A 144179-nucleotide genomic window follows, 5' to 3' on the forward strand; every position below is an offset into this window, starting at 1 on the left:
GAACACAGAGGGTCACCCCTATCACAGATGAATTTAGGATGAACCATGTGTAGTAACGGTGCTGTCAGGTCCTCTGACTCGAGGACTCGCGACGGTTCACCGTGAGACATGCAGGTCTGCTCGGCTGTGAGAAGGGGGGCGCGATTTCTCTCTGTCTTTGCAATCTCTTAGAGGGCTGCCCATGCCGCTCATCACATCCTGCTTTAATTCTTATTCACAAATAACACTGTTTTCTTTCCTTTCTACCTTTGTGGAGAAGGTTTTCTGAGCTGGGAGAAGTGGGGTTTTTTTAATCCTATTTCCCCAACAGTAGCCAATGTCCAGGTGGCCGCGAGGGGTCGCGGCAGACATGGAGTGGTCAGAAGCAGCAGCTGGGGCACTGGCCTAGAGGGGGTGGCATGGAGCAACCAAGATCCCAGGCACAGGGGCCAGACTGCCTGGATTCGAATTGTGTCTCCATTGCTTCTCAGGTGTGATCCTGGACAAGTGACAATTTCTCTTAAAAAGGGGGTAACAGTAGTATCTAAGCCAAGAGCTTTTGGAGAATAAATGAGCTGATCCACACAAAGCACTCAGCAGAGTGCCAGGCACACACTAAATGCCGTGTGCTGACTATCTGGTGCAAGTAGAGGCAATGTGATGCGGTTCCCGTCAGCTGCCCGGGCCCTGTCCAGCTTTGCTGCTTACCTGCCACGTGATCCTAGGCCAGTAACTCAGCCCCTTGCAAAATAAGCCTAACAGTAGCTCCCCTCCCAGGCTGTGTGGTCCTGTGCCTGGCACTGTGAGACCCCCAGAGCCTCGGCCACGTGGTGCCATCGTGGAGCAGGAGGATTGATGGACGGCTGAATGCAGCAGTGACCCACTGGCAAGTGGCCTCGAGAGCTGCTGAGGAGGAGCAGCCCTGAGGGAGGTGCGTCCTTCCCTCCCCCAAGGACAGGAAACCAGGCAGTAGAGCCTCATGGCCTCAGCCTGGGGAAGTGTCTTCAGGCTCTTTTTTCTTGGATAAGTAACCAAGACCGTTGGCCGGGGGGTGGGAAAGGTGGGGTGGGGGAGGTGGGAAAGGAACGTGGCTTGCCCATGGCTTATCAACCTCTGCGGGCTGCTCGGGGTGGAGACCTGAGCCCTCAAGCCCCCAGTCACCTCTGAGGAGGCAGGATGTGCCCCCGAGAGGGGAGCAGATGGACGTGGAGCGGACTTGAGGATGGGACCCCGCACCCTGGGGAGCCTTGGTGAGGTTCCCCAAGGCTGAGGGCAATCACAGGAAGGACACAGGCCATGGCCAAGAACAGGGCACTGGAGCCCCATTTCAGATGGAACAGCAGCCCTGAGAGATGGGGGCGGGAGGGAGCCAGCAGCGAGACCCAGCCATCGGAAGACCCATGCTCCACCTGCTTCAGAGCTGTTGCCTGGGGCACAGTTTGGTGTCGGCAAAAGCCCCCAAAAGCTTTTAATTTAAGAAGGAGGGAGAGGGCTCCAACTTGGCCGCTCTGGGATTTCCCGTCCAACTCGGCAGGCCCCTAGCCGGTTCTGGTTCAATGTGAACCATCGTACTGGGAGTGTCAGGCAGGATTCCTACAGCGCACGAACTGGTTATGGGAAGTGCGTGAGAAGCAGGAGCCACAGACCCTGGATACCACGGGAGGATGGAAAGGAGGGAGGCAGGGCTGGCAGATGGAGGGAAGGACGATGAACTTGCTTAGAGGACACCGAAGCCGGAGCTGAAGCAGGTGCGCAGCTCGCCAGGGGAAGCCACCGTCCCTGGGAAGGGGCGGGGACCTGCTCGCCCACGCGCCTGTGCTCCAGCCCCAGCGCCCAGCACCCAGCAGGTCTGGGTGCAGACTCTCAGCCCTTTAGGGTGGGCTAACTCTAAACACATCAGCTCAGAGCGCATGCCTGCCTTTTGCATTTCACCCAAGTTCAGCTCGGCGTGTGCACCAGAGCAAAAGCAGATCCATGACCAACGGAGCCCCAGCGTGAAGGGGGCCCCAGCGAGAAAGGCTGTGCAGCTGTACCTAGCGGTGCAGGAGCAACTCCTCCCCACTTTACAGCTGCAAGTCCCACGTCCCAGAAACCCCCCAGCCCTGGGCAAACAGGCCTGGCTTGTCACCCTGCACCGCTGGACCTCTGGCCCCAGCCTTTAGCCTCGCCTCCTGAGCTATCAGAATGGCGATGGCAGAACACAGTTCTGAGCCCTCGACTTCTCTGTCCCAGCCCCTCCCTGGTTGCCACTGGTGTGCAGAGGGTTGAGGTGCAAGGGCGAGGAGTGGACACCCACGTTTGCAGGCTACACCCAGCCGTCGTGGTGCCAGCAACATCCCCCCGCCTCACCACGTCATCCTCCCAGTAGATCGGCGGGGAAGGTGTGGTGGAGGATTGGCCCACCCCTCCTTTCTGCTTGAGACAGTCACCTTGGGTCCTGATGACTTTATAGCTCTGTTCCCTGGAAACCACATCTAGGTGGGGTGTTGGCTGTGTTGCTAGGCAACACCAGCAGCCCCAGCCCTGAGGGATGCACCTCACCTGGACACAGAGGGCTGTGGACAAGTCCGGGTATGCACCTGCTGGGCCGCCACAGCTCGGAGGCTCCTGAGTACACAGCTCTTGTAACCACGCCTGTCCCGAGCAGGGACCTTTGAGGACGACTTCCACTGAGAAAGCTGAAGCAGCTGTGTCTCGTGGCAGCAGCCTCCCGCGCTCCAAGGGTGGCCTGCAGGAGCTGCAGGGACCACACTGTCTGCTCTGCCCATAGACGCCCTCTCATGAGGCCCTGCATGGGAACTGTCACCCCGTCCCTCCGAGCAGCAAGCACATGGCCAGTGTCTGCAGCACAGAAATGGCTGGATGGACATTCTGCCGTGGGAACAGGGACTTCTGCAGACAGTGCCAGCACAGCTGTGCTTCCAGGGCTGCCTTGGCCTATGGAGAGCAGGTGGGCTTCGTCTCCACTCACTGCCTGGTCCCACGCTCCGTCGCTGCCTTAGCTGCTCAGACGCCCGTTTTCTCAAGCAGAGACATCAGTTTGTTCGTATTTGGTCACCTAGTGTTGGTAAGTCACAGGGGCTGGGGGAGCGGGTGCTTTGGGGTTTGGATTTTGAAAGAAAAAGAGTGCTTCTGCGCTGTCCTGGCACGAGCTGGCTCAGAGCCCCTGAATCCTTTGGTTTGGTGTGAACGGCCCTCCCTTCTGGCAGGGCCCCCTTTTGTGCAGCGCACCACGTCCTGAGACCTGGCCTTCTGGTCTCCTCCCCCACAGGTCCCTTCAGTGGCCTGAGTTTCAGTCATTGCAGTTTTCTCCAAAGGTTCTTCTCACTGGAAATCTCAGGGTTGCTCCTGCAGCTCAGTACACACAGCAGCGAGCCTGTCCCCCTTGCCAGCAAGCGTCCGGATGTCCCACCTTGCCTGCAGCTGGCTTTTCAAACAGAGACATGGCTTCCCTCTTCTTCACATCTGAGATTTTCTATTTCACGCCATCTATTCTGATTCTGATTTTGGATTCTGCTTCTCCTACAAAGGTCTGGGAGAGGACAGTCCTGTGGGCAGGTGTCTTTTTTGGAGATGTCCCACCCCACCCACCCAAAATAACGAAAGGAATATTAGCTGAAAGTATCTTCTCTTCTCCGGGAATCTCCTCCCAGGCTAACTTTCACCAGCTGGTGTCCGGCTCTCCGTGGCTGCCCCGCGCTGTCCATCGTCACCCCGCCAGCTCCCTGGGCTCCACTCAGGGCAGGAAGGGCTCACACCTTCTCTGTGGCTGTGAGAGAGCGGGCCTGGCCTCAGGCCCCTATGGAAGGAGCCTCATCCCACAAGTGCTCGGGCATTACTCTACCTGCCAGCATTTCTTCCTTGGCAGCCCCTTGAAAATTCCAACCAACATGAAGGACAGGCCCAAGTGGGGCCTAGTTGGTGGCCATGTCTGCATTCTCAGTCCTCGTTCCACCTGGCCCTGGGGATAGTCACACTCTGGGACTTTTACTCTGTCCCACCCACAAGAGTGATGGAGCCCTTGGCTTCCCCTTGGAACTCTGAGGTCCCTGGGGTCCGCCACTCCATGGTGGGCAAGGCTTCAGCCCCTCATCAGAATCCTGCTCTCCCTGGCCACCGGCTGCTGAGGCCAACTGCACATGGATTAGGAGATTTTGCTGACCAGGAATTGAGATGAGGTTCAGGTCACAGGGGCATTTGCAAGTCGCTCCGGCAAACACACTTCAGAATGAACACAGCACGGTTCGTGGAGATATATGTACACAGGGCAGAGACGGTGTCTGTGTCCAGTGGGGCATGCGCACCATGGCCAGGGAGGCATGCAGCGTGGGGACAGGGCTCAGGCCTGTCCCCAGACAGTGCCGTGGCTCTCCAATGCCTTGGTTCCTGGTAATTGCACTTAGTTTCCTGGCATTCAGGTCTCTGCCCCTAGGGCTCTTGAAGGCGCTACAGTTGGGACACGGATGTGGCCCCAAGGTTGACAAAATCCCCATCGTCCTGCAGAGTTCTTACAGTTGGGGCTAGCCGGGACACAGCCACATGTCCATCCAAAAGGCTTCCCCTTAAAGCTTTTGTCAAATGTATGTAAATTCTGCTTTCAGTCTCTGAACTTAAAATAGCTTGCTTTGCTGTTGAATTTTGGTTTGAGTGGGGTTGGGGTTGCCATAGGGACTCAGTTTATTCCATAAACTCTTTTTCTATCCTGTAAGATTAAAAAATAATTTCAAAAGAACCAAGGGTTAGAATGGAGCCCCTAGCTTACCTGCCTCCACCTCCCCCCACTGCTGTCCTGAATTCTCCAGCTGAGCCCCTGAGGGATCTTCCCCAGCAATCCAGCAGCAGAGGAAGCAGGGTTCAGAGGAAACAGGATTCAGATCCCCTCCAATACCCACCCAGCCCCCTGGGGCCACCCCCATCCTGATGGGATGGAACTTAGTGTAAGTTGTCCTTTAAGACCTGAGTTCATTCCACAAACACTGAATGAACATATACCATATGCCCAGCACTGTCCCAGGCACTGGGGTACAGAAGGTACCAGACCAAAGCCTGTGTGGGCAGGGGCCAGCCTCATGAGGACATGGGGCAGGAGCCCAGCTCAGCCCAGGGTGTCCAGGCAGCTAGCAGGCACTGGGGAAAGCCCTAGAGCTTAGGGACCTCATCCTAGGCTGGATTCAAGGCAGAACTCTAGAGCCTAGGGGTCCTGGCAGACCCCAGCCCTGAGATGGTTGCTCAGAACAGGGAGGATGTGGAAGGGTCTAGGTGCCAAAGCAGGAGCTCAAGGTCCTGGGGACACATGGGTCTAGTGGTCAGGGCAGGACCAGCTGCCAGGATGGCTTCATTCTGGAGGTCCCTGAGCATGGCACCGGCATCAAAACCAGGTGTGAGGGCCAAGGACAGAGGGACAGGTGGGGGTAGGGAGCTGCATGCTTTTTACACTGGCTCCCTAGGCATTGTGCACGCTGGTTATGCTCTGGCCTCAGGAACCACTTGCCCGTCAACCTCCTGCCCCTGCAGACCCCTGACCCTGGAAGCCCCCTCGCTCTGGACCCTACAGAGGATTTACCGATCCACAAGGCAGTAGAGAGCACCAGGAACTGAAGCCAAACTGGAAAGAAACTTTGGAATTAAACAGAAATCCCCTTTATGGTTAGAAACCGCACAGGGGAGTTTCTTATTCACAACGAGCTTTCCTGATCTTCCTCTTGGGGTGGAACTTGCCAGTAGCCCTAGAATGACCTGGACCCAATGAGACAGAACGCTGAGGAGCCCACCCCAAGACCACCTTCCACGGTGCTTCATCTCTCAAGGAATGTCAGAGAGGGGGAGGAATCCTCCGTTTTGTAAGAAAATCATTTTTATCAGTGAAAAGGAAAGGATACCAACCCGAGTTCTTGGCTCACGGAAGTCATCAAGGCCACAGAATGAATGCTAGTGAGAAAAACAAAAAAAGGAACAAAAACTATAAAATAAGACCAAAAGAAAATGAGGAAAAGAAAAGAAAAGAAAAGGAGAAAGATGTAAGATATGTAGTATGGAATTCAATGACAGCATTTTACAAGACCTATGTCACTGGGGTTGGGTCCGGAAAGAGACACGGGAAGTGAACAGGCTTCAGGAACGGGTTCCACCCGGGAAGCCCACCCTATGGTGATTCATGCCTGGGGAGGGTCATCCCTACGCGCTCCCCAAAAGTCCGGCCAGCTCGGGCAGGGGAGATCGACACCAGGGTCCAGGACTTTTTGGTATGGAGATGTGGTTTTGTTGGAGAACTCGAGCGGGACAGAATCAACAAGGAAAGGCCCCTCCAATGGTCATGGTTGGTGGCTCCCACCAAGGCACCAGGGCATGACTTGCACACCAAGGTCAGCACAGAGTCCTCTCAAGGTCACCCAGTCCACCTTGCAGACAAACAGAACCCCTCCCTCCATCCCTGCCTGGGTTCTTGCTTCCAAGAGATCAACTTATTTAAAAGCTTTTGTGCCATTTGATTAGTCTACTTTAAAAAGAAAAAACAGCAGGAAAAAAATGGCCTTAAAGGAAGGAAAAATTATACAGGTCTGTTTGAAAGTAGAATTTTTCTTAACCTATTCGTGACTTGCTTTTTTCCCATAGATTGGCTAGTCAGTAGGTGAAACGTATCTGAACATCCCCCCGGGGCTTTTGAAATAATTCTTGTTTTGCTTTTTTTTCCCCCCCTAAAACAAGGTAATATTTCCCTTATATTGTTTATTGAAAAAGTAAAGCCCAAACACAAAGCCACCAACCTCTAAACAAGTTTTAGAGTCATCGGAAGGTAGAGCTAGAAGGGACCTTCAAATCACCCAGCCCTTCATTTTCTACATGGGGAAACTGAGGCCCAGGGAGGGGAAAGGGTTTGCAAGGCCACCCAGGGGGGCAATGGCAGGAAAGATTTTCTGGCCACTGATATTGGTTGCTGGCATCGCTTTCCACCACCACGGGCCAGTGCCCATGAGGAAATGAAGGAGACATGCAGGCGTCCTGGGGTGTCCCTGGTGCTACAGGCATGACCAGGCGCCCATCCTGGCCAGGCTCTCCCACTCCACGCACTAGCCTTTGTAACGCGCTTCTGTGACAAAAGCAGACAGACCTGTCCACCAACATTTGCTTTGAGAAAAAGAGTTTAAATAAAAAGAACCAGAAAGACGATTCAAACATTTCCCTGGTATCCTTCCTACTGAGGATGCAGCCAGTGCCATTTTACATGTGCCTATCCCACCTGATTTTTGAAATTTTAATCAGCAAGAACAATTGTGGCCCTGTCTCAAGGCTTTCTTCTGTCATATCTGGCTCTGTGACCCATTTTGCCAACAAAAGTCATGAAGCTACCTGGCAGATGGAAAGACAGCGCGGGTGGCCCACCTACCTTGTATGGGCCTTGGGTTAAGAACTTTCGCATCCTCGATCTAATTTAACCCTTACAACCTCCCTGGGGAACAGAGTGTCATTCCAGCAGCAGATGGGAACACAGAGGCCTAGAGCAGAGGCATAAATCCCCTGGGATCTCAGGGCCTACCCTGGGCAAAGCCAGAGTGGAGCCCAGACACATGTGTCTGCAAAGCCAGTTTATCCCCCAAGAAATTCTTAAATTGAATACTTGAGGTCCCCTTGGGTTCTCAAAATAGCCCTGGGAGGTTGGGAGGGAGCAGGCATCTGGCAGATGGGAAATCTAAGAATCAGCTTAAACTGCGATTCTAAAGAGGACACCCAGGGAACTGGGAGGAGAGCCCAGCCCTGGTCCACGCGCACCTCCAGCTGGACTCCTGCTGCCCTGAGGACACTGCCGGTTATGCAGCCCGGCGGGGCCCCGAGGCTCAGGCAGAGACAGCGGATGGAAGGTGATTTAACCAGCATTGGCATGTCGTGGAGAAGCTCACAGATGAGGACCTGAGGCCTCCTGCCCATTGCCTTGTGAGGGAGGCGCCTTGGCGTGGATTGTCCAGCCCAGTCAAGGCTTCAGATGACTGCAGCCCTGGCTGACAGTTTGACTACAACAGCATGAAAGACCTGAGCCAGAGCCACCCAGCTCAGCTACTCCAAAGTATCTGAGGCACAGAAAATGTACAAGATAAAAAATGTTAATTATTTTGAGCTGCTAAATTTGGGGATAATTTGTTACACACAGCAATAGATAGCTGTTCCAGAAGACATACACTTCTGTACCCATGGAAGGCTAAACAATGGCCCCCAAAGATATCCAGCTCCTAATCCCTGGAACCTGTGAACATAGCCTTATGTGGCAAAAGGGACTTGGCAGATGTGATTAAGTTAAGCACCTCGAGATGGGGAAATTATCCTGGCTTTCCTCAGTAGGCCCTAAATGTAATCACGAGTGTCTCTAGAAGAGGAAAGCCGAGGGAGATGTAACTGAAGGCAAGTGAGAAGGTGATGTGAGGACCTGCTGTGGTTTGACTGTGTCCCCCAAAGTTCATGTGTTGGAAATTTAATCCCCAACGCAACAGTGTTGAGAGGTGGGACCTTTACGAGGCGATTAGAATGAATTAATGGTGTTATCACAGGAGTGGGTTCCTGACAAAGGGATGCATTCAGCCCCTTCCTCTCATGCTCTCACACGTGCGGTCTTGCCCTTCTGCCTTCTGCCACCAGATGACGCAGCAAGAAGGTCCTCGCCGAATGCAGCCCCTCAACCTAGGACTTCCGAGCCTCTAGAACCATGAGCCAAACACATTTCTGTTCTTCATAAATTACCCAGTCTCAGGTATTCTGAAAACAGACTGACAGGACCTCAGCAGAGAGACTTGAAGGTGCCACACTGCTGGCTTTGAAGATGGAGAAAGGGGACCCCAAGCCAAGGACTGCAGGAATGTAGTGGCTCTAGAAGCCAGAAAAGGCAAGGGGATAGATTCTCCCCCAGACCCCTGGAGGGAGTGCGACCCACACCCTGATTCTAGACCAGTGAAACTGATTTTGGATTTCTGACCTCCAGAACTGCAGCAGAATAAATGTGTTGCTTTAAGCCACCAAAAATTAAAATAAAATAAAATAACCCACATGAAAGACCACTCTTGGGAGAGAAAGGAGAGGAAGCATCTAATGCCAGTGTGAGGGGCTGTCCTGTCTCTCACAGCACAATGTGTCTGATTCTCTAAGGACAAGCAGGGTCATCCCAGTTTTGGACAGCCCTGAAATCTGCCTTCCAGAGACTTGTGGTGACTTCCAGTGACTTCAGCCCTGGTTTGTCCCTGGAATGAGCCAGATTTCTCTCTCACAAGATGGACCTCATTGGTTAAAGCTCAGTGTTATAACACCATGGTCAAGGGTTCAGATCCCCATACTGGCCAGCCACCAAAAAAAAAAAAAAAAGACTGGCCTCAAACACTTGAAGCCCAGAAACATCTTTTCTTCCTCTTCTTCCCCAGCTGACTCCACATCTCCCTTTGAAGATTCAGACTGGGATCATCTCCTTGAGTACAGAGGCCTGACTGAGCCCCCCAGACAGGCTCAGAAGCCCTGCACCTTGTCCCCACACTTGGGCCCTGTCCTCAGGGAATTCACGGCCACCAGTCAGATGTATAGGAAGGGGCAAAGGCCACAATAAAGCTGCTGTGCACATACGGTCCCAAACAAGGCTCATCTGTCTGCCCAGAGCAGCAGCTGGTGGGGGAGGGGGCACAGTGGGACAGCTGACAGCTATGGAGACCCAGCTGTCCTTCCTCACTGTGGAACCAGGACCCATCCTGATCTAGCTCAGCCCCAGTGTCCTTACCCACACAGTGGTCGCCACTGGACAGAGATAAACAGGGCAAGGTGAAAACACCCAGCAGGCCAGTGAGAGGCCAGTCTCCCTTCCTTCTGGGAGGGGACAGACAGTGTCTTCCAGGAACACACAACTGACTTTTGGCATGCCCAAGTCATTTAAAATGAATGAGTCCATAGGAGATAACCCATGCCCATGGCCGGGGAGATATCACTAGCCCAGTCCCAGTCTAACCTGGCTTATCTCTTGAAAAAGAGGGTCACCTCATCCTTCCTCATGAGGTGGCATCGGAGGGATGGGGGGGGCTTTTATGAAAAAAAAGACACACACACACAGAGCTGGCCCAGGACTGCAGGATTCTTGACAGCCATCGAGAAGGGAGTGCCTTTACTAGAACGGTATTTGAAGGAGGTGCTGATTTTTTGGAGGTGCTGATTTTGGGGAAGGGGGACAGAGAAGGGAGCCCTGGGGACAGAGCCTTCTTTGGACATTATGGAACTGGCAGGAAAATAAAAGATGCCATGCTACTGTCTCACAGAAAGAAGCCCAGCAGACGGCCCGAGCTCCCTGGCCTACCTTCTCCTCCAGTTCCTTCAGGAGCCGCTTCTGAAGCTCAAGTTTATCCTCCAGTTCTCGGATTCGCTGAAACACATCAGGTTATGTATCAGGACAAGTAACATGGAATCAACCTTGGTGTGCATCGACAGACGAACGGATAAAGGAAACGTGGTATACGTGCACAACAGAATACTACTCAGCCATAAAAAAACATGAAATCCTGTCATTTGTGACAACAGGGAGGAGCCCGGAAGACACTACGTTAAGTGAAACTGGAGGCATGTGAAGACGGATGCCGCACGCTCTCACTCATGTGCGGGAGCTAAGACCGCTGAGCTTACAGAGGTAGGCAGCAGAATCGTGGTTACTAGGGACTGGGCAGCGGAGGGGGCATAGGAGAGGTTGGTTCACAGATACAAATTCACAGCTGGATAGGACGAAAAGTTCTAGTGGTCTATAGTCCCAGGCATCTGTCGTTAACGGTAGTTTATCGTATGTTCTCAAATGGCTAGAAGAGAGGAGCTCAAATACTCTCATCAAAAGAAATGACAAAGAATGATAAAAAAGCTAATCACACATTGTATACATGTATTGAAATATAATGCTGTATCCCATAAACATGTGCAATCAATATGTGCCAATTAAAAATAAATTTTTTAAAAAAGGAAAAGCAGATTTTCCAGGTCTAAAGCCCTACTCTTCGTACTTTCTTGTGGTCCAGCATGGCAGCGTGAAGGACACAGATGCTAAGGGGCAGCTTGATGAACTGTTGTGTGTTCACACACCTGCACTGCCACCACCCAAATCAGGACAGAGGACATCTCCAGCACCACAGGAGGCCCTGTTTCCCCTCTAGTCAACGCCCCCCCAAAAGAACTCTGTTCTGACTACTGTCACTAAAGATGCATTTTGCTTGTTCTTGAAGTTTGTGGAAATAGAATTATTAACACAATGTGCATTCTTAAGACAGGATCTTTTAAAAATATAAACATCAAGACTGAACCAAAACATGTAGATGCCTTAGGCAGGCTAGTAAAGATTGTGCATGTGATGTGACACCAAATCACGTATTCATCCAAGATTCATTTAGCTGGAGGCTGGGAGCTGGGGCGCAGGGGAGAAGGCCAGAGGAGGTGGGTGCTGGTGACAGCCACCACTGCAGCATCCGCCCACACTCAGTACTAGGTACTAGGATAACCAACCTTCCCAGTGTGCCTGGGACATTCCTGAATTTAATACTGAAAGTCCCGAGTCTCAGTAAACCCCTCAGTCCCAGGCATGCCAGGAGAGTTGGGCACCCCACTTGGAAATGCACCTGCCAAATTCCCCTTGGGACGCCCTCCTCCCCTCTCAGGGTGGTTTATCAATACATTCCTTCCAATCCCACACAGCATCCCAGCCAGGGGGAGTCTGGCGAATACAGCGTTCTACAGTTTGTCACATGCCCAATAGGGCTCCTCACTCATAAGTGCTGGTACCCCAGGCAACTGCCAGCTGCCTGAAGCCCCTTGTCAGCCTGGAACATGGATGGAGACTTCATGCACTGAGAGAGGTGGAAGGCTGCAGTTGGGCAATTCAGGCCCAGGGAAGCCTTCTACATGCTCCGTGGAGCAATGATTCTCAAACTATGTCAGCACACCCTGGAAGGCTTGCTTAGCGCAGACTGCCAGGCCCCAGCCCGGAGTTTCTGACTCAGCAGGTCTGGGAGGGGCCTGTGAAGGTGCCTTTGCAGCAGGTGGCCGGGTGATGCAGGTGCTGCTGGTCCAGGCCACACTGTGAGAACCACCGCTGTAGGCACGTTCATTCTCCCAGCGACTACGGCTTGGTGTGCCAGGGCCTGTTTCAGTCCCGGGAGAAAGACAAAGTCCCTGCCCTTGAGAAGCTTATTGTCCAATCCTGGTTCGGACAACAACAGTACCCAAATAAATAGACAGCACATCAGACGAATAAAAACGTCATGGAGAAAATCAAGGGGTGGGGTGGGGAGGATGGGGACGGGGGTGCTATTTTACAGGGGAGCTCAGGGGAGTAAGGTTGCACTTGAGAGATGTGCATGGGTGAGGGGCTGAGCTGCGGCTGGAGGGGCCCGGAGGAGGCTTTGGACCCAGCTGGGGACCTGCAATCCTTTGCCAGACGCCCAGAGAAGGGAATTCCAGACACAGGGCCCAGCGTGTGCAGAGAGCCAAGGCACCTGCAGGAGGAGGGTGGGGGGCAGAGATCCGAGGGTCTGAAATGTCCCGACGAGGAGACGGCGGATTTGGGGCTGTCGTGGGGAGCCAGCGAAGGGTTTTAAGCAGGGAAATGAGGAATTTTCGATTTAGAAAGATCATATGGCAGCAAAACAGAACGAATTGGCATGAAGAAGAGAGAAAAGGTACTAATCTCTGGGATATGTGACCCTGGGTGAGTTACTCAACCTCACTGAGCCCTGGTGTTCTTACGTGTGAACCGGGGACAATGGTGTTGCCCACGTCCAAGGATTTAAGGGGTGAATCTGTGCCAAGTGTTGAGAGCAGAGCTTGGCACACAGTAAATACTCCATAAATTATTAGGAAAGAGGCACTTTCCTAATCCTCCTCCACCCGAGGGAAACTGTGGCCTCAGTCTGACAAGAACAACAGTGTCCCAACAACCCCCTGGCACAGCAGGGAGGCAGAGGAGCATCTGAGAACGGGCAGAGAACTCAGCTAGACCCTGGCTGAGATCCTGGGCCCCAAATGTACCAGCTGTTGGACTTTGGTGGTGTTACATAATATCTCTATGCCTGAACCCCAATACTGTAATATCTGAATGTGACCCCGTGACTCTGAGGGTGAAAGGAAGATCCGTGGGAAAATGTGTTGTAATCTACAGTGCCAGGCTTTGCAGTTTTCAAAGGACTTGCAAAGATCCCCCAGGAACAACTTCTGTGCTTTAAAAGTCAGCTGAGAAGCTGGCTCTTATTCTAGTCTTCCCTGACACTTCACACTTGGGTAATAATCAGGGTCAGTCTCTCATCAGGGGTGTGGGGGGCCTGAGAGGGCAGTGGTTAAGAGTTTTTCAATCTGATGACCTGAAGTCACATCCCAGCTCTGCCGCTTCCTGGCTGTGTGACCTTGGATGAGTCACCTACCCTCCCTGAGCCTCACTCTCCTCACCTGTGAAATCACATCAATGATCTGTCCTCATAGGACTGGTGTGAGTTTCATTCAACCAACATTTATTGAGTGTCTACTGTATGCCAGCACTGGTTTGTCTCCCTGCAGTGGGTATAAGTTTTTTGAGGGCAAAGACTCTGCTTTGGTCACTGCTGTGCCCCAGCACCTGGAAACAGTGCTTAGTAAATAGACATTAGAAAAATGAAAAACAAAACAAAATGAAATGGCACAAGGTTCAGCAGGAAATCTCATCAGAGAGGCGGACAGGTCAGCAGGGGTTGGGGAGGGGACTTTATCCTCTGGGCACTGGGGAGCCAGTGACGGTCTTTGGGGAGGGGTGGTGATGGGGAAGTGTGTGTGTTAGGAAGATTTCTGCAGGGAGAAAGATACTGGGGAGCATACTGCAATTGTGCATTGTCCCAGCAGATGTCACTGCAGACTAGTTGGTGCTAGGAAATAAACGTCACTGAAAACCTCAGAGAGGGATAGATGTAGGCGAATTTACGCCAATGGCTCCACTCCAACCTGCACTCAGGCAGAACATTTTGCAAAAGTGCAGAATCATTCTGTTGGGAAAGGTGCCATCAGCTAATGGATTCTTTGCATTCTCTTTCCCCCTTCATTAACAGGGCTTGGAAGCTCAATGCCAGCGGGGGCCTGGCAGGTGACATCGCTGCATTCTGTGGGCCAGAGTGAGGCACATGGAACAGTGAGGTCCATGGCAAACTGCAGAGTGTCTGTCCGTCCAGTCCAGAGCAGGCAGCAGTGCTCGGGTCCAGATCAGATGGCATGAGTGTTGCCAGAGCTCCTGGTTGTGTTGTATTGTGCTGTGTTGTGTCATGTTGTGCTGTGTCATGTTGTGTCTTGTCATGTCATGTTATGTCATCTGCTGTGTCATGTTGTGTTGTACAGTGTTATGTTGTGTTGTGTCATGTCATGTACAGTGTTATGTTGTGTCACGTTGTTTTGTGTCATATTGTGTTGTGCTGTCTTGTGCTATGTCAAGTTGTATCATGTTATGTTGTGTTGTACAGTGTTGTCTTGTGCTGTCATGTTGTGTCTTGTCATGTCATCTCATGTTGTGCTGTTATGTTGTGTCATGTGTCATATGGTGTCATGTGCTGTGTTGTCATGTTGTGTCATGTTATGTCATGTTATACAGTGTGACATTGTGTCATGTTGTGCTGTGTTGTGTCATGTCTTATGTTGTGTTACGTCATGTTGTGCAGTGCTATGTTGTGCAGTGTTGTGTTGTGTCATGTCATGTCATGCTGTGTTGTCATATTGTTATGTTGTGTTGTGTTGTGTCATGTTGTGTCTTGTCATGTTGTGTTATGTCGTGTTATGCAGTGTTGTCATGTGGTGTTGTGCTATGTCATGTCATGCTGCATCTTATGTTGTGTTATGTCACGTTGTGCAGTGTTATGTTGTGTCGTATTGTGCTGTGTCATGTCATGCTGTGTCTTGTTATGTGTTACGTCATGTGTTGTGTCATGCTGTGTCTTGTCACGCCATGTTATGTCATGTTGTGCAGTGTTATGTTATATTGTGCTGTGCTGTGTCGTGTCGTGTCGTGTTGTGCTGTTTGTACCAAGCCCTGCTCTAGGGACACAGCAGGGAACAAGGTACCTGCCCTCGTAGAACTTACATTCTAGCTGGAGGAGACAGTCAACAAATATCAGGTCTGAAAAGAGCTAGGAATAAAAATAACCAGGGGAGCAGCTGGTTAAACTGGGCTGTGGGGAAGGACTGAACCCTGAGGGCAGCGGAGCCAGCCCTGAGCAGATGGAGGGAAGCTGTGTGGGCAGCTCAGGCACCAGCTCTTGGGTCAGACAGGTCTGGGTTCAAATCCTGCCCCCACTTGCAGGGTAACCTGAGGCAAGTGACTTCACCTCTGTGAGCCTCAGTTTCCTCATCTGTAGAATGGGACAGTCAGAGTATACATCTCAGAGTGCTGGGGTCAGTGGAGAATTTATCCAAAGTGCTCAGAAGAGTATCTGTCACAAAGTAAGCACTCAATAAACATCAGCTAGTGTTTGCTGCACCTGGCCTTTCAGACCCAGCACAGCCTCTGCTCTATACTCCATCGCCTTTGTATTGATGACGGTCCCTAACGTTTATTCATTCAACACGTGCTCGGGAGGTGCCAAGGCTGGGCCAAGGGAAGCCGGGGTGCACAGGCGAGACCACAGACCAGATGAGAAGGGCCCGGCTCCTCCCCGCAATTCAGGGGTCAGTGTTAACATCCCCTTTGCAGAAGAGCCCTCCCCAGCTCCCTCACCAAAACATCCCCAGCCGGGCCATTTGCCATCTTGACATGTGGATGTGATTTTGCTTCCTTGTTTGTAGTCACCAGGACATGAGCTCTCAAGGGCAGGCACGCTGTCCCCTTTGGCACGTGCTTGAACACTTGCATAGAGCGATTGCCCAGTAAGGTGATGCCTCAAGCAGGGGTAGGATCTGAACCCAAATTTGTCTGATCCAAGAGCCAGTGCTCCTAACACTGCATCATAGCTTTCCACATACAACTGTAAAACAGTATTTTTTTATGTTCCTGGAGGGAAAAAAAAAATCACTGTAATGTACGTTTTTAAATTCTCGGGCCCCTAATCCCTTTCGGGAAAAAAGGTGTGGGTTTTTGCAACACTCTTGTGAAAATCCCAGATTTATGAAGACTCTGTCAAATTATAGCAGTCGAACAATTGCAGACAATGAACAGCAAGCCCTCAGGAGCACTGTGCAGTGTAGACACCAGGGCACAGGATGTGCACTCGAGCTGGCCTGTGTGGAAGGACCACTGCTTCCTGGCCGGTTGACTTCATCAAGCTCTTCTGGCCTTTGGGGTCATTTCTCCGTCTGTTAAACCATGTTGAAGACTTAATTAGGGAGTCAAGGGCTTTAAAAAGTATGGCTCCCTCTACAAACTGGTGTTTAATGATGCTCATTACAATTATCAGTTCAGGTTGAAGGTTTATCTGAAAACTCCCGTATACCTGGTGGTACTACTTTCGAAAGTTATAGGTGTTAAAAAACATATGGCATTTCCTCAAGTGCAGTTCACCTGCTCCCCACTCAGGGCCGGGGTACTTGCTGTCTCTCTGTCACATGCACAGATGAACGGCTCACCTGCCCGCACCCTTGCAGCCTTTACCCCCTTCTGACATCCTTGACCTTTATTTGTGGATGGCTTGTCTTCCCCTCACTAGAACGTACGAACACACTCTCCAGGAAAGTGGAGACTTTGCTCACTTCTCCATTCCCAACGGCCAGAAGATGCCTGGCACGTGGTCTGTGCTCAAAGCATAGTTGTTGAATGAAAGCAGGAAGCAGCACAATCTACTTTTCACCAGCATCATCTCATCCCCGGCTTGCTGTAAGGAAGATCCCCCCTCTGCCCAGGAATCATACCTGGATGACCTAATTCCAGGAAATCCTATTAAAGGAACATCCATTAGGGCTGGCCCGGTGGCTCACTCGGTAGAGTGCAGCGCTTGGGAGCGCAGCGGCGCTCCCGCCGAGGGTTCGGATTCCATATAGAGACCGGTCCGCTCACTGGTTGAGCGTGGTGCGGGCGCGACACCGAGGGTTGCGATCCCGTTGCCGGTCATGAAAATAGACAAAAAGGAAAAAAAAAAAAAAAAGGAACATCCAGTAAAACAGATGCACTAAGTCTGTGCATCTTGTACAAAGGCACTGAGATGCTGGCTGGGGGCTCCTGCCTCCCATGCCTATTACACACATGACATGTGGCAAGGAGAAGGGAGCAAGGGCTGGCATTGTGGCATTAGTGCCACATTGGGAGAACCTGGCCAAGTTTTTCACCTGCAGGATGACATAAGACCCTCGGGCAGTGCCTGGAGGTGGAGCTGCTCAAAACTCCCCACAGTACAGATGAAGCAGCGGAGGCAGGAAAAGTCAAGGGTTGCACAGAATTTTTCCGTGTCCGGCAACGGATCGCAACCCTCAGTGTCGCCCCCGTACCGGACCGGGACCGGCAACGGGATTGCAACCCTCGATGTTGCCCCCGCGCCTCGCTCAGCCAGTGAGCGGGAACCGGTCTGTATGTGGGATCCGAACCCTCGGTGGGAGCGCCGCCGCGCTTCCCAAGCGGCGCACTAGCGCAGTGCGCCACCGGGCCGGCCCTTAAATGTGGAATCTGATTCAGTAGGTCTGGGGCAGGGCCTGAGATGCTGTATTTCTTTCTTTTTATTATTATTATTTTATTTATTTATTTATTTTTACAATTCTAAGATGTTGCAGAGCAGTGGGAGGGGAACGAAGGTGGGGCTGGCCCACTGCAGGCTCCTTCGCTCATCTGGTTCTGGATGTCAGGGGTCGTGGCTGAAGCCCTTGCCCCCATCCCCATGCCAGCTCGGGAGTCCAGGGACTTCCATCAAGATGCTGCATTTCTAATAGGTCCCGCCATCCTGCCAAGGCTGCTGGACCACGGACTGCACTTTGAGCAGTGGGGGTGGACAGAACACTACCTCAGTGTTGACATCCACGTGTTATTACATAAAGAGAGTCTTCCTTTTATGGAACACCTACCATGCCTCAGGCTAATTGACTTGCATATCTTATCTCATTAAAGCCTAAGAGCAATGGACTGTTGAATGAATCCACTAACATTGGCTTATATATGCATATCAGTGTATCTTAATAAAAGTGAAGTCAGGGCAGTTTTAATACTCAGTGGGAGGAAGGGATGTCTACTAATTACCTTCAGAAGAATTCACAACTAATTTGAAAATGATCCAAAGATAAATGAAAAGCAAATCCCAACCCTGGTTAATCTACCAGTCCACCTTCTCCAAGCAATTTACTACATAGACTGGCAAAGGGAAATGTAAAAGGAAGTGACTTGCCCCGTGTGATTTTGCATAAACACTCTACAACACTTGTATTTTAAATGACTTTTTATTTTTCTTTAAGGGATCCTAGTCCTTAAACTGCCCAGCAAGCTGAGAAGCACCATGGCTTGCTTTTTGCCTTTTCAATTTTTAATCACCCATGTCCTGGTTTGTTTCTCAATATGGTCAACCAGGGGCTTTGCCAGGAGTCACAGATGAACATGGCATTACCCTGTGCCTTCAGGGTGTGCTCACTGGCCCATCATAGATTTCAGACCCAGGCCACCCTAAGCAGCACATGCCATACTGGAATCCTCAGGTGGGGTGTTAAATCTTTTGGTTCAAATGGACAAACGTTGTTCTGCTTTGAGCTGGATTTCCTGAACACAAAATCAACCCCCTCATTCCCCGTGCTCGCAGTGGCAAGTCGTGCGAATGAGGCACAGTGCAGGGCACTGGATACAAGCCAGCACCAGCTCCTAACTCCCCGTCTGGCCCCACTCTTCTGCATATACTCACAGTCTACACTCAGCAAGAGTAACAGCAGCCTACACTTATTGAGAGCATTTTACATGTAATGATTACCTAAGCCTTACAGCATCCCGATGAGGTAGGCCTTATCATCCTCATGTGGAATCTGAGGCCCAGAGAGGTTAAGCAATTTGTCCAAGGCCACGCAGCTAATAAATGAAAGAACCAATGTTCAAAGCCAGGCGGTTAATCCCAGCATCTGTATTTTCAACCTCTTTGCTTCTGTAAGCTGTTCTGCTGCCTGGAATGTTCTTTCCCTTTGGCGGTGGTGATGGTTAATTTTATGTGTCAACTTGGCTAGGTCACAGTACCCTGATATTTGGTCAAACATTATTCTAGGTGTTTCTGTAAAGGCATTTGTTAAATGAGAATAAACCTCAAAATCAGTAGACTTTGAGTAAAGCAGAAGACCCTCCATAATGTGGGTGGGCCTCATGTAGTTAAAGTCATGTGTCACCTAATGACAGGAACGTGTTCTGAGAAATGTGTTGTTAGGGGACTTTGTCATTATGGGAACATCACAGAGTGCACTTACGCAAACCTAGATGGCACAGCCTACTGCACACCTAGCCTGAATGGTGTAGCCCATTGCTCCTACGAGAGTAGTGTGTTGCATTATGATGTCACAACAGCTATGACGTCATTGGGTGATGGGAATTTTTCAGCTCCATTATACTCTTATGAGACCATCATTGTATATGTGGTCTGTCATTGACTGAAATGTCATTATGTGGCACGTGACTGTAGTTGAAGGTCTTAAGAGAAAACTGATCTCCCCAGGGACAGAGGGAATTTTGCCAGCAGGCGGCTGCCAGACGCACTGCAACTCTCTCCAGCCCGCCGCTCTGCCCTGCAGATTGTGGACTTGTCAAGCCTCCACGATTACGCAGCCAATTCCTTAAAATCAATCTGTCTCTCTCTCTCCGCTCTCTCCCTCTCCCCCCACCCCTTTTTTGTTTTCTTTGTGTGACATCCCTCCCCACTGGTAATCTAGATCCTGCCCCACTGGTAGGATTCCTCACTAGCTGTGTGACCTTCAGGCACAAGAGTTAACTTCCCCGAGCCTCAGTTTTCTCATCTGGAAAGTGGACATCACAATGCCCCCTATACACACAGGGGCACTATGAGATGAGGACCGCAGTGCAGGGAGCCACTTCCCACCAGGCGTTGGGCGCCCAGCAAGTGCCACCCTGCTGCTGCTGCACTGCTTTGCCTTTGTCACCATTCGGGAGTCTCAGAACCCAGTTCCCCCTGTGCTCAGCAGCCACGAAACTCACACAGGACACCAAACCTTGGGACACATGGAGGTTTTCTGAGTTACTACCAACATGGCTTCTGGGTCCAATGCTCAAAGTAGCCGTCATCACAAAATACAACAAAAGAGCAAACTGTTGGGTCCATGCCTCCTGGTTACAAGCATGTGACTTGAAACAGAACTCAGGTGCTGGACGAGGGGCTGCGGGGGGTGCTGCTGTGGCTGGTGTTGTGTGTCAGCCCGTGATGAGAACAGAAGGGTATGCACAGGATGCCCGAGCACCCGTGTCTGCCCACCTCTGGGGAGGGAAGACTGCCGGTCACGATGGGCGTCTGGGAGAAAAGACATTTCACTTCCCAGAACCTGCTTCACTGCCAGCTCTCCTCGGAGCGTGCCCGGGACACCCAGGGGCCCCTCAGAGGTGCAGCACACCCACCGGGGATGCAGGGAGGAGCGGCACAGTGGCCGGCCGCCCGCCTACCTGCTGGGCCTGCTGCAGCAGCTCCATGCGCTCCCGCAGGACCTGGCTGTCCAGTTCGCGGCTCTGCCTCAGGATCTGCCTGCGCACCTTCTCCACGGCCACCTGCAGGTCCTCCCGCTGGCCCTCGCTCAGCGCCGTGCCAGCCCTGTGCCCCGGCTCCTGCTGCAGCGCGGTGTACAGCGTGGCCTCCAGCTCCTGGATTTTCTGAGCGGCCCGAAGCACACAGACAGTGGACAGTCGGTCACAGAGGGGCGGGCAGTGGCTGCCAGGAGGCTGCTGCTGAGGGAGGCGGAGCTCAGGGGTCTCCGGCGGGGAGGGGAGGCGTGCAAGGGCTGAGCTGCTCAGCAAGCAGGGACGGGGCAGGCAGGGAGGGAGCCACCTGCCCTCCAGCCCCGTGCACACATTACTGAGAACGTGTTTTACTCCATTGAACCAAGGCGCCCCTCCTCTGTACAAGCGGGGACAAGGGCAAGAAGAAGAAATAATCGTGACCTCCCCTCATAATGTGTGATTCAAAGAGAGGTTTCATTTAATGGGTTTTTACTTTATCTTTGGCTTCCAATTCACTCTCTTCACCTTGGGAACAAGTTTCCCTTTTTTTCTTGGGTGCCAATGGGAAATACATCTCAGTAGGCACACACTGGTTTTTAGCTGCTAACAGTTCCATCTTTAACCCAAAACAAATAGTGACAATGTTGTAACTGCCCCTTTCTCCCACCCCCCCCAAAAAAGCAAGACCCCCTTTCTTAGCAAAGCTGAGACGTTAGTGGCCAACTGGAGGATCCTTGTGAAAGCTCAGAGTTTTAATCATTAGAGGATGTCCCTTTTCAACGTCACAGCAAGACACTTAGATATAGTTACCTCACGGGGATATCTAGGAACAAAAGAGAGCATTATCTCCTTTTCTGCCTCCCTAAATCCCTACCACATCCCTCACTAAAGAGCTAATACTTCTCTCCAAGGAAACCACAGACGGTAGAGAAGAATCATCATTTGCACTGGGAACTGCCATTGAGGCAGAGTGAACTGGACAGCCCTCTGTGACCGTGACCATCTGGCTGCCTGCTTTCCAGGCCTCCTCTGGATTCAGCTTTGGTTGTTCTATCTCCCTGGGGGGATCCCAGGCCCACCAGGCCTGGGCTGACTTTAACCCACAGCCATTATCTCCTCTGCTTCCTCCCCGTCCCCAGTGGATGCCCCTGTGAAATAAGGTCTGAGTCTGTCCACTGGCAGAGTTCAGGGGTCGCCATGTGGGCTCCACGTGCAGTGGGAGCTTTCCTGTGCCTGCTCGGTACCCTCTTTCCGCTCAGCAGCCAAGCTGCTAGGAGACTCCACGTTGCCAGCTTCCAGACAGAAGCCACCACCCAGTTCTGAAAACCCCAACTTAGACCTCTCTCGGCTCCTCAGCAAACACAGGCCTGCGCCCGGCACTGGCTGCCCTCGCTGCAGCCCGGACACATGCCCTGCCACCCGCTTGGTGGGTTTTGCTTCCCCAACTGCTCATGCTCATCTGGTGCTGCCTCAGAACGCCAGTGTAGTCATGAGACCGAAACCCCTTTGGGTGTATGCTGCCCACTTCAGACTCTGGAATATTCTTTGGGTGTGAATGTAGCTTCTACCTGGTGGCAGGATCGGCATGTGGAGGGGGGCCTCCCCTGCAGAACCAGCTCTCTGAGGGTCCTCCAGGCCTTCCTAAAGGTGGCACTTAGACAAAGGAAGGTTTTCCAAAGTGTGTTTCGGGAAATGCCAGTTCTGCAAGATGTCCCTTGAAAAAAGGGTCTCATGATCCAATAATCTCGGCAAACTGCTTGCTTACACTGCTCTTGGGGTCTTGGCCTGTCCTTTGTCATATTAAGGACCCAGGAAGCCCCTCAGAGTTTTCCAGACCTATTCTATTACATCTCCCCTTTTGGGGGTAATAAATTCCTATACTGTCTCCTGAAACAGCATTCCTCGGAGTTTATGGGAAATGCCAGGGAGGGCAGTGCTACACGACAGAGACGGCACGTCCTTCAGGGTATTTGCAAAAGAAACATGACTGGATGAAATCAAGGAAAACCCAAAAAGATTAGAGAGGGCAGGAGATGGACCAGAGGGCAGAAGACAGTGTTTTCATTTGTCATTGCCCTCAACACCGTTGTGACACCATGTGCCCAGAAATAAGAACTAAGAGGAAAATGCCACGTCTTTATGGCTCCTGCCCTGGGTCCCACAGGATTCAAGCCCCAGAGCCTTGATAGGAAAGGCCGAGGGTCACAGCGAGGCAGACCAGCCTTCGCATCCAGAATCTCCCATCCATCCGTGCCACGTGCAGGCTACCTGCTCTCCATCTTCCTGGAGCCTCTCATGGCAACTAGGTCTAAAAGTTGTTTTTCTCTTATTGATTCTGCATTTCTTAGGGGCAAACCCATTCTGTAAAATGATTTTTTTTTTTTTTGTCTTTTTCCGTTTCCGGCAACGGATCGCAACCCTCAGTGTTGCCCCCGTACCGGACCGGGACCGACAACGGGATCACAACCCTCGGCGTTGCCCCTGCACCTCGCTCAGCCAGTGAGCGGGAACCGGTCTGTATGTGGGAACCGAACCCTCGGCGGGAGCGCCTCCGCGCTTCCCAAGCGGCGCACTAGCGCGGTGCGCCACCGGGCCGGCCCCTCTGTAAAATGATTTTAACTACAAATGATCTGGGCAAAGATTTGCTCCAGACTTTTTTTTTTTTTTTTTTTTTGGCAGCAGGCCAGTATGGGGATCTGAAACCATGACCTTGACATTATAAGGCTGCTAACCTGTCAGCCTCCAGACTTTGTATACTACAGTAGCTTCTTCCCACAGCGGGTGGCATTGAACTCCAAATTCTCTCTACTGTGGGGACATCCTGAAATGTCCATTATCTCACTCAACATGCCCAGCCCATGGGAGAATTCCCCTCAGTGCCAGGAGCACTCGGCTTTGAGTGTAAGGACATGTGCACCTGGACACCACCTTATCTTACTCTAAGCGCCAGGAAGCCAGAAGCAGTTCTGTGGACCGAACACAATGCCGCATAGGACTTTACAACTATCACTCACTCTGATAATCATCTGGCCCCAACTCACTTTTTCTATTATGGGAAAACTTGCTTTGGGATTTTATATAATAATATTTAAGTACAAGCAAACATAAGAAAGTTTCTTGTCGTTTATCTCAAATGATTTCTGAATTTAATAAGTTTGTCTAAAGAAACCATCGAGCTGACTTGGAGTCGTTTTGAAAGTCATGATTGGTTTGGGAACAGTGACAATCTGCACGGCTCTCCAAGTCTCAACGTGGAGATGGCATTTGTATTGCTCCCACGTGGCACTGGCGAGCGCCCTAAACGCAGTTTCAGGCCCGAAGGAAAAAGCAGCCTCTAATGTTGAGTCTAAAAAGCCAAAGTGTCAAACCCACTTCTGGTCCTACCAGGTAAGCCTGGTCAAGGGCTTGCTTCCTGTAGTCCAGCTCCTCCTCCAGGTAGCCCTTCTGCCTGCTGAACAGGTCCTGAAAGAGAGGGAGGTGCCCTTCAGAGACAGGGGCAGAGCAAGAGTTGGTACCGGTGTGGCTCTTCAGAGCCAACCTGTCCACCTTTTGCTAGAGAAGGACGTCTCCCCAGATTGAGGACACTTGGGTGAGAAGGGACTCGGTGGTCTTCCCTGCATGCCCCCTGCAGAAACCCCCAGCAGGAGCCTCGCTGACCCACAGCTTCCTTAACAGCCACGCCCAGCTGCCCAAGGGGACCTTGGTCAAGACTTCCTCCAGTTTCCCTTCCTCTTGGGTGCCTGGCTTCGATGAAGGGATGCCACCTAGCACCTGGTTCCCAAGCCCAAATCACAGGAGTCCTTCTAGGTTTCTCTTGCCACATGCCTGCTGGTGGCCCCTGAAGATGGTCTCAGGAGTTCTCAGATGTGCTCTTCTTCCTGCCTGGACTGCGTCACCCACCTCCTGATTAGTCTCACTGCCACACACCTCTCCTCCACTTCCAGGGTCACTCCCCAAGTCCCCACAAGAGTGATCTCTCCAGAACACAAATCCCTTTCCATTACTGATTTGAGGGTCTCAGGGTTAGAGGTCATCTATTGCAGCCGCTTCACTCTATAGATGAGGAAATAGAGGGCCGGAGAGGACCAGCGCCTTGTCCTAGGTGCCACAGTTCAACAGTGGCAGAGCTGGGCAGAAACCAAGGCCTTCTGTGCCAGCCCAGGGCTCTTCCCAGATGACACGTGCCTCCAGGCCGTATGTGACCCCTGCTACCTTCCTCCTTCTCATCCCACCTCTACTGGGAAAACCTGAATTGGTCTTTGAGGAGTCAAACACTAGGCCTTCTGGGAAGCCTTCTCTGACCTCCCCAGGCTGGAAAAAAATCACCCCTGAACCCCCATATGCCAACAGCCCCCTGGCATATGTCACCACCACCACCATCAGGTATGTAGGGTGCCACACACTGCACAAAACTGATTATGCATCCAACATCTCTCCTCCCCACAACCACAACCCCACGAGGTGCAGATTGGAATCCCCAGTTTATTGAGAAAACTAAGGTCCAGTTTCCCAAGCTGTCATGGTCAGCAAAGACTCAAGCCCCATCTGTGTGTCTTTAGAGCCACTGGGCCATGCACCTCTGTGTCACAGCTGTGTCTCTCCTAATGTCCTCATGAGCATATGACCCTGCGGGCCTGTGAGCCCAGGATACCGCAGAGGCTCTGAAAACATTTAAGTGAACTAATGACTGAATGAAAGAGTAAGAGAATGGATGATAATTATTCAGAAGAGCCACAAGTACAAAAAAATTTAGAGATGCATGCAAATAAATACATTTGAATATACATGCAAAGCCTTCCTGAAAAGCCAATTACCTGAACTCTTTCAAACTCACCCTCCCCAGGTAGTCGAGTCTTTTACCTTTTCCTTCTCCAGGTCCAGCATCTTCTGGGTCAGGGCCGCCTCGGTTCCCTCTATTTGCTTCAGCCACTAGAAAACAGCAGGACAGGAGGGCGGCAATGTGAGACCCAGTGCCCAGGGATTTGGAATGTCCTCATCTGTGCACATGTTGTGGCTTCATCAGCAACAGACGTTTGCTCGGGGATCGATGGGTGCATGGCTATCACACACGCCTGTGCATGTGGATGAATGTGGCTGCACGTGCCTGTCCCAGCAGTATGCACAGGGGCGGATGGTGTGAGTGGTACAGACATGGCATGGGAGCGTAGGGCTAGTGATGTGTGGGCTGCTGGCGTGTGTGTGGGAGCTTTGCAGCTGAGTATATGAGTATGTGTCACTCTGTACTGAATGGGTCACGCACGTGCCCTTATCTGGCCCCCTCATGACCACCCCATGGGGTAAGCAGAATTTCCTCCATTTTGCAGGTAACTACAGGAACGCTGAGTTAGGTAACTTGCCCAAGGTCACACGGGTGAGGAATGGGATTTCGAACTCAGCCTGCAGGACTCCAAAGCCACTGCCTTCATCGCTCCAGCATGGTGAGTTTGAGCAGCCAGGCGCCCCATGGTAAGCAGACTGACAAGAGGACTCCCGTGCACGCGGGAGCAGGTGAGCGCCAGGGTGTGGGGTGCAGGCACTGAGAGCACAGGGGACCTCACACAAGCCATGAACTTGTGGGCATGCACCTGAAGGGCAAGGAAGGGTTGAGAGGTCTGGCTGGGGGGTGAGCCCTGAGGCAGGTGTATGCGTGCAGTGCGTCCACCTCAAGAGAGGGCAGGAAGTCCTCATCACAGGCTGTCACAGGCACTGAGGGACATCTGGGTTTGACAACTCACAGGAGTGAGTGCCTTCAGCCTCCTCATTGCTAATGCGGACAGGGCATCACCCTGCTGTCTGCCCTCCTGTGGTCCTGCCTGCTGACCCTCCCCCTTCCTGACTCCCTAGTCACCATACCCTGCTGCAACCGATGATCTTGGCGCCCTCAGGCCTTGCCCTTGGCCTACCCCCAGGGTTCTACCCTCCCTTACACTCTCCTCTCTCCTCTCTGTTCACTCGGAAATGTCTCCTCCAACTAGGTTGACGCCACCACCCTGCACCTGCTCCTCCTCCCCTGCCTCGAGGCACCCCAGCCACGCCCCAGCCTCCCAGGGCCCTCTGGTGGGAAATCCTCCCTGGCTCCCTCCTGCCTCCACTTCTGACATATTGGCTCCACCCCCTCCTGTTTCTCAACCCACCCCCACCCTACCCCACTCCCTCCCCAGCTCAGGCCCCCTCTCAGCTCCCAGGCTCACATGTGACCCTCCACACACACCCCACATCCCTTCCTACCCACCCGCCCCCAGCATATTCTCTCACAGACACGCATCTCCCTCGCAGAACTTCCCTGCTCTGCTCAGAGCCCTCCAAGGACCCCTTGCTCCTGACAAGGCCCTGGCCAGGTGCAGGGGGGCCCCCGCTTGACAATCACAGCTCCATCACTCAGCACTGTCCCCTACCTGCTCACAACCTGGGCCCTAGTCATCCAGAACTGCCTTTAGCTCCTCAACCAAGTCAAGCCCGCCTTCACCACAGGGCCTTTGCACGTGCTGCTCACTCTACCTGGAGCATCCCTACCTCCCCTAACCCCAGCCTCAGCTCCTCCAGGAGCCCATCCTGCTTCCTGAGACCATGAGGTCAGCTGTCCACGGATGACTGTCACAGTCGTATAACTTCGTATAATGTATGCTATACGAAGTTATTACGCCTCCTGTTTCTCAACCCCCGCCCACCCTACCCCACTCCCTCCCCAGCTCAGGCCCCCTCTCAGCTCCCAGGCTCACATGTGACCCTCCACACACACCCCACATCCCTTCCTACCCACCCGCCCCCAGCATATTCTCTCACAGACACGCATCTCCCTCGCAGAACTTCCCTGCTCTGCTCAGAGCCCTCCAAGGACCCCTTGCTCCTGACAAGGCCCTGGCCAGGTGCAGGGGGGCCCCCGCTTGACAATCACAGCTCCATCACTCAGCACTGTCCCCTACCTGCTCACAACCTGGGCCCTAGTCATCCAGAACTGCCTTTAGCTCCTCAACCAAGTCAAGCCCGCCTTCACCACAGGGCCTTTGCACGTGCTGCTCACTCTACCTGGAGCATCCCTACCTCCCCTAACCCCAGCCTCAGCTCCTCCAGGAGCCCATCCTGCTTCCTGAGACCATGAGGTCAGCTGTCCACGGATGACTGTCACAGTGCTCACCTGACAGATGCTGTTGTCTGTTCCCTCCCCCACTAGCCCCAAAAGGTGAAGGTGGGGACCACATCTGACTCTGCTGGATTTCCTTGCCAAGCACGAGGGCTGGCACACAGCAGGTGCCTAATAAACTCCTGAATGAAGAAGGATGTGTGGGTGGGGAGGCCTGGCGTGGGTGTGTGCTAGCTCCACGGAGGCTCCCCACTAATGTCACAGGTAGCCTGGCTCCAAGCGTGGGCTCCAGAGCTAGCAGCAGCCAGCACCCAGCAGAGCACTTCCTTACACACTGCTAAGAGAGGATTGCAGTTTCACAGACATAGGTAAGCATATTTTCGATGAGGAATTAAAAATGTTTCATTTTTCATATCCTATTGCAAGCAGTCATAAAATGAATAAAACCAAAACAGGAAAAAAATTCCAGTTTTGAATCATTACAACAAGCTGCTCAGAATAGTTTCTGTAGGACAATGTCAGGCTTTTTGTTATTGTGGTTAAATATATATTATATATACACACATGAGGGTACTTCACAAAGTTCATGGAACAATAGAATTAAAAAGCATGAATCCATGAACTTTGTGAAGCACCCTCGTATATATACTTGTATACACAGATATATACACACATGCATATGTGCACACAGTGCATTTATAGAGAAAATTTGACAAGTCCTTTCTAGCAACTGGGAGCAGAGCACAAGGACAGAGAAAGCTGGCCAAGAGGATCCTGACCCAGGTGAGGTGACGAATTTATTATCAAAGGGTCTGGCCAGATATTTACTGAGCCTCACTCACTCCTGGGAGAAACTCCGCATCCGTGCTCTTCTCCAGCCCCAGGAGGGAGGGGTCTCAGGGCAGGGAAGTGAGTCCGCCCAGCAAGGAGATGCTGCGGAGCAACTGGGCATCCTCCTTGGGGTGGCCCACTGCAGGGCAGGGGCCCACCTGGGGTTGTCCCTCAGGTGCAAGGCCCGGGTCCCCCAAAGGCTGGCAGGCCAGTCTCCCTCCTCTCCCTTCGGGGAGGGCCCCAAGGCTTTGACGTGGGGCCAACAATTAGAAGTTTCTACTGGGGTTGCAGGTCTAGGCCTCATTCTCCAATGCATTGTTACCAGCAAGAATGTGGATTTTTAAATATTTCCATCTTTCTGAGTCCTGTGTCTACTTCTTGATCAGCTTTGAACTTGAGGGAGAAGAGGTGTGGCTGCTGATGACCCACACACCCTCACACGTCTTACATTTAAGCATCTCTGGAGGGCACGTGCCACGTGCCGAGGTCAGCAAGACGTGGCCCCTGCTCTTGTCCATGGGGACGGCTTGTCTGCCTGTGCCCTACAGACCGAGCAGGGCTTCCCCGGTGTGAGGGGAGGAAGGCGCACAGCGCGGTAAGTGCCACTTGCAGCGAGATCATGTGACATTCCTTACGGTTTGGGTCGCACTACACTCTCACGCTAAGAAATCAGCTTTGTGCCTTCCAAAGAAGACTGAAGTTGACTTCAACTTGTTCAAATACCAGTATTGAATGACAATTTTATTGAATGAATGACCCTTTTTTTAAACTAATGGTATTTGGTAGAGAAAGGACCAAGGCCTATCGCCAAGCCCATCTGGCAAGTGACAGTGCAGGGCCCCGATCCCCTCTGCGAGCCTTTCTGCAGTACCTCTCAGCTCCAGGGTGAACAGCTTGTCCCTGTTTGCCCACAACTGTCCCTCGTTTAGCACTGAAATTCCCACATCCCAGGACACCCCTCAGCCCTGGGCAAAGTAGACTGAGAGTCACCCTAGGGCTCCTGCCAGCGTTCTCAGGGGTCCCACTCAGCTGACCAGTTCCCACCCTGCCCAATGGCCCACTTTCCATCTTGAGGAGCGTTCTCCACACCAGCCTTCTCTCCAGGCAGGGAGAGAAATACAGCAACTCCTAACGTACGTGATCTTCATTCACAGACAAATGGCAGAACCTGATCTGAGAAAACACAGGACCGGCTTAAGTCCAGTTCCCAAGGACTGTCCCAGCTGGGGAGCTGGGCACTTCTGTACCAGGCTCAGAGTCCGGGGCCCATGTTCAGCCCCAGGCCTGGCCCCTGCTCCCACCCATTCTTGCCGGATTTGGGAGCAGCTGGCCAGCTAGGGCGGCCAGCACAGCTCACTGGCATTTAGTGCGCAAAGCACTGCACCAGCCTGGCCAGTTTGGCGAGGTTCCGGTGGTCAGCAGCAGACAGACAGCAGCTGGCCCGGGGCTGGTGAACGTGAGCAGGGGATGGCAAGGGGCAAAGCAGATAGGCCCTGTGTCCTCAGCTTTAAGGGAGATGCTGACCTCGCACAGATGCTGAGAGGGTGTGCGGGGCCTGGCACACCTGTTCTTTGTCAGGTGTGGGGAGGAGATAGCAGAAACGGCTCAGGTGGGAGAACTTAGCACCTTGCAGAGAGCTGCTCTCAGCAAGGCCGTGAACCTCCTGCAATCTGTTTCCCTGACCCTCAAGGAAGCTCTGGGGATTAGAGAGGCAGCAACCCACCAACGCCCACTGCCCAGTCCCACCACAAGCCAGCCACCGAATCATTAGCAGTTTCCTGCTCCCCGTTCAACTCAGCCACAGCATCGATCAAGCACCCCAGGAACCAAGTATGGCACCTAGTGCTTAATTTAACCAGGTAGCAATGCTTGGCCCTGCTTAAATATGTGGCGTCGTGAGCCCTGACACTAACCCTGCAAGGCGCCAGGACTCTTGGTTTCATGGCTCAGAGAAATTTAGTGACTAAGCTGCTGAAACCCCTGCGTTGGCAAGTGGTGGGCCAAGACCCCAGCCAGGGGATGCCTCTCTGATGCTGAGGCGGGGACTGGAGGATGCAGTGTGTCCACATCCTCTGGGGCTGTGCTCAGCACTTGGCACCTACAGGCTCTTCCTCAGTAAATGTTGGAATGAATGTTGCATAAACTGTCACAAGCCTTTAATCAGCACTTTACACGACATTATATGGAGCACCGTTGCAGGAGGCTAGACACCATGCTGTGTTCTGCTGATGGAGGGGATGCTTACTCAGTGCGTACCGTGTGCCCAACACTGGTGTCACTACCTGCATCTGCTCAGCCCACAGCAGCTTGGTGTGAATCATCATCATCCCACTGCTCACCTGAGGAAGCAAACTCAGCCAGGTGACGTGATGGGAACAGGAGAAAGCTGTTCCGATCCTGCGTCACCACTTCCTAGCCGTGTGACCTTGGGCAAGGCTTTTTCATAAGTCTGTCACCAACATTTAGTGCCCTTGATTGGGAGAACGGGGGAATGAACAGATGCCCAGGGGGAAAAAAACTATATTTTTTAAATACCCTTTTAAAGATTCTGCAAGGAATCCCAATTAAGATCATTAAGACCTCATCATCACAAAAATAGCATTTTAATGTTTTGCTCATGTGCTTTGAAAGGAAAAGATCTATGAACTACATAAAAAGGATATATCTAAAACTTAACCCACGTAAAATGCAAACAAATCAAGAATGTATTTTTTAAAAATAGGCCAAAATGTTGTTATCTTTAATATGTGAATAGAGAGGTCAATAAGAAGAACAATAACAGCAGATACGTACTTGCTGAATGAATAAATGAATGAGTGAATGAATGAATGAACAAACAAACCCAATGGAAAATCCTCCAAAGAAATGCAATTATAATGCATAAGGAAGGAGAAGAAAATACATAATACATGTCAAAAACTCATTATCACTAGCACCCAAATAAATGAAAATTAAAAATAGGTCATCGTATAGTTTTCCACCTATCACATTGGCTGAGTTCTCGGTGGCAACATGCCAGGTTGGGCATGAAGTCAACAACATGGCATCACTGTTGGTAGAAGGGCGGTTGCTGCCAATTTCCTGGAAACCGTTTTGACAACACCAAAGCCTCTACAAACATTCTCACCATTTGGCCCAATGATTCCACTTCTAGAATCTATCCTACGGGTGCATTTTTAAAAATGTAGATAAAATGTATGTGTAAAGATGTTTATTACCGCATGATGGTAAAGAGAACAAAGTGGGAACGCCAGATATCTAGCAGCTGAGGGATGATTAAGTAGCTCATGGTATAGCCATAGGATGGAATGACGCAGAGCCATTAAAACAGATGTCTTTGAACCACTTTAAAAGGCATGAGGGAAGCCAATAAAGCAGGATAAAAAACTTGATATCAAGTATGATTTCAATTAAGTTTTAAAAAATAGGGGACTGGATGGTTAGCTCAGTTGGTTAGACCATGGTGTTGATAACACCAAGGTCCAGGGTTTGATCCCTGGACCAGGCAGCTGCCAAAAAAAAAGGGGGGTGGGGGCATGTGGAAAAATCTGGAAGGAAATATGGCAATGACACAGATGTTTCCTCAGTGCGGTTTTTCCTTCCTTCTGCTGTCTCTGAGTTTTCTACAATGGTCACGTGACTTCCCTGGGCACACGAGAAGGCATGCATGTGTACATGCAGACACCCACCACCCGATGCATGCTCCCCAACCAAGCCACACACAATGTACAGTGTCTTGTATGGTGCTGAGAGGTGGGACAAGGCGTGAGCACAGAAATGCCGCCGGGTCTACCTTTTCACACAGGGCAAGCACAGTTCCAGCCTGGATTATTGCAACCTGTTCTTCATTTCTCAAATTCTAAAACACAAAAATGGGCAAAGGCATTTTACACTGGATCCCAGGTCCACGTGCAGAGCGTCAGCACCAGCAACTTGAATGGCTCCTCTCTGAGCTGCCCCCCAGGATCAGCCCCCGCTCCCTACCGGGGGCCAGCAAGTCAAGGCAGACGTCACATAGCGGAGCTCCTGTACCTCTGCTTGGGGACATCTCACGTAGTGGCACTTAGCCTCTGAGAATCAGGGCCTTGTTCAAGCCAATCTTTTGGGAAGGCAAAAACATCACTTTCCGATTTCAGCCCTCACGAGTGATCCCCCTTCTTTCTGGGTAATGAGATCTTATGCTTTTTAGTCCCCTCGTCACTCTCAGGCTGTAAGGACGGCCCACTTCTGACAAATGCAGACCCCGCCACCCACACAGGAACACGGCCATACAAAAGCCTTACATTGTCTTATTAGATCTCTCACGCCAGAGAGAAATTAAAAACAAAACAAAACGAAAGTCACACAGAATACACCCAGATCAAAACAAGAACACGAAACCAGAAACCGATCGCTCATAGTTACCCCGTTATCGCCAAGGATATCTAATTTCTTCATAAGTTCAGAAATATTCACATCCTGGAAAAGATTTCCAACGTTCACTTTTATGTGAGCTGTAAAGACCATCCACACAATTTCTAGCACCACGACCTTCACTCTGACAAGACACCACACTCTGTTCTTTCAGTGCCTAGAGCAGGGCCGAGTTTTCCTGTCCATGGTTCCTCGGGGAAGTGAGGGAGAGAAGGCGGGACTGCAGCTTACCTGCTGAGCTGTGCACCAGCACAAACGCTGCTTTCTAGAAAGGCCCATGGAACCGTGTGGGTCGGAAGGACGCTGCCCACAGGGCCTAGCTGGGCTCCAGGCTCATGGCAAACACTGGGCCATTCTAACAACCACAGCCACCATTTGCAAAGCACTATCTGCATGCCAGGCACTGTGCCAAGCACTTTATGTGCGTTCATTATCTAGTGTCACTGTCACCCTGGCTTCATGGTGTAGCTACTGCCATCTGGATTTCATAGCGCAGAGACTGAGGCTCAGAAAAGTTATGGGCTGGAGCTAGGCAGGGATCAAGCTGGGGCTTGCACTCAAGGCTACATCCCAAGTCTCTGCTATTTCAATGTGCATTAAAATAGAGTAACATTTGGTGATGCTTTAAAACATGGACTATCACTTTCAGCACAGGGTGGAGGGAGGGACAAGGGGTATCTCCTTAAAGTCAATTCTATCCCTGGCACAAGGACACAACCCCCTTTACAACTGAGCCTGGCATTCAAGCGAGCCCTTGGCCATCGGTTTAGAGGCGGCACCCCCCAAGCACGCTACCTTAACTCCTTCCTGGTGACAGAACAGCTGGAGAGCGCTGCTGTTGTTCTCAGGGAAGGTGGTGATTTGGAGGTTAAATGCTGGCGACCTCCGCTCTCTCTCCTGGGGAAAAGATTCGGTTTAAAAACAGAACTTGGTTGGGTTATTTACCACTTGCCATTTTCCCATGTTACTCAGCAAAAACCAATGAATTCCAGCCGTCAAAGGTGTTACTAAAAAGCACACAATATCCTTGTTCGTGAAACACGATGTGTTCACGCCTTTCCACAGCAGCAGATCTCTTTTGGAAACGTGTTTACTTCTTGCCCATTCAGCTAGGAGGAAATGGTTAACAGGGTATCACAAGTGTTATCTGTTCCAAGATCAAAACCCATGGAGTCACAGAATTACAAAATTTGATAAAATCAGCTGCACTAAGTTTCAATAGATAACAAAAGCCACCAACTGTGGTGTATTGTTCTGTGCACATCATTACCCCATTTAATCCTTGCACAACTCCACGAGGCAGGCATCACTGCATTCATTTTGCAGACAGAGAGACAGAGGCTCAGAGGCGCTGGGTCCGAGGTCCTGCTCTCATGAGCAGCAGGGCCAGGACCCTACCCCAGCTCCACACTCTTTTCAGTATAATCTGCCAATTCTGTTCACAATTTTTTTTTTTGAGATGCACTAACAACCAATGATCACTCTAACTCTGCCTTAGATGTATAGCCAAATCTCAATTACTAAGAGAGGAAAAGCAAGCATTTTCCCAGAAGAGGTGCTTATTAATCATACATAAAGCAACAAGCTTTAAAGAAAGGACAGGAGAAGCCTGCTTAATTACTTACAGGGATAAAGCGCAGTGGCAGAACAGTACTCTGGTCTCAAATGTGTTTAAACCTTTAGTAACAGACAGATTAGTCATGATGGGTCGGCAGAGAAGACCTTTTGACATTACACCTCTAAATCAAACTCCTTTAACTTGACCAAAGTTACAGTAAGAAAAAAATAGCATGCTTTGGACTACTCTAGCAGAATCTAGCTATAGAATCAACAGGCTTCTTTAAGAATTCAACTAAGAAATATAACCAACATGAGCAGGAATTTAGATGGCAGGTCTTAAGAAGAGGCTCTTGGGTAGGGTTGAGAGAGAGAGGAAGGGCAGGGCCATTAATTCAATTCATTTACACGAAGCCCTGACCTGGCTAATCTAAGTTTGCAACAGTCTAGACAGAAAACCTTATTCCTTTATTAGCCAAGAAGAACAAAATTTGTAATGGTTCATTTTTACAGATGCTTTTCTACTAACAATACTTATTTAAATGAGGTCTCTATAGAAAGGATGACCCAAAAAGCTCATCTTTTACATGAACAGAAGTCAGAAAACTGGTTTCTAATGGCTCTGAAGCATGTTGGAGACACTTAAAATTCTAGTAAACTGAGCAGTGCTTTATATGAATTCTCATGAGAAAGACTCATAACAAAGACTTGTAAGAGGTTTTCTAACAGCACAGAAATATTGACAACAACCTTACATAACTCCCAATTTCTGTCACATGAAGAAAAAACACTCAGGTCATGCTCAAGCAAGAGCTGAGTAACACAGTGACACTTGGTGCTGAGAAACCCTCAGGCCACGGTCCCTGCCGACACCACAAGGTATGGATGGAAAGTTTTGATGCAGACAGTTTTAACTCAAGCCAGGAAGAGAAAATGAAATTAGAGAAGCCACAAACACTGGGCAGGTGCTCAAGTTGAGAGTGTCACACATGCAAAGGTCTCAGCTGAGAGAGCAGAGCTGCATCACTACAGGTGCTTCTAGAAACTCATCACAAAAGGGATGTTGAAAATGTCAATGATTTTTAAACGGAAACAAAAAAAAAGGATTATGAAGTCCCATGAGAGCAAGGCAACACAGTAACACACCCGAGGCCAGCTTTCGGTTGGAAACCTGTCAATATTATCCACTGAAGCCAACGCCGTACACTGGGCAAGTTCCTGAAGGAACATGACTTCTGCACATGAACAGCATTCAATCTCCCTCCAGAAGTTTTGAGTTGCAGTTTGCATTACAAATAGCAATTTCTTTAGTCCAATATTGCTGCAATGCCTGGGTCTGTATTTACTGGACAAAAGAGTTTGAGCTATGTAACTAGCTTTCTTAAACACCTATGCAAATGCATCATTCTAACCTGTCTTTACTTACCTTGTGTTTACCTTGGCAAACAGTAAATGGGCTCAAACTGGCATTAAACACATTATAGACTCAAGTGCTGGCCAGGTCAGACTCTGCTATTTCATAAGGTGAGACTCGCGGCATGCAAGATCACTTAAAAAGGTGTGTTATTAATTGCAACAGTGCTTCTGTCCGGGTTTGCAGAATGCGTGCCTGGTGACTATGCATGCAGGAAAGAAGTAGTTATGGAAATGAAACACAAATAAAAAAGGCAAAATATTGCAAAAACAAATTATTTTATTAAGTGCAAAACAAGCTGTAGGCAATAAATATATTAGCTCTGGTACATGTCCATAGACTTCCGTGAGCATTCTCTCCAGAACATATTAAGGCAGTGAAATCATTCTGAACATACAGATTTAAAAAAGAAAGAAAGAAAGAAAGAAAAACTATAACATGTCCCCTTTACACATGCTTGAAAACATCTGCGAGCTTTACATGAATTTCAGTTTGGGTTCAAAGAGAATGTCTGCTCCGTTTGAGAGTTTACAACAGATAGAGTCTCTTACTTCGAGTTCTAGCACTCTGAATTCTAACAGCTCGTTCTGATCCTTGGCATCTTGCATTTCGTTCTTCAGCTGGTTCTCTTCCATTTCTAGTCTGTAAATCTAGAGCAAAGACAGCTTAAGTTAACGCGCACGAGGGAGAGCCACTGTCTCTCACTGGTGGGGAGCCGGGTCCTACCTCAGCGGTGGCCTGTGGGAATCAGTCCTAACAGTCACCAGAGGAAGGGGCAGGAGAGGGCAGGGTGGGCAGCAAGGGTGGGAGGCAGGTGCTGCAGGCCTCCTGCTGATGAGGCTGGGAATGAAGACAGAGCCTGGCCCAGGGGAACAGGGGCTTCTTATATATTTGTTGAATAAATGAATGATGGGGAAACAGAGGCACAGAGCTACTAAGTCCCTCCCATGATGTCACGCGTGGGGGAAGCAAGAATACAACACTGGTGCTTCCACTCCCAAAGCCTGTCCAGGGTCTTTCCGACCTGACTCCCCAGAATCAGCCCACGCAGACAGTCCCAGCAAACTGCAGCAGGAGGCATGGTCACCCTTACTTTCCCACAAAGCTTTCATGGGAAGCCTTGATGGCAGCAGTTACCCTGAGAGCACAGATCAGTCTGGGAATGAGACTGCCTGGATCCCAGACCCGGCTGGGAGACACTGGACAAGTTACTTAACTGCTCTGTGCCTCAGTCTCTGCCCAAGGAGGGTTGCAGCAGCGCGCCTCTCCTGGCGACAGCGAGGGGCACCAAGATGACATGTGTGGGTGAGGGCTTTTGGAGCTCTCCTGATCACCACGTCCTCACTCCTCCCCCATCAAAAGAAGGATCAAAGAGGGCTCTCTGCGGGGGTGGGGTGAGAGTCCACCCCCACGGGACATTTGGAAATGGTGAAAGGGTAGAAGTTTCTGGGGCCCCCAGGATTTAGTGAGCAAGACCAGGGATGCTAACACTCTGTTAACGCACAGGGCCAGCTGCACAACAGCGGGGTCCTGTCTCAAATGTCACAAATGGTCACGAGAAATGCAGAGCAGTGAATCGGCCACACGGCTGGTCAGCAGTAGAGCGGGAACTGGGCCAAAGTCACCTTCCAAGGGGGCAAGGCCAGGCTCGTCCAGTTCTGGCATCTAAGGATGCTTAAAAGCTAAGGCCTAACCCAGGGTCTGAGTCCACTCACACGGAATGTCCAGAAAAGGCGAATCTATAGAGACACAAAGTAGACTGGTGGTTGCCAAGGGCTGGAGGGGTGGGGGATGGGGAGTGACTGCAAATAGTCAGGAGGGGAGAAATGTTCTTAAACTGCATATGGTGATGGTTGCGTAACTCAGATAATTTACTTTTAATAGAACTGAATTGCATGTAAGGAAAAAAAACAAAAGCTATGGTCTTATTCCTAAAGCATTAGATCCACTTCCTAAGCAAACTCCCTGAGAGAGCTCTGAAAAGTTCCATGACCAGAGAGGGAAGGACAGAGGCTCAGCTCCCAGTCTGGATCGGCTAACCTGGGCTAAGATGGCCTGGGTGCCTGCACATCGATCAGTGCCTTAGGTGCCAAAAGGCTCTGGAACCCCAGTGCAATGGCAGAGGTGGCCTGGGTGCCCAGTGTCGGCAGCACGGGCCAGCCCTCACCATTTGTGCAGGGAGCCTGGGAGGAACCAGCTCTGCGGGCACTGCCCCAGTGGATGGGCCAGGACTCAGGCTCTGGCTCAAAGTGAGGAGGACGTTTCTCCTCGTGAGAGCCACCCCAGCCCTGAGGCCCCTCACTGCTAGAGGGCGCAGATGGCGCTGGGTGAGATGCATGGGTCTGAGCAGGCCTCTGCGGTGCTGGTTGATCCTGGACTCTGTGATTCTCCGAAGGGGGCAGATCACGTACCTTTTCCAGCAAGTCTTGATTTGTTCTGATGAGCAGCTGCTTCTCCTCAACCCACTTGGAATCCTAAGGAAAAGTACTAAATATGTTCACACTCATTGAAGCAAATAGGAAGCTGAGTAACAAACTTCTGGTGAGAAAAGTCACTTTCTATGACATTTTCATAGAAATTATCATAGAAAAGGACAGCAGCTATATGACCTCATAACCTTTAAACCCCCAAAGAGAAATGGCAGGTTTGTAGAACATCCTTCTATCTGTCCATATTCCCCAAAAGCACAACAGATTCATTCTGTAGGTACCATCTACAGAGACATAGCTCAATGGGGACTGAGTCCACGCTGGCAGACCCTCTACGCACCCTGAAGGCTGACCCCATGCCCCCCAGTCTTGTCACAGTTACATCAGCACACCGTCACACATGTAAGTTCTGCGAGCACACAGCACTAAATCTATCTTTTCACAGCGGCATCCCCAGAGCCTCGCGTGGTGCCTGCACACAGCTGGTGCTCAGTAAATATGGAATGGACAGATGAATAAACAAAGGCCCAGGAAGTCTTTGCTAAACCTCTTCCTCCCACTCTCAGCTGCTCTGCAACAGAGCTGGGACTGGACCAAAGTCCTCTGCTAAGGGGGCCTGGCCAGGCTAGTCCAGTCCTGGCATCCTGGGACAATTAAAAGCTAAGGCCTAATCCAGGGTCTGATTCTACTTATATGGAATGTCCAGAAAAGGCACTGGTTGCCTTCTGGGACTCCTTCCACCTAACATATATCACCCTGCATCATCACTGTGTCAACCCATGTGTAAGCCTCACAAGGATGGGAGTCCCTGTGCAGACAGCTGTGTTCCATTCACTTTGTCATCTGTGGTGGACTGTTTATGAAGGTGCAGCAACAGTCCTTCCCATCTCTGTGTGCACACCCCTTTGCAATGTGACTCTGCAGCTCCTCCCATCAAGAAATGGGGTCTATTTCTCCAATCTTGAAGCTGGGCTTGGCTGTGACATGCTTTGACTACTGGGACATTAGCAAATGTGACGTCAGCAGAGGCTTGGAAAGTGCTTGTGTACTGGGGTTTCTCCTTTTTTCTGCCCCCAGACCACCAAGTAAAGAAGCCAGGCTGGCCTCCTTGAGGATGAAAGACCTGGCCAATGGCTGGCACCAACATTCGGACTGGAGAGTGAGGCCATTTTGGGCCATCTAGACCCAGCTGTTCTACCAGATGACTGCAGCCTCAAGAATGACCACAGGTAAGAACAGCAGAACAACCACCCAGCTGAACCCAGTCCAAATTGCCAACCCACAGAACTGTGAGCAACTAAAATTTTTGTTGTTTTGGACAACTAAGTTTTGGGGGTGTTTGTTACACAGCAATAGCTAACTGATATGTCAGCCCATGCAACAAGCACAGGGCCTGGCATAGGGCAAGGGCTCTGGCAAATGCTTGCTGAATGAATGGCCATTTGTTTTGCCCCCAATCAGCCCCTTCCTTTAAAAGACATTGAGGGCAGAGCAGGCCCACACACACAGGATCCAGCATCCTCAGGCAGACAGCTAAGCTAGTCATGGACTGTGATCAAACAAGTCACCAATATGTGAGCTCAGCCTGGAAGAGGAAACCAAGGCCAATGGCAAGGAGGGCAGGAGTTTGAAGAAGCCTTATCATCTCTCACCTGGACCTCTGCCCTGGCTACTTCTGAGCCTCCCTACTTCTCCTTCCTTAATGTGTTAAGTGCTATTATTAGCCCCATTTTAAGCTTCATCAGTTTGTTCTGATGAGCAGCTGCCTCTTCTCAACCCATTTGGAATCCTAAGGAAAAGTACGAAATATGTTCACACTCACTGAAGCAAATTGGAGGCTGAGTAACAAACGTTTTAAAGATAAGGAAGCTGAGGCACAAAGAGATTATGTAATGCATCCAAGGTCATGCAACAAGTAAGTGGCAGAGGCAGCATGTGGACCTAGGCAGGCTGGCTCCAGTGCTCAGGCTCTGCACCGCTACCCTGTCTCCACGGAGAACACAGGACCACAATTCACAGAACCCATACCTGAGAGCTGGGTACTCACACTGTCCCCACTCAGTCCCTTTATCAAGGTTGCTGTAGTCAACCACTTTGAATCAGGCACAAGTTCTGGTTACTGGCCGTCTGTCTTAATTTAAAGCTCAGCCACAACCTTGAGCCCTCATCCTGGCAACTGAGACCAGTTCTGAGCCATCTGCTCTGTGGTGCCTTCCTGACTTCCTCCCTGTTAAGCCTCCTGAAACATCTTGCTACCCCCTCCCTTCACACCCACCTCCCCCAACTCACAGCATCCCACCAGGCCCTAGGGCATGTGTGCACCCTGCCAGAGCTCCTCAGCCCCACCACCTGGCTGTGGGCAGGGGTGTCCCCACAGATGGCCCCCTAGAGGCACCAGACACTCCGCCTGCCCCCCACACTCCTCAGCACCCTCGCATCAGGCAGGGCCACGTGACTGGTTCGGCCTCTCCACTCCCTGCCAAGTAGAGGGCGTGTTCTAGACAGAGCAGTTATGGCATGGCGGTGCCTCCATCACACGTCCCTGAGAATCCACAGGGAGTGGACCAGCCTCTGCCTGCAGTAGGGACAGGCAGTGTGGGCAGGAAATAAACCTCACTGTGCTAAGCCCACGAGACGTCTGCTGATCTGTTACCACAACAAAGCCTTTCCGATGGAGAAGACAGCGAGCTTGCCCTGACCCGTGGCCTGTTGCTGTCATCTTCACATGCCACCCAAGAGGATGGATTTCCACCCAGAGCCCTCTCCATAGTCTCCCCATCCCAGGAGACGGGTCTAGGACCAGGCTTTGCCTTTCTACTGTGTCCTACTAACAAGCAGTCCTTGCCTGATCAAATTCAGAGAATGGGGACATGGAGGTGACTCTAATCTGAGAAACACAAGGCCCCAGAGTTTTCTATGACACCATCACAGCATGGAACCCTGTTGCTATGAGACCTAAGTGTGGCCTCTGTGATAACTGAGAGTTAGTCATGGGCATCAGATGATTTTCACAATTAAATCTTGATGGGCAATGGCAGCTCTTCTTCAGGGTCAAGTAAAAAAAGGTTTTAGTCACCACTTTGCCTTTGGAATTATCTCCTATTGTTGTGCATTTGGCAAACAAAGAAAAAGCCAAGTTAGAATTTCATAACATTTTTTTTTAATTCAGCAAACAGGCGCACTGGGGAGCATATTCTCGCTGGGGTTCTGCTAGTGTTTTTTCCTCCCGTGTCTCTGGAGCTCTCAGTGTGGCTCTGTAGACCATCCCCCTCAGCACACAGGCGAGCCCCAGGGGCAGGACCATGGGGACAAAAACGTGAAGACTCCCAGAGCACACGAGCATCCCGGCTCACCTGTCCCTTCTCAACCAACAGCTTCTCCAAATCTTCTATTTTGGCCTGACACCTCAGCAGATCAGCTTGTAACTGTTCCCGAGTCTGAAACAAAAGAGACCAGGAAGTTAGCGGGTGACAGAGAAGTAGAGAGGACCATGCCACAAGCCACACAATGCCTGGGTCGCTTAGAGGCAAACGTGAGAATGGGCTCATTTTGAGGAGCACATATTCAAACCTGGCCTGCCAACGGCATTGAGGCACCCACACCAGCTATCAGGTATAAAATTGTTGAGAACTGGAAGGACCTGAGAAGTTACCAGTTCTAAGTCCTCGATTTTACAGACAAGGAAACTGAAGCCTGCACAAGGGACCAGTTTCTTCAGGGGGGTGAGTGAGCCAGAAGCCAGACACATTAGGGTCCCAACCCTTGCTTGCTGCCCAAGTTCAGCATCTGCTCACTCAGCAATCACCGAACTCGCGAGTGCTTTCATACCTGCTTAGCCGCTGCTTGGGCTCTGTATCACCTACAACAAGGACCAAAGCCCACATACCTCAAGGACTAGGCGGGTAATATAAATAAGGGGAAGCCAGCTGGAGGGGGCAGAAGGTAATAGGGAATGGTGGGGACTGTGGCAAATTGGAGGCACATGTCCCACCTCAGGGAGACACTACCACCCAGCTGCAGACAAATGCTGCCACATGGAAGGGGAAGCCTGGTGTTGCCAGATATTGTGATCTTCTAGGAGAAGTCAGGAATCTGGGTTTCTCTGTGAAATCTCTTGATTTTTAAATCTTGGCAAGTAGATGAAATTAAAAACAGAACAAAAATGATTCAGTTCAAACAAAGCCTAGCAGTTTATCTCCTCTGGCCTACAGGACAGATGCAACGTTTTACTGGGACAGGAGAAGCTTCCCACCCCGCCCCTCTGTGGCCTCCTTCCCCATCACTCCTGGCTCCCACCCCACGCCCTCCGCCCACAGGGCTGCTGACTGCCCCCGAGCTGGCCACACTTTGCAGTGGACTCTCCTCTCTGCATCTGCCATGAAAGTCCACCCCTTTGTGGAATTCCCAAACACGGTTCTGAGAAAGATCACAGACTCTGAGTCAGAGAAACCTGGCTTTGACTCCCAGCTCTGTTAGGCACTGCCTGGGCATCTCCGGGCAAGGTATTCGGTTTTTTGGAGCCTAGTTTCCCCAGTCAGAAGATTGGGCTAATTCCTCCTATCTCAAGGGGCCACTGTGGGATTGAAAGGGGCGATGGGCGCAGATAAAGCACTGGTGCCAGAGGGTGCTCTCTGGTAGTCCCCCACGCTCCCAGAAGGAAGGGCCGGAAGACCCTAGTCTATGTGATTCCCAACATTGGGAGAAGGGCCAGTGGGTGGGAGTTTCCAGAAGGAGGAACTCAGCCACACATGAGGGATAGCATGGCCTGGACTGAGGTGACCAGAGAGGACCAGAGTGCCTCGTGGGCTGGGAACACTCTGAGGGTCCCTACAAGAGTCCCATGGGGATGTTCTGGGGGGGTCCTCAGCCCTGGAGGGAGATGAGCTTAAAGCCTACAAGGTCAGCCAAGTCTGAAATTTCATCATTTAGCCTCAAGTTCTGAAAGTGTTCTCTCTTGCCAACGGATGACGCAGGTGACATATGTCAGACAGGTAGAATCATTTCTTCTGCCACCTTAATGCCCCAGAGCTCCTGCCATCACACTGAGGACACAGAGGTAGTTCTGGAACACTGCCACAATGGAGACTTTGTTCCCCATCACCTCTCAGAATCCCCTCCAAGTGTCAAAGGCAGGGGGACATGACAGAACCACATCACTGGAATGGCAGGCACAACCTGGCCTTCTGCCCAGCCCTCGCTCGCCCCTGGCCTGCTGCACTTACCCGGGCCTCCCGCTCAGCGTCCAGCGTCCCCCCCACCTGCTCCTGAAGCAGGGCGTAGGCTCGCTGCAGGGCCTGGTACTCCCTGGTCAGCTGGCAGAACCTCAGGTCAGCCTCCTCCCTGGTTGTGGTCTGAACATAATGGACAAGAAAAAGAAATCAAGCACATGACCTGTGGCTCCATGTGCGAGCGCTGACTTAGAATCAAATGTCCGTATTTCACAACTGCTGCCACCGAGCACTGAACAAGCTGGCCAGTGCCAGAAAGTAATTAGGACACGGGAGCGAAGGGCTGCTGGGAGAAGACATCCTCTCTGCTGTTAGCGCTTTTCCTAGGACCTCCCTGACCCAGGAAATAGCTCGAGTCCTGTGGGAGCAGGTGGGAGAACAAAGGGCAGGGGTACTACCGAGCCAGCCCCCACTCCATAAGCGAATGTTTAGATTGTAGAGGGACCCTCCAGCCCAGCACATCTCATTCAAGAAACTTATCCTAAGGACACAGCCACATAATCATGCACAGGTGCAAACACCGGAAGAGCATTCAACATTGTTCCCAGCTGTGAAGAACTGGACACAACCAAACACCATCATCAGGGACCCCTTAAATGCACGATGTGCACCCATGTGAAAAAGCTCCACAGGTCATGAGAGAGGGTGAGGGAGAATCACACGCCGACTTTACATAATGTTGGCTGGAAAAAAGCAAACCGAAAAGCACATGTCTGTCTGATCCTGTTTGAGTTCAACGTAACGGTATAAAAATGAGACCTGGTGTTGGGGCCAAGGATCATGGCTGAGAACATGCCCTAAAAACCAAGTAGCCCAGCATCTGTGCAGGACATGCCAGGGGTCAGTGCTGTTTTCCCCAAAATGGGCAAGGTCCCTTCAGCTGGCACTCGAGGCTTAGGCTGGTGGGCTGACAGCAGGGATGGTGTGTCTTTCTCCCAGCATGAGGAGGGATTCCAAGGGGACCACCTGGAGAAGAAACAGGCATCCCCTGGATTTCAGCACAAGATGGCAGAGCAAAGAGGAGGGCCTCCCTGGGGGCAGAAGTGCCAATGTCCCAGCATGTGCCAAGTTTTCCTGTGGCCGAACAGACTCCTGGGAGGAAGCTGGCTTACAGGTCATTCTAGAAGAGACTCCACAGAGAAGGCCCCCAGGAGCAGAAAAAGGACCCCAGCCCAGAGTTGGTGGGAGGCAGACAATTCAGAGTCCTAGGACTTGGTGGTACCAGGAGAGGCCAGGCCCATAGCCCCACCAGGAAGCTGCGGGGAGTGGTCCTAGACAGAGGGCAGTCCCAGCCAGAAGGCGTCACCCAAGGTCCAGCTGCTCCCAGCATGTCCCCCCACGCCCTCCCCACCCAGGCCCCTCGCTAGGCTCAGAGAAAAGCTGCGGGCGTTGCAGGGAGGAGAGACAGAAGGCAAGGCAGGGAGCCAGCAGCCGAGCCTGATGCAGGCCCTGGGGGAAAGGGAAAGGTCTGTGTGAATGAAGTCTGGAGTTGAGGACAGTAGTCAAGGGTGACTATTCCTGCCACTGGAAGGCCCACGAACACCAGGGTCTGCTGAGATTTGTCTCAGCTTTCCTGAGAGAATTCAACCGGGAGTGGGTGAAAGAGAAAGACGCTCTGGCTCCCTTGTGAGTCCAGCTCGTTCAGTGACACTGTTATGCCCCTGGGTGGGTCAGGAGAGGGCCAGCTGGTGACCTTGGGCTCAGACTTCAGGTGCTGTTCCCTTTCCTCTTTCTACTTTTCAGGATAGTTTGCATTTTCTCCTACAATACTTCATCTTTGCAGTCAAAACAGCAGTGATGCTGTTTCCAGTGGGTGGTGTATGAGTGTGTGCACATGTGCACGGGACACAGCATCACCGAGAAACTTTCATTGTGAAGCATAAAGAACACCAAAGCAACACACATCAATGGCTCAACCTTGGTGGCCACAGATCTTCTTGGTGAAATCAGTGCTGGGGAAAGGAGGGGCCCTACGTGCTGCTCCCCTACCCCCAGCGCCATTCACAGAGCCCACGACAGTGGGGACCACCCTCCCTTGACACCATTGGCTTGGACAACATGTTGGCAGCACAGGCCAGCTGAGGTTTGAAACCACAGGTGAGGGAGCAACGCCTGCGGCTGTCAAAGCAGAACGTGCCACCACGAGGCGCCAATCCCAGTGGTTTGCTTACATCGTCCAAGTCTTCTTCAGGTGTGGCCGGGGTCCTGTCCGTCCTGTCTGTGTTGTAGGATGTTTCCGACAATGTTTCTGAGTCTACAGACTCCTCGTCAAATCCAAAAAATGTCTCCACAACATGCTTCTGTAAAATGCAATTTTTGTGACATAAGGAACAGATAGGATTACCAGAGTCCCCAACCCCATCATCGTCATCCCAGTGCAGAGAGGGCTACGTATCTGTGCCACCAGGGCATCCTAAGATGTGGTTGGCGGGCTTGGTAACTGACTGCATGGGACAGGAGTGGCAGACGTGGTGGATGAGCACAGCCTGTACAGCCAGAGCCAGCCAGCCCAGCCCTGGCTCCAGGCTCGAGGGCGACTGACCTACACAAGTCAAGTAGCTCCTCTGAGCACCTCCCTCTCTAGCAGATGGGCCTGCGAACACAAGAGAAGGTCACGTGTGCACTGTGCCCAGTGAGGCACCGGCACTAGGTGACACTCGGTGACACAAGCAGCATGCCTGCTGCACTAAGGAGAAGGGGCTAGACTGAGTGAGATGTCCAGCTCCAAGGAGAAGACTTGGGATGAATATGGATGCAGGAAACAGGTAAAGACTCAGAGGCGTAGAGAATCCATATGTTGACCCCAGGGCTCGGACCGCAGGGCAAGCATGTGGCCCAAGTCTTTACCAGACCTGCACTGAGAGGCAATTTTCACTTAATTTTTATTGTAGAAAACTTGCGACATTTACAAAACTGGAAGGAATAGTGTGATGGGCCCTCATGCACCCGTCACTCAGAATCAGAGGCAACTTTACTGCCCTGTGTGATGGTTTCTGGGTTACCCTGCCCAGCACTCCTCCTACTCCAAGTGCCACGGAATATGGAGCTTCATTCATTTATTCATTCACTCATTCATTCATTCAGCAAACACTGGCTGAGCACCTTCCACGGGTCAGACACTGGGTCAGGCCTGGAGGAGACACAACACGATCAAAGCCAGGCAAGGTCTCTGCCACAAGAAGCTTCTGTCCCCTGGAGCCATAACTAAATTCCAGAGCCAAGCTCCGGGCTCCTGCTGGCACATCCAGAGCACGGCTCCTCCCAAAGCCCCCATTCCTCCCCAGTCCACGGGGTGGGGACAGGGCGCACCCCAGTGCTGAGGCCCTTCCATCCTGCGTGTTTAAGCCAATATGTGTCTGCAATCTCCTGTCTGCAAACGTGAGAAAAATGTGGCTGGCACGACCACTAACAATGTGATTTGGAAATAATTCAAACACAGGGAAGGGGATGGGCAGGCCCACTCTGCCACCCTACACGGTCTGCGTTTCTAAAGAGGCTCTGCGGGACACACAGCAACCAGAGTGGCAGGCACCTGCCTTCCTGGGCACTGCCTTTGCCTTGCTTTCCATCCTCACTGTTAACACGCACAGGGACGTGTATCTCCCTCCTGAACTCCAGACTCAGCTGAGTCCCCATGGGTTCCGTGGGGGTCCTCGTGGACAGCCAATGTCCCCCCAGACCTGCTTCCCCCACATTCTAACCTGTGCTCAGCAGCAGCTGCAGTACATCCCCCCAGCTGCTCAGGCCCACGCTGGGCATCCGCCCTGACTTCCCGCTCTCTCACACCCGTGCCTCATCTAGGAGGAGTCCTGTCAGCTCCACCTTCACCCCAGGATGTGACCTCTCACCCCCCACCAGCCAGCACCTCCATCTTGGTCCAAGCCACCATCAACTCTTGCCAAAATTATTAAAACCACCTCCCACTGGCTTCCCTCCTCCTGCCCTTGTCCCTCAACATGGTGGCCAGGACAAATATTTTAAAACAAAGTTGTGTCACGTTAGTCCTATGCTCAAAACCCCCAATGGCTCCCCTCACACCCATGTAAAAGCCAAAATCCGTACAATGCCCTTCGTGATCTGCCTCCCACCCGGCTCTGGCTACCTCCCTTCTGCTCCAGCCAGGCTGCTGAGCATGCCCCTGTGCCTTACACACACCTGCCACAGGGCCTTTGCACTGCCGAGATGCATTTCCCCAGAATCCACACGGCTCTCTCCCTCACTTCCCTTGGGTCTTTGCACAAATGCCACCATATCAAAAAAGGCTCCCCTGAACACCATGCCCAAGTCCCCACTACCCTACCCTGCCCAGCCTCTCTATCCTCCTTCCTTTCTTTTTCTCCACAGCACATGTCACCACCTGACATCAGGCACAGTTTGCCTACGTGTTTATTGCTTGTCTTCCTCTCCAGAACAGAAGTTTCCCGAAGGCAGGGGTTTTGGCCCTTCTGATCCCCATTGCAGCCCAGGGCCCAGCACACAAGAAGTACTGGTTATGAAATGAGTATTCACAAACACGTCTCTGTCGATGCAGTAAAGGCCACCCACAGCTTCAGGTCTGCACATGACGCCTTCCCATTCATTCATGGAGCACATCAGTAGGACCACCACCTGGTTATGCACCCCAGGTGTGTCTAACAGGTAGGAATGTGGGGACCTGTTAGGCTCCACTGACTTCAAATGGCATTTCTCTCCTCATAGCTGCTGGAGACAACCACATACTCCAATCTACCCTCTAGGTGAGAAACCCCGCCTGACTTCAGGTGTTAAAAACTCTACCAAGGATCTCTGGAGAGCAGAGGTAGTGACACCCGACTGACAGTAATGAGTACCTTCCAGGAGTGAAGCCCCTCTGCACGCACACGGTCCATCCCCCTGAGCTCCAGGCTCCGCCTTTTTCTGGGCAGCTGCTCAGCTGACCTTATTTCTTGTAAACACCATTAACTGCAAGGCCTGTGGGGACAGGTCTATGTTTGCCGTCCTGCCCTGCACAATGATGGGGCCCCAGGAGGCACCCTAGAGTCATACACATACCAAACCATCAGGACACAACACTGGTCTGTGACCATCCACTGTCAGCCTTGTGCACTGTCCCAGGGGCCAACGACTCAGGGTTCAATTATCTAGGATCATCCGCATTTTGAAGCCTTGCAGCACTGCCAGTTAAGTACAGTCCTCAGATACCGAGCCCTAATACAAGGTATTAACTACCAGCTCTGCAGACGTGAGTTTTAAATAGAGCTGCCTTTGTCAACAGTCTAACTCCAGACCCAAGTGGAGCCCCCTAAAGTAAAATATGGCCCCAGAGAACAGGACTCCAAAGACCCCTGCTGTACTGAGGGAAACAAGAGCTGCTCTTAGGGCAAAAATCAAACACAAAAGGGCAGTCAAATCCTAATCCTGTAACAATGGGGATAAATCCATAACTATACACAGTACGGACAATTTCCACGGCAGCAATGAACTGACTGGAACCCAACCTCCCAGCCCCCAGGTGTTTCTAACGTAGATTGTTTTTTTAAACATTAGTTTTTTATGGGATTATATTATATGGGAAGCTTAAACATACTGCATATATTTATGCATTTGTTAATAAAAAAATAGCATAAATAGAAAAAATATTTTAATAACATTTTATTTTAGTAAAAAATAACATAAATAGAAAAGATACGTTAATTTTCAGTGGCTGTCTTCTTTGAAGACAGTGTGACTTGTTTTATGCTGCATTTTCCAAATATACAGGAAATAATTCAACACCTGTTTACGGGGCATGAGAGAAGAACCACCTAGAAAACATTGTTCCCACTCCTGCTTGGCACAGAGTGGGCTTTAAAGAAATGTCAAGCATGAAAGAACTGTCGCGTTTTCTGTGTCTCCATTTTTCTGAACTTCCCTGGGCATTTCCTGAGAAAAGCTACTAGCTCAGGAGCGCAGATTTCCATCATCTGTTCATTCCAAGCACATCTACTAGATAAAAAGGCCTCCTTCCTCGGGACTTCCATTTTCCTTACGACAAGCATTTCCTTCCTGACTCCTTTTTACAAACTAATCCAGATTTTAAAACACGGTTCGGCACAAAGGACTGAACCTAAGCATTTCTCCTCCGTGTACACTTTGAATATACAGAGGTGCTTGTTCTAAGCAGGTCAAATGCCCCAGACAGGAAAAGAGGGGCTGTCCCCAAAGGAAAGAGCCCCTCAGCCGGGCCCAGCCTCTCTCAGCGTCCTCTCTTGTCATCTTCGTGTCGCTTCCAACAGAATCGCCTGAGCCGTGCAGGAGCATCCGGTCACAGCTGGGGACTTTCATGGAACTCCAAAAAGCTACCCCCAGCCCCTGCTGCTTACCTTCGTGCTTATAGGTCATCTCCTGGCAGCCCGAGAAATAGAGGCACACCAGGGTGCAGAGGCAGAGGAAGAAGGAAAAGTACAGCACAAAGAGCACGTACTCCATCGCAGCAGATGGTGGCAGATGGCGGCTCCACAGCTGGCACGACAATGGCACGACGCTAGCCCACGTGTACCCGCTTAGCCCACAGCCACATCCTGGCATCGATTTTCAGGCCTCTCTCCTGTCCTAGGAAAACACACCAGTTCTCTCCCAAAGTGTCTTCCTTCCCTCTGCCAGGCTGGGCTGCTGTCTCCAAGGCTCCCTGCAATTCACCTGCGGGCAGGCCTGAGAAGGGAACGTGCGGGGTGCACCTTTAGTGAAAGTGCTGCCAACTCCCGGTGCTGGTGACAACGGCCTGGGCTGACGGCAGCCGACTGCCAGGGGCTGGGCTAGGGTGGCTTCATCACGGAGGACAGTTTACAAGCCAGTTTATTCTCTGGGGACTTTCCTCCCTGACTCCTACCTCCCTGAGCTGAGAGCCTGTTGTCAACGCCACTGCACAGGGCCCAGGTCCCTCGACAATCACAAGGATCCCCAGGAATGGCACTAGCAGCGGTAACATGGCGAGAACCTTCTCCAGTACCAGAGTCAAAAATGAGGAGGCAGCACCTTCCCTCAGTGTTTGGGACATTTTTCTACCAATCCCCGACCAACCCCACGTGCACCCAGACTTGCTAAATTCGGTTCCTCTGCAATCATTTCATCATCTTTTGTTTTACCACCTGCACAGACTGAAATGAATCATCATCCAACAGAGAAACTGTAACTTCTAAACTAGATCAAAGGCTTCGGGGTCCCTGTGCTTCAGGGTGTCTACGAGTCTTTCATTTCTTGGAGAAGCTTCACTAGGCATCACCTCAAAAGCAAAAACCCTCATATGGGAAAAAGTGGACAGATTTTACCATAAAAAAAGTAAAACTTCTGTACTTTGAGAGATACCGAAGCAACATTAAAAGACAATGGACAATTCATAAAAGAAGAAATATATACAGTCAAATTCATATATATATTTCAACTTCAACAATGCAGGACACTGTTGCTTTAAAGTGTCCATCCCGTGAGCTGTGTGACTGTGTCATGCTGTTCAGTTCACTGCTGACTAATCTTTTAAGTCATGCTTCCAAATGAGATGCCACTATCCAGGGCAGGGACTGGGTCGGAGATGGATCTGTGACCAAGCTGAGCCACGGAGCACCAGCCCTGGGACTTTTGCTGCAACTGGTGAGAAGGAGAGACACCCTCCGATCACAGAGGTTGCCAGGGAGGTATGACGCAAGCTGGAGGCTGCTGGAGCCATTTGTGTCCCCACATGGGAAGATGGCTGCTCAAGGAAGAATCCAGCCCAAAGGCAAGCAGGGTTGAGGGACAGGGAGAGGCAGGTTCCTGGCAATAGAATGTAAGCATCTGGATCCAGCCATGCCTGAAGCTAGCAACACCTAGATGTCTCAGTTACATAAACCCCTTGCTTAAATGACTTTGAGTTTTTGACACTAAGAACAGAAAAATTCTTGGCTAGTGGGGGGAGGGGAAATAATCTTAGAAATCAAGCCATCTGCAAACTCATGGGTTCTGAGACAAGCCCAAAGGCTGATTTCTACTCCTGGATCTTCAAGAGAAGCCAAGGGCAGTCCTCGCCCGGCAAGCATTACCTGGCACAACAGCTGCCTGGGTCTCAGGGATTCTCGGCTCTGCAGAAACCATGAGATGTGTCCAGCTGAGCTGCCTCCTGGACCTACTTAGACTCCTACCTCTGCCAAAAGGCTCCGTGCTTGCCACCTGACGTTCTGCTGTGCCTGAGGCAGACAATCCACAGACAATGGCTAGGGGGCTGCGAGACAGGAAGGGCTGAGAGCCACACTTCCTTAGCCTTCATATTGAGCCACTACAGGCACGGGGAACCTGCAGGCCCTGAGCCTGCTCAGATGAGGCAGGATGTCTGATGTCAACATGTGCTTTTCACAGCACTTGACCCAAGGAGCCAGACTGGAGACCCAGGCACCAGCCACAAGTGCTGGGCTCTAGCCCTGCTCCCAGGGCTGCTGGGCAGACCACGTGGCCCCAATCCCAGCTCTCCCATAGCTCCCACAGCTCTCTCATTCAACCTCCAGATCTTCTGAGCTCTTCCTGGTGCTGAGCCCCAGAGGAAGAAGACACAAAACGGACAGTGACAAGATGCTGTACCACATGCCAGGACAGAAGCAGCACAATGGCCAGGGAGGCCCAGAGAAGGGGCAACCCACCCAGATGGGAGTGCTGAAGTGCTGAGGAGATGGTGATGGCTACGCCAAATGCTGAAGGAGCCGGAGGCAGCCAGCAGAGGTGCAGAGATGAGGCCATGTGGCAAGGCCGGAAACTGGAGCCAACGTGTGCAGGAGGCAAGAAGCAGAGGCAAGGGCCGGCCCGGTGGCGCACTGCTACAGTGTACCGCTTGGGAGCGCGGCGGCGCTCCCGCCGAGGGTTCAGATCCCACATACAGACCGGCCGCTCACTGGCTGAGCAAGGTGCGGGCGCGACACTGAGGGTTGCGATCCCGTTGCCGGTCACAAAAAAAGACAAAAAAAAAAAAAGAAGCAGAGGCAAGCAGGGCCAGACCCCAAAAGGCCTTAAGGGCCTGGCCAAGGAGCCCCAGGCAATGGGAGCCCGAGGAGTGTTTAGGAAGAAGGTGGCAGGTCAGACTTGCGCCTTGCAAAGATCACTCTCGCAGCTTTGGAGGGGAAGGAAGGTGCTGGAAGCAGGGAGAGACACCAGGGGGCTGCTGCAATAATCCCAGGAAGATGGATGAGGGCCTGAACCAGGCAGTGGAGATCCCTGGGAAAGCTGCAATCAGAGCCCTTGCCTCCAGCCCCTCCCTACGGGTGTGGAGTCCCTCCAGGTACCAGGCAGGAGGGCAGGAGCCTGCAGACCCAGCCTCTCCAGCAGGCCTCTCCCAGGACTGAGGCTCACTGCCGTGCTCACTTGGCACTGGGGTTTCCTGCCCTGTTTGAATAAATGACCCAGACCCACCACAGCTTCCTATCTATTCCAGTCTCAGATGTGGTCTGCCTGTCTCCATGGCCTTTGCTACTCCTGACAGGTGCCCCAGGCAGCCTCTGTGGCCATGTCAGGCTCTCCAGCTCAGCTCCCACCTGTGCCAGATCCAGCCTCCCTTGTTGCCTAGCAACCTGCAGTGCTTCCCCACATACAGGAACAGTACAGACTGCATGTGTGGTTCTGCTTGCTGAGCTGCCTGGGTGTTTTCCAGGACATAGCCCCTGTGTCTTCATAATCATCCCAGTGTCCTATCTCCAGGACCCAAATCTTTCCCTAAGTCCTTTACCCAAGGCCTATTTGTAGAGCAGGGGACACCAGCATTGATGTATCAGCCCAAGGAAGGGCCTATTCTTCTGAAGGTGCTTTGATATTTTCCAGGCCACCTCCCCGAACTTTCCTTAAAGGATGATTACTGCAAAGGGCACTGAGATTTCAACTATTACCTGAGACTATCTGTAAAAAATGTGACATGAATTAGAAGGTTGGAGGGGAGGTCTGGACCTAGGAATTAGAAGGCATTTAAGAGACCTTTCAAAGCAAAGCCACTGATCTGAGATGAAGGGATAATAAGAAACCATAATTTATTGATCACCTGATATGTGTCAGGTATAGAACCAGAAGCTTAATTTCATCTCACGGATGAATCAGGAAACCGAGTTTTCAAGAGTTCAAATAATTTGCCCAATGCCACACAGCTAGCAGCTGGGTCTAACTCCCACACAGCTTGAGGCTACTCAGCCTCATCTGAGAGTCCCAGTCCCACTTTTAATCAAGGCATGTGAGCAAACTGTATTAATTTTTAGCCATTGTTCACATGCTCAGAACTCCACTAAGATGCAACTTCTGTATCTACTAAATAGCAAGTTTCAAGGGCCTGCAACATAATGTACTGCCCCACGTCAGGGTGCTCTGTTTAGAGTTAGGCCCTGACACCAGACCTCCTGAGAAGCAAGCCCCCCAGCCCAACCCCTGGGAAAGGGCCAGGGAACTGCTCAGGGTCTTCTCCCGCAACCCCTTGCTGGGGGCTAATGTGAGCAACGCTGAACTAGCAGCCTCCCCAGGCAGAGACGGTCAACACTGGTCTTGTCCCCAGAGGGAATCCCACAAGGGGACTCCTGGGAAGGCCCAGTGAGATGGGGCCACACAACCCTCAGGGACGGGAAGGCCCTGCTGGAAGACAAGGGCTGGCACCCACTGTTCTGCACTAACTCCATCTTCCGCAAGCCCAGGTGTGGGTGTGGAAATGGAGGAAGTCTTTCAGGTGGTAACCAGAGAGTCCGGAGAGGTTTGCCAGAGTCCCCTTCTAAAAGAAAGTCAGGAGCTAGAGAGTAGGGAGAGAACTGTCAGTCTTCAGGAAAACTCTGGAAGCTTCAGTGCATTCACCACAATACTGTGAAGCAAAACCCTAGGTAAAGCACTTGGATGCATAAGGGACAGAGAGAGATGGAGGCATTTAAGGGGAAAACTGAAACTGCTGACTGCTGGCGGCCTGTGGGAGAGGAGAAAGGGAAGCTGCCCAGGCCGAAAAGGTGGCCCTGGGGGATTAGAAAACCTGCTCAGGGCCCTGCTGGACCCAAATATCAACTCCACCTGGCCCTGCACAATGCCTGGGTTAAGTGGGAGCACTGGGGGAACACTGGTCTACACTGAATCTTGAGAAAAAGAGAAGATGGTGGTGGGCCCAGGAAACAGTATGTGGGAAAGATCCTGAACCAGCTCAGGAAAATTTCCACGCAGATTCCCAAATCCAGCTTTCTAGTGGCAACGAACTATTTTCATTAACGTGATCGCACTTCCCCATTCTTCCAGGGCAGTCCCAGCGTCATGCAAATGCATTTTTCCAGTAAAGGCAATTCACTGTTCCAGTCAACATCTGTTTAGGGATACCTACTCTGTGCCAGGCAGCGAACAAGTCGTGGTGGGCAGGACAGACAGGGCCCCCACCCCTGCCTGCTGTACATGCAAGCGTAGCAAGTCATGATTCAATTCTAGCCCTTTGCAAATTTTTCCTCCCATAAACACATTCAGAAATCAGGGAAAAGGGGAAAAGGCCCCCCCTCCTTTTTTTTTTCCAGGCATTCTGATATAGGTTTGAAAAATAAAGTGGTGGCTCAACAATGAGTTTCTCAAAAACCCAACCTGGAAGCTTTATGGGGTGTATAGTGCCACAGCACATCTAGTTAATGGGACAAACTGCATACCCTTTGGGTTTTTGCTTTTTAAACACGTCCCACGGTGAAATGGCACTCGCACACACTACCGCAGCTGTGCAAAATGATGCAACCCTTCCATGAAGCAGTGGGATGTGCTATTCTCTGGTCAAAGCCTCCCATCCACATTTCAATTTCTGGGACTCTATCCATCAGAACAATACAGACTACGGACACAGCTTTCTGGACAAAAGGAGTTTTCTGTGGCAACATTTATAGAAGCAGAAATTCCAACAATAGGAGAAATGGTAACTAAGTGTACAGTCACTTAATGAGATGTCCAACAATCAAGGACTAAATAGAACTGGCCAGGAAAGAGCTGTCTGCCTAAGCGGAAACATATTTATTGCAGCATTATTCATAACAGTGAGGAGCGGGGGGAAAACGTGCCCAGCAGTTGCAGAATAGCAAATACGTTATGGCCCATCTACTCAACAGATTATGCAGCCATAAAAATTTACATTTACGATGACAGCATATAACATGGATAAATGCTTATAGTATAATGTTAAGTAAAAATACAGAATGCAAAGTGGATTCTACGGCTAAATCTGGGGGGTGCATTAAAATTTTGCACTGGAGAGGTAGTCCAGGTGATGTATCACATTTTTCCCCAGGTATTCTCTAATATGGTTATATTACTTCTATAATAAAAACATATATTTACATATAAACAAGTTCTTCCCAAACCACTTCCCATTTCTGAGTTTCTCATGTCAGTGCACAGAGATCGACACCATGTTCACTTTGGCTTGGTGGTAAAATCTTGGGCCTTGGAGTCCCAGACTTGAGTTTGAACCTCGGCCTTGTCAATGTACTTTTTCTCTTTCAGTTATTCCTATATTTTATATCTATATGTTTCTTGTAACTGCAAAATGAAAAAAAAAATAACGCCAACCTCACAGGGCGGCTGTGAGGATTAAACGAGATCATGTAAATAACCACTCATCCCAGTATCCAGGACACAGCAAATCATCAGTGAGCCCTGACTTCTGCCAGTGGCACTCACCTAAATGCTGCACTGGAGCCACCAGGAGGCAGCCTGTGAGCATTGATCCATTTACATATTTTATCTGATCCACAGTGTTATAGACATTTGCACCAACCTTTAAAATCCTTAGGTTTTACAGGAAGTAAGGTGTTGTGGATTGAATTGTGTCCCCCCAAAAAGATATGTTGAAGTTCTAGCCCTGGCACCTCAGAATGTGACCTTATTTGGAAATTGGGTCATTGCAAATGTAATTACTTAAGTTAACATGAGGTCATACTGGAGTAGTGTGAACTCCTCATCCAGTACGACTGGTGCCCTTGTAAGAAGAAGCCATGTGAAGACACAGAGACACCCAGGTAGAATGCCATGTGACCATGAAGGCAGATACTAGAGTTATGCAGCTGCAAGCCAAGGAACACTAAAGTGCTGGGAAACCACCAGAAGCTAGGAAGAGGAAAGAGAGGATTCCTCACCAGGTGTGAGACGGGGAGCATGGCCCTACTGACCCCTTGATTTCAGACGCTGGCTTCTAGAACTGTAAGACAATAAATTTCTGTTGCTCTAGGCCACCCATTTTGTGGTACTTTGCTAAGGCAGCCCCAGGAAACTAATACATAAGGACTGACACTTCTCTTGAAAGACTGGCATATCTGACACGACATGGCCCACCTTCTTATAGCAACCAGGATTCAGGACCCAGCTTGCCACAGTCCCCACCACTCCTTACAGTCACCCTGACACCAAAGCCATATGTCCTCAGCCATTCACTATCGCATTTGCACAGCTGTTTTCCTTACAGAAGAGAAATATTTCTCTATAACCACATCTCTGTCAAAAGATAAGTCAGGTGGGTCACCTGATTCAATAAAAAGGAGAGGACGCCAATGTCTTTGTGGAAAGGAAAAACAGGTTCACAGGTTTAAACACAAACTATGTCATTTTTGTACCTACTCCAACGTGCTCTTTCACATTTCCGCCTGGTCCCACTGGGCATTTGAGCCCAGCTCCCTACTCTCCCTACCAGGACACTTGGACACTATCACTATGGAATGGGAAGAACTATATTTTCCAAAAAGAACGCAGTTCTGCATTAATCCAAAACAACACACAGCTGCTGACTTTTGTCAGAACAAGATATTAGATGGTATAAACCAAGCCTGAGCGTCATTTAAATCCTTCAAAGAGTCTCAGTATTTATGTTTTTAATTTTGGGTGAATATACCCTGAGGCCTAAATACAGAATTCACTGTAAGTTTTCCATGAATAAATTACAATAACTGGGTCATATTACATGGCCACAATGTACACGGCTTTGAGAGATGGTGATAACAGGTTTTCATTGTCAAACACACAGGGATTGAATGCATCTCTCCTTACGGCCCTCTGTGAAGGGCTCACATCTCCCTCTCCCAGGGCCGACCTGCCTGCAGATCTGCGACCCAGCAGCGAGCAGGGCAGCTGCACCAACGCAGGCTCACCTTGGGTGGCTTCAGGCTTTTCCCTCGATGCCTTTTGGAACGCAGCAGTCGTTCTCTCTCCTATAAGGAAACACACAGTTACCATTTCCAGCCAGCCTCATGTCACACCAACCAACGCCACTGGCTCTCAACAGGAGCGACTTACACACTGCTGTGCTCACCAGTCTACACCAGGCATGTGCAGGTTCTAAGCACCCAGGAGATGGTGGCTTCCTGAACTGAGAGAACAGAGCTGCAGTTTACCCAGGTCCTTAACCAGACTCGGACCTTCCCAGAAAAAAATGCCAAGATTTGTCAGTGCCACAAGACTCACAACAGTCTTCTTTGGGGCTGGAAGCTGCACAAAGCACTGAGCAGCGTGGACTGCCCGTTTGCCCTGCCGGCCTTGGCAGGCTCTGCCTGGGACACAGCCAAGCACGAGAACACCTGCGGCTTTGAACTAGGCAGAGCTGGGGCCGACCCCTGCAGGGCCTCCAGCCAACCAAGCGATGCACTCATTCTCTGATTCTCAGTCTGTTCCTTTGCTTTATGGGGCTAGAACCCGCCCTGCACTGTTGCCCTAAGAAAGAAACAAGACTGTGGGCACCTGGTGGCTATTGTAGGTAGAAACAGCACAGGCAAATCTGGTGCCTAGCCACAGCCTGACGGCCCGCCCTTCCTGATCTTGACCCACACTATCATCTTTATTTCCTCTAGTCTTGATGTGCTTTATTATTCCTCTTTTGACTCTATCCCCATTTTATTGAATGAGTTTTTCATCCTAAGCTGCATGGAGTCTTTTGTGTAAAGAAGCAAAGATGGACAGACGAATAGATGCATGGATAGGTGGGTAAGTGTAGAAAGACAGATGGATGGAAGGAAGGAAGGATGGATGGTGGAAGGGAGGGGAGGAGGGAGAATTTAAAGAGATAGAGGGAGAGATAGGCAGGCAAAGTGAACACAACAATTATGATCAGAGCCTTTTCTAGAATTTTAATCACTGGCTTTTCTACTTTTCGAAGACTTATGAACAGAACCATCACATACCCTCTTGGGGAAGCAAAACACACCCTAAACTAAAGCTCACTAAAGGTGACTTCAGTCCAACTAACACTCATGATGCTGTTCCCTGACTTGTGTCTAAGCTCACAGAGAGTTGCAGAATTCTCTGGGTATAACACCCCACCTACTCAAGGCATGCCTACCCCTCTTTCACACATACACACTCCATTTAAATGTCCAGGAAACACACACACAGCCTTAACAAGCCTTTCAAATTCTGGCCTGATACAAGGTTCAGGTTTGCAGGCCCAAGGTCACAGTCTATAACTGCGAAGCTAAAAAAAAAAAATTCAAAGACTTCTCAGGAACAGACCATGCCCACTCTGTAAAGGTCAGAAGACTCATTCTTATAAATGATGCCGCTTCTTAACCACAGCAAACTGGGGAGAAGGTCTGAGAAAAACAGTAGCCATGGAAACCGCTCCCAGGTACCAGTGATCTCATTTAAACGAAGCCGAGGCTGCTTCCTGGCAGAATAAGGAAGGAATGTGCACGTCAGGGTGGTCTTGGGGAGACCCTGAAGTTAGCTCTGCCTGACCCGAGCCCTGAGGACCCTTCCTAACCCCCATGTCACAGGGTGCCACCCATGCTGGGGCCACCACACCAGCCAAGCATGGACGTACCAGTGAGAGGTCGTCAATGACGTGCTGCTGCTCCAGGACTTGCAGCCTCAAAAACTCGATCTCCTGCTCGTCCCTCGTCAGGCTGAGGTCGTTCAAGGACGTGTGCCGCTTCAGAGATGCCTGGGCTGACAGTTTTTCTTTCTGCGGCCAAAGGGACAGAGAGTGCTCAGGGTGGCTCATCCGACAACGTTGTTAGGGACAGCCCTGGAGCGTGGGCTCAGGGGTCCAGGGATGGAACGATGGTTGGGAGGATGAAAGGAATCCTCCCCAAGCTGGAGGAGCGGACAACTGCAGACCAAAGCCAAGCCCGAGGTGGCGCTGGCCATGCTCAATGCTGAGAGAAAGGGCTGGGCAGGGCCTGGGGTTGGAACAGGGACATCTGAAACAAGGCTGGACAGCAGGGAGGGGCGGGTGGGCAGGAGAGGACCCCACACAGCAGCAGTTACACACACTCACGCCAGACCTGCTGTGGCCCAGGGAGAGGGACACTGGCTGTCTCAGTGCCTGGGCCTTCTCAGCTGTAAAATGGGGTGACTGACACTAATTTTAACAATGAACCTGAGAGTATTCTATAAACCATCAACCAGCCTCACTAGCAACCTCTGTGTCTCCTTCTCCCGAGGATCCACGGTGAGTCTGGGTTTCTACGAGGCCGTCGTGTGCTGTTATTTCCTCCTGTTGCTAACCATGCGATGCTGGCATTTCCATTCCCATTGTATGGATGAGCACACTGAGGCTCGGTGAGAATGAGAGCTGTGCCTAAGGACACCGCCGTCTCACTCCCTCCAGCACAGACACCCAGAGCACCGCAAACTCGAGGAAGCGGCAAGAAGGGCGAGATGGCCGTGGACTGCCGCTGCCCATGAGGCTTCCCAGGGAGGTGGGCGAGGTGGGCCCCAGAAAGCGCGGACCGTGGGGTTCAGGGCTGGAGAACCCCAGACGGAGACAAGCAGCCGGGGCCCGCCGTCAGCCTGATGCTTACCATTTCCACGTTCTCCCTGGTGAGGTTCTTGATTTTCTCCTCCATCCTCTGGATGCTCTGCAGCAAGTCCTCGTTCTTCTTGCTCATCCGCTTGTTCTTCTCCACGAGCGGCTTCAGCTGGACCTCGGTCTCACGCGAGCGCTTCAGCTACGGTTGCAAATAGGCACAGGTCAGGGGACTCGTGCTGCCAGCGGATGCAGAGGTCACACCGCGGGGCCGGAGCTCCCCGTGAGGACCACACTTCCTGGATGGCACAGACACCAGAAGAGCTCATGCAAGTAAGGTGGGGGGGAGGCTCGGCCCGGAGCGGGAGGCCACCCATCTGACAGTGGCGAGCGGCCCGTGCTGTGCCCGCTACTCCACACTCCTTGCCCTCTAGGCATGATCCCCAAGGGTCATGGGTCACACCCAGAAAGGTCAATGCAGCGACCCAGCTCCTCCTGGCTACCGTTCCCCCCAACTGCAGACCTAGCTGGCAGCTCAGCACTCTTCAGACAACAGCTGCGCCCTGGGCAGATCAACATCCTCACCCAGGGGAAGGCCCCAAGTCCTCTGAGCAGACAAGCTCTGCAACTGGCAAGGTGTCCTGCCAGGCTCCCGTTGGATCAGCACCTGGGAGCCCCTCTGTGCCCAGCCCTGTGCTAGGGGCTGGGTCAAAGGGCTGACCAGACAGGGATGCCATCCAGGCAGACAGGAAGGGGGCAAGGACGAGCAGCAGAGGCAGCCACACAGGAGGTGAGCACACGGGGGCACTGTAGGAGGAACCCAAACCCTAGGATCCAGCAGGACCACCACACGGGGCGATGGGGAGGGGAGGGTGTGAGCCAGGCCTCATTTGGAGAAGCAGGCTAGAGAGCTCGGTCATCTAGTCTCCATCCGCAGCCCCTTCGGGCTTTGCAGCAGGAGCACACGTGGTCAGGTTTGCCTTCTGGAATGATACATTGCTCTGATTGCTGGCGGAGGCCAGACCAGCAGGACAGAGACTGTGAGAAACCACAGCGGAGGGGGGACAGGAGGAGGAATGGGGGGCCTGCACAATTAGAGGCACCTACTCCTTTCCTCCTGAGCACAGTGTCCTTGGGGACACATTCACTTTCTAGCTGCATGACCACAGCAAGCTCTTAGCCTGTTTCCTCATCTATAAAATGGGAATAATGATAGCCCCTGCCTCACAGACTTGTGGTGAGAACTAAGTGCACAGTGGGAGTGTTTGCAGGGCTGTTGCAATGGGTGTAAGTTAGGAACAACTGAAAAATCCATCAGTATTACCACCACAAGAACAGCCACCATGCTACCATAATTACCCCCAAGGCTGGCAGCCATTCAAACTTTTTGTAGTCCAGGTTGTCAGGTACTGAATCTCATGAACCTGAAGCAGCATCAGCCCTTCCCTGCAGTAGCTCATTTAGCCCTCATCGCAACCCTAGGAGGGGGTGCCATCCCTACCCCCGACTTCATAGACAAAGAACCCGAGCCCAAAGAGGTAAGCAATGTGCTCAAGGTCACAAAGAAAGTGCTAGAACCAAGAAGCAGACACAAGGGACAGATTCGAGACCCCTGCTGTTAGTCACCAGGCTGTAATAGTTAAGGTAAAATACTCTATGGTGGTATCCATTAAAATATAAAATATGTCTTTTGACCCATACTTTATACTTCTAGAAATCCATCCCACAGAAACAAAGATTCAAGTTGGTAAAAACAGATATGAATCTTCTATGTGGCATTGTTTGTAACAGCAAAGAAATGTGAAACAGCTTAAGTGTCCACCATTAGGGGAATGGTCAACCAACCCACACTATATCCACATGCTGGAGTATGATGCAGCCATGAAAAAGACGGAGACACATCTTCACACATAGATGGGAGTGCGGTAATTGATAAGGGGGAGAAAAAGCAAGTTACAGAACAGTTCATAAGGGAAAAATTCCATTTTGTACCCACAAAACAAAAGAGTAACCTGGTGGATGCTGATATGTTTATTAGAAACATGGAAGAACCACCCCAAACTAATAGTAGTTACCTCATGATTCTGTGATCCAAGTGCTGGTACATTTATCAATTTCTACTTTAAACCCTTCAGTGTAATCTGAGTTGTTTCAAGCAGCCTGTGCTTTCTCCTGATCCACTCAGTAAACTACTATGCAGTTCATGAATATTTAAGTGAGAAGGGGAGACATACTTTCAGACATACAGTCTGACAAAAGTCACATAAAGCATGCCTTTAAAAATACTAGAAGGAAATGAATTTATTTTGATCCTGTAAAAATGGTGAAGAGGTGATACTTAGGAACACTTTTCATCACCCATTTTTTTCAAATATTCCACACACACACTTCTCTTCATAATAAACACCACAATAAACATAGAAACTATGAGGCATTTGTCAAGAAGTTTATGTACTGACTACCACTAAATAAAAAATAGTTTAGCTGTTTAACCAGCAAACTTAAACATATTCATGAACTTGCTATTTTTACTGGAGATTTATTTTTTAACCAGAAGTCCACACTAATTATTTTTAAAATTAGAAGTGTGTAAACTTTTAGGGGCCGGCCCGGTGGCGCACTGGATAGTGTGCCGCTTGGGAAGCGCCGTGGCGCTCCCGCCCGAGGGTTCGGATCCCACATACAGACCGGTTCCCGCTCACTGGCTGAGCGAGGCGTGGGGGCAACGCCGAGGGTTGCAATCCCGTTGCTGGTCCCCGGTCCGGTACGGGTGTGACACTGAGGGTTGCGATCCATTGCCGGACACGGAAAAAGACAAAAAAAAAAAAAAAAAAGAAGTGTGTAAACTTTTATGCAAAAGAAAGTAAATAGAGAAGGAAAAATTAAAAATGATCTGTAATCATACCACATAAAAGAACAACTTCCAGTATTCAGGATGACAATGTATTTTTGTTCTATAAACTGCTTTTATCATTTAATTTACTGTGAACAGATTTCCAGGTTAATAAAATATGATCTACATCATCAGTCTTGATAACTGTATAAAACTCACTGTATTAATGTTCCATAATTACTCTGACCAATGCTTTGGTATTGAACAATTGGGTTTGTGTTTTTTTGTTTTTTGTTTTGGTTGCTATTATAAACAACACTGCAACGAACATCCTCTCCATCCTTCTCACTGAACTACTCCAGCTGTTTGCTACAGATAAATTCCTGCAGAAACAAAGGGCAGTAACAGGTGTCTTCAATGAGCGTGTGTAAGATTTTTAATCAAAAAGAAATGAGAAAGGAAGACAACCAGAAGGCCTCTGCATTAACTTTCTGCTTAAGGCTTGCTGCATGGCCCCAGGCCCTTCCGTGCATCCTACAAGGCACCATCTGTCTCTCGGGGGCTGATTACCAGTTCATTCCTCTCATCTGCCAACAGGGTATTTCTGTCTTCCAGCTTCCGTATCACAGAATTCAGTTCAGCAATTTTTAGTTGAAATCGCCTCACATCTCGCTCGTCCATATGTTGATCCTAAAAAAAGTCAAGACACAAATGCACTTTGAAGAAGCTTAAATGATTCAAGACATGCCACAGAATCTTCTTGGAAAATTCACATGATGACCTAACGGGTGAGATCCTTATTAAGAGGACCGAACACAACACCACGCAGCAAGGTGGGTAACACCCCGAACTCTGCTGCACACTTGCAGAAAGACTTCATCTCCAAGGTCACTGAGAGTTCAAACCTTCAGTGGCTTCCAAACCGCTGGCCCCTGGGAACCTCATGATTAAGCCCCTACCCACCCCTGCAACTTTTCCAAAGGCCAATCACACGCCACTTTCGGTTCCCAGAACATACTAGCACATTCCTCAAGAGCAGACACAGCTCAACGTTGAAACACCAACACTTAATATGACAGGTCTTCAAAAAGTTCATGGAAAGATGTGTACTATCTTTTAATTCCATCTTCCACAAACTTTTTGAAGTACTCTCACACAGTGTCTAGGACATGATATTTATAACAGACACTCAAATATTGACTGACTGAATGAATACCGCTGTTCAGCCTCCTCTGTGCCTTTGTTACGTACCCAGCCGTTGCCCCAAATGCCCTTGCACTTGCCTTGGCTGCTGGCTAAGCTCCCACTCATCTTGCAGGACTGACTTAAGTCATTTCCAGTCTTGAACGGGTCCCTCTCTGTGCTGTCACTGTACACTCTGCTCTAACACCTCCATTTCTTTCTTTTCAACTGAGACCTGAGACCTCAGGAGGCAAAGGCCACCCGTTCCCCATCTCTATACTCTCCGTGCCTGGCACTGGGCCTGGCACACAGCAAATGTTAGTAAATTGGGGGAGGAATACAGGAGGGAGGAAAGGACAGACAGATGGGGTGAAAGAGGGGATGGAAGGGGAGATTGAAAGGTGGGGGAAGACAAGAGAAAGACAGGTAAGCTGGCTGGAAGAATGACTGGTAGAAGGAAGAATGGGTGGGTGCGTGGTCAGCGTCAGGGCACGATGCTTGCGTGATCTGCTGCCCCTCACCTGGACACCCATGAGCTCCGCCATGTCCCCTATACCAGGCGGGAGCTCTCTCTTTGGACTGCCGTGGTACCGTTCAGCCTCTTTGACCTGAACCAGCTGCTCGTCCAAAGCCTCTTTCTGCAAAAGCAGCTTCTGGGTCTGACCAGCCTGCACACCAAGTTCCTTCTCCAAGGCCAGAATCACACGATCTTTCCCTTTGATCTCGTCCATCTGAAATAGAGAAAGAATAAGCATTCAGTCAAAGGGGCTTGTGACCAGTGAATCTCTCTTGCTTGGGGACTTGGGCCCAGGGAAAGGTCCAAGCAGATCCATGGCCCAGGGTCAAGTGAACTCGGCAAACTCTGGACACAGGGTGGCCCAGGCCCTGTTCCTCTTACTCCCCACCAAAGACAGAGGAGACAGAGCTTTGGATTCAAGGTTCTACATATTCAACCTGCCACTTACCACTGAAATGTACCCGCGCTCACATCGCTCTCACCTCACTGAAATATAATAAAATCCCGACTCTCCAGGCCCCTCGGCCAGCCGCCCCGTTCCTCCACAGCTTGGCTTCTTTGCAGAGTGGGCTGTCCTCCCTGTCTCCAAGTTCCTGTCTCCCACCCCCTCGTCCACCGGCCCCCGTCTGTCCACAGCCCCCACCCCACCCCAGAATCGCCCTTGCTGAGGTCACCAGTGCTCTCCTGGCCACCGCGCCACTGCACCGTCATCCGTCCTCCCATCCTCGACTTCCCGCCGGCATGTGCCACTGTCATCCACTCCCTCGATGATGACATCTCAGTCTACAACTTCTTTACAGACCTGTCTTGCTCTGGTTGCCACTAACACTGCAGTCCCCAGGGTCTGGGCCTCTTCTCACTCTGCATCCTTTCCCTCAGCAGCCACATCTCCCCCGCCCACCCCCGTGATTCTCTCCCCACATGCGGCTGACACTTAAACGTACATCCCCAGCCCTGACTTCTCCCTGAGCTCCAAAATCATAGGACTGACTGGCTGCCTGACATCCCCACATGGATTTCCAAGGGACCTCAGCCTCTCCACGTACAAACTTGAACTTAAATCCCAGCTCACCCCCAGCCTAGTCTTGTTCAGCCTTCCCTGAAGTAGAGTGACAGGCAAGGGACACAGCCTGAACCCAGGGGGCCAGGTGACAGTGGGGAATCCACACCAAAAGAAGTTTACAGGGGAAGCTTTGGACCCAGCACATTACTTCAACTTGCCAGCACCTTGATTTCAGACGTCTAAGATTCCAGGACTGTGAGGAAATACATTTGTTGTTTTAAGCTATCCTGTTGGTGATGCTTTGTTACAGCAGCCGCAGGAAATCAAGGCATTAAAGGGGAAAATTTTCCAAGCACTAATGAAATTTTCCAAGTTTCGTTAACTAGCAAAAATCACGGTAGCTGCAGCACAGTGATGAATCTGCCATCATGGGATTTAGGAGTAAGTTCTACTGAGACGAGGTACACACCACAGCTCTGAAAGAACACCACTGCCTTAGTGAGGACGCAGCCAACACCACGCCCTGGGGACAAAGTCTCTGTGATGGAACATCTGTGGGTTATCCATCCAACACATATCCGTGAGTGCCCACCACGAGGGTGCCAGTAGGTATGGCAACATATCAAGGACACTACCCAGTGATCGAATATAAAAGCTGAAGCCATTTGATGCAAACCAGCTCAGCACAGTGGAAAGAGCAGGATGCCTGGGTAAGAAGGTACAGGCTCTCCGTGCCTGTGGCTCGCTGTGTGGCAAATGAGAATGTAGGAACATCCCCCCGAAAGGGGAGCTGTGAGGACTGACGGGTGCAGCAGAGAGAGCAACCTGACCGGGCTGTGGCTACTGAACCCAGACCTCCCGGGTTCCACCCCTGACACCACTGGCTCCCAAACCATGGTCAAGTTACCTGGTTTCTTCCCATGCCCCGGCTTTCTCATCTGTGAAAGGGGGATAATAACAGTACATAACTCAGGGGTGTTGTGAGGATTAAACGTATTCACACATGGAAAGTGCTTGGCACACAGCAGGTGTTCAATACACATCAGCCCTAATTATAATTATCGTGTGGAACATAGTAGGTCTCAATAAATAATGGTGCCTGTTCTTCCTAGATTCTTGTCTCCTTCAAGTATTAAAATATTGAGTAAATGAATGAATGAATGAATGAATTACTGGTTTGAATTGTGGTCCCCAAAAGGTATGTCCACTTCCTAACCCCTGGCATCTGTGATATGACCTCATTTAGAAAAAAGTCTTTGCAGATGTATTTAAGTTGAGGATTTTGAGATGGGAGATCCTCCTCGATTAACCAGGTGGGCCCTAAATCCAATAATGAGTGTCCTGAGGAGAGGAGAAGACGGTCAGATGAAGAGGAGACACACGGCAGAGACTGGAGTGATGCCTTCCCAGGCCAAGGAACGCCAGGAGCCACCAGGAGCTGGAAGAGACGCAGAAGGATCCTCCTCTAGGGTCTTAGAGGAAGCGTGGCTGTGCCCACACCTCGATTCAGGACTTCTGGCCTCCAGAACTGTAGAGATAAATCTCTGTTGTTTTAAGCCACTAAATTTGTAGTCATTCTTAAGTCACAGGAAACCAGTATCAACGTTCTGCTCACTCAGCACACACACATACTGTGTTAAAGTCTGTTATAATCTGACACCTTACCCCTAAAGTACACACCCCAAATTCAGACACAGACTGCCACCGCACAGAACGGTGGTTACAAGCTCTGCTCTGGTGGCAGACAGAAGTGAGCTGTCTGCTCCCCACCCTACCTACTGTGTGGCCATGAGCAGGTGGGGCCACCTTTCTGACTCAGCCTCTGTCTCTGTCAAGTGGAGACACTGACCAGACATTAGAACCTACTATGCTGCATTGTTGGGAGCTTTAGGTCAACCAAGACAGAAAGTAGCCTAGTGCCTGGCATATTAAAGCCTGCCATCCGCATCCACTGCCACCAGTCACCCCATTAGCTCCTGGTTAACATAAGGCTGTCCTATTTCAAAAGCAGACGACCAGAAACTGATCAAATACAATGGAGGTTATAGGAGATGAGAAGTGGAACCCCCAAATTCCAGACTGGGAGGTTTGCAAGGCAAGTGCTGCAATTCTGACGAGCTCTTTGAGGCTCCTTTCTTTGGAAGACAACAGGGCTCTCCACCCACCCCCCAGGACAATCTCCTGGGCCCCAGCATGGGCGCCTGGAGCAGGTGCTGCTGAAGTGGCCGCAGGATGTGCCGCTGCTCCCCCTGGCGGCGAGCCACCAGCATCCACCTGCTCTGGCCGAATCCCAAATCCTCAGCGTATGAATGAGCAGGAACAACACGTTGCTGTTGGGAGGAATCCCAAAAAGTCCTGAAAACACTGTAGCCAGTGTAGATTCCAATGCAGAAAGTGAGAATTTATGTGGAAGGAGTTCATTAATTTAAACCACTCCTGTGTGTTTTCATTCATTCGACAAATACCAAGCCAAGCACCATCAACGGGTGCTGGGAAACATCCGTGAGCAAAATAGACCAGCTTCCCTGCCCGCCCGGCTTCCATTCTAGAAGGGGAGGTGGGCAATAAACATAATAAACAAGTGAACTCTGTAGTAGATTAGAACACAATTAGTGCTTGGAGAAAAAAAAACGAAAGCAAGGGGAATCGGTGGTGGCAGATGGGGCAGCTGCAAGTTAACAGCCCGTTCAGCCTGGGCAGAGTGGGGTTTGGTCTGTCCCCTCAGCATCCAGGCTGCTCAATTCTTGTTTTGCTCTAGAGCTCAGAAGTGGAGACCCCCCCCCCCACTGCCTCACACTAGCTCCCCACTGAAAGTAGCACCATCTCAAGCAGGACATCTCCAGGACCCCAAATTCTCAACCTAGAAGAGCACCGATTCCTCATTATCCTAGTAAGTGAGATCAGAGGGCTTACACCCAACCGCCATGGAAAAGGCTCCTAGAAAATATCTCAACCAGTGGAGGTGGCACCCAGGAACAGATGAATGATGCGGAATACATTCTGGAGCCAACATTCTCCAGACTGTTCCCCAGCCAGAGTCCTGAGGTTCCAGAGGACAGGAGAATGGCCCAGCGCACACAGCAGGTGCTCTGACGAGTTGTTCACATTATGTCTGGCTCCCAGGCTGAGCTCTTAGTGATCCTGCCCTGTTGCCTCAGGACCCTGATGAAGTGGCAAATCACCGACACTGACCTTCCCAAGCTTCCCGAAGCACATCGCCTGAGTGTGCAGGCCATTCCTCAGTTTCCTCCCACATCCACTTCCCCTCCTCCCACATTCCCAGTCTCAGCATGTGGGTTAGGAGTGAGGTGGGACCGAAACCTCTCCAAGTTCCCAGGGCAGTCCCTGATTGGCTCGCACCCCGACAGTAATTGGTTCAGGGATGGATACATGACCCAATCAGAGCCAACGGCCTGAAGAGGGCGTTCCTAGGACACTCCTGGTTTTCCTTAGGAGCTAAGAGACTCTGGACTGTGTGATAGGGACAGGGGTGTGGCACAGCAGAGGCATCTTATCAGCACAACAGGAAAGCCCATGGCCTGAGAATGACACAGCACAAGGCAGAGCAGAGCCTGAGAAACCCGAATCCCGGGTGACATCATCGGTGTCACACATCATCACTGCCATGCTCACAGCTAAAGAACAAACAGACTCGCATAGCTTAAGCTGGTTTGAGGTTGACATTCTGTCACTTGCAACCAAAGAATCCTAATTGACACCAGGTTTGAGAAAGAACAGGAGCTTGAGAATGGCTGTTACCCGTCTGTTACATGCCCTGTGAGCTAGTCCTACGCTGTACTTCAGAGACACTCAGTCTTCAGAAGACCCTCAAAGGAGAGATGACTTACCCCACTTTATACACAAACTTCATGCCCAGAGGGGTGAATGTGCCACACTCTATTAGCAGCAAAAACGTGACCCAAACTCAGCTTTCCTCCCCAAGGTCTCACTGTCCCGTGTCCCACAGGAACAGGATCTGACCACTTCTCAGAGATCAGGCCCACCAGGACATTCATCTCAGTGAAAACGGTCGCTTAGCCAGCTACCAACAAGCCCACCGATCTGTGATTAACATCGTGAGCTCCACCTCACCGCGAGGTTGGGGGAATTGAAGTTTGACACAGAGGCCACTACCCCACCATCCATTTCCACGCTCCTCCCTGGTACCTGCAGTGCGGTGAATAGTGTCCCCAAAGTGTCATGTCTACCTGGAAAGTCAGAATGTGACCTTATTTGGAAATAGGGTTTCCAGAGATGTAATGAAGATATAAATTAAGATGAGGTCATACTAGATTAGAGACGGCCCTAAATCCACTGTCTGGTGTCCTTGTAAGAAGAGGACAAGATGCAGACATGGGGGGAGAAGGCCCCGTGCAGACGGAGACTGGAGCGATGCAGCTGCAAGCCCAGGATGGCCAGGCCACAACCAGAAGCTGGAAGAGGCAGGAAGGACCCTCACCTAGAGGCTTCAGCGGGAGCGTGGCCCTGCCACACCTCGATTTCCAACTTCTAGCCTCCAGAACTGTGAGAATACTTTCTGTTTCTGTAAGCCACCCAGTTTGTGGTAATTTGTTAGGGCTGCCATAGGAAACTAACAGAGCAGCACACCGGGGTTAGTAGGAGTCGCAGGTCACTCAGTAGGACTGCATTTCCCAGCCCCCTTGCAGCAGGTACAGCTGAGTTCTAGCCAAAGAAGTGGACGTGGAAGCGTGTCGGACTCCCAAAAAGAAAAGTGCTCTCAGTGAGCATGCCACACCCTTCTTCACCTGCCATCCCACTGCCAACCTGGGACAAAGATGTGACAGCTGGTGCTCCCTGGGGCTGAGGGGCCGTGAGGATCAGGGCCACATCCCAGTGCCCTTTCTGAGGGGAAAGCTGGGAGAGACCTGTGTCCCTCGCAACTCTGTGGAGCCCCAGAAGGCCCTTGACTGCCAACCTCCAGACTCCAAATGACAGAGAAATAAACCTCCAACCTCCAGGCCCCTGCATATTTGGAGCCTTCCATTACATGCAGCCAGATCTAATCCTATCTGATCTAAGGGCTAAACCCAGAAAGCAGAGGTTACTGCTCCATGCTGACCAGAACTACCATTTCTTCTTTTTTTTCTTTTTTCTTGCCTAACAACAAGAAGCGATGCCCTTCCTCCTGACTCTTCTTCAGAGGCGTGCCGTTGTGCATGCGGCGTCTGAAAGGCATCTTGCATCTCTAATCCAATCCAGCTGACAAGCACCCGAGACAGGCAGCCCACCTTCCGGCCGTGTTGCCATGGGCAATGGACCTGCCTGAGGAGTGACGCTTCTCAAACGGGGCAGTAACTGGAGACACGGACATTTGTTCTTTCCCTCCTCCTAACTGGGCCAGTTCAAGTGAAAAATCCCGAATTAGGATATCTCTGATTGGCACTGAAATGGAAACAAAGCCTTTATGACACTGAATCCGGGGTACATTTTAAATTAAGCTCAAGCAGTGTCTTGTACAAATACATGGGTTTTTCCCGTTTTATTTCTCTTAAATATAAATTTTTCCTATAACAGAGGAATATATTTTCCATGTCTCCTATTACAGAAACTATAAGCTCCTGCTGGATGCTCAAGCTCATTTAATCCTATGACTCTGAGATATATGATTATCCCCACTTTATAGATGAGCCCCTAGAGGCTCAGAGACACTAAGCAACTTGCCCAAGGTCACACAGCAAACAAGTGGGGAGTCTAGAATCGCACCCACAGCAGACTTTCCTCAAAAGCTTCTCTTCCCATTATGTGATAATACAGGTTGAGCATCTCATCCAAAATGCTTGGGACCAGAAGTGTTTCTGATTTTTTTCAGATTTTGGGATATTCACAGAATGTATACCAGTTGAGCATCCCTAATCCAAAAATCCAAAATCTGAAATGCTTCAGTGAGCATTCCCTTTGAGTGCCAAGTTGGTGCTCAAAAAGTTTGGGATTTTGGAACATTTCAGATTTTCAAATTAGGAATGCTCCACACACACACACACACACCCCCACACACACACACACACAGCCCTCCACCCTCAGGAAACTCCATAAGGACAGGGGAATCTTTACAAATCACCTCCATTTTCAACAATAAATGCAACAAGAAATGTTCTTTTCCATCATCATTTGGCAAATGGTGACCGATCAAGTTTCCAGAGGAAAAGCTGGACCGACGCTTGCTTTGGCAACTTGGAGGGAAGCGATCTGGTTGCCTTTGATCAAGATCACTCAAGTTTAGGATGTCAGGTTTTTGTTCTGTTCTGAATAATTCAGGGGTCATGAAAGCTCTCTCTGTGGAACCAGAGAAAATAATTAAAATGAAATGAGCTTTATGGCTCAGTGACACTGGCAGGACAGAATAGCAGAGCCTGTCACTGAATCAGACATACCCGGAGTCTGGTGGAGAGTTCGGGACTTTGGGATTGTCTATCCGGTGTGTGCTAGGTGCCCTGCACAGCGCCTGGCACAGAGGCGGGCTCCACAAATGCCAGTTGGGGCAGGCGCCTGTCACTTGCCTGCCAGCTCCCCTTTGCCGTCTCCTGCCAGCCTTTCTCACTCCGCTCAGTGGTTCAGGTGGGCTGCCCCCCCCCCCACCGTGTTCCTTGCCCAGCTTTCTGCTAGGTTTTGAGTTAGACAAAGTTACGGTACCTGCAGCCACCTTGCCCTCAAGGTCTGGCAGTGGCACCAACTCCAAAGAAAGCCTACTTGAGAGATTGAGAAAGAAGACCCAGTCCCCAGACTTCACCTACGCCTCGAGATCCTGCAGTTCCTACAGCCAGATACCTATGGTTTTTCAGGTTACGTACTTGAGCCAATTAATTCCCATATTTGCTTAACCCATTTGCATTGCATTTCTGCCCCTTACAACCTAAAGGGCTGAACTAGGACCGTCCATCCATGCTTCTTAGGGGGAAGCAGCTCTGCGCCCCGCCTGAACTCCACGAGGCTCTGGGGCTTCTTTTCCACCCCTTCCTCCTCAGCGTCTCAATTCAGCGGAGCGCATCTATCAAGGTCCTGGGTGTCCAGACTTTGTCTCATCATCTCCCTTATTCATATGAACTGCTGGGAGGTGGGGTGTGGATGACTACAACTGCTCTGCACATTCAAACACACTCTCAAACAAGCTGCTGCGGAGCCAAGTCCGCGGACGAGAAGCTGGAAAGCCATTTTGGCTTTTATGGAAAACTGTACTTCCTAACCTAGCCTTTGTCGTAATAAAGATGACAATTAGCATCTTCCTCTGTGGACACTTCTGTCTTATTCTTCACTGGTTCAAAATCAGCGTGGAAGAGAACAGGGGAGCTATAAACCCTCAAAAATCCTAATAAAGCCAGTAATTTATTTTTCTACTAATTTTTTAATGTTTTAGTTGAGGTGTAGCATAAATACAGAAGAGTGCCCTAATCTTAACTACAGAGCACAATGAATGTTTACGTATACAGCAGTCCTTGCTTTGCATGGTACCACTGTCATGAAAAGCCATGCATATCAGAACGAGGTCCTCACACTGCTTGGTTCTGTAGTGACCGTGATTTGATTTGATCTGTCACCATGGAAACATGCAAAGCCATCAAAACATGGTTCTCATATGCCTGAGTTTCATTTAATGTGGTAACGTGCAAATCAGGGACTGCTGTGCATGTCACACTCGCGCACCCACCGCGCAGGTCAAGGCTCCCTCCTCCCCTTCCTCAGCAGCCCATCCCGGAGGCAGTCCATGCGCTTCCTTCTAGCACCACCATAAACTTTTATCCATGCTATTTAAATTTCCTAGCTTTCTAATTTCTGTAACTTTAAACAGTTTGAAGTATAATTTATATATCATAAAATTCACCCAATTTTAGTAAGTTTGCTGAGTTTGTAACCATCATTACGATCAGTTTTAGATCATCTTTATCGTCACCATAAGATCCCTCATGCCCATTTACTGCTAATCCCTCTTTCCACTCCCAGCCCCCATCAGCCACTAATCTACTTCCTGTCTCTACAGACTCAACTATTCTGGGCATTTCATATAAATGGAATCATACAATATGTTGTATCTTGTGTCTAGCTTCAATTGTTTAGCATAAAGTTTTTGAGGTTCATCCATTCTATAGTATTATCAATATTTCATTCCTTTTTATTGAATTTTATCCAATCGATGAACATTCGGGTTGTTTCCACTTTATGGCTATTATGAATAATGCCACTATGAGCCTTCACGTACAAGTCTTTATATAGACACGTGTTTTCATTTTTATTGCATAGATACCTAGGATGAAACATTCAGTAGGTAAACAGTCAGTAGGTAAACTTATGTTTAATTTTTTAAGAAACCGTGAAGCCACTTTCCAAAGTGGCTACACCATTTTTACAATTGCACCAGCAATGTATAAGGGTCCCCGCTGCCCCGCATCTTAGCCAACGTTTGATAGTGTTTTTTTAATTACATCCATTCCAGTGGATGTGAGGTGATATCTAGTTATAATGTTAATTCACGCTTCCAATGACCAGTGAGGTTGAGCACCTTTTTTGTATGTTTATTATTCATTTAAGTATCCTCTTTTTGAAGTACCCTTTCAAGTTTTTGCACGTTTTAACTGAGTTATTTTTCTTGTTGTTTTATGGTTGTTTCTGTAACCTGGACAACAGTTCTTTGTGGTGTACGTACTGAAAATATCTTCTCCCAGTCTGCAGTTTGCCTTGTCTCTCTTTTTATGGTGCCATTTGACAAACAAAAGATCTTTAGTGTCCAATATACAACCTTTTCTGAATAGTGTACTTATGTGAATAGTATTTGTGTCCTGCTTAAGAAACACTGACCTACCCCAAGATCATGAAAGTAGTCTTCTGTTTTCTTCTAGTAGTTTTACTGCTTTACTTTTTTACATTCAGGTCTGCGGCCCACTTCAAATTAATCTTTGTGGATGGTATCAAACAGGGATCAGTATTCCCGTTTGTTTCTTTTGCTTCTTTGACAGATATACAATCTTTCCAACATTGTTCTGAAAGATCATCCTTTCCCTACTGAATTGCAGAGGTACCTTTTTCCTAAATCAAGTGACCACATATATATATATGGTTCGCTTCTGACTCTTCTGTTCCCTTGACCCATCTATCTATCTGTCTGTCAGTCTCACTGTCTTGACTACCATAGCTTTGTAGTGAGCTTTTTTAAAGAGTTTGCATAAGACCTCCAACTTTTTTCTTCTTCAAGATTGTGATCCCAGGTCCTTTAAATTCTTACATCAAATTTAAAATCTGCTTACCAATGTCTACAAAAAAAAGTCTGCTGGGATTTTGGTAGGGATTGCATTGAATCTACAGATTAATTATGGAAAAACTGATATCTATGTTGTCTCCTAATTAATGAAAATGGTATCTCTCTCCATTTATTTATGTCTCCTTACATTTTTCTCAGCAATGTGTTGTAGTTCTCAGGGTAGAGATCTTACACAACTTCCATTAGATTCATTCCTAGGTATTTGAATTTTTTGGTGCTCTACTGTAAATGATAATTGTTTAAAATTTAACTTTCCTACTCTTCATTGCTAATAGAGTTGATCCTCCATATCCATGGGCTGCATATCTGTAAATTCGACCAACTGCAATTTGAAAATATTCAAAAAAAATTGTGTCTGTACTGAACAAGTACAGACTTTTTTTGTCATTATTCCCTAAACAATACAATATAAAAACTATTTATATAGCATTTACATTGTATTAGCTGTTATAAGAAACACAGAGATGATTTAAAGGAGGTACTTAGGTTATATGCAAATATGAAGGGTCTTCAAAATGTTTATGGCAGGATTCGTGTTATCTTTTAATTTCATTTTTCCATAAACTTCTTGAAGTACCCTTGTACTATGACATTTTATATCACAGGCTTGAGCTTTTGGTCCTGGAACCAATCCATCATGGATACTGAGGGACAACTGTACCTAGAAACTCAGTTTATTTTCATGTATTTACCTTCTATCTAGCTACCTTAATAAATACACTCATTAATTATAACAGTTTGTAGGACGTTGCCATAGTCTGAATGTCACTTCTACCATGTGAGGACACAGTATTCAAGGGACTAGCTTGGAAGCAGAGACTGGGCCCTCACCAGACCCCAAACCTGCTGGCAGTCTTCCTTGGAGTTTCTAGCCTCCAGAACTGTGAGAAATAAATTTCCATTATTTATAAATTACCCAGTCTGTGGTATTTTGTTATAGCAGCAGAAATGAACTAATACATGTCTCTCAGATTTTCTATATCATAATCGTAGCATCTGCAAATAATGAGTTTTCCCTTTTTCCAGTCCTTAAAACTTTTATTTCCTGTATTGTCTTTTGTATTTGATGTCCTAGCCAGTGTAATGTTGAACAGACAGTGTGACAGTGGACATCTCGTTTTGGCCTTGAACTTTTGGGAAATGTTCAATATTTCATCACTACATATGTTGTTAGTAGTAGGTTTTTGATAGAGTCATTTATCAGATTAGGGAAATTCCATTCTATTCTTGGTTTGCTGAGAGTTAATATATTGAAGTTGAATTTTATCAAACGTTTTTTCTGCATCTACTAAGATGACCTATGGGGTTTTCTCCTTTATAGTACTACTATGTTGAATTATATTCACTTATTTCAGAATATTAAAACAATCTTTGCATTTTAATATTTTAATCCTAGAAAAAACCAACTTGGCCATGACTTATTAGCCTTTCTACATATTACTGAATTTCATTTGTTAATATCATATTAGTATTCTTATATTAGTATTCCATGTTTGTAAGATAATCCAAAAATTTTCTTTTATTATAATATCATCGATTTTGGAATCAGAGTTTTGCTAGTTTTATAAACACCTTAGAATATGCTGCAATTTATCTATTTTCTGGAAAAGTTTGGCTGGAATTAGTTTTATTTCTTCCTTAAATACATGGAAGAATTTACCTGTGATGCCATTTAGGTTTGGGCTTTTCTTTGTGGTAAAATTATTAATCAGAAATTTAATTTATTTCATAGCTTTAGGATTGCTCAGATTTTCTATTTCTTGTAGTGTCAGTTTTGGTAAATTGTGCTTGTTCAAGGAATATGCCCATGTTAGCTAAGTTTCAAGTTGATTAGCACATGCTGTCCGTAATACTTTTAATGTCTGTAGGAGCTGTGTTTATTTCCCTTTTTACTTTTTTATATTGGTGACTTACAGTCTTCTTCCCTTCATCAACATTGCTAGGGCGTTATCAAACTTATCAACTTTAATTAACCTTTGGATTTGTTGATTTTCTTCATTAATTTCATTTGTTATTCTTGCTCTTTATAATTTCCTTCACTCTACATCCTTAGAGTTTAATCTGCTGGTTTTTTTCTTTCTTCTGGAGATGGGAGCTTAGATGTTTGATTTTCAGCATCTCTCCTTTCTGTCTAAAAATGTTTTGCTCTAAGAACTGATTTAATTACAACCCGCAAACTTTGAAATGTGGTCTATTTTGATAAAAGTGTGTCATGAGCCCCTAACAAGAATAGCATTCAGCAGTTGCTGGGACATGGTATTTTGTCAGTTTAGTTCAAGTTGGCTAACTGTGTTGTTTAAATCTTGTATATCTTTATTTCTTGTATGCATGTTCTATTGTTTGCTGATAGAAGTATGTTCATCTCCAACCATAATTGTGGATCTGTCTCTTTTTAGTTTTGATAATTTTTTCTTTTACACATTTTGAAGTTTTGTTATACAGTGCATTCCTATTGAATTGATCCCTTATTGTTAAGAACTGTCCCTATTCGTCTTTAGGATTACTAGTTCCCTTAAAGTTTTTGATATTAATTCAGCCAGACCAGCCTCTTTTGGTTAGTATTTGGTTTTTTGTTGCTGTTGTTGTTTTAAAGATGACCGGTAAGCGGATCTTAACCCTTGACTTGGTGTTGTCAGCACCACGCTCACCCAGTGAGCCACAGGCTGGCCCTTGGTTCGTATTTGGATGGTGTACTTTTTCCCACCCTTTTATGCTCAATCTAACCCTGTCCTCATAATTAAGATGTATCTCTTGTAAACATCACTGCTGCTGTTGTTTCATCCAGTCCGAGAATCTCAGTTACTTAGCTTTTTAGCCTCCTGCACCACACACACTCATAGTCTGACAAGTGTCTCGAGGGGCAGGCCCACTCTCTCTGGTGAGCTCTATCTCCTAAGTCCAGTAAGGCTGTGGGATTTCACTCTGCCTTTCCATCTAAGCTCACCAGCCTCCCACATCACCCCTGAACCATGGGGCAACCTGGCCTAGAGTCTGGGAGCTCCACTCATTAATGCCAACCCTGAGAGACAGCAAAAAGACCTACTCATCTAACACCCCGTGAAGTCTCCTCGCTTGGGGAAACCCAGTCCTCAGCCCACACCCAGAATCTGCAAATGCCCCCCAGGGAAGAAAGCGGCTGCTGGCTGTCAGCTCACCCAGCAAGGGCCCTTTCCTCTTCCCTTTGGAATTTAAGTCCATCTAAGACCTCAGTTTCCTCATCTCTCCAGTATCTCTAAAAACACAGTTGTCTGCAATTTCTGTTTTTCCCTAGTTGCTGCAGCAAGATGTCTGGCCCAACCTACCACATCTTACCTGAAGGTGTCAATCTGCCCCTCTGGTAGTAAATAAGTGAATAAATAAATGACCAGCGCTTTGGTACGCTGTCACAGTCTTTTCCTACCATGACCCTACTCACTAACCCATTAACCTCATTTTACAGGGAAGGGAGCTGCTCTGAGCAGTTTGGTGATCTGCCCTGGGTCCCACACCAAGTGCGATGAGTCCTGCAGCCCCCAAGCCTCCTTCACCCCACCCAGGATGACAGGGACTTTGCAGGAAGCCCAGTGCCTGGGACAGCGTGGGACAGCGTGGGACAGCGCGGGACAGCGCGGGGCGTACCAGCCTGCGGATGTCGCGCTCGCACTCGCGCTTGATGCGGTGCACCTCGTCCTGGTGCGCCTGGTAGGCGGCGCGCAGGTCGGCCGCCTTGGTCTTGTCGGCCTGCACGCAGTTGCTGAGCGCCTCCTCGGCCTGCCTGCGCGCCGCCTTCAGCTCCAGGATGTCCTGCTGCAGCCGCTGGCGCTCGCCGTCAAAGGCCCTGCGCGCCTCGTCGCGCGCCTCGGCCAGCAGTGCCGTCTTGACCTTGTCGGCTGCGCCGTCGCGCAGCACGTTGAGGGTGGCCTGCAGCCGCTGCAGCTCGCCGTCCTTGATCTTGGCCGCGCGCGCCGCCTCCTGCTCGTGCTGCCGGATGAGCGCCTCGCGCAGCGCCTGCAGCTCCTTGGTCTTCTCCTCGTGCAGCTTGGCCTTGAGCTCCGAGATGTAGGCCGTGTGCCGCCGCTGCTCCTGCTCGCGCTCCAGCTTGGCCTCCTGCAGCCGCTCGCGCAGTTTGCCCACCTGCAGCCAGAGCGGCGAAGAGAGTCGGTCAGGGGCAGGGCAGGGGCAGCGGGGAAGCTGGCTGTGCCCCTCCCAGGTCTCCCACTCCATCAGTCCCCCTTCCAGCCACCTCAACAGTCCTGACCCTCCTCCTCGGCTCCACCTAGAATCTTTCCTACTATTTTCTTGAGATTTTTCCCTGGAGGTGGAAAAACACCTGGAGATCCTGGAGGGGAAAGTCAAGCCTTTGACTTACCTTCCAATTTAGAGATTTATGAGGAAGAACGATTTATCAGTCACAAACACACCTGGTAGAAATCATCTCTCACCAAGACTAAAAACATTTTAAACTAGAAATACATGTCCAGTGTGCTTACACATGGGACTCTGGAGTTGGAGAAGACAGACCAGGCAGAGGTGATGGAGGAGGGAGGGAACCCACCAGCTACCCAGCCTGAGCCCCACTCTGATGCACCCCACAGTGACCTCTGGGAAGGAGATGGCTCTGTTTTGTCACAAGGCAGTCGAGGCTCAGGGATGCTTCTGGTGACCTGCCTGGGATGAGGGGCTGCCGAGGGGCAGAGCCAAGCTTCACTCCCAGGGCACCTGCCCCAGAGCCCGTGCACTCCTGATGCCAGGCTGCCAGCCCTGCCTGAGAATATTCATCTGATCAGCAAACAATTTAACACATTATTTATAAAATGTGCCAAGGGCCAAGCCCATGGCGCACTTGGGAGAGTGCAACACTGGGAGCGCAGCAGCACTCCCACCACGGGTTCGGATCCTATATAGGGATGACCAGTGTGCTCACAGTGCTCACTGGCTGAGCATGGTGCGGCCAGTCTCAAAAAAGGACAAAAAAAAAAAAATGTGCCAAGGGAATGTTTTCTTAAAATACTCCAAAATGCTTTATTCGACCTTTTCATTTCAAATAGCATACAATGCACATATTCCTCAGGAACCCTTACAGTTCATTTGTTTCCTAAATAATACCAGTCTCCAGAGAACGGAAGCAAATGGTCTGATGGACAGGCTGCTTCCATGGAAAATGGCAGCATTTTCTGCCAGACCCCACTGCTTATAGGTACTGGCAGGTCGCAATTAATTTTAGGTAAGGAGTTTTCCAATGTCACTGGGCATTAATAAATCTGTACTTATAAAAGCAGGGAAAAAGCAAATAAAAACCAACCCAGGCAAACACACAGGATCAACATCTCCTTCTACCAAACACTCACAATCACAGAAAGAAAATGGGGCAGCCAGTCAATCTCTGGTCCACCTCACCCAAGGGCTGGAATCAGAGTCTTTTCCCAATGAGTTTAGTACCAACCAAGAAGCCAGAATTTTAAATATTTAACACGATTTTCCCAAACATGAACAAAATGCTTCTGGCATTCTCCTTTCTATGAGACAACACCGTCCTAACCTCCCTGGTCAATGTCAACAGTGATCTGTGGTCGGTCAGAAGAATGCGACCCGCTCAGATACTGAATCTGCTGTGATAAGCTGTGTTTCCCTGGGCAAATTACTTAACCTCTGTGATGGTTGATTTTACGTGTCAGACTGGCTGGGCCATGGTACCCAGTCATTTGGTCAAACACCAGTCTACATGTTGTTGTGAAGGTACTTTTTAGATGAGATCCACGTTTACATCAGTAGCCTGAGTAAAGCAGATGACCTTCCATAACGTGGATGGGCCTCATCCACTCAGCTAAAGGCCTTATGAGACAGAGCTGAGGTCCCCTGACGAGGAAGGACTTCTGCCTCCAGACTACCTCAGGCTGGAGAAGATCTACCCTGGCTGGAATTTCCAGCCCCCCTGCCTGCCCTGCTCATTTGCCAGCCTCCATCCATGCTGCATAAGCCAATTCATTCAAAAAGAAAAAAAAAAAACGCCTCTCTCTCTTCCTTTGTATGTGTGTGTGTCTCCTCATGGCTCTGGTTCCCTGAAGAACGCTGACTCTACAACCTCCCAGAGCTTTGGTTTCTTTTCCCTTGAAACAGGGACATCAACAGCTGCCTCTCGAAGGGCTGCTGGGAGGAGGAAGGTGAAGGGTCACTGCGTGGATGAGTGCGAGTTTGTTGTGCTGGTCCTGAGTGAGCACTTCAGGTGCGAGCAAGCCCCAGTGTGAGACACACGTAGCAAAGGACCGAGGAGTGTGGCTAGGGTGAGCAGAGGTGTGTGCAGGGCAGCCTGGGAGGGGTCTGGGGACTGCTGCCTGGGAGGGGGCGGACAGTGCCAGCTGAGATGGGTGATACAGGTGTGTAGGGCAGGGACATTGACAGAGAGGGACCAGAGGAGAGATCCCTGCTAGATCCCACCAGCTCTGCCCAAAGCTGCCACGGGCTGAGCCCAGGTGACACAACCCTCATGCAGCAAGTGAGGCTGGAGCGGCCCCTGGTGTGCATAGAGCACCCCCCGCTGCATTGCACTGAGCAGGTCTATAGAAGTTGCCTAGTGCTTTACCCCCCAGGAGCCTCGAAGTTGCTCCCCAAGTCCAGAGACACAGCAGGGGAGAGGGCCCATGCCAGCTGCTCCTCAGCATTTGGACTCACGACATGGCAAGAGCAAGGTGACCGAGGGTCAGAGCACACCCTGGGTGAAGAATTCATGTGCACCAGCACCACCCCCACCCACACCTCCAGCTCAGAGAGGGAAGTCAGCCTTGGCCTGTCTCTTTCCATCCTACTCTTCATCACATCCATAAGCTCTGGGATCTACATCCAGGCCTGACCACTTCTCCCCAGTCCCCATGACCACCAGGCCCAAGCTGCCTGCAGCAGCCCTCTACCAGGTCACAGTAGCCACCTCCAACCAATTGGCCCCTGCTGCTGCCCCTGTCCATGTGCCCATGCACCCCTTTAATCCTGTCCAGCAGCCAGCGCAGGCCTCTGAAAGGCTTTGGCCTCTGTTGCTCAAAGCCCTCCAAATCCCATGGGGTGCAGGTCAACTAATGTGAAACCACTACGCGTGTGTAATGTTGGACAACTGAGAAAGTGGACGGGGATGGAGGAGCCAGGTTTCCTACTGTTGGCGTAGGAGGCTCCAGACAAGCAAGAGGAGGCTGGAACAGAGGTTCAGAGACTTTCAGCCACTTGCCCAGGGCAGGACTCAGCCTCTGCTCTCTTGCAGCCACCCTATCCCACCCAGCACTCCAGCTGACGCCTGAGTCCCAGTTCTCAACAGGATGGGGACACCTGCTACAACTCCCCAAGCTGTCTCCTCCCATCGCTCCAGGTGCTACAGCAGGGCACTTCCAGGGCTTTGGGTCAGACCCTCAACTGATCAAGCCACCCAGTAGTTTGCCCAAATCTCCACACCCTTTCTGTCCTCAGCAGGGACGGCAGCTCCTCTCTGGGCTCATGGAGCCCCTGGCTTACTGTGCCCTCAAGGCCCTGCCAAGTCAGAACCATGCCAGCTAAAGGACTGTGGCAGTGCCTGGGCACCAGACGCCAACTGGGCTTTGCACTGTATCCTCACATCAGACCCTTACGACCACCTTAAATCAGGCAGTTATTGTTAGGCCATGTGTCACATGAGAACACGGAGGGTCAGAGACTTTAAGTCACTTGCCCAAGATCATGAAGCCAGTTAAGGGCCAAGTTAGGCTTGTAGCCAGGTCCCCGTGATTAGAAAGGAAGCTCCTCCCGCTGTGACAGGCTGCACATGGTGGCTGTGCTTTAAGTGGACTCCCCCAGTGGATGGGCACCCGCCCAACCCGGCACGGTCCTGCCTGGCTCCAAAGCTCACACCTGCCCTATAGAGCAAAACAGCTCACATTACAGAGCCAGACTCTGACCACAACCCCTTCAGGTGCTACTATTACGACATCACCCCCACCTTGCAGGTAAGGAAATAAAAGTAGGAGTCACTTGTCTAAGATCCCAAAGAGCACATGGTGGGGCCAGAATTCGCACCCAGCAGTCCCTGTACCACGACTGACATTATACCCATTTTAACGAGGGGCAGGCTGAGGCCCAGAGAGATGAAGTGCCCGGCCTGTGCAGCCCAGAGGCCATGCCCTCCCACCTTGCTCTTTTCCTGCTGGAACTCGATCTGGATGCTGGTCAGCTTGGCTCGCAGCTCCTCATTGGCCATCTGCACCACGTCTGTCTCCATCTCGGGCTTCTCGCCCTTGCTCCGGCCTTTCTTAGACATGCTTCCTCTCAGGTCCAGACCTTGAGATCCTGGGTTCACGCCCGCCAGCCAGCAGGCGCGGCCACCAGCTCCACCGTGCTAACCAGTCGGGTAGGGCTCGGCTCTTCTTCCGCATAAACCACCATCACTTGGGGTCCTGGGAGAGGAGAGAAACCAGGTTAGCAGAGAGAGAAGGGGGTGCTGGCATCCCCCTACCTAGGGCAATCCTGGGCCAGGCACCTGCCTCATTTGGATGCCGCCCTCCACCACCAGCACTGACCCAGTGCTTCTCAAACAGGCTGCACCAGCATCACTTGGAAGCTGTTAAGGCACAGAGTCCTGGAGGACCCCCAGCCCCCTGAGAATCTGATTTATATTTCTATAAGCTCCCAGGTGACCACACCTTGAGTAGCTTTGGTCCAGTCCCGCCCCCATCAAGATGAGATTACCCCATCTGAGCAACCTTTAGGCCACAGTCTGCAAACATCAGTGAGCCTGAGTCACCTGGGGTGCTTGTTCAAAAAGCATGTCCCTGGGCCTCACCCCAGAGCTTGAAGCAGGAGGAGTGTGGTGGGCCAGGGAATCTGCATTTCCATCTGCACTCCCAGGAATTCTGGAGCAGGATCTGAGGATCACACTTTGAGAAACAGGCTGCTAGACTTCATAAAGGTTAATGGTTCCTTCTCATACTGGGTAGCTGATGTCACCCAGTGCTACAGATGAGGAAACTGAGGCACACAGAGGTTGAGTGCTAGTCAGTATCGAGGTCTACAGCTGGAAGTGAGTGAGCCAGAACTGAACCAAGACTTTCTAGCTCCAAGTACTACAGTAACCTAACCACCACACCACACTGCCTCCACCAGCCCCTCTCTGGGCCTCCCTTTCCCCTTACTATGCATTAGTATTGTCTTCCATACAACAAACTATACATTTGCCTATTCCTGGTCTATTTTCCCTACATAAGGTATAAGTTCAAGTAGGCAGGGCCTGGGTCTGTTTTGTTCCTGCTGCATCCTCTGTGTGTAGAACAGAGTCCAGCATGTGAGACACATTCCATAAAGATTTGTTGAGTGAGTGACAGCAGAGGACAGTCACAAGGTACCTGTTATGTGCCCAATCCTACGACAGCAGCTGGGAATCCTATCCTAGAGTCCTTGGAACACCTGAAGAGGTAGTACGGTTATTAGGCCCATCTTAGAGATGAGGAAATTAAGGCACAGAGAGGTTAGGTAAACCCCGAAGGCCACACAGCTAGTAAAAGGAGGCGCTGGGGTTAGATCGCCTAGGGAAAGAATGTAGAGTGACAAGAGAAATGCCAACCTTGGGAGGCTGGGTAGAAGAGACAACATGGGCAAGGAAGACCATAAACAAGAAGCCTGTAGGTAGGAGGAGAAAGAGCAGAGCCAGGTAAGCGAAGAGAAGAAAGAGCTTCTAGAAAGAGGAAGGAGTCAACAGTGGGCAGCTCCTAAGAGGTCAAGATGAGGACCAGAAACTGGCCATGGGACTCAGCCGCACAGAGCCAGCATGACCTCAGCTTCTGGGTGGGAGTCGGGAGCCAGTCGGGGCAGACTCAGGAAGCACAGAGCACAGGGGTGCCAGAGAAGGGACTGGGGTGGGGTCTCATCCAACAATTGTAGACGCTCAGTGGCCATGAACTGAAGTCGGCCTGCTAGCCCCAGGGCACTTGGATGTCCGTCCAAGCTAGAAAATCTGGCAGGCAGTGATGGAGGCCAGTTACGCTCCTCTTGAACAGGAGACAGCAGTGCTTCTCACTGCAGCGGGAAGGATTGTTCTGGGTTAATCAACATGCCCGCTGATCGATTCCAGAAAGGTACATTCTGTTTTCAGATATGTATGAACTCCATCTGCTTTGATTTGACTTATTAGATCTTAATACATCATGCATTCCCAAGCTCCCCTGACCTGCCTGCTTTTACAAACACAGCGGTTCCCAGAAATCATGCTCGCCACCCACACCCTGATGAGCGGGGCGCTCTCCACACACGACGCACAGAAAGGAAAGTCGCTCTTCCCCACCCCATGCTGCGGCCCGTCCAGGAACGGGCTTCAGAGAGCGAGCCGGAGACGTGTCTCCAATGTAAACACTTGTGTTTTCATCCCAACAACACAACACTCAGCCATAAGGGAGGATTAAGTAAGTTATGTCAAAGCCCTGACAGCAACCTCCACATGGGGAAAGGTTAATGTCATAAAGAGTGAAAAAGGCAGAATAAAAGCCAAATATAATTGATGATCTCAATTTTCTCTAACACACATATTTGTTCATTCTTTTCACTCCGTCACAAATATTTACTGAGCACCTGCAGAGTGCCAGGCCCCGTGCCCTGGACCAGACAGACACGCTTCCAAATGTTCACAGTCATTCCCTGGACGCTGCGATGACAGGTGATATTACTTTTCTCCTCTATACTCTTCTAGGTAAACCCAATTTTCTATTTCTATTACTGCTTTTGAGAGAAAATAATGTATTTTTTGTAAGGAAGGCAAGCAAGTTTCAGAAAAACATCTGCATTTAGGTGGGAAGGACACAGGAGAAAGCGAGTGGGCTGGTTCTGGGCGGTGCAGCTGCCAGCCTGCCAGGGAGGAGGCTGACCATGCAGCCATGGCCAGACGCTGCCACGGCCATGGCCAGACGCCACTGCAGCCCTGCCCAACTTTCAAGGGCTGCCTGCGAGGGAAAGACCTCCCTGAGCTCACACAGCAGCCAGCTGAGGGCTGCCCAGGTGTGTGCTCCCCTGTCACCCCCACATGACCTCAAGGGCAGGACCTTGACTTCCATCTCTGTACTCCCCACCTGTGCCCAACCCAAAGGCCAAGCTCAATACATTTCCAGAATAAATAAACAAATCCCAATGACCTGACACCAAGCCAAGTGTTCCCAACCCCCATCCTCAACCTCTGCCAGGACAGGGCCTCCGTAAGTGTTGAGAGGAATGGGATGCAGGAGGTGCTGTCCAAAGTACTGGGCCACATCCAGCCTGGGACTCATGGTGGGCCCAGGCAGCTGACCTCTTTGCCACGACACACCCATGGCCACTCTGGCTGGAGGCTCCCAGGGCTGCTGCATCCCTGTGATCAGTCCTCACAGCCAGTGACTCCACAAAGTTTTGTCTGTGGGAGCAGCTCCCACCTGAACTGAGCTTGCTGCCACTCTGTCCCAGTGGTTTTGCACTTAGAGCTCACCACCCACAGGAGATGGCACAGCCCACTGGGATGAAGGAGCCCAGCGGAGTCCAGCAAGGTGAGGTGAAGACGTGCCTGCTCAAGGCCACATGGAAGGAAGAGTCAGAGCCAAAAACAGCATTCCAGAAGTAACACTGAGTGCCTGGCCACTGCTAGCTCTGGGACACAACAGAGGACCCGACAAGGCTCCAGCCGTCACAGAACTTCCTAGCCAGAGAGAGAGTTATGGAAATGAGTCCATAAGATAACAAAGGATCGTGATGGGTGCTGGAAGAAGAAGTCAACAGGGCACGGTGATACGTCTATCAAATATCACCAAAGTCAGTGGCAGCAGCGGGGGTAGAAGAACAAACCGCCAGACACACAGGGGCTGTAGACCATGTGCAGAGTCTATGTGACTTGTTCAGAAAGCATTCAGACTTTCATGACGGTGACAGTGGAGCACTAAACCAAGAGGGAGGCCCTGAGTGCAGGCTGTGCCGTAGTGCGTGGGCCTTGGGCCGAGCTCAAGTTCTACTCTGAGAGTGCTGGGACGCTCTCAGCAGGACCTGGCTTGGATGTCGGCACCTCTAATATGTGATGATAACCACTGTCCCCACAGGTGGGTGGTGAGGAGGCAGTGGGACCTGCATGGCTCCTGTCGTCATGTTGCTGCAAGAGCACATGGGCTGCTGAAGCGAGAGGGGAGGAGATGGGGGCTGGGCTGGGCATGGCGGGCACTGTCCAGAGGTGGGTAGGCTTGAGAGGTGTTTTGGTGGTGGAGCCCATAGGACCTGTTCACAAGCGGTAAATATTTGCTGAGCTTGAATCATATGCCAGACTTTTTGCTGGGCCGCAGGTCACTCCCAGCCTGACTCCAGAACCTTCTATAATGCCCACCAACATCAGCCAATGCACTAGGTGCCAGGGCCTTGCCTGGCCTTCTTGGGCTTGCTGCAAAATTTCCTGCCCTCACTAAAGCAAAGCTTCTCAGTGACAAAGTTCTAGAAGCAAGCGGAAGGGTTAGGACCCTGGACCAAGGCTAAGGAAGGCATGGGCCAGGGCTTTGGTTGGGCAGTACGTACCAAGCAGCATGGATCAGCTTTTGGCTGATGATGACTGTAGGGGCTAAATGGTGGCCCCCAACAAGACACGTTCACACCCTACTCCCTAGAACTTCTGACTGTGCCCTTATTTGGAAAAAGAGTCTTTGTGGATGTAGTTAACGATCTTGAGATAAGATCATCCTGGATGAGGGTGGGCCCTATATCCAATGACAAGTGTCCTTATAAGAGACACACTGAGCAGAAGACACACAGAAGGGAAGGCCACAGAAAGACGGAGAAGAGCCTGGAAAGATGCAGACACAAGCCAAGGAAGCCAAGGACTGCCGACAGCCACCAGAAGCTGGAAGAGGCAAGGCAGCCTTCTCCGCTAGAGCTTCTGAGGGACTGTGACCCTGTCAACACTTGATTTTGGACTTCTGGCCTCCAGAACTGTGAGAGAGCACATTTCTGTTTACCATCCATTTTGTGGTAGTTCTTTATGGCAGCCACAGGAAATTAATAAACTGGGCAAGCAGGAAAAAACAATCATGGGACATCCTCAGCACTTTGTTTAGTGCCTTAAGATAACTGGTTTCTCAGAAAATGAGTCTGAATAAGCCCCGCCACGTTCCATGGTGCATTTAATATCAGTAAGAAATGATAACACCTCCCATCTGGGCAGGGCATTTTCACAATTAGAGAGGTGAGACTGGAACGGACCTTTGCCTCCAATTCACAGATGGAAAAAGTGAGGCTCAGAAAGCTGAAGTGATTTGCCCAAGATTGTTCAATCATTAGGTGGCTGCAACGGGATTTTCAGCTCAGGGCTTCTGCTGCCAACCCCACGTGGCCTAATATTTTTATTACAGGATTTGCATAACACTGGTACCAAAAAAAAAAAAAAAAGTCAGTTCTTTCAAGACAACTCAAATCCAAATAACATTTGATGAGCACGAATTCCAGCCCATTGCCAAGAGGCCTTCTCTGCAACACTTTCTGCTCATTTCACCAAAAATTATGCAGAGACCCCAAGAGTCTCCTTGGCAAAATAGGAAGGAGGTAGATTTGTAGCATCGAATCCATTTATGATCATGAAAGGGTTTATCCTAAAGACTCGAGCCCCACTTTTTTTTTTTAAAGATGACCAGTAAGGGGATCTTAACCCTTGACTTGGTGTTGTCAGCACCATGCTCACCCAAGTGAGCGAACCGGCCATCCCTATATAGGGGTCCGAACCCGTGGCCTTGGTGTCATCAGCACCACACTCTCCCGAGTGAGCCACAGGCCGGCCCTAGAGCCCCATTTTTTTTAAAACAAACATTTATTATTTAACTGGCCCTTAAAAAAATTCTCTAAGTATATGCTTTTGGTTTAAATATGTAAATCCAAATAGATTGTGCTAATTTTAAAAGCTACAAAAGTATTCCTACCCTAGGCTCAGTAGTGTGTTTCTTGGGATTTATTCTAAGGGAATAATTCCAAAAAGGAAAATCCACATGTATTAGTTTGATTGTGTTGCTTATAACAAAATACCTGAAACATTTTTCTTTATAAAGAAAAATGAGGGGCCGGCCTGGTGGTGCACTGCTACAGTGCGCCGCTTGGGAGCGTGGCGGCGCTCCCGCCGAGGGTTCGGATCCCACATACAGACCGGTTCCCGCTCACTGGCTGAGCGAGGTGCAGGCGCAGCACCGAGGGTTGCGATCCCGTTTCCGGTCCCGGTCCGGTACGGGCGCGACACTGAGGGTTGCGATCCGTTGCCGGACATGAAAAAAGACAAAAAAAAAAAAAAAAGAAAAATGATATTTATTGCTTACAGTTTCTGAGGCTGGGAAGTCCAAAGTTCATCTGCTGGTGGCGGCAGTGACCCAGGGGACTCACATTGCGAGATGGTGGAAGCAGAGCGAGAGACAGTCTCTCCTCTTCTTTTAAAGCCCTCAGAACCACGCCCCTGACCACCATTTTTAATCCATTCACTACTGCACAGTCCTACAACCCAATCACCTCTCCAAGGCTCCACCTTTCAGTTACTGTAACAGGATCTCCCACCCTCTCAACAGTCACAGAGGGGGCCAAGTTTTTAATACATAAAACGAGGGGGGACACAATTCAAGCTTCAATGAGTTTTGAGGGGACATAATTCAATCCATTACACCATACGCCTGAAGATGTTGCATATAATATAATTTCAACTGTTGATAGCGATGCACGGCTGGCAATGACCTAAGAACCACAAGACGGGGGCTGGCTGAATAAGCTAGGGCACCTCGGCCAGCCAAGGGGCAACTTAGGGAAGACAGGGAAGTAGGCCGAGCCACAGGGCAGCCGGCAGCCCTGTCTGGGGCAGAGCCCAGAAGAGGTGAGAGACGGTGCTGTTCATCTGTTCACATCGGCCATCTGTAAGTTTCATCTTGAATTCCATGATGGTTGTGATGCTGCTTGTGCAATCACTAACAATAATGAAAGAGACGTGCTGGGTTCTCTTGTGAGCACGAGCTGAAATGCCAGAGTGAGACTCCAGCCCAAGGCCGGCACTGACTCCTTCCACTAATTCCTGGTGGCCCATTTCCCTCCTCTGCAAAACAAGGTTGTCACTGTCACAGTCCCCACTCCACGGAATGTTGGAGGATTAAAGGCCTTAATGTTTATAAAGGCACAGTTCCTAGCACAAAGCAATGCTCAAAAAGTGTCAGCTTCATCATCATCATCCCAGGCAGCATGCTCTGCCTGATCTGATAATACGTAATGTCCATAGTTTGTCCCAGGATTCTTCCAATGATTCCATCAAAAGTTGGCTGCATAAGGAACAGAGGGGGAAAATGGTCCCCAGCATGCAGGCCCAGAACAACGTGACTATTAGGCGGTCAATACTCTCTTCCCATCAGCTCCCACATCTTCCAAAGAACCGTGCCAGGCATCAGGAGAGAGAAAGTAGGAAACAACCTAGATGCCAGCAGTGGGGAAACCCTGAGCTATGGAGCTGCACTAATAAATCACGCTATGCCACACAGTGGAGGAGCATGCAGCCATCACAAACTTGTGGTGCATCACGGGCCTGGGAGGGAGCACAAATGAGCCAACCGGGCTGGAAGCAAAGGGGCAAGCACCAAGCACACAGCCAGCCACCTGGGTGACCTTCGAGCACAAGGCAGAGGTGCCAGAACTGATTTTTCCAAAGAAAGCACAAATCAATTTTTTACGTGAAATCTCCCAATTTGTAAATATTAGAAAGTAAAATTTAAAAATTTACAGAAAACATTGTGTAGCCCAAACAAAAGTCATCTGTGGACCAGATTTGGCCTGTGGCCATCACCTTGAAAACTCTGATATTTGCCACGTATTAAGTGAAAAAAAGCAACTTACATAACAGTATATAAGTATACTACAGGACATATATATGTGTGTATATAATGTATATATAGTATATAATATACACTGTATATACACACACCTGTGAGTAGGCTTGTGTTTAAGTGGAGGCATTTAAAATGGCCTAGACAGCTGGCCAGTTAGCTCAGCTTCTTAGAGTGTAGCCTTGTAACACCAGGGTCTTGGGTTCGGATCCCCAGACTAGCCAGCTGCCAAAAACAAAACAAAATAAAGAATAGCCTATGCAAATATTTACCAGTCTATCAAGAGTGAATACTCTTGAGGGGGTAAGGGTACTTGGGTCTTTTCCTCTTGTTTTGGTCTGATTTTTACCTAGATATATTTCCTAGAGTATCTACAAAGACTCTGTATTGCATATTTATCATGAAAAATTAAAAGATCCTTGTTTTTAAAAGGCTGAGTCAAGAATCAAGGAACAGCAGAGGCCTTATGAAGAAAAATGCCACACTGTGACACAGCGGTGAGGACAGAGCAGCTGCTGACATGAACTCAAGTCCCACATGAGCGAGCCCCAGCTGTGGGCGCCAGACGTCACCACAGATCTCTCAGCTTCAGTCTCCTCCCTGCAAAGAAGGTGCCTCGGGACCCACCGCACTCCGTGTGGAGACCAGCGAGAGGGTATATGAAGGGTCGAGAGGACAGGCTTAGGAACCAGAATGACTAGGATGGAGTCTTAGCTTTGCCACTTACCAGACAAGAGACTTCAGCTCTCTGTGCCTCAGTTTCTTCATCTGAAAATGAGGCTAATAATAATGCCTTTCTCCTAAGGCTGTTGTGGGGATGAAATGATTTCATCCTTTTAAAGTGCTCAGAACAGGGTCCAGACCATACCAAGCACTCAGCAAGAGTTAACAACTAAAAACAATTAACAGTGATTATAATGATTTGCAAACTACACAATCCTTCAAACAAATGATGTTACTTTTAATATTGCAAGAATTTAGCAAATACAAAAGGCTGCACTGGTTTTTCCATTTTCTGCCCATTAATGTGCTTGGAGATTGCTCCATTCTGAATCCCATTTCCTCTTCAATCCTTCCTTTAACGCTCCTTGTTTTCAACATCCCCTCCAAAAGGCTCACTTTCCTGAGGGTTATATGGTCCCATGGAACAGAGCCACGACCCTAGGGGGAGGAGGCACAGCTTCTGCAGGGACAAACACCCACCCAAAGCCAGTGCACACTGAGCAGCAGCTGAATCCCCAGTCCCTCGCTCAGAGCCCACTTTCATGATCTGCACACAATCCTAGCAAGCTGGGCTCTCTGTGCTCCCAGCCCAGGGCAGAAGGACTACAGGAAATTGCAAGACAGTGTTTTGCAAAAGGCAAACACACAGGCAGGAAAAAGAGAGCAAAGATTTTCTAGAAAGCAAAGATTTTTCCACCACATTCCCACCCCAAAAAAACTAATAGGGAGACAGAGAGATTAAAGTAAATCCTTAATATTTAAAAAGGAAAATCCTGAGAGATCTAGAATATTAACTTTCTTAAGAGACCTCCTGCCCCAATTACAGCAAATTAGCAAGGTGCTTGGTGTCCAGACTCTTCTTATACTGGTGCAAAATAGTCAGGGGGAATATTTTTTTGAAATCGATAAGATGTAATAAATAAAGTCAACCACATTAGGTTTTCCTAACACATGTTCTGGGCTCAGGGGTGAAGTGCTATAGAAAGGACCTGGGACAAGGAGCAGGAGGCTCAGTCCCTTGCCCCACCTGTGCTACCAACCTCCGTGTGGCCCTGTTCCATGGCTGTGCTCTCTTAACCCAGGATTTTCCACCCATAAAGTGTGCTCAGTCATGCAGATGGCACCATGGGTGTCCAGGGCTGAAGGGCATTGTTAACCCCAGAGGAGACCTGAGCAAGGCGTCTGCATCCCATCATGTGGAACATACTATAAAGCATATGTACCTCACAGGGCCTGGTTTTCCAAAGCCTTGCAGTTTCAAATATTGATCTTGTGGAGGAAATTTTCCTCAGGCTATAAGTCTCTGGTGTAAGATAAAGATTTGTGGCACAGCAAGGTTGCTGGCTCAAGGACAGACTAGTTACTGATTGCTATGTAAAGATACTGAGAAATTGCTGTAAGAAGGAGTGTTTGCTAAGATCAAGCTTGTGTTGATAGGACCACTTAATTGCCTTACTGGAATGTTACCTGGCTTGTTTCACTGAAAGTTACCAGCCTATATTGTTAAACTATAACTCCACCTATGTCTCTTCTTGTAACTTCCTGGTCCGGAAAATAAATGCAGGAAGAAAACCCCAATTCGGGGTTAATTTCCCAAGGAAGGGTTGCCTCTTGCTGGAGGGTCCCAGGGAAGTTAACCACTTCGGGGTCTCTCAGTGCTCAGAAGAGATGGACTTTGAGTAATCCTTTGCATCTCTGTCACCCAGGGGCAGTGGAGTGACAAATCCGTGAGGGGTGAAGCAACATAAAGCAACACAATAGTGCCCGTGTGAGGATATTCTCCATGGATCAGAGACTGGCCTGCCAAGCTTTGGAGAGGAATAGGACATCTGATTCATCCCAGCAAGGGAGTCCCTAATAAGGGAGACGCATCCCGGTAAGGGAATCACAGGTGGCTTTCGATTAGCGATTGCACGCCTGCAGCAGGTCAAAGTTAGGTCTTTTCAATCCCAGAGATATTTTTTCCTTCTCTTTACTTTTAAAATATGGATAATTCATTAACAAAAGGGGAGAATGAATATACATTACAACTCCAATGTCTCGTTAAAGCAGTAGGCTGTAAGTTACTGAATGGCAGCTTGTAAAACTGTTAGTGGATATTAAACAACCATGTCCTTGATACCTCAAGGAAGGGAGCCTTAACAGAAAAATTGGGGAACAAACTGGTCACTGGTTAATTATGCAATGGGTCTCGTTAAGGCTTCCCACCTAACAACTAAGAATCTATGTCAAGTCGCTCTGAGACCTATGCAAGACCTTAACAAAACACTAAGACATGTTTATGTCACCAAAAAAGGATAAAACTTAATCTTTCCCAGTGACTGAGAGAACTTTAAACTGGACAATCTAAAGTAAAAGAAGTTAATAATTCTTTACAGTGTTGGTGTTGTTTGAGCATGCTTTTCTTATCTGTACAATGCTTCTCTCCTCTCTTCAAGCAGTGGTTCTTTTCTGTATGTGCTACTCCTTCTCTCTGAAGACTCTGGAGTTTTATGAAGAAAAGCAGCTGTGGCGCCAACCAGACCCCTTTTGGGTCTACTGCTGTTCTCCTAAAAACTTCAAGAGTCGGGCCGGCCTGGTGGCGCACTGGAGAGTGCGCTGCTTGGGAGTGTGGTGGCGCTCCCGCCGAGGGTTCGGATCCCATGTGGAGACCAGTTCCCGCTCACTGGCTGAGCGCGGTGCGGGTGCAACACCGAGGGTTGCGATCCCATTGCCGGTCAGTAAAAAAGACAAAAAAAAGGAAAAAAAAAAAAAAAACCTCGAGAGTCAAATGGTTTCATCACTGATTGGTGGCTCAGCTCTTGAGCTCAGTAACTCATTTGAGAAATAAGTACTAACCTAAAATCTACCTGTTTAACTAGATGGTCCTAAATTTTCTGACATCCACCTGTGTTATCTTAAACAGACTTCTAAATTCTCTTCTAGTCTCATCTATGTATTTCTTCACAAAATCCTACGGTAGAATTCTATGCTATTTTCTTTAAAAAAAAAAAAAAAAAAAAACTTCTGTGCATCTTCTTGAAAAGGTTTGCATACTTTGATTTACAATGTAAATTTGTTATCTTGCTCTCTTTAAGTCAGGGTGAGGCCTCACCAATAAGTCTTTGGGAAACAACACAATCTAAACCTGACTGTCCTTTTTGCTAGTGAGCTTTTATTACAATTTAAACAAAACCTATAACATCCTTATTTGTTCTTCTTGTTTATGTCTGCATGTACGCATGTGTAAGCTATATGTTATGTCTATATGTTCATGTCTGTTTGTGTAATTGTGTTATGTGTAAGGTACCAAATTGGCTTATAATTAATGCACGCTCATTAAATAAAAAAGTATACTTTTCAAGTTCACATGACTTAAATCTTCTAAAGTTTTGATAAATATATTTTCAAAATTTGATTCAAACCTTTTACCTAAATTTGTCTCTAGGTCAATATGTCTCCTTGTTATCTCAGCTCTTCCTCCTGGCCATGCTGGGAGAGACAATGTCTTTTAGACATAGTTTGTGAACACTGCTCTCTGCCTCTCTGGATTCCACTTGGCTCTAAATGCCACGTGGAAACCCGGGACCTGAAATGGCTAGTGAAAGGAAATATCACATAGGCCCTAGTTAACATTAACTGATAAGGGTATAGATCTAATACACCAAGTCTTTGGCTGGGAAACCATAAATATGTATTTGGTAAATATAGCTAAAACTCAGACTGGGCTTTGTATAATTTTCTCTTATAAATGGACACCTATTTACTAACCTGAAAGTATAAAAATGTTCTTATCAGCACACATCATTGCCTGGGTGTACTAATCAAACAGGATTACTATAGGTCTTTTCACTTAACTGCTCTTGATGCAAAGTTGTAAATGGTTTTCTTTGTCCCTTAGATAACTGGTTTAAAAAACTTATTTCATGATAAGTTCTTGTGCTCTCTGCTGTTAAAACCCTTTGTCACTTTGGTTTTACTTTTTGTAGTAATTTGTGATCTTATTCAACTAAATGTTTTTAAGCATTTTGTTATTTAAGAAAACTTTCCAAAACCAAATTCTAAAATCTCAACATTTTAACTTTGAGGAATTCCAAGGGCCCTGGAGCTTCTCAAAGGATACATAATCAATGTATCAAAACTAATTGGCTTATTTAATAAATTAGATTATATGGGAAAGCACTGTCAGGACTGAAGGTGTTATGGATATGTGTTCCAAAATCTTGTAAGGTTCTTAAATATCTGTGTCTTGATACAAATGCTACTGGTCATAATCTTGGTTTAATGATAATTTTTAAATGTTATGTCTTCAAATATTTCATGAAAAAACTCATAGGTACAGTTTCCTGACAAACTTTGAGTTCATAGCTTTAAACTGAAGTTCCAAAATTCTAATGAAGAAACTGATGGGTTTGTGAAATTGTTTACTAAGGTCAAAACAAGTTAATTGGTAAATAAATATTTTTAAAATTATGAGTTTTTACAGTTTCCTTATTTTAAAACACTGCTGGTTCTCCTAATGTTTTCCAAATATAAGAAAACTCTCTCTCTCTTAAGCTATCTATAACTAACAACAGTTTGGTAAAATGTCATTTATTTATTTTTTTTTTCCTTTTTGTCTTTTTTCGTGACCGGCAACGGATCGCAACCCTCAGTGTTGCGCCCGTACCGGACCGGGACCGGCAACGGGATCGCAACCCTCAGTGTTGCGCCTGCACCTCGCTCAGCCAGTGAGTGGCCGGTCTGTATGTGGGATCCGAACCCTTGGCAGGAGCGCCGCTGCACTCCCAAGCGGCCCACTGTAGCAGTGCGCCACCGGGCCGGCCCCGTAAAATGTCATTTAAAACAGAAGTAAAAGTATTTGTTTTCTCCCTATTTGATCCCCCCTCCAAATTTAATAACTTTAAGTAACCTCATGATTATTATGGCAATGTGGCTATTTTTATAAGTTCAATGAAAATTAACTCTCTCTCTCTTTATAACAGGATATAATTTAAAACTTTGGTTATAGGACAGCATGTCTCACTTCTAAGTTCTGATCTCTCTTTCATGTTCGCCGTAATTTGGCTCAAACTGCTGCTTCATCCTGCTGTTGATCTTTCCCCCCGACGTGGGACAGACATATCTTCACCTGGGAAACAGCATTCCCAGCAGCATGGGACTGATACAAAGGAAAGTAAGACCTTTTCAATCAAGATATTGATCATCAGTGCTTTTATGAGTTATGCCTTGATCATAAAGGGGGAAATAACATCTTCTCTACAAAAGCGGTTCTCTAAATTTTCCTGGCCTTAAAGAGTGTGTTTTTAACTTGGATGAGACATCCTGTTCTTAAACAAAAGACTTGTAATTGATCAAAAACTTTACAAAAGACTAGACACTCTGAAAGCAGTAATGTCCTGGACAGATTAACATTAACAAACTTTCTGACTCAGAATCAACTGTTATATGGAGCAGAATCCTATTCTGGAGTTTCAACAATTGGTAATTTCACCCAATTCACAGCACCTGGAGTGATGCCGCTGCAGCCGCCCTGAGAGACGACGACATCACCAGTCCTCACCTGAAGCAAATTAAAAGGACCTGCCATGCTAAATTATACTAACTTTGCTTTAACAAAATGCTTCTTTGTCTGACTGTGCCAACCTGATCTATAGCTTTTGCTTTTTCTTTTAAATAAATAAAACAGGGGAGATGTGGAATATACTATAAAGCAAATGTACCTCACAGGGCCTGGTTTTCCAAAGCCTTGCAGTTTCAAATATTGACCTTGCAGAGGACTGGACATTTTCCTCAGGCTATAAGTCTCTGGTGTAAGATAAAGATTTGTGGCACAGCAAAGTTGCTGGCTCAAGGACAGACTAGTTACTGATTGTTATGTAAAGATACTGAGAAATTGCTGTAAGAAATTTGCTAAGATCAAGCTTTTGTTGATAGCTCTACTGGAATGTCATCCGGCTCTTTTCACTGAAAGTTACCAGCCTATATTGTTAAACTACAACCCCACCTATGTCTCTTCCTGTAACTTCCTGGTCTGGAAAACAAATGCAGAAAGAGAACCCCAGTTCAGGGTTAATTTCCCAAGGAAGGGATGCCTCTTGCTGGAGGGTCCCAAAACCCCACCTATGTCTCTTCCTGTAACTTCCTGGTCTGGAAAACAAATGCAGAAAGAGAACCCCAGTTCAGGGTTAATTTCCCAAGGAAGGGATGCCTCTTGCTGGAGGGTCCCAAGGAAGTTAACTGCTTTGGGGTCTCTCACTGCTCAGAAGAGATGGGCTTTGAGTAATCCTTTGTATCTCTGCAGGCAGCCCTCTCCTGCCCTACTGGCACAAAGCCCAAGCCTCACAGGGACAGCTATAGGTTACCATCACCTGACCATCCATTTCCAGGTCTGGGAGGCCAGCAGGGTGGGGATGGCCTCAGGGGACAAACCCATTTTACAGATGAGGAAATGGAGTCCTGGGCAGGACAGTGGGGAGAGACTCTACCTCTCCCCCACCCCATCAGTGGTCAACAGAGCTCACCTGGCACTTCTGAGGTCATGGGGTGAGCACCACCCCATGCGGGCACCATTGACCCAGCCCCAGCTCACTGAGGTGCCAATGATGTCATCACCACCACAGCCACCAGCACCCCCACCTGGGCTGGCTGAGCTGTCACCAAGGACCCTCCCACCGGGGCCACCAGGGCCCGAGACCCCAATTCTCTCCACGCAGACAGGTCCACAAGGTCCCACGAAGCCAGGACTCAGGGCACTTGTGGCCAACTCTCCCAGCTCTATCTACAGCCACAGGGGCAACACTGTCCCACCTTCCTTTTTGCATTCACGTTGTTCCTTTCACACCCAACAAACATCTAGAGTCCCTCATGTGACAACGGAGGGGGGTGCCCTTCACAAGCCCCCAGGCTCAGAGGGTCTGAAGCTCGTCAAGTCCTGCAGCAGGTGAGTCCACCTGAGGATCATCACTAGCTGCCCACCTGGGCTAGAGTGACCGGGGACAAGGGGCAGGGCAAAGGCTGTTCCCTCAGTCTACAGAGGAGGAAATGGAAGCTGAGACACACACACTAACAAGGCATACACTGTTGGGTTTGCTGAAAAGCTGGTGGCTCTGGAGGGAAAGGGTAAGCAGAGGAGAAAGGGGGAAAGGGACTGAGCCCCCGGGGTGGCCCTGGTGGGAGCTGGGCAGCCAGCCTCAGGCTCCCTTGGCCAAGTGGCTCAGCAGGTGCAGAACAGTGACCTCAGAACAACAGCGACCTTGTAGCACATGGGTGAGGCCCATATGGGACACGGATGCAACAACACCTGGAAGGCTGCAAAGTGGTCCAGAAATGTGGGTCTTCACTGTGTGACGAGCAGAGAAGGCAGAGGAAGACACGATCAGAGGGTGGGAAAGCAGGTGCAGGCTCCAGGGCACCTCAGAACGGGCTCAGAGACCACGCCACCTCTTCCATCTCACCCCTGAAGGAGTCCCCTCCTCAGCCCCTCCCCCACACGGGGCCACCTGCCCCCTCACACCCCACCCTGCCCTGGGCAGCCCCCACTGTAGAAAGCACTACCTTATTTTGAGCCCCAAAGAACAAACAAAAATGGCCTCCTGCTCATCTCTGCCATTGGCTCCTTCAGGCACTCAGAAGCCACCATGATTAGTCCACTCCCCTCCCACCAAAGGAGCCCTTTAGAGACGTGAAGCTTGAGTCGTGCCCTCCCCCAGCCTCCTCTCCTCCGGGCAACGCGGAATAACAGCGGTGACCATTGCTGAGCACGTGCGGAGCACACACTGCTAACCCGGCACCGCCCAGTCCTCACAGCAACCTCATTCACTTGCTGCTTCTTTCTTGCTTCTTTCATTTATTTGTTTATTACTTTAGCTCCCACTTACGGGTGAGGACACGCAGTATTTCTCTTTCTGTGCCTGGCTTATTTCACTTAACGTAATTTTCTCTAAGCTCATCCATGTTGCTGTGAATGGCAGAATTTCATTCTTTTTTATTTATTACCACTGGGTAAATATCTCACATTTTCCTTATCCCATCGTCCGACAATGGACAGCAATCACAATTAGAAGCTGTGAAGCAAGTCCTGTCATTACCTCCACCTTGAGGAGGAAGAAATGGAGGCCCGTGACCTAACCACAGTCATGCATTTAGGAAAAGCCAGGCTTTAGGGTCAGACAGACATGGATTCAGGTCCCAGGCCGGTCACTCTGCGACCTGAAGTAAGTTAACTGAGTACTCTGGGCCTCAGTTTCCTCATCCGTGAAATGAAGATCCCTCCTGTGGCCAAGTCCCCAGACTATCCGTGCTTACAACTGGTAGCTCTCCAGGGGACAGGGCAAATGGCGTCTTCCTGCAGGTGTGTTTTCCAAGTGTGTACACATGAGGCATCCTGCTTCCCAAAGCCAGGGCCCAGGGGCTGCGTGCAGGACCCCAGCTCAGGAGGGGCAAGGAGGAAGCAAGGCACTGAGGGGGATCTTTACTGGCCTCAGGTCCAAGCCCATGTCCTGGGGAACGTGTCCCCACAACAGGAGACCCCACTGGTCATGAATGTGCTTCTTCAAGTAGAGAGAAAATCAAACAGACTCATTGTCTGCGGGACAGAACCCCAGCTCAGGAAGCAAACACAGGAGCCATGTGCCTCCTGCCTCAACTCACTCAGGTGCCCACCACCAATGCCACCGCCCAAGCCCCTCCCCACCCACCACATCCTCTCTGGAGCCCCTCCACCTGCAGCCAGGCCCACTTCAAAAGCCTCCCTGCCCCCCCATCCCCCACCACCCAACCATGGTCACAAGAGTGTGCCACCTAAAGCTAAGCCAGACACGTCCCACCCCCGCAAAGAAATAATAATAATAACAGCAATAATAACAAACCCACCTGCTGCAGCCCCACAGCCGCCGAGGAAGCCAGACACGGCACTGGGACACCTGCAGGACCCCATCAGCCCACCCCAACATCTGCTCTATGTGTTTGCTGGCCCTGCTGGGCACGCAGCAACTTCCACACCATCCTGCTGAACTCCAGTACCAGGCCAAGGCCTGGCCCAGAGCAGGTGCCCAGCAGCATCAGGAGCCCTCCCTGGACATCTGCTGTACTGGAGACACATCACTCACCTGCCTGCACACTCGCCCTGCGCAAAGTCTTCACATTACAAAGTTCAGGCAGAACACACAAGATCTTTTAAGGGACACAGATTTCCTAAGTCCTTGGTAATAACAATTCCCATTCCACCGAGCCAGGTACAACTAGATTGAAACTGATGTGTATAGACAGACATGCAAGTGTCTGATGGCGGGCTCAGCTCACTTACTAGCGGCCCCCTCCCAATGCCAGCTGGGTTCCCTCAACATTTAAATACGGGCCTCAGAAAGATGGTAAGATTCTGGCCATCAAGGGCCTTTGGCTTTGCTCTTAGGTAAACAAAGCTGTGTACATTTAATCTACACAATCTCTAAGGCCACAGGCCTTCAGGAATTAGAGAAGAGCTGAGCTAGGTGAACATATCATTCCATCATCTGCTCAGCACAAGTTTGCAGCACACCTGTTACATGTCAGGCACCATGCTGGGCCCGGGGACCACAATCTGGAGCAAGACCCCCACACCCTGCCCTCATGATGCCGATGGCCTCTGTTGCATAAAGCTCCTTTGACTCAGACTCCTGCTCACTTGCTCTTTTCAATATCTCCATACATGGATCAGGAGGAAACAGTACCTTTTCATCTTAAATATGGCCACAGGTGTAGAGGGTTAGAAATCTTGATTCTCATTTGATTTTTAGTATAGGGTTTTTAGGTAGTGCATGTATGGGACAAAAGTCCTTGGTTGAGACAATGGTCTACAGCTAGCAGGCAATGGCCCATCTAATCAACTCTAATCACTGTTTAGGTATGGGATTGTATACTTTAATAATTTTAGAGCTAACAGTTCGTTGACATATCAATCTTGTTAAGAGATTTTAAAGAATTGCTGAGGGGAAAATGTGAAAAAATGTTAGCTAAGGGGCAAGCTGTCTGTTGATGGAAACTTTAGAGACAATTATACTTAGATTTTATCATAAGAATGTAACTTTTGCTTAAATCATTTGAGGAGAGGTTATATTTTGGATTAAATAATGATCACAGTTTGATCAACTTAGCTTTTCACAAATTGTACTTTGGAATGTCATATTTTAATTTTACTGATGTTACTAGTTTCCATTGTTTAAGCTATACTTAGCTAGGGATAACTTTTATTGTGTTGCCCATGACTTTGTGTCCTTTTGAAATGATTGAATCAACCCATTTTTCTTGTGAAACTTCTTTGTCTTTACAATAAAAACAGAAGTTAACTTTGAATCAGGGCTGTACCCAGTTTTCTCTTTCTAACAGAGGAGCTGCTGAGGTGCAGTCCCTTCGGGCATCTCATTGCATTCATGTTGCTCTGAGTAATACTTTTTGTATCTCTGTTACACAAAGAGAAGAATTATAACACACAGAGATTATAATAAGATTTCTCCATGGGCCACTGCTTCTGTCCCTAGAAAAGTATCAAGAGCTCAAAATACCCCCTCCTTTTGCTGGCAGCGTCACCTACCATCATCACCTGTCACTGTCACCCCAGTCCCAGGATCAGAACATTCATCTCTGAAGCTCGGGAGCAGGTGGAGAGCTACAGGTGACACAGCAACAGCTGGACACTGTGAGGACACTGCCTTTGACAGGGGTGGGAGGGGAGATCCTTTAACAGCCTCCATCTCCTGGTTCATGTACATCTTGAAAAGGCTCAAAGAAGTAAAATAGAGCTAGATTCAGGGAGGGCAGCCTCTCTAAATTTGGCAGACTGTAGAATTCCAGGCCTCATCACCAGACCCATAGAGCCTGGGTCTGAACTCACCATGCCACCCCCCAAAAGATCAGACAAACTGCCACCCAGGGCAATACTGTGCAGTCACCTGCCCCATGGCCACTTTGGCAAAGTCCTGCCCCATGAAGTGGGGGGGAGGCAACCTACACATGGGCAAGGAAGAAAGGGAGGGAGGGAGGACACACGGAAAGAACTGAATCAAACTTTTAGTTTCTAGTCAGCACGTAAGGAGCTTGGAAGTCATGACTCCCATCCACACAAGATAAATTAAATAAAATGAAATTGAAGAACTTTTCTTAGATCCATCAGAAAACCAAAGTCTCAGGACAGACCGCTGCTCCATAATTTGGAGAGGCAGACAGGCAAATAAGGGTACTTCAAAAAGATCATGGAAAGATTCGTATTATCTTTCATTTCTATTCTTCCATGAACTTTAAAGTACCATCATGCAGAGAGAACCATAGCTTACTGGAGCAGAAACCTCCACTGGAACCTATTCAGTTCCTTTTACCAAGTTCACCATGTCCAGCTTTCAACAAAAAAAAAATCACAAAGCATACTACAAGGCAAATAACACAGTTGAAGAGGCAGAGAGACCATCAGAACCAGACTCAGATGTGGCAGAGATGTTGAAATTATCAGACTGGGGCTTTAAAATAACTATGATTAATATGCTAAGGGAGCTAACTGAAAAAGGAGACAACATGCAAGAACAGATGCATAATATACACAACGATGGAAATTCTAAGAAAGGATACAAAAGAAATGCCAGATATCAAAAACATGGTAACAAAAATGAAAGATTAGACACAGCTGAAGAAAAAGTCAGTGAGCTTAGAGATATACCAACAGAATATTTTCAGACTGAAAAGCAAAGGGAAAAAAGACTGAAAAAAAGGGAACAGAATCTCCCAGGACTGTCAGGCAACAACAAAAGGTCCAACATACGTGTAATGGGAATACCAGAAGGAGCAGAGAGAGAGAGAGGAACTGAAGAAATACTTGAAGCAATAATATCTGACAATTTCCCCAAATTCATGTCAGACTCCAAACCACAGACTCAGGAAGCTCAGAGAACACTAAGCAGGATAAATGCCAAAGAAATCTACATGTAGGCATATCACATTCAAACTTCAGAAAATTAAAGATCAAGACAAGTCCTGAAAGAAGCCAGAAGAGAAAAACACCTCACCTATAGAAATGTGAGGATAAAAATTACACCAGATTTCACATCAGAAATCATGCAAGACAGAGTGAAATCTTTAAAGGGTTGAAAGGAAAAAAAAATAACCACTAGCAGAATTCTGTATCCTGTGAAATTACCTTCCAAAAGTAAAGAAGAAATAAAGATTTTCTCAGACAAACAAAAACTTAAAGAATTTTTCATGTAGATTTGCCTTGAAAAAAAGTTTAAAAGCAAACTTTTCTTTTGTTTTTAAATGACATAAAAAAAAAAAAGGAAGAGCTTTAGAGAAGGAATAAGGGAAGGCAAAATAAAAACTTTTATTTTCAGGACAGCCCGTGGTTCATTCGGGTGAGCGTGGTGCTGACAACACCAAGTCAGGGGTTAAGATCCCCTTACCTGGTCATCTTTAAAAAAAAAAAAACACTTTTATTTTCCTATTCTTAATTGATTTAACAGACAACAGTTTTTCAAAATAATAATACAATGTATTCCATGATTATAGCTCATGGATAAGTGAAATGAACGGAAGCCACATTATAAGGGACAGGAGGGAGGAAACAGGAGCACTCTGTTGTGACAGGGTATGTGCACTACACATGACTTGGTACGCTGTTATTAGAAAATGGACTTGGATTAGTTGTAAACGTATACTGCAAACTTTAGCGCAACAACTAAAAAAGTTTTATAAATACAACCAACGTGTTCAGAAAGAAGAGAAAACCAGAGAAGGCAGCAAAAGAGCGGAAGACAAAAATAGAACAGAGAACCAGGCAACAAACAAACAACAGTAAAAAATATGGTAGATATTAATCCAACTACAGTCATTTTAAATACCAATGGCCAGGGCCGGCCCGGTGGCACACTGCTACAGTGCGCCGCTTGAGAGCGCGGTGGCGCTCCCACCGAGGGTTCGGATCCCACATACAGACCAGCCGCTCACTGGCTGAGCGAGGTGCGGGAGCAACACCGAGGGTTGTGATCCCGTTGCTGGTCCCAGTCCGGTACGGGCGTGACACTGAGGGTTGCGATCCGTTGCCGGTCACGAAAAAAGACAAAAAGGAAAAAGAAAAGAAAAAAAAAAATACCAATGGCCAAAATACACCAGTAAAAGACAAATACCATCAGACTAGATTTTTTTAAAAAGACATAACTATTTGTTGCCTACAAGAAAGTGCTGAATTTTAAGACGTGCACACACAAAACCAGTCAACTTCTGCACATTCACAATTAAGAAAAATGAAAACACAGATTCCTAACCATGGTTAATCTCTCAATGTTGATACAATCTCTAAACTACAACCAAAAGAGTGACCCCTACTCCTTTTGAATTAAAAAAAAGATCTTTGTAATAAATTCAGTAAGATAAAAACTGTATTATAAAAATGATACTCAAGGCGCACATTATGAATAACGTGGTCCTATAGAACACAAAAAAATCTTAATAATGAATCTGAATAAAAATCACATAGACGAAGCCCATGCCATTAGAATTTTGAAGTGAGCTAAGCAGGAATTCTTTCCAGCCTGTGCTCCTGAATATTTTATGAGCAGCCCTCTGCTCCTGTTCACTGCCATTGCCAGCATGTCCCTTGACAATGGGGACAGTGACTCCACACACAGTCTCTTTATAAGGCTTAGAAGACACATAAACATCAACATTTCATTTCCATATGAAAAAGCCTATAACAAGTAGTCAGTATTATTCATCCTTTGACAGGGAGGGAAAATGAGAGAGAGACAGCCAATGACAAACCCAATTCCTTAAAAAACAAGTAAAAAGTCCTCTAAAAAATTAATCCTTCCCTTCATGATGCAATAAGGTTCATTCGCCCTCTGAAACTCTGTTCCTTCCCTGGGTCTATTTTCCAGACATGATGTGAATGCCCAATAGTGGGTGGTGGGTGGGGGAATCACTGTTTTATCGAGTTTCTTGCAGAGCTAACAGCTCTGGGACCATATTTCCCATCAATATGGTCCCACTGTGTTCTCTTGGCCTCTGCACCTCTGTAAGTGTGTTCCCTATGTGCTCAGCAAATCCTCCACGTGGATCTCTATATTTCCCAGATTCCCCTGCAATAGGTGGGGGTCACCTGGCCAATGATGTGAAAGACATGTGACCTGTGCCACGGCTGGGCAGAGGCATTTAAAAGCACACGTGACTCCTCTTCTCTCTCTTCCTGGCTGCAGAGACCTTAGAAGCCATGTGCTGAAATGGCAGCATGATCAGGTAGAGAGGGCTGGTCCCCAAATCACCCACTGCAGAAGAGCCCCAGCAGGCCTGCGTCAGAGTACATGTAAACTAGAACTGACCTTCCAGGTTCCTTTGTTACCGCAGCTCGACAGCACCAAACGTGGCTGATACTCTTCCTGGAGTGTCCTTCTCTGTCTCCTTACCTGTGCATCTTATTCAAAATTCAGCTTGGGCATCACCTCCTCTGGGATGCTTTCACCGACACCACTTCTCACCCCCAGGCTGGGTGGGGGCTTCCTCTGCACACCCACAGTCCCCTGAGCTTCTCTTTCTCATAGCCCTGATCACGCTGTGTGGGCACTGCCTGGGCACTCCATGATAGCCAGGCCTCTGTTTGCCTCCACCTCCTTAGAGACTGGCTCAGTGCCTGCCCGAGTCAAGGCAGCTGGTAAGTGCCTGTGAAATGGACTCACACACGTCCACACACATGGCACTGCAATGCCTTCTTCCTACACAAGAACACTGCACCATGCCACGCCCACTGCCCTCTCCCTATGGAGCCTCAAGTCCAGCAGGAAAAAGGCAACATGTCCATCAACAACCACAACCCCAAACAGAAAATGGTAATGGAAATAAGCTGCCGTGGACGCCCAAAGGCGAAAGAGGTGCCCTCTAGCAGGAGGCTCCATGCAGAAGACCGTGTCTGAGCTGGCCCTGGAGGGACCGGCAGACCCTGGGCAGGTAAAGATGGCAGATGTAGGGCCCATGTGTTTGGGGTCTGGGGTGGCTTGGGCAGAATTTCTCAGATTTCTTGGGGACCAGTCCTCTCTAATTCTCAAGCCCTGGTGCTATGGGCTAAATTGTGTCCCTTCTAAACTCATATGGTGAAGTCCTAACCCCCCATACCTCAGAATATGACCGTATTTAGAGACAGGGTCTTTACAGAGGTAATTAAGGTAAAATGGGGTTAATAGGGTGGTCCCTAATCCAATATGATTGGTGTACTTATACAAAGAGGAGATTAGGACACAGACACACACAGAGAGACGACCAGGTGAGGACACAAGAAGAAGATGTCCAGCTATAAGCCAAGGAGAGAGGCCTCAGAAGGAATCGACCCTGCCAACAGCTTGATCTCGGACTTCTAGACTCCAGAACCATGAGAAAACAAATGTCTGTGGTTTCGGCCCCCCGTCTGGAGCTTTGCTACCAGCCCTGCAGACGGACAGGCCTGGGAAGCTGCTTGAGCTCACCCCCCGCCCCCGCTCCCCACTCCAGGGAGGGTCACCTCCCAGGCCCAGCCTAGCCCTGCTTTAACAAAAACGCTATCATGTCCACAGCACACTGCAGACTAAAATAATCTAGTCCCCGCTTATCCCTGTGTCAACCATCACAACCCCAAGAAGTTGTTTATTGCCCCATTTTACATGGGAAAAGCGGGAGGCTCTGAGAGCCACAGCCAGCCTGGACGTGAGCCCAAACCTCGCCCATTCCACCAGTTCCTCCCCAAACCCCACCGCCCAACAGAATGGCTCGCTCACCTGGAAGCTCTTACTAACACTTTCAGATGGTCACCTAACACCTTGGCAGTGACTGGTATGGTCTCACAGGGAACTTAAAAATGGCAGAAGGGGGAATAAATAGTAAATGAACCGTTCCTTCAGCACATATGGAAGTGTTCTGACATCTAAACACAGTTGTCTATGAATCTATATTTTAGTCTGTTTAGAGGCAAATAACCAGGAGAACGATTAAGCACTTCTGAAAAATCCTTTTTCAGCACCCCGGCGATAACATCGCCCTCTGGGAGCAGGAATGCAAGAAGCAAAGCCACACAGTTGGGGACCTGTTAGCAAGGGTAATCTCCTTGACCCTGTTGAGGTACACAGAGGGCGCCTCCTTTTCCATACTGGGTAGATAAGACAACTGGCTACACCCCTGCCCATGTTCACACAGCCAGGAATGGCTCCCGACACCTGCCCCTCACTCGGTGACCCTTTTCTCTCTGCTTTTCCTATTTTTGATGGTGATTAGCATTAGTCAAGAGCCAAAACTAAGGTAAGAATCTAGATTTCCAAGAAATGGCCACCCAGAAAAAATAAATAAGATCTTCCTCCTACTCTTCATCCTCCTCCCTTCCCCCACTCCATTCTGGCCAGCTGACCATGACCCACACGGCAGGGATCCTAACTACGCTCTCACAAACAGCCTGCAGAAGTCAAGACAAGAGCTACTGATGACGTAGCTATCCGTCATTCCCCAGGCATGTTAATATAGTTTTGTATTAAATCTCAACAAGCTCTGGAATCTGACCAACTATCCCATTTTACAGATGAGGAAACTGAGGCTCAGGGAAGTAAAGTGGGGAGCCAAGACTCCACCAGGCTTGTGTGACTCTACAGCCCGCCCCCTCCAGTCCTCCTCTGCTCCATGATCCACACTGCCACCCAGGGGTCCCCTCTGCCCTCTGCCGGGGCAGGATAACTGCTCTTCCCTGTTTTCAGAGTAATGAGCTGCCTTGTGGCGCTTCCCACTGGCGCCTTGGGTCTTGTGCAGCTCCACCTCGTCCACCTGGCAGGACACATGCTGTGCGAGGCCATCTTCTTAGTGCCTGTCCCGCCCAGGGCCCATGCAGGCAGCTGTGCCCACCCAGGCCTGCTGAACTGGAACGGCTGGGAGACGGTGGGGCATTGCCGTTTCCCTAACAGGGCTGGATCAGGTGTAGACGGCACTATTCCTGTGTCATTGCTGGGATTCAGGAAATTCAGAAGGCTCTGACCCGTGGAACTCTGTCTCACACCTGAGAGACAGCAGACAAGTGCTAAGTAGGAATCCCCTTCCAGTACTTCACTCCGGGAAATCGGGAACTGTGATTAGCTTAAACATTGCAGATGGTACACTTGAGAGATGGTACACTTTAGTTCTCCATCGGGGAACTAAATGTGCTGCCCTGAACTGCGGAGGCCAAAGAGCTAAAAACCATATTTCCCAGACTCCTTTAGAGCTAGTGGCTCAGGTTCCATCATTCATTCAATTCACCAATCATTCGATCACACAAAGCTTGACCCTGACAGCAACGGAAGCCAGGCCTTCTCATCTCTGGCTTGCAGCTGAAGCTGGAGCCAGCCCTGGGACAGTGGCTCATGACCCACCAGCTCCCAGGGTGGTAGGTCCCATGAGGCCACCTCTGGGGTGCTGCTCTAAGGATCAATCCTGAGGCCCCGCTGAGACCCCACTCTCCCACCTTCATTGGTCAGCACCCGCTTCCCTGTGTTACATCCTCTGTTGAACGTAGCTCAACAGAGCAGCTTGTGTGATCTGCACCTGAACACAGATGGAAGCTGGGGTGCCCGGCAGCTGAGCTAAAATTAATGATGGACACACAAAAAAATTTTAAATGATGAAGCAGAAAACCAAATGTTATGTTCACTGTAACCACAAATAGACCCAACACACACCTACACTCCATTGCAGAACTTTACATTCTAAAACCTTAGGAAGGCTGTGGAGTGGAGTGCTCTCAATGACCAGCTCCAGCCTCAGACTGCCTGAGTCAAAACCTTGACTCTACCACTAGTCAGCTGTGCATCCCGGGGCATGGATTAATGGGTTCCTGGTTTAATGTGGGAACACATAGGCTTGACAAAGAACAGGGACTGCACCAAGGGCAACAGTCCTAAATGCACTTGTGCAGAACCTCATGTTGAAAACAGCACGTACTGAAAACAGCAAATAGTTTCTGCTAGATTAGATAAGAACATTAAGGTCATTTCTTATCCAGCTTTACTCCCTTTCCTTTGTTTCTTAAGATGTTTTCCAGAGAATGCCCCATAGCCAATTTCTTTCCATCTTTTGATAAATGATTGAGTAAGTTGTTTTTTCTCTTGTGTTTCCTTGTCTTTACAGTAAAAACTGAAGCAAATACCGACTAGGGACTGTGCCTTGTTTCTCCCTTCTTGAGAGAGGTTTCTCGGTACAGTCCCTTCATTGCTCTTAGTATTTGGGCTCTGAGTAATTTTTGTGTCTCCATCACACAGTGAGAAATGACGGTTTAAGGGGTTGTCAGGGAGTAGGTTGGGGGTTTTATATGGAGAAGAATAAAGCATGAGAAAAAAACACTCTTGCTCAGCCCTTGCTTTGTGATATGCTGCGTCACACCAAGGGACTCTGCAGAACCAGCAGGAAGAAAGCCCTTCACCAGAAGTGCTCCCTGGGCCTTGGACTTCCCAGCCTCCAAAACTAAGAAATAAATTTCATTATAAATTACCCAGTTTCAGACAGATATACTGTTATAAGCAACAGAAAACAACTAATATAGGTGGAGAAATAAGTGACTTTTAATCTTCTCTTTATATGTCTTTTCTAAGACATGTTCCACAGTGAAATGTAATACCTTTAAATAGAAAAGGGATTAACAAATGTCCCAGATGGATTGGTAGAATGGTATTTCTCTCATCCAGTGGTATCCTTTGGGCACCCAGAAAGACATAATTAAATATGCAATTACAATAAAGATAATTAATGCCCTGAAGTCAACCACAGGCCCGTTGGCTGGCATGAAGCAGACACTCAAGAATGGTGGCCTCCTTCCCCACCCTTTAAAGAATCAGAAACTGAGGTTCAAAGAGAGAAAAGCACTTGCCCAGGACCCCAGAGCTGAGTGGTGCTGGGGCCAGGCGTGTGTGATCTGTGACCTTAGCACACAGCATGAGCCCAGGCCTGGCCCTCGCAGCAGGGGCCATACATGTAGAAGGGGGCCACACCTTCCATAGTCATGTCATAGTCATGGAAGGAGAAACAGCTGCCAGCACCAAAAGGGACACCAAACACTTCCTGAGCTGCTGCTTTACAAAACCCATGGCGACTCCATTCCTCACGACGTCTCCATGAAACTAGGGCAGCAGCACCCCCTCCCCAGCCTGGCCTAGGAACGCCGCCTCCTCTCTCCTGCATCCACGACATGCTCCTTCCTCTTAACTTGCTGATCGTTTCCACACCCTCATCACACAAGCCACGTAGAGAAACGCAGGAGCTATTTCTGCACCAAATGGAAAGTCCCCCAGGACACCGACGCTGAGGACGGCCCTGTTGACCGTCACAACTGCAGTGACCTTCTGGCCTCTGAGCAGCCCCAGGAGCAAGTGCTAATGGGGAGGTCACCCATCAGTTCAGCCCCCGGGCTCTGGGAGGGCAACACTGAGCACTCGGGACCTCGGAGAGGAGCTTAGGCTTCAGGAGGGCGTGAACCGTCAATTCTCATTTTAAAAATCAACTAAAAAAAAAAAAAAACAAGAAACTCAGTGAAAGAAACTTGGGAGAACATCAAAAAGGAAAACAAACAAAAACTTCCCCGCATCCCCTTAACCACGCTGTGCACTGTTAACATTTTGCTGTTTTTCTAGTGCGGTTTTTATTTTTCAAACTTGTGTCTATCGATCATTTTCCAGCTTGTCTTTTCCACCTCACATCATAAAATAAGCATGTTGCAAGATACTCTTGAAGAGCGGTGGGTGCCACACTAACTCGTTCATTCCCTGATTTGGGGACACTTTGGTTATTTCGGATGATTTTGTGCATATTTAGAATTTGGCCCCAAGGAGAGATTCCCTTCCCAAAAGTGCATTTCACTGGCCACACACCACAAAGTTTCAAAGGGGCATATACCCATTTACACCTGCACAGGCAAGGTTAGGGGGAACCCAGTCCGGGAGTTCTGCATATTAATAATGGTAGTTTCTCATATTCAGCTTTTCCTGAGTCTAGTGCTTTTTAAGTGACTTTTTTTTGCGCCTTCAGCCAGAGCACTGAATGGATTTGTCACTCAATAAAAGTCCTAAGTAGACTGAGCAATACTAAAAAGCTGAATATCTTGCTTTTGTGTCATAGTATTGGTATTTTTTTTAAGCTAACCTATCACAACATTACTATCTGAATTCCAATCCTGAGTCCTTATAATATGTCTAGAGTCACTGCTCTCGGATCTAGGGGGCAGCTGGCATTGGGGTCAAGTGCATGGCCTCTGGAGCATGCCATGAGGGTGCTGCTGCTCCTCGCTGCAGCTGACATAGGATCCCAGGAGACGACGATGGACAGCTCTCGGCACACAGTCAGGCCGCAGTCAGGGCTCAATTAAGCGGAGGCTGGGGTTATTATATGACTGATTCAGCAAGGGATACAAATGATGTCATGGGGTTTTCAACAATCGCAGAGATCATAACTCAGCCTCATTGTCTGCAGACGAGGAAACTGAGGATGGAAACGCAGAAGTGACACACATGGAAGTGACAGAGCTGGCCTGGATCCCTGGCCCCTCAGTCCGGTGCTGTGTGTGTGCGTGTGTGCAGCCTCTCACCGCTGACTACACTATCAGCATAAAGAGAAAAACTTCCTTGATGCCCTCTGGGGCAGCCTGCTGGACTCTGAAGGGCTGAGGTTCAACACACACTCTGGCTCTGCTTAGCTGTGTGACTATGAGCAAGTTACTTATCCTCTCTGAGCCTCCAATGCCTACCTGTAAAGTAGAAACAATTACAGTCCTCACCTGCGAGTGCTAGATAGGTTAACACATAAAGCACTTTGCACAGCGCCTGATGCATGGTAGAGTTTGCAGAAAACATCGTCTTAATTTTTTCTGTTTTATTTTCCTTTAGTATGTTCTGAAAGCTTTATGAACAGACTTAGAGGCTTTATGGCTTTCTGTCTGAATCTTGGCCAAATCTGGGATCTGGAAGTGGGAAACCTCCTTTGGCATCACCAAGGCCTCAAAACTCAGCTGCTATCAATTCCTCTCTGAGGCCATCTCTGAACTCAGGCTGGTAAGAGTCACTGGGTCCCACCCAGAGCAAGCAAGTGCCACCTCGAACTCCAACACTGGAGGACCTAGGCCTGCTAGATCCAGCCTGGGGCCCACCTAGCCTCTTTTAATTCTGCCTATGGCTCCAGGATAATCTTTTTTAATCTTAATTTGGACACCTCTTCTAGAGCAGCATTTCTCAAAGTGTGGTCCTTGGCCCAGCAACAACAGCATCAATTGGGAGCTTGTTAAGAATTAAAGTTCTCTGGCTCCAACAGGAACCTACTGGATCAGAATCTGGGGGTGGGCTCAGCAGCGTGGGTTTTAACAAGTCCTCCAGGAGATTCTAATGCACGCTGCTCCAGAACAGTTTTTCACTTAAATGGAGAAGGCAAGCCTTGCTCCCCCTCTACTTATCTGCATATGGCTCTGGGCAAGTGCCTTCCTTTCTTCTCAGTCTCCCCATCTGGAGCATGGGACCACAGCACCCAACTCACACGCAAGTGTGAGATGAAAGGTTGAGAGGCTGACCCAAGCCCAGCTCAGAGCCTAGCATGAGGCGGAGGCCCAGGAAGGAGGAGCTGCTTCACAATGCTGGCAAAGGTCTGCTTGGACAAAACACTGGCCCTTCTGGCCTATGAATCCTGGATATTAAAAGGTTGCAAATCTGATATAAATGGGTCCTCTGAAAGCCCTGACCTTGCCAGGCATCCCTTCCCAGTTCAGGTAAAACTGTAATGCCACAACAAAAAGTAGAAAATTATAATATATTAAACATAGTCAACACCTAAATACAAAGAAAAGCCCAGGCCTCAATGGCTTCATGTGTGAATTCCATCAAACATTTAGAGAAGAATCAACACCAAAAAGTAGAAGAGAAGGAACATTTCCCAACACATCTGCGAGGCCAGTATTACCATGATACCAAAACCAGGCAGACATCACAAGAAGAGAAAACTACAGACTAATATCCCCTATGACTATAGATGTAAAAATCCTAGCAGAATACTAGAAAACCAAACCCTGCAATATATAAAAAGAATTACATACCATGATGAAGTAGAGTTTATCCCAGGAATGCAAAGTTGGTTTGACATCTGAAAACCAATCCACATACTATACCATATTAATAGAATAAAGAACAAAAACCTCATGATTGTGTCAATAGATGCAGAAAAGGCATGTGACAAAATTTAACAACCTTTCATGATAAAAAAACAAAGCAAAACAAAACAAAAAAAACAACGAAAAAAAAAAAAAACACTGAACCAGCTAGGATTAAATAGAAAGGAACTTCCTTAACCCAATAAAGAGCATCTACAAAAACCCCACAGCTAACATCATACTTAATGATGAAAGACTGAAAGCTTTCCCCCTCAAATCAGGAACAAGGTAAGGATGTCCTGCTCCCCACTTCTATTCAATATTGGATTAGAGGTTTTAGCCAGGGCAATTAGGGAAAAAAAAACAAAGAAAAAAAAAAAAAAAAAAACAACAAAAAAAAAAAAAAACACTGAACCAGCTAGGATTAAATAGAAAGGAACTTCCTTAACCCAATAAAGAGCATCTACAAAAACCCCACAGCTAACATCATACTTAATGATGAAAGACTGAAAGCTTTCCCCCTCAAATCAGGAACAAGGTAAGGATGTCCTGCTCCCCACTTCTATTCAATATTGGATTAGAGGTTTTAGCCAGGGCAATTAGGCAAGAAAAAGAATTAAAAGGCATCCAGACTGGAAAGGAAGAAGTAAAACTATCTCTATTTTCAGATGACATGATCTTGTATTTAGAAAACTGTAAGGAATCTACTATTTTAGATTCCTAAAATGAAACTATTAGAATAAACAAGTTTAGCAATGTGAACTTATACAAGCTTAGTATATAAAAATTAATTGTATTTCTATACACTAGCAACGAACAATGCAAAAATGATATTAAGAAAACACCCAGATATAGTCCAGAGGATGTAGGTACCTTTTTGCATTCCCACTGGACGAGGATATCATTAACAATTAATCATAAAAGCAGCCACAGCAGCAAAAGTACTTGCCCCTGTGAGGCACTAAGCCAGGCCCTTTCCATGTAGCATCTCTTTTAACACTTACAACAACCCCACAAATGGTGTTTTCTCCATTTGACAGAGGAGGAACCTAAGGGTTCTAGAGGTAAACTAACTTGCCCAAAATCACACAGATGGTAGTGGAGGCACCAGGATTTGAACCCAGGCAGTTTGATGCCAACATCCCTGTCTTGTACCTGAACTTAACTCACACAGCCCTGCATCCCCAGTGGTTCTTGGCCTGGCTGTGCATCAGAATCTCCTGGGGTGCTCTTAAAATACTCATGCCTAAAAAGAACTACTACGGTCCAGCAATTCCACTTTTGTGTATATACCAAAACGAATTGAATGCAGGGTCTCAAAGAGATACTTATACACCCATGTTCACAAGAGTATTATTCACAGTAACCAAGGTAGAAGCAACCTGTATTGATTTGCCAGGGCTGCCATAACAAAGTACCACAGACTGGGGGGCTTAAACAACAGAAATCTGTTTTTGCACAGTTCTGGAGGTTGGAAGTCTACGATCATGGTATGGGCAGGTTGGTTTCTTCTGAGACCTCTCTCCTTGGCTTGTATACATTGTCTGCTCCCTGTGTCCTCACATGGTCATCCCTCTGTGCATGTCTGTGTCCTAATCTCCTCTTCCTATAAAGATACCAGTAATATTGGATTAGGGCCCACCCTACAACCTCATTTTAACTTAATTACCTCTTTAAAGGCTCTACAGTCACATTCTGAGGTACTGGGAGTTAGGACTTTGGCATAGGATTTTGAGGGGACATAATTCAGCCTATAACACAATGCAAGTGTCCATCAATAAACAGGTAAATAAACGAAATGTGGTATATACATACTATGAAATATTATTCAGCCTTCAAAAGGAAGGAAATTCTGACCCATGGATGAACCTTGAGGATATTATGCTATGTGAAATAAGCCAGTCACAGAAAGACAAACACTAGAGTCATCAAACTCATGCAGACAGTAAGTAGAATGGAGACTGCCAGGGACCAGGGGTGGAGGGAGGAATAGGGAGCTGTTGTTTAGTGGGTTTAGAGTTTCAGTTTTGCAAGATGAGAAAGTTCTGGAGATTGGTTGCACAACGGTGTGAATGTACTTACCACCAGTGAACTAAGCTTACAAACGGTTAAGATGGTAAATTTTATGTTACATATATTCTACCACAGTTGGGGTAAAAAACACCTGAGGGGTTCTGATTGATTTAACTGGTCTAGGGTGGGGCACAGACACTGGCATTTTTCTAAAGCATCCAAGGTGATTCCAGCAAGCAGCCTGGTGCCAGGGTCAAGAACATGTGCTCTGGACAAATAAATAGCAGTAGTGGAAGCTTCTCCAGGGTCTTGTCCACTCAATTCTTCCTGAAAAGCCACAGGCTGTGCTTGTTTCCACATACGATGCCTCAAATTCATTTAGGGAACTCAGCCAAGGTGAGCTTGTCCTCAAATATAGCACATTTAAACTTTTAAAAACTTACCTAGCAAACTTGTGCACTAACTATTGTTCAAACAGTCATTGTTTATAAGCATCACCCATGACCCTAAATGGAATGCCTAAAGGACATACACCACGTTATCTCAAAAGCAAGGCTCCAGATTAGGTTGAGGTCACAAGACCAAGAATCAGAAGACTGGGTTCAATTCTTAGCTCTGGACTTCTCATATGTGTCATGACAATGAGATGAGAATTATTACTATCCCCAGTTCATAGACTAAGGAACTTGAAACTGAGGCTCCGAGAGGTTAAGTGAATTGCCCAAGGTCACAAAGCTCATACATGGCAGAACTGGGATTCAGACACAGGAGTGCTTAATGCCAAAGCCCTAGTTCTTTCTCCCAGACTCAGTTGCCTCCTGTGTACGTGAAAATATAAGTGCAAAGGAAATGGACATTAATTACTAGGTAACTTCTTCTCTAGAGCCAATTTTAATTAGAAAAGTGTAATCAATATGAACAACACTGGGCACTGATGCCATCGGGTTGGACACCATCATCTTGGGTGGACAGAGCACTGCATCCTGCTGGACGTGCTCCTGGCACCATCTCCTTCCACTGTCACCTCCCATGAGGCAGGTAACAACCACCCTACTTTAACTGATGAGGACAACCATTAAGCAAATTCTCCCCAGGTCACACAGCTGAGTAAGTAGTGGAGCAAGATTTGAACCTGGGTCTGGGGACCCCAAAGTCCTCTTTCTTCCCATCACATGCCTGAGGTGACATGAGGAAGTGACACAAAAAACTCTTCTACCTCATTAAAGTAATGCCATGAGGATTTTAAAAAGACCAACTCCCCTATCATAGTTTTTATAAAAAGACATGCATATCACAGTTTCTTTAAAAAGTAACAGAGAAACATCAACCGACTGTCCATATAGAATATATCTGGGCCAACCACAGAAATGTGAGAGAAAGTCTGGGCAATGCCCTGATGAACTAACAGCTGAGGCAAGGCTAGGCTCTGAATGGTGGCTTCGTCTGTGTCCCAGGCCCTGCAGACTCCGATGCCCGCCATGTGGTCTTCCAGAGCACCCCAGCATGCCACTCCTCTGTCTAGACACTTCAAATGGTCCCCTCTGCTCAGAATCCAGGCCAGGACTATGAGCCGGGCAGACAAAGCCCTACCCACCCACACACGGTGCCTCAGAAGCCCCTCACAGCTCTGCAAATGCTTGCTCCCTTCTCCCCCAGCCCACATCACTCTCAGGCCCCCCAGGTGTGGGTCTGCCCCTCCCTCTGCCCAGGGCGCCTGGTCTCCCTCCGGATGTCTTCTCCATAACCTGCTGTGGGACACCCAGAGCTCTTGTGCTCCCCTCTGACATGATCGCCCTGGCCACCCTGGGCTGGCATCACCAGTGGATTTGTTTCCGTTCAATCGTTCATTCATCCAATGAATATTTATTGAGCCTCAGCACTGGAAACACAAAACAGACACAAAGCCCTGCCCACCTCGAGGTTGCCTTCCCTGAGCTTTCATTTCCTAGGAGCAAGGGCCTGTCTTGGTCATCTTTGTGCTCCTAGGACCCACCCCAGTGTCTGGTACTAAGTAGGTGCTCAGAGATCAGTGAGTGACAGGATGGAAGTCAGGCCCTATCTCCATGGCAAGACAACTTCCTGAAGATGCTGTGTGGGTTGGGTAATGCACACACTGCTAACTGAACGCGCGTAATGCAAGTTGAATACAGCTGGGGTGTGATGCTTTCACGGCTGTGGTGCATCTGTTTCAGACCAAGAGCAGGACGGCTGCACTTCCTAGGGAGATGCCCTGGGAGGCCGATTTACTTGCAGTCCCTGGAGCTGGCGCATGCCCCGCAGACTCTTCAATGCAGAACAGAGGCACCGTTTAGCACTTGCTTCTTCCTGAGCAAATGAGATGTCAAGCCTCGTCTTCAGACTCAAAATCCAGACGCCTTCTGTGGGCACAGACCCCACGAAGGGCGAGTCTACCTTTTCAACACGGATGGAGCTAAGGTCCTTCCTTCTTTCACCAAGTCCAATTAACCAGCATTTCCTGGGTGCCAACCATGACCTGGGAACCAGGAGCCAAGTGAGGGGGGCTGAAACCTGAGCCTGCAGGAGCTCCAGCACACAGCAGACCTGTGGTTTTTTGTTTGTTTATTTCTCTTGTGTTTTTTTGCTGTCCCTCCCACTCCCATCCACACACACACACCACACACGCTAGGAAATGAGGTCCAGGCGGCCAGGACCTCATCTGCCGAAGTGACCACAGCATCCTCAGGCCTGGCCTAGAGGAAGCAGTCGTTTTATTTACTGACTGGATATCTACACCCAGATGTGTAGAAAGCAGGGCCTAGGGACTGGGTGAGGTAAGAGGCAGAGAGTCAAGGATGTCACACGGGGTTTCCAGCACAGGTGACCCCTGGGTGGTGCACAGGGTGCTTCATGACTGCGAGTGGGGTGGGGGAAATGGATGAGTTCCAAGAAGCCATGGAGGTGGGCCAAGAGCACACACCCAGGAAACAGCAGGCACAAGCGTGCACTCTGGCCTGGCTTCGGCCGTGGCCTGAGAGAGAGTTGCTGAGGTTGGAGGGCTGGTGAGGATCCAGCGGACTGCTTTGTTGGTTTTTGTTGGGTTTTGTTGGTTTGTTTTTTTAAGGAATGTTCACAATCATGAAAGTAAAATCATGCTAATCAAAGAAAAGATATGAGAGGTTCAGACAAGAAGAGAATTAATTTCTAATCCCACCCTCACCCACTGGCACAGTGAAGGGGCTGGCATGTGTCCTTGCAGCCTTTCTTCCCAGAAGGCAGCACCCAGCAGTGTCCAGGCCAGCTCTGTCCGGACCACTCACACCTCACCCTCACAGTCCTATGGTGGAAGAATGACTCTCACAATTTACAGAGTTTCAGTGAAATTAAGTGACATGGCCTTGGGCCTCCCACATAAGAAATACTACATTTAGGATCTGAAACCAGAGCTGACTCTAAACCACACAGTTTGCTACACATATGCTCAAGACAGAAGGGATGTCTATTCCATTTCTCTTCCAAAGATTTTTTAAAAGAGGGCAGAAAAGTGACCAATTTAAAATTCCATATTTATATCTGCTCACAAAGTCCAAACTATATCAAGTTCACTTTCCACCTGAGGGGTGGGCCCTGTACCTCTTGCCCCCCAGCACAGAGCAGGCCCTCGTGTGCCAGGAGCCTGGGGAGACGAGGCCACGCACTTCTTACCAGTCTCAAAGGCCATCGCAGAACCTCAGCAGCGGTGGCCAGCAGGCAGCTGACCTCTCTCACCAACCTCCCCCTCCATCCTCCAGAGGCTGATTCCTTGTCCCTTCCCTCCCCTACTCCTTTCATTGCCCCTGTTTGCCAGAACGTCACCCCCTCTTCCCAGTCTCCATTTGCCTAAACCCCAAATCTTCCAATGATGTGACCTGCCGAGAGCACAGGCTGGGCAAGGCACCCGCTGCCAGGGCCTATCTCTAGCACTCGCTGTGCAGCAAGCATCAAGGGCAGTGTCCCCAAGGCCCTGCGAGGCTGATGCAGCAGACACCAGCCCTGTTTGCTGAACAGAGAGGTTTCTGCTCCAGAAATAGCCCTGTCCCTGCCCCTGCCTCTGAGGTGGCCGTCAGTCCACCTGATCTTGATGCAGAACCCGTGGCCCATGTCAGCGTCTGTTTGCCTTCCTCTCTGAAACCCAACGGCCTCCATCTGGGCCCCAGAAGAGTGCCCCGCTGCTATGGCCAGGAAGCAAAATCTTTAAAAAGCACCTTTGGAAATGTGGGCCTCTAAGTCAGCTTCCTAGAGCATCGCAGAAAGAAGAGACATATGATTTACCCACCCCCAGTCCCTCCATCTGAGCAAGACAGGAACATCTCCAAATGGAAGACACCCATTCTGCTCTGCCAGCATGCACAGGTGACACATTTACAGTCCATGGCTGGGTCTCTGTCATCAATCCCAAGGGAAAAGCCTGGGTAAGGCTGTGTGGGGAGAGCAAGGCTTTCTCCACAAACTTGGCTTCTATCTGACCTTCTATCTGACCCATATAACACCTTTCCCAGTCCCCAGTGTCTCCAGGCTGTGGTCCAAGCACTTTGGCCTGGAATCCAAGGCCCTCCATCATCTGGCTCCTGAGCCACCATGTCACGGACACCATGTGTATGTTTCCTACATTATTTCGTTTAATCCTCGCAACAACCCTATGAAGCAAATTCTATTATTATCCCATTTTACATATGGGAAAACTGAGCTTTAAAGTCTTTATGCAACCTTCTCAAGATCTGAAGCCTAGCAATGGCAGAGCCAAGACTAGAGACCAGACCAGCATCCCAGCCTGTGTTCTCACTCACCGCAGTCATGGCCTACAAATCCCCAGCCACAGGGCCCCTCCCGTGTGCCTCCGTGCCTCTGCCCATGATGTTCTCCACCCAGGGTGCCCTCTGCATGCCACCCACCACCCTCACCACTCTCGGCCTGGCCCTCCAGCTGCAATGTCACACGCTCTGGAAGTTTCCCTAGAGCCTCCCACCACCACCACCACCACCTCCTAGCTGTGGCTACCACACCCCCCTGCAACCCTGGTTCTCCAGTCCTCCTGGTTGTAACCATCTGTCTCCTGTCTACCTTTCCCTTCTCTAAAGGCCAGAGCTCAACAGCAATGGAGGCTGGACAGCAAAGTGGCTAAGAATGTGGAGAGTAACTTTAGGCAAATCCCTCCACCTGTCTAGACCTCAGTTTCCTCATCTATAAAATGGGATTATTAATAACATACCTAACTCATAGTACTGTTTTGAGAATTAAATGAGATAATGTAAGTAAAAGTAGTTAATGCCGTGCCAGACACATGATATACTCTCACTAAACATTAGCGGCTGTTGTTATGACGAGTTTTACTTGGAAACTACTGCAGTACTCACCACTATGCCTGACATACTGCAACCACTTCCTAAAGTGCTGTGGTTGGAGAGAGGTGTGAGGGGAGGGGGAGAGGGAGAGAGGGAGGAAGGAAGGAAGGAAGTCAATGAATCAACCTGGAATAAAACTGCCTAACCAGCAGGCTCTGCTCTAAACAAGAGCAAAAGGCCGTATTCTTCTAATTCTGGCCATGACATCCCACTGTGACTCTGACAAACTGTCCTAACTTACCCGAGCCTTACTTTCTGCCTCTTTGAAGGAAGCTGCATCACCTAAGCCAGTGGCCCCTGCTCCCAGCAGCCCCACCACCACCACCACCACCGGCAGCCTGCTGAGGAACTGTCCTGCTGTCTCTATCCTGTGAACGTCAGGATGAGGCCTGGCCTCGGGAAAGCCTGTGCCAGCACGTAGAAAATGCAGACGGTCTCCAAAAGCGAGACCACAACACCTGATCCTGATACCTGGGAATGTTTTTGTGACCCTTTAACCCCTCCATTTAAACTCGAATTCTTCGATCCTGATACTTACAAAACTTCACTCTCGGCAATCTTCTCATAGAAAGAAGCGTGCATCCTTTAGCAGTTCTAATAAACCCACACCACCCACCTGCTAACCTGAGGACGGGCTGTTTTTCTGTAACAAAACGTATCTGTGCACATCCACCCCTCTTACCTGCCTGACAAAGCAGGCAAATCCACATTCACCCAGCCAAGGCCTTGGAGTCAAGCTCCACCCAGACCATCCTGGCCGCTGGCTCCCCAGAGCCCAGACACCCGCTCAGCATTTGACAGCATCGATTCCTGCCCAGAGGCCCAGCCATCCCCACCCACTCGGCCTTGGCACCACAGGTCTTCCCCCGAGGGATCTGGGGTGGGAAAGGGAGCCCTGAACTTAGCGTGGGGAGCCCTGGGTTTTGAAGCCCATTCTCCTCTCAACTTGCTGTGTGACCTTGGCCCTCTCTAGGCCTCAATTTCATCCTCTGAAAAATGAACATTTGAACTGGACAGTGTTTCTCAAACCTCAGTCATACAGTTGCTGCTGCTCTGATTACCACATAAACTGCATTCAACAGGCATTTACTTTTTAAAAGTCAACTTCACTGAGGTGTACTTTGCACTTTTTAAGCATATAGATTTGCTTAATTTTTTCTTTAAAATTGCTTACTTTTTAAAAAGTATATATTTACTTTAGCTTTATGAGGGTACTTCAAAAAGTTCATGGAAAAATAGAATTAAAAGGTAATACAAATCTTTACATGAACTTTTTGAAGTACCCTTGTATTCTAAGCAAAAATATCTACAATGGGCCGGCCCGGTGGCGCACTGCTATAGTGTGCCGCTTGGGAAGCGCGGCAGCGCTCCCGCCGAGGGTTCGGATCCCACATACAGACCAGTTCCCGCTCACTGGCTGAGCGAGGCGCGGGAGCAACGCCGAGGGTTGCGATCCCGTTGCCGGTCCCGGTCCGGTACGGGGGCAACACTGAGGGTTGTGATCCATTGCCGGACACGGAAAAAGACAAAAAAAAAAAAAAAAAAAAAATCTACAAAATCAGGGCTTAATACACTATTTACATTTTCTCTAATGCATGCTAAAAATTATTACAATAAAATACGTTTGCTCACATGCCCCCTTAAATCTCCTTGCATGCCAACAGAGGCATGCATTCTCAGTGAGAAATACTGAATGGAATAATCACTGAGGTCCCTTCCAGCTCTGCAAGTCTGGATTCCTCATCTTACTTGTCACAGAGTCTAGCCCAGGGCTTTGTATACAGCAGGTGCTTACTCAACACTTGCTGCAGAACCAGAGTGAGAGTTCAAGGCCCATCTTTGCAGCCCCCCAAACCATCTCTTTCTGAGAATGACCTGTAGGGCCTGGTGAGAAGCAGCTGGCTTAGTTCTGTGGAGGTGACAGGTATGCATTTAGGGAGACATATGCTCCAGAGGGACAGAAGAGACAGCAAAGCAGGAAGCAGGCGGAGGCAGGAGACAGAAGCAAATTGATGAAAATACAGAGGCTACATTTGGAAGAGATGCTACTAATTCTCAGTCTTCTGCCTGCACTGTAATCCATTCAAGTTGTTTTAAAAATTTGGTCATTTCACATGAAAACTATTTGCAAGAAAAACCTGTAGGATGTCGAGATTGCATTCCCAGAAGGGATTTACTACAGAGTGTGAAAAGACTGGTCTCCTTCAAGGTCTCTGTTTCACAAAAAGCTAAATAACTGAAGGGAAGCCTTCTGTGCCCTGAGCATCCATTTGTCAGATGTCTACGGTCCTTTAAAAATAAATAGAAACATAAAATTAATTGAGGTGGTGGGGTGCATTTCAGCCTAAAAAGAGGCAAGACTGAAAAGGCAGACACAAGGAAACTTAGACTTCCAAGACCCCTACCACACATGGTCCGCTGCCTACAGGGACCACGCCCACCTCCGCAGCCCTGGCAAACGGAGCTCCTTTCAACCCAGCCCATGGACATCCCTTCTTCAATGTACTTATTATCCAGCCCCATTCCCAACTCCCCACTCTAGGCCATAATGAGCTACTGACATCACCTTAAACATACTGCCACACTTCTGCGTGTGCCAATTCATCTGCCGGAACAGCCCTTCCTTCATTCTCCACCTGGGAAACTCCTATTCATTTTGCAAAGGCCCTTCCAACAATCACCTCCCAGAAAGTCTGCCCACCGAGAATCACTGGCTCTGCATACGAACACAGAGCACACAGGAAGCGGGCACTGGCTGGGGTGGAGCCAGGTTCCAAGGGGCCTTCCTTCCTTATCCAGTGCCTAACGGAATTTACAGCTCATCCCCCGGCAGCGGGAAGTCAGGCAGGAGATATGAGCAGAAAAACACACCCCAGACCACTGTGGCGGGAAGATATTCCTGTGACAGTCGGGGAGACGGGCTGAAACTGGATCTGAAACTGAAATTGACAAGGATGTCAATTCTCAGCCATCAAAAGGTATACAATCGCTTGGCTGTTTGAGTCCAGAGCTTCCCTCCACAGCGACACTGGTGCCCAAGAAGGAGCAAACGCTCTCACCCATGTGCAGCAAACAATCTAGGCATCTGGATCCAGGACCAGTTATGGTGTTTGGAAGAACTACAGTAAATTCCTAATTCAACCTTTTTTTTTTTTTTTTTGGTTATGAGTATTCATAAGATACAAAGCTGATTGTCACCCCTGGTGCCCGTGATGTTCAACTTTAAAGTTCACCTCTGACACCACTACCTAAAGAAGCTGCAGAGGAGCTACACAGTATTTAGCTACAGGGACATTGATGGATGTGTATTTACAATAAGAAAGTTAAGAAACCAATTAAATATTTGCTAAATACCCAGTAAGTGAATGTATTACAGAACATTTTTTTTTTCCTTTTTGTCTTTTTTCGTGTCCGGCAACGGATCGCAACCTACAGAACATTTATACAATGAGGTATTATAAAGTCATTCAAACTGAAGCTCTATTATCTCAAATATTGGTCTAATGTCCTGCATCCCAATCCCCCGACATGCTTGTTAAAATGCACCTTCCCAGGTCCCACTCTAGACCTAAGGAATGGCAATGTCTAGAGGCAGGGCCTGGCCATCTAAATTTCTGCACATAAATTTTTCTGCACAGTAACGTATGAGAACCACTGCTAGGAATGAATATTTACTGCCATGGAAAGACTCAGCTCTGTGAGTAGTTTTGTCCACAGCAGGGTCCCCAGTGCCTAGAACAGTGCCTGGCACATAGCTCAAGAAATACTTGGTGACTGAATGAACCCATCAATCAACAAACCATTCTAAACGGTCTGCTGGCATTTCTAAATGTCTGTGTGCTTCTTGGGAGCAGGGACCGTGGACATCTGCTCACCCTGCCATGCCCAGCACAGAGCCAGCCCCGCAGGCACAAAGCTGGCCTCAGACATTGTCCCCCAACAAATGAGCAAGTGAGGGCTACTGTACTGCATCCATCCTCAGACACACATTTTTTCCCCCACTTCCTAACATTTCTGAAATCAGGATGCATCTCACATTCAATGCCTTGTCATCATTTAATTGGCAGCATTTTCCCCTTTCTTTAGTGGTACAAAAATAATGATGCATCTCCCAACTGATGGCATCTTAGATTTAATAAAATATAGTGCCTAACGAAGTCCATAATTCTGATTAAACAATTTAAGTCAGATGCCAACACAGCCAACAGATTGCTGTGCATTCCCTTTCTTAAGATTTGCAAAAATAAATCTAATGCCATCTGTTCTGATCTTTCAGCTCAGTCCACAGTAGCCCTGGTGACCCAATGCTTAGCTGCTGAAATGCAAGTTGAAGATCTGATGCAAATGAAAGGCTCTCGTCTGTCTCCACCTGGGACACTTCTGACAGCATCAGCTGGAGGGTGTGGAGGGTGTTCCTACAATCTCTCCATCCTTGAAGGCTGCAGGACATACTAGAGAATTCAGTTCTGGACCAGACCTGGTTTACATCACAGCTCCACTGTCCCCGGATGTCTGGCCTTGGGAGTCTCATGGCCACACCTGGCACATGGATGCGGGTCTGTCCATGACAGCTGTCGATCCTGATGTCACTGTCAGCTGACGCACCCCAGCCATGCGTTCTCTCGCTAGTCCCAGGGCTAGTAAGAGAGTGGAATGCACTGGCAGGTGATTCCCATCTGCAAAATGGGGCTGGGGATGGAAATGGCCCATGACACTGACCACCAAATGAGATTAATTTGAAAATTCTCTGAAAAGCAGCACTTTCTATATAAATACAGGTAATTCATGATATTCAGGAAGCTACAGTTGTGTAGATTTAAGAATCCTCAAATTTTCAAATAAAACTTCAGCATATGCTTTCAATAATGCTTATGTTTTTGACTAAAATCTATTCTTTTCCTAACCCTTTCATGAGCCCATGGTGTAGACAATGAAAGCAGTTGAGAGCCGGATCTAGAGGCTACACCCGCAGCTCAGCCACCTTCCCTGGGCAGCCTCGGACACACGCCTAACCTCACCGAGCCTCACCCCCCCGTGTAAAATGGCACTGTCTACGGTTTCACATTCACCGTACAGGCTGCAGCCACCTATCTCTACTGCGCCAGCCACGAAGTGCCACACACAGTGGGGTCTGAGTGAGGGTGCTATTCCCAGGGATGGCTTTGTTTGTATCCACAGTGCTGGCTCACTATGCAGTGGCTTTTTTTCTACTAGTAATTTTATTCCCCAAAAGAACAAAGCTCACAGAGATTCTACAACCTCAGAAGCATTATCTGGGCCTCATTTCCAGGGCTACGACAGTAGAGAATCGTGCTAGCAGGTAGGGCTCCAGCTGCCGGCTGGCACTGCCCCTTTCCCCATGCAGGGCCCTGGCCAAGTTCCTCCGGCGCTCTCACTCCCTCCCCTACTTGGACAGCAAGGATGATGGGCATGGGCCACCCCACAGGGCAGAGGCCAGACCATGCCCAGCACATAGCACATGCCCCATACATCCCAGCTTCGCCCTGTGGATACTGCAGGCTTCCCACCAATGGTCGCGAGTTTGGACAGAAAGCACTTAAAGGCCAGGAACCTTCCATCACAGGGATGGCAATGGGGTGGCTGTTATCTATCTGCTGGCCTGCTTCCAGGTGGGAGTCTCGGTGATGGCCATGGATGAACGTGGGTCCACGAAGGCTTTAGAGGGGATGAAGGGAAGGTCTGGGGGCTCGGGGGCTTCTGGAGGCAGGGGCCCTGCTATATTCATCTTTCTGCCCCCAGCACAGGGCCTGGCCGGAGGGGTGGTGAGCACGTGCTTGGAGGTTAAATAAACAGTTTGGGTTTGGGTTTGGAGCCATGGGTGGGACATGATTAGGCAGAAAGAAAGAATGAGGACATTCCAGAGGGCCTGGGGTGGGAGTGATCACCCCCCCAGAGTCATTTGGGCCACTCTAGAGAGTAGTTAACATCCCCAGACAGGAAGCCCATCTTTTTAGCTTAGGAAAGAAAATCTGGTTTGAAAACTTCAAGCTGGAAGTTTGTGCCTCTCTCCTTAGGGATAAAAATAGGGCTGCTCAAGAGATCGGTGAGACAGAAGAGAAAGTCCAAAAGCAGATCCCAGGACAAAGGCCATACAGAAAGGTGCAGCCGCCCATGAACGCTGCGTTGGGATAAAGAAAACTGGATATCCACCTAGATCCTCACAGCAAAACAATTTCAAACAGATTACAAATTTAAATGAAAACAAGAAACCACAAATCTCCTAAGAAGATGCTTAGGGAGAAGGGAAAAGGCCTAAGCACCCACAAAAGGCAGACATTTACACCTCGGGACCGCACAAGCATCACAGAGCAAAAACATCAAAAAGATATTGGTCACATATAATAGATCGCAGGTTAACATCTTTCACAGGTTAAGAGGTTTTACGAATCGAAATTGTTTTAAGAACACGTCCATAGAAAAATGAGAATAAATAATGAAGAAGCAATTCTCCAAAGAAGAAAAGCAAATGGCCAGACAATGAGATGTTCAGCCTCACTGGGAGCCGAAGAATCGAGACTGGAGTGTGGGTTTTCAGTTTAGACGCCGGCAAAGATTTTACACACTCACTGCTGGAGAGGCTCTGGCCAGCTGCCCTACATTCACTCGTGGTGGGTACAAACGGGCATGAGTTCTCAGGGGTACCATTTGGCAATTTCTGTGAAAGCTTTAAATACGGACTGCTTCTGCACGGTAGCTTCACTTCCAGAATCTGTCCAAAGGGAATAATCTGCACAGGTGGGCGTGCAGGGGCCTGCTGAGATCAGTCCCGGGAGATCAGACTGGGGGCTGGGAAGACGGCGCCTCCCCTGCTGGTCCAGAAATGGGCCACGGTGCGGTCCCGATCTTCAGGGGAAAAAGCCCACACCAGACACTCACTGATATCATAACCCAACGATCGGGGTTAAGCCAAGAGAGCTATTTCCATCCGGGGGAGGGAAATGAGGCTGCTTGAAATTCCTTTCTTCCAGAGAGCAGGTGGAAAGGTCATAACAAGGGCAGGAAAGAAAAGACGAACTGAGGAAATGGGAGAGGGTAGATTTAGGTCAAGAAAACAGAGAAAAATTAGGTCAGAGAGAAACACATCAAACGGCACCCACGAGGTGAACGTCAAAACGTCAGGTCTGAAATGCAGCTAATGGGATGTTTAGAGTCCCCCGAAGTTGCTGGGGAAGAGCTAAGTGTCAAAAAGCAGTAGCTTTCTCTCCTACGTATCAGCAGCAACCAATTAGTGGATAAAATTGGAAGGTGCACCCACTTAGAACTGAATCAAAAGGAGCTGGGAATAAACTGCACAGAATGTTCCAGAGAGAGAAGAAAATGGTACTTCTTCATTAAGGCCACAAAGAAAACTGAATTGGGAACAGCCAGGACCACCTCAGGCCCCCACCCCACCCCCACGTCTACAAGCCCCTTCTCTTCCTTTCCGCTCCCACCTCTTCCCAAACCTCCCTCCTTCGTCCTGGCCCCTGCAGTGTCCCTCCTCCCGGGGACACCTCACCACCAGCTTTTCAACATACTTGAGTCATTGCCATTAAATCAAACCATGCTTCCTTTTGTCCCCAACACCCCCAACCTCTGCCCCTCCAGCCCCTCCACAGTCCTTTGAGACTTTCTCCACCTGCCATCCAGAGCTTGGACTGCCTCCCCACCTCCCTGCAAGGTGGCTTCGGCCCCTGCCCTCCCCTCACCTCACTGCCCTCAGCGACCTCTCCTGACCTCCCCTGCCCTCCACTCACCTCCCCTGACCTCCCTGCCCTCCCCTCACCTCCCCTGACCCCTGCATTGTCAGATTTAGCTTCCATTTTATGGTCTGACTGATCTGAATGCACAGTGGCCTTTACACTACTGACCCTAGCCTTCCTGCCCAGACAGTCCCCTCCCTGCTGATGATTGCCACTTTCAACCCATGACATGACAATCCCAGTTATTCAGGGCCACTGAGTCCTCACCACATGCAGGCACCATGCCGAACATATGGCCCCATCATCTCGTTCAACCCACCTTCTGGGGGGACACCAATATTGTCCTTATTTTACCAAGACGGCACCCAACGGACCACGAGATGAAGGAACATAAGTTACCCAGGCTTGTCCCACCCAGCGCCTGGGCTCTTCCCACAGCACAGTGCTCTTGCATGGACCAGAAGTCATCACAGACAAGCACAGCTCCCATAGGCAGACACAGCCTCCCTAAGGTGGGGACTCACCTGGCCCCTCTGCACCCTCTGCAGGGGCCTGCCCTGGCTCCATTACTACTGACTGCCTGAGAAGGGAGGCTTCCAGCAGCGGAGCACCAGGGTCTGCATTCCTCCAGCCAGCCCCCAGGTGGACTGGATATGAGGGGGTAAGGGAGGAAGCAGGGAGGCCAGAGAAGGAGCAGTCAGGCCGTCCGGGGAGAGGACACACCCAGATGGGCTGGCTGACAGTGCACGTGGCAGTCTCTAGCGAGGAGCATCATTGCCGTCACATGCCTGCAAGGTCCGCTGAGATCCACACCCCCATGGCCCCTAAGACCTCATGTCCTCCCACCCTCAGCCATTCCTCCCAGCCACACTGGCCTCCTGCTGTCCCTCGAGCTCACCAAGCATGCTCCTGCCACAGGACCTTTGCACCTGCCACCTGCTCTCCCTGAATATTCTTCCCCAAGTGTCCATATGACATCCTCCCTTGCTCCTTCAGGCCTCTGGCCCAACTCAGCCCACACAGGGAGGCCCTTCCTGAGCACCCCTGTGCCACTCTTCCAGCCCCAGCCCTGCCTCATACACCACATGCCCATCTGTGCACACTCTGTCTCCCCCTCTAGCATACCAGCTCTGTAGGGCAGGGACGTGGTCTATTGCAGTCACTGTCATACCCCAGGGCCTAGTGCAGGGCCTGGAACACAGTATGTGTTCAGTGTCTTGTTGGTCCCACACACACAGCGAGCGTCTGCTCCGAGGCAGGCCCTGAGGGAGCATTCCAGGTGTGGGTCCTTCCCTGCCTCAATGAAGGCTCCATCCAACAGGGAAGACCAGAGAGGACATGGGAGCTCTGAGAAGGGCCCAGAGGCGGCACCTGGCCTGGGGTACAGGAAAGGGTTCCTGGACTGTCTGCAAAACAGCACTGACAGCAGCCAGCTGGGTCTGGGGGCCTGGGGTGTGGGAGATGAGGATGCTGGCAGCAGAGAGCAGGTTTAAAGCCCAGAGGACCAAGAAACACCATTCCTCAGAGGAACTGCGTGTTTCTCCAGGCATTCAGCCAGAGAGACTCGCTGGCCACTTCCTCCACCCAGGCCTGCAGGTGCCTGGACTCCGGCATCCATAAGCCGCCCTCAAGGAGTTACATGCATGTGGGACAGACACTCCTTTAGCCATGCAAACAATTAACCCCAGGACAGGGGCTCTAAAGAAAGGAGCCTGGCTCAGAAGAAGGGCCTGTGTGGGCAGTCCCCAGACATTCTGACCAAGAAGAGACTCTGAGCTGAGTTCTGAAGAAGGAAGCCTGGCCCAGTGAAAGGAACAGAACATTCCAGACTGAGGGAGCTGGTGTACACATTAGATGGGCTGGATCCAATGGTGCAGGCCAGGAAGTTGTCACCACATCCCAGAAAGAGATGGCAGGAGTCTGGGCTGGGCATGGTGCAGAGGCGATAAGAAGCAGTCACTGTCGAAAGCTATTGTGAGGAGACGATCAGGAGAACTTGGTGATGTACCGACACAAGGGGGTCAAAGAATACGCGGGGTCAAAGTTCCCCACCGTGCCTCACTGATGGGGCTGATCAGCCAGCAAAGGAGCCATGTGTGGGGCAACGAGCTCAGGCTCCATGCATGCCTGGGATGGAAAGAATCATGGGCCGGACAGAGGCTGAGAGGTTGGCGGGGCCTGGGAAAGGTCACCTACAGGCTTGAAAGGGACATTAACAAGCGTGGACCTCCTCCTGCTGACCAAGGATGGCAGTAGAAGCTACTGCAGGCCCCTGGTCTAGCTAGTGACAGAACTTCTCAGCTGCTAGAAGGCCCACCTGGTTGGGGACAGAGCCAGCAGAGGGGGGACTCACCAGAGAGCCAGGTCACAGCCCCACAGGCCGGGCTTGTGTCTGCACAGTCGTTGGCCAGGACCTGGGAACCCCTCAGCACCCATTTTAGCCCAACCCCAGCCTTTCCTCTTAAGCATCCTAGAGAAGTCACCTCCAAAGACCACAGGAGCCAGGTGGCAGAGGTGGGTAGAGATAGAGCTCTTGGCTCTTCTACACAAACCAAATGAGGTTCTACATTTGTTTCATTCCCAAAATGAGAACGTCATTATTTGTATTTTGGTTGCCAGGTTGACTAGCACAAGGCTGTCATGTCAACAAGGCAGAGGTACCACCTTATCATCAGTATCCCCATTTTACAGGTGGAGGAAACTGGCTCAGAGAGGTTAGGTGACTTGCCCAAGTCACCCAGCTAGGAGCTAGGAGCTGGGTCTGGTACCCAAGTGTGCCTGACTCCAAAGCCCGTGTTCCTAACCATCAGGTTCCTCTGCACCCACCACGACCTGACAGTCCAGCAGCAGACCAGCTGGACCCAGCCCAGGAGAAGTTTAACAAGGGCATGCAGGGCTGTGGAAGAGCTGTGGGGCAGCTGGGAGAATTCCTGACGGACCCTGCACAGAAACAAGCCCAGGCTCTCATACCTGCCTGCAAGGCCACTCACTACCCCCCACCCGCTCCCCCCCAAGCAAAGCAGGCACGTCCAGGCTAGCCTAGGGCACCAAGACTTCCAGGCAAAGCCTCACCAGGACAATGAGAAGCCCCAGCATCAGACATGGAAAGATGCTGGGAATGTTCAGTTCTACTGTCTCTCAATCAAGTCCAGCTTCAGGGCTTGGCCTGACTTTCAACAGGAGACAATCGTGCCCCTGAGCTGCCAGCCCAGGTTCTGCAGAGTTCAGACACAGAGGCTCCCAGCATGGACACTGTCTTAGTTTCCTGTGGCCGCTGCAACAAAATACCACAAACTTGGTGGCATAAAACAAGAGATAGGTTTTTCTCACACAGTTCTTGAGGCCAGAAGTCAAAATTCAGTCTCACTGGGCAAAATCAAGGTACCGGCAGGTCCTCGGTCCCCAGGGGATCCAGCGAAGGGTCCTGCTCGCTTCCTCCAGCTCCTGGTGGCTGCTGACACCGCCGGCATTGCTCAGCTTGCGGACACGTCACTCCCGCTCCGTCTTTACGTGGCTTTCTGCTGCATGCCTGCCGAATCTCCCTCCGCCTCGCTCTTGTGAAGACATTTGTCATGGGATTCAGGGCTTCACCCAGATAACCGAGGATAAGCTCCTCCTTTCAATTCTTAATCACATCTTTTGCCATATAAGGTAATATTCACAGGTTCCAAGAATGTGGATGTATCTTTTAGGGGCCTCCACTCAACCCAGAACGGATGCCACATGCAGAAGCCAACTGACACACCAGACAAGCTGTGTCCACGGCAGCTGCAGGCGGTGCTGCATCCTGTCCCCCGAATGGCAGCAGAGCCAAGAGGCTAAAGCATGGGCTCTAGGATCACTACACTAGCTGTGTGGCCTTGGGCAAGTTCTTAGCCTCTCTGTGCCTCAGCTCCCTTGTCTTTAGAAACAGTTCCTACCTCCTAGGTCTGACGAGCCTTACATCCAATATCCCATGTCAAGCAATGGGAACAGTGCCTGGCACTTGGCCGTGTTGGTTGCTGTTATTATTTACAATTCTCAGAATCTATCATCTTTCCCCAAATATTTTCCTTCTCCCCAGAACCCGGTCTCTGCAAAGAGCATGACCTTCTGGCCAGGCATCCAGGCTCGAAACTTGTGAGTCCCCAGATGACCCCCTCCCTCCCTCTTGCAGCCAGCCAGTCCCCCAAGTCCTCCCAGAGATAGTTCTTAATCTCTCTCATGAGACCCCTCCCCTTCCTGGCAGTGGCCACAGTCTCCCACAGGCCTCCTCAGCTCCAGCCTGGACCCTCCAGCCACCTACTCACTCCTCTCCCTGTCCCCAACTACTCCCCCTCCACCCTGAGACAGTCACCTTTCTGCAAAGCAAATATGACCCCAATGGTGGTTAAGGACACAGCCAGGGCTGGCATCAAGGGTGTGTGACCTGCACAGTTGCAAAGGGCCCACGCTTGGCTTAATGCTCTTCTGTCAATGTCTCAAAATTCTCAATCATTTTGAACAAGGGGCCTGCGAACTACGTAGCCATTCTCGACAACCGCGGACCCCCTCCTGGGGCTTTGGGACCCAGGCGCTGAGCCGGGCGTCCATGTGTCAGCTCCCCACCCCTCCCCGTGAGGACACTGCCATCTTCATTTTACAGCTGTGACCGCCCAAGGGCGCATGGCTCTTTCGTGGCTCTATGGCTGTCTTAAATTCCATTTATGAGCACCTCAACTTGAGAACAAGATGATAACCGAATGCACTCGATGTTTTGGTATAGAACATGCCAGAAACGAGAGGAGCCTGAGCCCAGTCAGCCTTGAACCATCTATCCAAATCCCTCGCTCCATTAGGACCTGTCTCCCACAGATGACAGCACTGAGCCACTCAGAAAGGACTCTGCCTGCCACACAATCCCGTGTCCTCCAGAGACATAAAGTTGGCCAGTGAGCACATGGAGAGACGCTCAGCTTCTGCGGTGGTCAAGGAAATGCAAATCAGAACCACAGTGAGATAGCACTGCACACCCACTAGGGTGGCTGGGATAGAAAAGACAGACCACAGCACGTGCTGGTGAGGTGTGCAGAACCCGGACTCCACATGCATTGCTGGTAGGATTGTTAAATACTGCAACCACTTTGGAAAACAGTGTGGCAGTTCCTCAAAATGTTAAACAGAGTTACCATGTGGCCCAGTAATTCTGCTCCTATGTATAGAACTGAAAGACTTGAAAACATTTGCACACCTAAAAACGTGCACACAAATGTTATGGCAGCATTATTCATCATAGCCAAAAAATGGAAACAACCATCAACTATGAATGAATAAACAAAGCATGGTATACGATATTCCATATAATATAACATTATGTGGCCATCAAAAGGAATAAAGTCCCGATTCGTGCTACAACATGGATGAACCTTGAAAACATTATGCTAAATGAAGCCAGTCACAAAAGACCACATATCGAATGATTCCATTTACATTAAATGTCTAAAATAGGTAAATCCACAGGGACAGAAGGTAGATTGGTGGTTGCCAGGGGCTGGGGGGAGGAAGGCTGGGGAGGAGCTGCTGATAGGTAGAGGGTTTCTTTCTGTGGGAATGAAAATGTTCTGGAATTAGAAGTGATGGTTGCACAGCATTGTGAATGCACTAAGAACCACTGAGCTACACACGTTAAAAGGTGAATCTTGTGGTATGTCAATTATATCTCAACAAAGCTATGATTTACAAATATAGATATATATGCACTGGGTTGAACAGTGTTCCCCCCAAAATTCACGTCCTTCCTGGAACCTCAAAATGTGACCTTATTTGCAAATAGATGCTATTTGTTAAGTCAAGGTCTTGCTGTATAATGGTGGGCTCTTAATCCAATCTGACTAGTGTCCTAACAAGAAAAGAAGAGACACAGAGACAGACACAGGGGAGAAGGCCACGTGATGATGGAGCAGAGACTGGAGTGACACATCCACAAACCTAGAAACCCCCAGGACTGCCAGCCACCACTGAGAGCTGGAAGAGACGAGGAAGGACCTTCCCCAGAGCCTTCAGAGAAAGCGTGGCCTGCCCACATCTGGATTTGGACTTCTGACCCCAGAACTACGAGAGGATAAATTTCTGTTTCATGCCACCCAGTTTGTGGACATTTGTTATAGCAGCCCTAGCAAACTCGCGTGTGTCTGTGCACACATATACATGATTTGTTTTCAAACTGACTTCTAACTGTCAGGCAAGTGAACCAAACAAGAAGCCTTGAGGCTGGCAGAAGCCAGAGCCGAGTCTGTGCCAGGAACCTGCAGCAGCAGCCATGACCGGACAGACCAGGGACGTTAAGCCATGCCTAAGAGAGGGGTCCGGGGTTGGGGGAGGAGCATCAGGGGAGTCACAGTGAAGAGCTCAAGAGAGGTTTCTCAGTGGCTGGAGGTCACAGAGGGCTTCCTCGCAGACCTCACTGACCACAAGGACTTCTCCCCACCCCTGAAGGACGGGTAGGCTATCAACAAAAGGCCACCCCCCAGGCCTGGGTCCGCATCAGCTGGGGCATCACAGGGCCAGGGCAGCTGACCTCAACCCTGCTGTGCATTAGAATTGCCTGGAGAATCTAGTCTTTATCTCACTGCCTGGCCCCACCTGGCCACCTAAACCAGAATCCTCTGGGAGTGGGACCCAAGAATGGTATTATATTTTCACCTCCCCAGATGGTTTTAACAGACAACTAGGGGTTGAAAGAGCCACTCTGGAGCAGTGGTTCTCAACCACGGCTACACATGTGAATTATCTGGAAACACAGAAAATTCCCCATGCCCAGACTACCCAGTCCCATTAACTCAGCATGTTGGAGTGGGACTCAGGCCTGTCATTTGTTAACCTCCTCTTGTGAATGCAACATGCACCCAAAGCTGAAAGCCTCTAGCTCGGGGCCCTGCCTGCTCGAGATGTGATCTCTGGGCCAGGTGTGCAGGTATCACCTGGAAGCCTGTTAGAAATACAAGATTTCAGGTCAACCTCAGACCGACTGCACCTGAACTCTGAGCCAAGCCCAGCAGTTTGCTGTAGCCAGCCCTCCAAGTGACTCTAAAGCTAGCTCAGTGGGAGAACCTCTGACTACAGCCTGACTACTAAGATGGGGTCCACAGACCGGCAGCGCCAGCATCACCGGGCACCTTATAAAAAACAGTCTCAGGCCTCACCCCAGACCCACTGACTTGGAATCTGCATTTTAACAAGATCCCTGGGTAGTTCAAGCACACCTTAAAGAGTAAATTCATTCCCTTCCTATCTCCTCCCTGCCCCCAGCCTGCAGTCCTGCTTAAAGGGGATGCTGTGCTCTCACAGGTCACTCTGAGTGGCAAGGTCACAGCCACGCTTGCTGATCTCCCATGAGTGGGTGGTGAATCTGCAGCTCCACCGAGCTTCCAGGTCATGCGATGCTGCCGGTCCAAGGATCACACTTCGGGTGACCCTGGTTTAGTGTCATCTCGGAAGCCAGTCTCTCAGGCCCTGAATCCCAATTCTAGTACAGACTGACCATGTGGCCTTGCGCCTCAGGTGTCTCGCCTGGAAAACGGGGCTGGTGGTAGCATCTACCTCCTAGGTTGTTACAAGGAGGCAACTGACTAATACAGGTAACGTGCTCACAAGAGTATCTACCATGCACCCTGTACTTTTTAAAGTTTTACTACCACCATCACCATCACTACCACCCACAGGCATTCACAACACAGGTCCCGTAAAGAACATCAGCCTAGGCAGAAAGACAGACAAGGAAGAGAGAGAAGGGTACAGAGCCTGCTGTGATGTAAACCATCTCAAGTCACGTCTGTAATTGCTCAACAGAGAATGCCAAGAGCACAAGCACAAATAGTGACAGGAGCAGGTGCAGAAAGACAGAATCTCTCTGTGTCCTGAACGTTCATGAGCCAACCTCAAAACCTGCCTAGACCAGCAGTGCCTGGCAAGAAGGGCTGTGCTTCTCTCATCTCTAAATTCCACCCCCACCCAGGACCTGGCACGGGATCAGGGCTTGTTGATTAAAAGAGTCAACAAGGCCTGAATTTACAGTCACTTTACCACTCAGTTTACACCTCCATTAAATGGGGACAATTCTTGCTTCAAATCGGGTGATGTATATACTCTTGCAAAGCCATGCAGACATTTAATAGCCAATTATTACTGATATTTATTACTAATAAGCAACCACTAACAGAAAAGCAGAATTTCTCACTTCTTTCCATGGGCTCCCCAAATGACACTGATTGCTCTTCCCTGGACACATCCCACCATGTCACACAAGAATTCCCAGCCCCAATCTCTTCCCTAGGGTAAATCCTCCTGAAACATTAGTCCCATGCTTCTAATGCCTACGATCCCATGATCAGACCAGCCCAGAGGCCCCCGGTCTGATGTGGCAGGAGACCTCAGGAAAGCTGCTCAGAGCAGAGGATGCTTTCCTCAACACTGCCCGAGCACACTGACCAGGGAGCCAGCCCCTCAGCTTTACATCCTGCTCAACTTTCAACTTCCTCACGCTGGCCGTGACCTGGTCCTTTGGCACCCATCAGACGATCTGCAGATAACATGAATAAATCCCAGCTACAGAAAACAGTGCCTCTAATGAGAAAGAAGTTGGGGTCATGGAAAGACTGAGACTCAGGCCAGGCCTGTGTCTATATCCCATGCTGCTCCAGCCCTGGCCTGTGTTCCTTCCTGTCACCCATGAGACCCCCTCACCAGGCCAAGCCTGTCCTGGGCCCTGAGGAGGAGAGAGGACCCGGCCCTGGCCCCATCCATCTCATCAGCTTATGGCCATCCCATTAGCTCGGCCCACTCAGGGCATTAGTGCCAAGGCAGTATTAGGACACAGCAGCATTCTCCAAAGTGACCTTCTGTCCCCAGGTACTCAGGGCCCCAGGACTCTGTTCCCAGATGCTTGAAGAGGTGTTTGAACAAGAAAGCTTCTCTTATCTGCAAGGCTCTGCTCACATGGCTTCTTTGCCCAGGATGCCTCCCCTGCCCCTCCGTTCACTCCACAAACACTAACTGTGCATCTCCTGGGCACCCAGCTCAGCACAGATGGTACAACGGGAACAGCTGCTGCCCAAGATCCCAATGACAGTGCCCAAGATCCCAACGACAGTGCCCAAGATGCGGCAGGGGAGGCACCTTGTAGTCAGACTGCACCAGGGTGAGGTCAGCGCTCAGAGCCTGGGGGCTTCCTGGAGGAGGTGATCCCCCAGGCAAGTCTTCAAGGTTAGCAGGAGGCTAACCAGGTTAACAAAGGATAAACAACGAAAAGAAGAAACCAAGCCCTACTAGATGTCCACACACGTCTGTATGTGTCCCCGAGGGCATGGGGAAAAGTTCAGGAGGCACCTACCACTGGTTACCACATAGGGGATAGAATCTGGAGAGATGGAGAGAAAGAAAGTCTATTAAATTTCCCTATTTTTTTCTTTACTTGACTAGTTAACTACAAATACTACTTCAGTAATCTTAAAAGGCAATAAAACTTTAAGAAAAATATAAAGGAAAGAAATGAAAATCTGAAGGAAAATTAGTCTGAAAGCAAAGATTCTAAAAATATAATGATTTCTCTATAGATGGAGAGATAAATTTTTCCAAAAGCCTCTGCATTTATTTCAAAACAGGCCCCCAGGAGACTGCCCAGAAAGGAATTGTGGGGTGAGCTGTTCTTTCTGCCTCAAGGCGACTGAGACAGGAAGGGGGCTCAACCTCAGGACAGACAGGCGGACACGGCAGCTCCCCAGGACACCTCCGCCACTAGGAACACTATTTTTAAAATTTTTTATTTTGCAAAGTTTCAAAATCTGCAGAAAAGTTCCAAGAAGAGGACAACGAATGCCCTTATACTGCTGTCATCTAGATTCACCAATTGTTGACATTTTTCCACATCTGCTTTCTCTGCCTACAAAGACACATTTCTACACACGTGTCTATTTTTATGAATCATGTGAAAGGAAGCTGCAGACGACATAATACCTCACCTACCTGCTGACTTTTCTCTCTTAAGACAAAGTATATCATAAAATCACAATACGATTATCAAAATTGGGAATCTCATACATTTCATACTCAAACGTCACCAATTGTCACAATAATATCCTATATAGCAGAATGGCTTTTTTTCTCGATCCAGGCCCCAGAGCACTTATTAAAGAGCAGTTGCATACAAGATGCAGCTAGGTTTCTGTCAGAGGCCCTCCAAACTACAGACTTCCCCAAAATAATTAAGTGGAAAAGTAAAACACTATGGTAAGAACAGTCATCATCATCAGGTAAAGAATCATCTTTGACAAATAATAAGACCAGGCAGCTGGAAGGGATTCTGACCACATCAGCAGAGGGTTCTGAATGCTCAGCCGATGTCAGACCGGGTCTTTGGCTCCATGTTTTAAGAAATCAGAAGCCACACACACTCAGGCCTGAGGCCCCACCCCACCCCCATCCTTGGGAGCTGGCAGCATGGACCAGAGTGGGCCACCGTGCAGAGGAGCAGGGACCTGGGCTCACTTCTCTCAATCTGCTGAGTCATTGTGGAGAAGCCACACAGCTGCCGTGGGCTGTGGCGTCCCCATCTGCAGAGCCCGAGCTCTTCCCCAAAACCCCTTGGAGCAGCTCCAATATGCTCGCCGTGTACCCCAGGCTCCCCTAAAAGGGCTCTGCAGATCATAAAGCCCCGCCCCTCCTGGCCCATCCCTTCGTCTCCCCTTCTGATCCTCTAGCACCCCCAAACTGCACCACAACCCCCAGCTCCTGGGTGGCCCCAGTCCCGTCAAAGACCAGTTCCTTCTTTCCTCCCACTCTGTTTCACCCCCTGGCCACTTCTTCATCCTCTATCCCTTCCTCTGTCCCCACCACAGCCACCCAGAGCCACGCAGAGTTCTGATCCAGTGTCCCTGGATCCTGGTGATCACCACTGCTTTTCTGAGAATCGGGAAACAGTAAAATACATTCCCAGGCTTTCCTTGACCCCCCTACTTCCCTGAGGGTAGAAACCGAACTCTTTGGCTGGACAAGACCCTTCCTCCCCAGACCCTTGCCTCCCTTACCACATCTCCCCTCAGACTCTCCTGGCCTGCCGGACTGACCAATGCTCAGCAACCCCACAGGTAGGTGGCATCCTCCAGGAAACTGCTGAGGCCCTGAAGGCTCAGAGAGGTTGAGAAACTTGCCCAAAGTCACACAGCTCATATGTGATAGAACAAGGACACAAATCAGCGAGCTCCAACATAGGCTCCCTTCATTCCACATTAAAAAGTAAGCGGTTTCGTCAACACCAACCACCTCTCTGTAGGCTGCCTCTCTGAAAGGACACCGAAAGAGAAGTTCAAACAGTGGTGGGAGTACTGGTGAATGCCATTCTGTTCTTCTTGTAATACTTTCAAATTAATTTTGTATAGTTTTAAATTTTAACTTATACAGTTTTAAATTTTGACAGTGGCAATAATGACTACAATCAGATGCCTCAGGGCGCCCTTTAAAGAGGTTAAAAGGTTAAACACAGCTGGCCAGTCAGCTCATTTGGTTAGAGTGCAGCCTTACAATACCAAGGTGACGGGTTCAGATCCCCTTACCAGCCGGCCATGAAAAAAAAAGGTTAAACGTATATTTACTCAACAATCATTTTGATCCATCAAGATCCTTGTCTTCTCTAAACCCATTTTCTCGTCTATGGAACAGAGATAATAATACTAACATCGTCCACAGGGCTGTAACTGGAATTCCTAATAGCAGAGGTACCCTGCTCAGTATACACACCATGGTAGCTGGCATCATTACCATTTATCGAGAAACTATTAAGTGCCAGGTACTTTGCCAGGCACTAAAGATACAGAGATGAACAAGGCGTAGTGCTGCCCTGGACTGATCAGAGGTCTAGCAACAAGGAGGAAGGACTGTAAATCTCTAAAGGGCTTGAACTTGACTTTGAGCTCAGTAGGGGACCATAGAGAGGTTTACAATTGGGAGGAAAAGGCCAGACCCCTGCATTTCAGACCAGCTGCTCCAGGGTCAACACGGAGACCTTCCAGGAGGTAGAGAGACGGTGCTGAGGCTGAGTCCTGGTCTGCTGCGGGAGGAAGAGGCTGAGAGGCTGAGGTGAGGCATAGAAATGGGTATTTTAGGAGGCAAAACCAGACAGGACTTAAAGCCCAACTGAATGGGGACAGGGAAGAATTCCTAAAGCTCAGCCGTATCGTATGTTGTAATCTATTTACCAAGCTCCTCATCATTCCTACCACAGGGCTGCTTTGCTGCAGAAACGGGACACAGCACTGTGCCATGTCACCCTGACCTACGCAAAATGGGGCAGCAGGGTCAAGGAATTAAGGGCTAGGAGATAATATCTCCATGTTTACAAATGAGGAAACTGAGGCTCAGAGGTGGAATGATTCACCCAAATTTCCACTGAACATTCAGGAGGACCTCGGATTTGAACACCCCCCAGTGGGTGGACCTCCCAGCAGCACTGATAACCTCGGTGGCCTGAAAAGGTTTGAGCCTGTTTCAAAATGGTGGGAAGGTCATGAACAGAAGTAACCCCTGCCTGGACACCCAACTGATGCGCTGAAACCACAAAGGAAGCTTGGGATGGGAGAGCATGTTGGTAGACAGATGTCAGTCTTCCCAAAGGGAAAAGTATTTAGCAAACATTCATGTAGCGAAGGAGTGAGCTCCAGAATTGGAAGAGACCTTAAGAAAGGCCATCGGGTCTGACCTCCCCATTGCACAGATGGGACATGAAAAATCCAGGAAGGGCTTGTCTAATCCAAATATATATGTAGAAAGGCAGAACTTGAACTCAGCCTCTTAACCCCCACTCCTATGCTCTTCTTACCCTGGGCCTCATACTTAGCCTAGTAAAGATTCATAAACCACATCATCACCTGCTCCAGGAAGCCTTCCATGATTGCCAAAGCTCCTGCCCCTGAATGCATGGGCCTCCTGGGCAGAATGCAGTATAAAGAGCCTGGACTTCACTGTCAGTTAGACCTAGAGTCAAATCCCAATTCCAGCCCTTACCGCCTGCGTGACCTGCGTTGTCAGGTTCCCTCCCTGAGTCCAGAGACTGTAGTACAGATTAAATGAATTAAGGCATCCACTGCAAGGTCTGAGGCAAAGCACCTCCTATCACCAATAATGGCAGCACCCCTGAACATCAGTGTAACCCCTCCACTCCACCTCCAATGCCACTACCCACATCAGAGCCACCATCGTCTGTCCTGCCTCTGAGCCTCCACACACGCTGCAAGCTTCCCCTCTGCCCGAGACTCCTCTCCTCCCCAAGATCCTGAACCCCGTAAGGCAAACCAATGCAGAAGAGGCGAGATTAACCGTGACCTCCAACCCCACCACTTCTGCTTCCGGGTGCATCAGGCAGGCCTCACTTCCCATGAAGGACTTCTGTGTCAAACTTGACCCTTCCCTTCCCACTTCTGGTCCCACTCCTCATCCCAGCTCCTTGACCACGCCATTTCTGCTTCCAGCCGATGCCCCTCCTCCCTGGGGTGGAGGAATAGGGAAGGAAACAGAAGCCCGACCCTTTAACGTCATTAGCCACGCAACTGGTGAGTATTTTGGAAATGATCCTATAATGTTTTGTTTTTGTTTCACTTTCAGCTGCTTTCAGTGAAATAAACTAAATTCTGAATTAGAAATGATGTAACTTTTTTTTTTGTATAAAAAAGGAAATTTATTTTTTATCATTACACAATGTAAACATTTTTGAGGCCCTTTACTAATTTCTCCCTAACCCCTCTCCCCCTCCCCCATTCCCACCTCCGGGGGCCTCAGTTCTGTTCTCTCCTTTTGAGACTTCAAGGAATTATTGTGACTGTTGTATCTTTCTTTTTTTTTTTTCAGCTCCCACTTATGAATGAAGACATATGGTATTTCTCTCTCTATGCCAGGTTTATTTCACTTAAAATTTTCTCTAAGTTCATCCATCTTGCTGCAAATGGCAGAATTTCATTCCTTTTTATGGCAGAGTACTATTCCATTGTGTGTATATACACCACATTATCCTTATGCAGTTGCCCAACAGTGGACATTTAGGTTGGTTCCAACTCTTAGCTATTGTAAACAGAGCTCTGATAAACATGAGAGTACAGGTGTCCCATCGACATGACGACTTCCAGTTCTTTGAGTATACACCCAGCAGAGGAATTGCCAGATCATGTGGCAGTTCTACCTGTAGTTGTCTGAGGAACCTTCATACTGTTTTCCATAACGGCTGCACCAATTTACAGTCCCACAAACAGTGTATAGGAGGGTTCCCCTCTCTCCACATCCTCACCGGCATTTTTTATTCTGTTTTTCATACTGGCCAGTCTAACTGGGGTGAGATGGTATCTCAGTGTGGTTTTAATTTGCATTTCCCTGATGCTTAGTGATGTTGAGCATTTTTTTGTGTGTCTGTTGGCCATTTGTATATCTTCCTTTGAGAAATGCTATTCAGCTTCTTTCCCCTTTTTTTAATTGGGTTACCTGTTTTTTCACTAAGTTGTTTGAGTTCCTTGTATATTCTGGATATTAATCCCTTGTCAGATGCATAGTTTGCAAATATTTTCTCCTGTTCTGTATGTTATCTTTTCACTCTGTTAGCTCTTTCTTTTGCTGTGCAGAAGCTTTTTAGTTTGATATAATCCCATTTGTTTATTTTTCCTTTTGTTGCCTGTGGTTCTGGGTTCTGTTCATAAAGTCTTTGCCCAGTCCTACTTCCCAAAGTGTTTCCCTTATGTTTTCTTTTAGTAGTTTTATAGTTTCAGGTATTATATATAAGTCTTTAATCCACTTTGAGTTGATTTTGCTACATGGTAAGAGGTGCAGGTCTAATTTCGTTCTTGTAATAGGACGTCCAGGTTTCTCGGCACCACTTACTGAAGAGGCCAGCCTTTCCCCACGGTGTATGTTCCTGTTGCCCTTGTCAAATATCAGCTTTTGAACTGAGAGATGTGGCTGCCTTTCAGGGAAGTGGCTTTCTCTTTGTTACCACCCTACCATATTCTCTGCGTCACTTCCCTAGAGAGGCCTCCACTCAGCTCACCCCCATTCAAGCCCAGGTCATGTCCCCTGCTGACCCCACAAAGCACCTGGTGCATGATCAAAGTCCCTCCCTCATCACTCAGGGATGTTCACCGCTGTCTCCCTGCCCTGCAGTGCCTGGCTCGGAGGGCACACTCATCACTCATTTATGAAATGCTTCTCCAAGATGGAGAAACTACTCCAAAGTAACCAGTAATGGGGAAGACTTCAGAATGGACTGCTAAAAAGACCAGATTACAAAGTTGGTACAGTACATTCCCAGGAAAAAATAAAACTAGCATGTATGTTCAGAGAAAAAAAAAAACAAAGATTAGACGCTGCTTTTCAAATCTTTTTGGCTATTTTTCATGAAATAAAATCTTGTTGGGCAGATCTTGTTATTCTACACGAAGCTGCTCTTGAAAGGTCACACTGTGTGTGTCTCAGCCTCCCATGCCACCCTTGC

The 144179-nt window shown here is 49.2% G+C and overlaps 1 protein-coding gene across 1 annotated transcript; it reads right to left on the minus strand.

The window, feature by feature from the left end:
• Positions 1 to 4645: 4645 nt before the first annotated feature.
• JAKMIP1 (janus kinase and microtubule interacting protein 1) lies at positions 4646 to 83382 on the minus strand. The gene is made up of 21 exons (XM_008566326.1): positions 83141 to 83382; positions 78637 to 79131; positions 64752 to 64961; positions 63619 to 63738; positions 60271 to 60417; positions 59289 to 59429; positions 57625 to 57684; positions 45703 to 45831; positions 43526 to 43654; positions 41657 to 41740; positions 38286 to 38348; positions 36426 to 36524; positions 33699 to 33800; positions 32895 to 32948; positions 32284 to 32349; positions 25439 to 25507; positions 23963 to 24040; positions 20528 to 20731; positions 10292 to 10357; positions 5863 to 5938; positions 4646 to 4681 (listed from the first exon to the last, which is right to left on the minus strand). The coding sequence occupies exons 1-20, from the start codon at positions 83267 to 83269 to the stop codon at positions 5888 to 5890; spliced, it is 2496 nt and encodes an 831-aa protein (XP_008564548.1). The 5' UTR covers positions 83270 to 83382; the 3' UTR covers positions 4646 to 4681; positions 5863 to 5887.
• Positions 83383 to 144179: the final 60797 nt, after the last annotated feature.

This window comes from Galeopterus variegatus, unplaced genomic scaffold, assembly GCF_000696425.1.
Source record: "Galeopterus variegatus unplaced genomic scaffold, G_variegatus-3.0.2 Scaffold234, whole genome shotgun sequence".
Lineage (NCBI taxonomy): Eukaryota > Metazoa > Chordata > Mammalia > Dermoptera > Cynocephalidae > Galeopterus > Galeopterus variegatus.

Bases quoted from the DNA above. Each gene is read 5' to 3' on its own strand.
- JAKMIP1 (XM_008566326.1), bottom strand. From the start codon at position 83,269: ATGTCTAAGAAAGGCCGGAGCAAGGGCGAGAAGCCCGAGATGGAGACA. The intron at 60,418-63,618 runs GTAATCAGCCCC...TTGCAACCGTAG, and splicing joins CAGATGAGAGGAATGAACTG to CTGAAGCGCTCGCGTGAGAC. The intron at 38,349-41,656 runs GTGAGCCGGGAT...ACTTTTCCTTAG, and splicing joins TGTTGGTTGAGAAGGGACAG to GATTCCAAGTGGGTTGAGGA.